General features: G+C 37.6%; 1 protein-coding gene across 4 annotated transcripts; it reads right to left on the bottom strand.

Moving 5' to 3' along the window:
• Positions 1 to 203: 203 nt before the first annotated feature.
• Positions 204 to 82,949, bottom strand: SP4 (Sp4 transcription factor). Of its 4 annotated transcripts, none has more exons than XM_023250429.2 (6): positions 82,812 to 82,949; positions 82,279 to 82,403; positions 80,198 to 81,752; positions 34,994 to 35,222; positions 26,968 to 27,167; positions 204 to 3,646 (listed from the first exon to the last, which is right to left on the bottom strand). In XM_023250429.2, the coding sequence occupies exons 1-6, from the start codon at positions 82,816 to 82,818 to the stop codon at positions 3,399 to 3,401; spliced, it is 2,364 nt and encodes a 787-aa protein (XP_023106197.1). In that variant the 5' UTR covers positions 82,819 to 82,949; the 3' UTR covers positions 204 to 3,398. The 4 variants fall into 4 exon arrangements, with proteins under 4 accessions (XP_023106197.1, XP_044908402.1, XP_023106199.1 ...); XM_023250431.2 differs by lacking the exon at positions 204 to 3,646 and adding an exon at positions 16,930 to 19,311; XM_045052467.1 differs by lacking the exon at positions 34,994 to 35,222.
• Between the last annotated feature and the right edge of the window lie 38,947 nt (positions 82,950 to 121,896).

Raw genomic sequence — 121,896 nt, 5'->3', positions numbered from 1 at the left:
TTAACATGAAATCTGCATCGGTGTTCTCTGGCAGTATGTTCAGAGAAATGGTGACCAGATCTTATACCAGGAATTATGAAGAGTTGCCAATACGTTTTCTAGTGAGAAGCATTTACTTCCCAGTGTTCACCGTGATAAGAAGGTTGATACTTCAAATAATTTATTGCTGCTTTATAGTATACATAATTAAATGAAGAAACATGTTAAACTCAAGGGAATTTTTAATAGGTTACTTGCAATTGTTATTGCAGGCAACAACTTGTACATGATTTTATTTCCAAATCCACAAAAAACAAATTTTATACAAATCAGCACTGTAAAAATGTCAATTACAGCCCCAGAGGCTTTGCTGGCAGAATAATTGTCTAAATTCTAGGATATGGGAAACAGGTTTTTTCTGGATTCATCTTTTTTTTTTTTTCATTTTCTTTTTTTTTTTTTTTTACAAAAAAAATTTACAAGTGAAATGTTACTACAAAACTTTTTATAAGGAATTTTTGCAAAACATTTACATTTTACCATCAACTATTTCTGTTTTAAAATCATTATGTAGATTTAATACCCTATGCTGCACATCAATTTATGTGGGATGACAACTTAGTGACATGCATAAAAAAACACCACAAGGCATTAAAATGAAGACTTAAATACAAATATTGTTGCAATAAAACAGTTATAAAATTGAAAAATAGGACCTAAACATCATGCTTATCTAAGTTTGACAAATTAACTTTTTCTCCTAGATTACACACTTTTATTACTGCTCTCATGAGAGTGTGATAAATAATGACTTAACATCAAGTTCTAATGTAATCAGCAACACATACACAAACCTAACCAAAGAAAGTATACTGTAAGAAAAAACTATTCTAACACTGGAGTTCTACCATGATAAATACATAGCTTTGCACTGATAATTACAATAAAGAAAAGTTTTATAACGGTGGCAAAGGGAATGAACAGTGAAATGCCATTAAATATGACTCTACTGCACATCTGTGCCCTATTACTTATAACAGCTATATCCCACTGAGTCAAATAAAGGACATTGAAATTTACGATTCTTATAAGACAGAAAAGTGGATTCAGAATGGTATGCAGAACAGACTGTCAAAATAGTTCTCATTTCAGTGGTGAAATGTGCACCTGCTAACACAAATTAATGTATTTTATATGCTATAAAGCTATCCAGATTCAGTTTGTTAAATTTATAATAGGCCTCATTGTTGATTAAAAAATAACTTCCATTTCTGATGAGCATACACAGGTATGCATTAAAACCGGTTCATGGAATAACGGTGCAGAGAGCTCATACTTGGTATTAACAACAACGAAAAGTGTCACTTTGAGGAAACATGATTCAAACATTAGGAAAGTTTCTTTGCATAAAAAAATTTATAGCACTGATTGTGTAGCATAATGATAGATAAAATATATATTTGATGTTTCAGCTCCTATATAATAAAATTAAAATTCACACGACCAAATGCTCCTCTGTACCAAACAAAACAACAAACTGATTCTGATGTTTTAAAGCCAGATACATCAGTTGTTAAGAGTACATTAAATAAAATATACAAAACAATTTACAAAATCCAACTAAAATTTAAAGACTTTGTTACAAGTCTACAAAAGCTTTAAGAAACTTGAAATTTATAACCACAGTGTAAAAATTTTTTTTTCCTTTAATCTCAAAGCTTTTTTATACAAACTGAAAGCACAAAAGGCCTCCAGCTTTACAGAGCGCTACAAAGGGCTGGCCCGAAGTGTGCACAGTGTAAACAGTGATCGCTACAGTATTTCTCCTTCATCGAAAAGACAAGAAACACCACGATTCTGGAAGAGAATTCGCAGGAGTAGTACTTTTCCTGAAATAATAGAGAAATGCACAAGAAAACACGTACCTTTATTCAAACGGTCCCCAAACTAATAATGTTAATAAACCAGGCAGTTAAAAGTTTTAGTTTTCAAATGGTCAATTCCAATTCCATTATGTTTCCAGGTAAATACATTTTTAAAGTGAGAAATATCTTACTAATACTTAAACTGTTGGTATAATCCAAATTTGTTTCATAGGAGACTTTTGGCCACCTTTCCTAGAAGATCCATGCATAAACAATAAAATATAATTTTTTTCCTTAGTGATTTATTTGAAAGTTATTCTGATTTTTAAAAAATAACGTGCTTCATAGTATCACATCATTATATATCTGTTAGGCTGTCTCTTTAGGGAAAATTCAGTTATTGGCATAACATAAAGATATTTCTATGTTATAAATTCGTAACCAGCCTTCTAACACAGTACTAGAAATAAAATGGGGTTGGCGAAATTTTAGTAGAGAGGAAAACGGAAATTGTAAAGTAGTTAAAAGATAATTTTCTGCTGGCCTTAAAAAAAAAAGTGTGATAATTCTTTCTTTGGCTACCAAGTCAAAGCATAAAGAATTCTGCACATTGTCAACATAACTCATATTTACAGAATATGAAACTACAGAATGATTTATACTCTAGGCAAATATTTCCAATATAAACATTTAAAATGAATTTTGTGGTTCAACCTAGGGTTAGGAATATCATCAATCCTAACTTCAAAACTTACATATGTTAGGTTGCCTCATTTTATTTTCCTGAAACTATTATGAGTTTGTTTTAACCACCCTCCCCACCCCAGTATTTTCCTAAGGTTTCAATCTAAAATTTAACCTAAAGTTTAGCTCTAAGTTCCTCTTGTGTCTCCAAATGGAGAAAGTAATTGGACTTCACTGATTGTCTGCATACACACTACTATAATGTAGTGGTAATAAAGATCTGAGATGCATCTCAGATTACTTTTGTGGAACTTACCTAATTCAACTGTTGAAGAATTTCTAACATTTAGAAAAGACGGCCAAAACTATTTTCGGTTGATTTTCCAAAAAACAAGCTAAGGAAATAAAATATTATCCCTATCATCAGTTAACTGTTTTCTGTGCTATAGAAAAAAAAATCTACATAAAATTATTACTGACTGAATTTATAACAAAGTACTTCCAAAGAAAACAAGTCCACTTAAGGTCCAGCCTGCAAACTACTGAGGTCTGTCTTTTTAAACATGTTAACACATGATGTTAAGAGAGGGGAAAATTCAGTTTAAAGATTATGTGATATATTTCCAAATGGCTACAACTTATAGTATGGAGGAAATACTTTTCTGTTACCAGTACATCAGTTTGCTTTTTGTATTTCTAAAAATTCAACACTTCACATGTTGACCCCAAATCTTGGAATATATAAAGAAGCCGAGAATGAAAACATGATTGATTTCCTACTCTGTAATCCACTTGACCAGCCCATTTCCAGATTTTCAAAGGTGTGTAAACTTAAGTGCAGCACTAGAGGTCTCTGTTATAAATAACTTTTCAGAATTCTTCCATGTTGGTTGAAACATTGGGAGTTGCTGGGTTTGAATCTTGAGAAATGGCTGCAACTGTGACAATTCTTGGGGAGCCAAGCACCTCTGTAACAGATGAGTCCAGTTCTCCCGAGGTAACAATGGCAAGAGCTGTCCCACCACCTTTCTTATTCTGGTGCGTTTTGACATGTTTGGAGAGATGATCACTCCGCATAAACCTTTTAGAACATTCCGGGCATTCAAACCTCTTTTCACCTAAACAAAAAAACAGTGAATGAAGTCATACATACTTTATTTATTTAATTTTTTTTAACGTTTATTTATTTTTGAGACAGAGAGAGACAGAGCATGAATGGGGGAGGGTCAGAGAGAGAGGGTGACACAGAATCCGAAACAGGCTCCAGGCTCTGAGCTGTCAGCACAGAGCCCGACGCGGGGCTTGAACTCACAGACTGCAAGATCATGACCTGAGCCGAAGTCGGACACTTAACCGACTGAGCCACCCAGGCGCCCCAAATACATGCTTTATTTAAATGAAATAATAATGTTAAATAATTTCTCTTCTGGTCATACCATACTTTTGTTTAACTTTTGACCAGATGCAAAATACTTTCATTCTGTTTTATTTTAAAACGCTATCAAACAAGCAGCGCAGAACAGGAAAAAGAGCATGTGACTAGGAATCAATGAGTTGAGTTCAAGTCTTGGTTCTGCTAAGAACTGGAAGTAAAAGCTGAAGCAAGTTAAAGAGCCACTCTGTGCCTCAGTTTCCCCATTTACGAAATGAGGATTTCTTTCTTTCTTTCTTTCTTTTTTTTTTTTTTTGGATGTTTATTTATTTTGGGGAGCAGAGAGAGAGGACAGAGAATCCAAAGCAGGATCCGGGCAGACAGTGAGTCTGATGCAGGGCTCAAAATCCAGAACCGTGAGATCATGACCTGAGCCGAAGTTGGGCGCTCAACTGACTGAGCCACCCAGACGAGTTGAAAGTAAGAGGATTTCTAACAGAATCTCAAAAATCTCTTCCAGGTATAACAATATATAGTTCAAGGCTCATGTCTACTCTTTACTACCTACTGTCTCTGTTTCAATTATAATGCCTAGAGGCAAGGGCACCTGGATGGCTCAGCCGGTTGAGTGTCTGACTTTGGCTCAGGTCATGATCTCGCGGTTCCTGAGTTCAAGCCCCGCGTTGGGCTCTGTGCTGACAGCTCGGAGACTGGAGCCTGCTTCGGATTCTATGTTTCCCTCTCTCTGCCCCTCCCCCACTCATGATCTGTCCCTCTCTGTCTCTCAAAGACGAATAAACGTTAAAAAAAAAATTAATAATGCCTGGAGGCAGAAAAACTATCTTAGAACTACCTCAAATAAAATCAGTTAATAAGTTAATAGTGCACTGAGTTTCTTCACAAGGCAAAAATGAGAAGCGAATACTGCGTTTCAAATTTAATAATCTGTACATCTCATAGAATAAGGCTGTCAGGTTCTCGTATACAAAGTGACCCTGAAATATGTTCTCCTTAAGATGTAAGATAGCTCCACAGGAACTAACTACTTCTCTGTTTCGGAATAAAAACAAATTAAATGTTACCTTAAAAGAAAAAAGACATTTCACTTCTGTGTATAATGGATGGGGCACAAAAAAATGTGGTTAAGTGGTGTGTCGTCGTGTTCACAACAGATCAACTATTAGCTTCAGTCCTTTCCTCTAAGTTTGTTACTTAAGGGAAAGAAATGTTTTCCAAGTCTGATACTAGGACTTGAATAATAAGGAAATTCAGTTTGGCTGACTTCTTTACTCGGCCTTGCTTTTGACTTACCAATAGAAAATCTATAGGTTCAAGTCCATCCATATCAGATAATTCCCCCACATCTTTGTGTTTGCTTCTATTTTCTAAAAAAATTACATTGGCAATATCTCATTTAAACTTTCTCTTTCAGTCTTGAAAAATTAAATGAAAGGATAAGTACATGGTTTAGACAAAATTCTCAAAAACATTTATTCTTCCTGAATGCAGATACATAGAAAAGGCCAAAAAATGATTAAATGAGGGTGTTAGGTTAAGATCAACCTTGAACTCCTCTATTTCAAGTCTCCCATTTTACTTCAAAAGAAAAATTCATAATTTACAAATTTTAAGGCTTCAAGATCTTATTTCACATTTTCATTTTATAAATGTGTGAGCTGAGGCTCAGAAATTAATTAATCTTCTTGGGAAATCAAAGAACTTATTAGTAACACAGCAGGATTCAAGGCACTGTATTTCTAGTTTGGGTTTTTAATGCTACACCATCAAAGTGCAATTACAGTCCTCTGTTCTTTTATAACAACAATGGCCAGTAATAATCACAAGAAATCAGGTGGTGATGGCTTGAAGACACAAGATCATTTAGTAAGCCCTGAATCAAATGGATGATCAACCTGTACACGGTAGTTGTTTAATAAGTCTTTGTTAGCTGTGGTGATATTTGTGAACTCATTTTTCAACAAATATTTGTTCAGTATCCACAATGTGCCAAGCAACAGTGATACAAAAATGAACAAGTGAGAGTCTCTGACATTTTAACATCCCATTATCTTAAGATAGTCATTTGCAACCACATGGAGCTATCAGTAACAATTAAGAAATTCAAGTCCTAGATACTCTAGTGGCAAACTGTAAGATACGTGAGATATCATGGTGACAGCATTTGTATGAGGACCTTTTAGTCTGTCTACTTCTAACTGGTGTGGGTGTCAATTAATTTTAAGCAATGAAAGTTGGCTAGAATCTCAAAATAAGTAAATTACGCTACACAATTAAACTAATGTTAGGGAAATGACATTTTATTGTGCTATCCTTTTCCACAAAGAAGTGTTTTCTGTGGTGTCAATTTCTAAGTTTCTTATTGTTGGCCAAAATTATCATTACTCTTTATTGCAAGGAAGTCAGAGTTCCTGTACTAATGTAATACAGTATCTTCCTTATATTTATAATTATGTTATTTTATAATTATTCTTAGGAGATTAATACTTTTATAGCTGGTACAAATAAAAACTGAAACTTGATACTAGATTACTTATGACGGGCAGGAATGGCTCCCAAAGGTGTCCATGCCCTAATCCCTGGGAACTTGTGAATATGTTTTATTACACGGCAAGGGATGTAACAAAGATAACAGAGGTTAATACGGGAAGATTATTCTGATTTAACTGAGCGGGCCCAATCTAATCACATGAGCTATTAAAAGCTAAGTTTTCTTCAGGTGGAGTCAGAGTTGCAGAAGGAAAAACCAGAGAGATTAGAAATGAAAGGGATTTGACCTGCTATTGGTGAAGGGTGCCACATGGAAAGTATGAGAAAGAATGTGGACAGCCTCCAGGAGCAAACAACAGCCCACAGCTGAAAGCCAGCAAGGAAACAGGGACTTGTGTCCTTCAAGAGCGAAAACAATTTGGTTGACAGTGTCAGTGAGTTTGGAAGCAGCTTTTCTCCTACAGCTGTCAGTAAGGAATAGCCCAGCTGACACCCGAGTTTGACTTTGTGAGGCACTAAGTGGAGGACCCAGACCAAGCCTACTCAGACTTCTGATTAAAGAAATTGTGATACAATAAATGTGTGTTCTTTTGAGCTGTTAAATTTGAGACAGTTTGTTATGGCAGCAATAGAAAACCAAGAGTTACTTAAGTCAGAACCTCGAAAAAAATTAAAGCATAATAAGGAAATAAATGATGGCTGATCTATATGGTTCAAAATCTGTGAAGTATCTTCATTACAGGTACCCAAAGCATGTTAAGGACAAATTCCAAATTTCATTTCTTTTTTATTAAACTTTATTTATTTTGAGGGAGGGAGAGAGAGAGAACGAGTGGGGCAGGGGGAGAGGGAGACAGAGAATCCCAAGTAGGCTTCGCACCTTGTCAGTGTGAAGTCAGTGCAGAACTTTAACTCACAAACTGTGAGATGATGATCTGAACCAAAATCAAGGGTCAGATGCTTAACCGACTGAGCCACCCAGATGCCCCCCAAATTTTATTTCTACCACAAAATATCAAGAACATAACTCAAACAATTTTGGTTTAACTGAGTATAGATAAAAGAATTGCTTCTTTTACCTAGGTTATTAAGAGAAGGCCATGTTGTATTACATGATTGTTAAAATATGGTAGTCTTTTAAAAGGATTTAAGTAGAAGATTCATATTTAGAAACTACATTTGATTACTTCTTAGCATAATATTCTCTACAGTAATCTCTCTCAGAAAAAAACCTGATTGTCAAATGAAATCACAGATGTGAATGAATGCAATAAATCAGCTCTTTTAAGCTTTATTTGAAGTACCATCAAGAGCCAATTATCTTGCTATCATAGTTCTGCCTTTCATCTGTTTTCAACATGTTACCCTCAAATCTAAGCTAATATAATGCATAAAACATACTTTATGAATTAATGTTATTTCTAAATTTGTCATTTGATAATATATTTAGAAATTAAAATTAGTTTTTTAGGGGCGTCTGGGTGGCTCAGTCGGCTAAGCAACCAACTCCTGATTTTGGCTCAGGTTATAACCTCACAGTTCATGGGTTTGAGCCCTGTATTGGGCTCCACACTGTCAGTGTGGAGCCTGCTTGGGATTCTTTCTTTCCCTCTCTCTCTCTCTCACTCTGTCTGCCCCTCTGGAGCACGCTCACTCACTCTCAGACTAAATAAACTTGAAAAAAATAAATTAATTTTTTATATTTAAACTAAAATTAATTTCAGGAACTAAGTGACTGTATTAGTTTCCCTGGACTTTTGTAAGAAAGCCCATACAAACTGGGTAGCTCCAAATGACAGGTATCTATTCTCTCAAGTTCTGGATGCCAGAAGTCGAAAATGAAGGTGTCAGTAGGGCAATGCTCCCACCAAAGGCTCTAGAGAAGAATTTTTTCTTGCCTTATCCCAGCTTTGGTGACTTCTGGGAATCCTTGGAATTCACTGGCTTGTAGCTGCATCTCTCTAATCTCTCCCTCTGTCTTCACGTGGGAAGTGTCTCTGTGTCGTCTTCCCTTCTCACAAAGACATTACTCAGTAATTGGATTTAGGGTCCACTAGGTCCTAAATCTTAGTCACTGTGTGTAGTATGACCTCATCTTTATTTAAAAAACCTATTTCCAAATAAGGTCACATTCACCAGAGGTTAGGACTTGAACATATCCCTCTGAGACACACAATTTAACACATGACAGGGACATTTTTAAATGTCTGGCATTTGTTATAAGTAAAAAACATACCCCTTTGCTCATGAAAAACTTTTATCAAATATCCATGTGTAGCATATACAGTTTGACCCTTGAAAAACAGAGGGATTAGGAGCACCGACCCCCATACCTGCACAAATGAAAATTTGCGCGTAACTTTTCACTGCCCCAAACTTAACTACTAATAGCCTATTGTTGATCAGATGCCTTACCAATAGCATAAATAATCAATTAACACATATTTTGTGTTAAAAAATATTATATACCGTATTCTAACAATAAAGTAAACTAGAGGGACGCCTGGGTGGCTCAGTCAGTTAAGCATCTGATTTCGGCTCAGGTCATGATCTCACGGTTCATGAGTTCAAGCCCAGCATTGGGTTCTGTGCTGACAGCTCAGACCCTGGAGCCTGCTTCGGATTCTGTGTTTCCCTCTCTTTCTGCCTCTCCCCCACTCATGTTGTCTCTCTCTCTCTCTTAAAAATAAATAAACATTAAAAAATTTAAAAAGTAAACTAGAAGAAAGAAAACATTATGAAGAATATCATAAGGAAGAGAAAAATATATTTATAGTGCTTTACAGTATTTATATATATAAAAAAAAAAAATCCACATATAAGTGGACCTGAGCAGGTCAAAACTGTGCTGTTCAAGGGTCAACCATACACAATTTCTTAGTAACAATAACACCATTTATTTACAACCCACATTAAATAAACAATTTTTCAATTTTTTTCTAAGAAGGCTAGTTATTCAAACTGGGAGGCCTGTTGGCTCCTGTAATCCTTGCCTCCAACACCTTTATAACCTATTGGTCCCTCTGGATACTCTTTTTTTACCTACCCAGCCTAGAATATCTAAATGAATCTTTCATGAGTACCTTCATTTCTCCTCTGTCATTACCTGTAGATAAAAGTAAATTAAAAGGGGGAGGAAAAATAATTTCAGATAAGTCATGTGGCTTACATCTTCCCAAATTAGAGAAACTAGGAGTAAAGGGAGGTTGAGTATGAAGGACAATGGCAATAAGACTCAAAAAGACTGAGATGATGATTACTATTATTAAGATTTTATTGTTAAGTAATCTCTACACTCAACACAGGGCTTAAACTCACAACCTGAGACCAAGTCACATGCTTCACTGGTCAAGATAGCCAGGCGCTCCAAGTAGATTTAGATAATTATTAAAATAATGTGGAAGCTGGGGCATCTGGGTGCCTTAAGTCGGTTAAGCATCTGACTTCTACTCAGGTCACGATCTGTTTGGTTTGTGAATTTAAGACCCGCATCGGACTCTGATGTCAGCACAGAGCCTTCTTTGGATCCTCTGTCTCCCTCTCTGCTCCTCCCCTGCTCGCACGTGCTCACTCTCTCAAAAATAAGTAAACATTAAAAAAAAAAAAAAAAGTGGAATCTGACCCCCAAAAAATAGGCTTGCAAGGCTGTTCTGAGTGATGGGCTGAGACTTGAGACTTATAAGGACATCAATTTGCATTATGAGGAAGTTTTCATTTCTTCACTCAGCAATTATCTATTTGAATATAGGAATCATATGGTCAATTTTATCACAAATGCTTTTTTAAAGCAATCTTATCTACTCTAATAGTTTTAACTGTGATCTATAAATGAACAATGGCATCAAGATCCAGATTTCTAAACCCAACTGGGAATTCAACATCTCTGAGATATGCCATTTACATCATTTAAAATATCACAAAATTCATCATTGCTTATTAAAAAAAAAAGGCTGAATCTTGATTAGAACAGCAAATTTTATGGTATTTTAACTTCCCTAATTCCATCTTAAACTCCCCAGAAGGCCCACTAGCTACCAGAGGGAGAAGAGAGCTGGAACTCTTTCAAAACCTCATTTCCAAGGAATTGCCTTATGTGACCTGTCTAATCTGTCTAGTGGTTCTTTGGAGGGCTTCACTTGAAAACTATTGTACTGAACCTGACCTGGAGGTAGTCCAATGTGAAAAGTCTTTTCAGGGCCAGAAAGGAACAGGTGTTTGTCTAAACAATTGTAGGTAAGTGTTTTAACTTCATGGATGCCCCAGGCAGTGGATTAACACTTGGGACAAACAAAAAGACTGAACAAAAAGCTTAAAAGGAGGAGCTGGGAGATAAAATACCATAGTGGCTTTGAAAAAAAGCCCTGTCATTTCCTTGGAATCTAGATGGCCACATATATACTGTAAAGCGTGAGCCTGGGGACACCTGGGTGGCTTAGGTTGAGGGTCTGACTCTTGATTTCGGCTCAAGTCATGGTCCTCAGGTTGTGGGATCGAGCCCTGCAGTGTCCTATATGTGGAGTGTGAAGCCTGCTTGAGATTCTCTCTTCTTCTACCGCCCTCCCCAGCTTACACACACTCTCTCTCTAAAATAAAAAATGAAATGAAATGAAATGAAAATGGAAATGAAAGCTGTGAGCCTGCTCAGGAAAAGCCTGAGAAGGCCCAAACTCTCATGTGTGCTTAACTTTTGAGGCTCTGCATAAGCAGAAAGTGAAGGCTAAAACAGAGTCGTCAACTATCTGGATGAGTATTGAAGGGCACTCCAACATACACACAAAGAGTGAGAGATTTATTGTTCCAAGATATATAAAGAGAGAATATATGCAGAAAGGATAACTGAAAACTTCCCACATCTGATGAAAAACATTAATGTACACATCTAAGAAACTCAATAAGCTCCAAATAGGTTAAATGGAAAGAGATTACCAGTTAGACATATCACAAACTGCTTAAAGTAAAAAACAAAGAGAATCTACAAAGTAGCAAGAGAAGTGATGCATTACCTACAAAGGACTGTCAAATAATAGCAGCTGATTTTTTTTTTTTATCAGAGCTCATAGAGGCCAGAAAGCACTGAGATGATACAAGGAAAGTCCTGTCAACCAAGAATTCTATATACAGCAAAACTATTTTTCAAATATGAGGAGAAATTCAGATATTCCCAGATTAATAAAAACTTGAAGAATTTATTGCTAGTAGATTTGTACACCAAGATTATTGTAATATGTGAACTGTAATCCCCAAAGCAGGCAATCACTAAGAAAAAAATATATTAACATTATTATAAAGAAATGACATTAAAATAATACACAAGGTCTATTTATTTAACACCAAATGCCAATAACAGAGGAATACAGGAACAAAAAAGACAGAACCATACAGAAAACAAATACCAAAATGGTGGAAGCCCTCATCAGTAATTCCATCAAATGAATGTATTAATGCTCCAATTAAAAGGCAGAGGTTGCCAGAATAAATTAAAGACAAACACGATCCAACTATTATGCTGTCTAAAAGAGGCTCACTTTAAACTCAAGCATGAATGGGCTAAAAGTAAAAGGATGGAAAAAAGATATAACATGCAAACGAGAGCTGAAATAGTTGTTTTAACAGACCAATATGATAAAAATAGTAACTACAAACAAGGACACTTTATGATAAAAGACTCATTCCCATCAAGAAGATATAGCAATCATACATATACATACACATAACAATAGAGCCCTGAAGCATAAGAAACAAAACTGAGAGAAGTGAAGGGAGGTAGAAAATTCTACAATATACTTATTCTTCTCCTGTATTCTCCATTTCATTTGGTAGCAGTTATCATTGGTACCAATTATCTCTTTTCTCACATTTAATAATCACCATGTCCTGTCAATTTTATTGCACAAACATTTCCTGGAATGGGTCCCTATGTATTGTTACAACTTCTGTTTTACTTAGGATCTTAACAATTGTCTTTGATAATTGGTCTCAATATTACTCCCTGTGAATTTATTCTCCATACAAATGCCAAATGGTCTAAAATAAAAAGATGACTACCTGATTAACTGCTGGAAACTTTCAGTGGTTTCCTACTTCCTATGGCTGTGGAAAAAAAAAATTAAATAGTATATAATATAACATCCTACAGTAACTGGCCTCTGCCAACCTTTTTTTGTTTAATCTATTGTCACAAATATTATGGTTCCCAAACACTGAACTGTTTATAGGTCTTGACATATGCTACTTTCTTTTTTTGTATGAATTGGATCTTAGATCAGGATAAAAATTTTTTGATTTTGCTTCACCTACTAGCCATGAACTTTGGGCAACTTCTCTATCCAATTCTTAGTTTCTTCATTTAAAACTAGGAATAACAGAGATACCTATTTTATGTTATTGCTCAAAGGATTAAATTAGAAAATGAATGCAAAAAAGCATTTAGAAAAATCCCTGCACACTGAAAGGACCCAGAAATTTTAGTTACTACATTTACTGCCTGTCTCAATTTGTTTACTACTCCCATGGCTTATTCTTATTAATCATGAATCTCTCAACTTGGCTCAAGGAACTAAGTTTGGGCCTTAGTAAAGAAATCAATCAACCTCCTAAGACTTCAGGTTAGTCCTTATTTATAAAATGACAGGGTTGCACATAATCCTTTTTAGAAGTTCCTCTGGCTCAAATCCTATTATCCTTGGAAGAGTTAAGAGAAGTGTATGATATTGAAGCATATGTATGAAGCATATGAAAATGGCTTTGGATTCTTAAAAAAAAAATCTCCCTTTTTTTCAATTTAATTTCTCAAAGATAAGACTTTGTCTCACACTTTAAAAACTGTTTTAATTTATATACAGTAAAATTATTCTTGGTACATAGCTCTGTGAATTTTGACAAATGTATTAAGTCATTTAGTCATCAACAAAGTAAACATATGGAAGAGTTGCTATCACTTCCAAAAATTCCTTCACAAAGCCTTTCTATAGTTAAATTCTCTTTTTCACCCTTTTTCACCCTAGAAAACAATAATCTGTTCTCTGTCTCTATAGTTTTTACTTTTCCATAATGTCATATAAATGAAGTCATATAATAGGTAGGCTTTTGATGCTAAGATCATTCACTTAACATAATGCATCTGAATTTTATCCCTGTGGTTGTGTATATTAATAATGCATTCCTCTGTGTTGAAGGGTGGTACTCTCTTGTATAGATATGTGTTGGTTCACAAATTGGCCGTTTACACAAAGGGCAAGAAGAAACCAAAAGAGGCAGACCATTCCACATTGGTAGGTGCAAGTTTTAACTTACAAGAAAGGGAACTTACTTATGAGGCTTGTTTTGGATAGCCTTCAGATGAATAGATCTCTACCTACTTGCCAAATCTTAAAAGTTTACACAGAAGTCTTAACTGGGTTCAGTGACATACACTGTCCAGATGGTTTCAACACGGCTCTCTCTCAAGGCTACATCCTTAGAATAGCTCCCAGTGTGGGAAGAGTGGGCACAATGTATATTACAAGGACATGGGAGGGAGGTGAGAAGCCTCTGATTACACAGGTTCAGCTTGCAGGTCAGCCAGCAGTCAAATCCTCTCAATTACCTCTTCCAACAATATAACACAGTTTTTTATCCATTTACCAGTTGAATATTTGGATTATTTCTAATTTAAGGTGATTATAAATAAAATCTGCTATACATATATACATAGCTTTTTGTGTGAACATAGTTTTTATTTCTTTGGGGTGAATACTCAAGAGTAGATTGCTAGGTCGTATTTGCTAAATATATGTTTAACTTTATAGGAAAATTCCAAAATGTTTCCAAAGATGCTGTACCATTTTGCATTTCCAATGGCTTGGCATTCTTGCCAATGCTTCTAATTGTCAGGATTTTGGTGTCCTTGTCTTTAATTTTAGCCATGTTAACAGAAGTGTGCTGGTATTTTGTTGCAATTTTAATTTGCATTCCTCAAATAACAGGTGATGTGGAATATTTCCATGTGCTTTTCACATGTATATCCTCTTTGGTGAAATGTCCAAATCCTTTGCCAATTTTCAAAAACTGGGTTTTCTGTTTACAAATTGTTGAGCTGTGAGAATTCCTTATATATTCTAGATGAAAGTACATGTCAGATGTTTTTTTTTTCCAAATATTTTCTCAGTGTGTGTCTCGTGTTTTCATTTTCTTAAGAAAATGTTTAACAGAGCAAAAGTTTTTGTCTTTATCAAGTCCAATTTATCAGTTCTTTTATGGATTGTACTTTTGGTGTTGTATTAAAAACATTTATTTGTATGAACAGCCTTTTTGATAGATACCAGGGTTTTTCTAACTAGACAACCAGGGTGTCTGCAAATAAAGACACTTAATTCTTTCATTACAATCTATATGTCTTTTCCTGCTTTAGTGTACTGGGTAGGACTTCCAGTACAATGGTGAAGAAGATTGATTAAAAAAAAAAAAAAAAAAGTAAAAGCAGACATCTCTGCCTTGTTCCTTATCCTATGGGTATTAGGTCCTCCATCATTAAGTAAAAACTTAACTATAAGTTTTTAACAAATACCCCTTACCTGGTTAAGGATATAACCTTTAATTCTTAAGTTTGCTGAGAGTTCTTATCAAACCAAATGCAGATTTTCCCAAATGCTTTTGGTGTATGTATTTAAGTAATCATACGATTTTTTTCCTTCTCTTAATATGGTAAATTACATTGATTTTGGAATGTTCAATCAGCCTTCATTCTTAGAATAAACACAACTGAGTCATGATATATTAGTCTTTTTAATATATTACTGGACTTGGTTTAATATTTTGTTGAGGATTTTGACATTTGTATTTATGAGGATATTGGTCTGTTTTTTTCTTCTTTACTAGTAATGTCTTTCTCTGGTTTTAGTATCAAGTTAATGAAGGCCTCATAAAATACTTGAGTGTTCCCTCATTTATTTTCTAAAAATGACTGCAGAATTGGTATCATTTATTGCTTAATATAGTAGAATTTGCCAATAAGGTTTTCTTTCTGAGCCTAGGGTTTTGTCAAAAGTTTTTAGTTAAAATTCAATTTCTTTAATACATATGGTGCTATTCATATTATTTATTTCTTCTTGAGCAAGTATTGATCATTTGTGTCTTTTAAGGAGTTGATCCACTTCACTTTAGTCATCTAATTCAGAGTGTAGAATTATTCACAGCATTCCTTTACTATTATATTGTCTGTAGGAGCTCTAATAATATCTCCCTTTTCCATTCCTGGCATTGATAAATTTTCTTGGCCAATCTGGCTAGACTTCTCAATTCTACCTTTTCAAAGAAAACTTAGTTTTGGTTTGAATGATCTTCTTTATTAATTTTTCTATTTTTAATTTTATTTGTCCTCTTTATTGCTTCGTAACTTCCTGTTTTGCGTTTGATTCATTTGTTTTCTAGCTCTTTAAGGTACAAGCTCATTCTATTTAAGAATTATTGACTTAAAACCTTTCTTTGTTACTAATAAAAGCATTCAATGCCATAAATTCCCTCCAAGTACTATTTTACCTACATCCCACAAATTTTGATATGTATTTTCATTCAACTGAAAATATTTTGTAGTATCCTTTGAGATATCCTCTTGACGCACAGGGTTAGTCAGAAATGTGTTGGTTAGTTTCCAAAATTTGGAGGTTTCCCAGATATTTTTGTTACTGACTTACAGTTTAATTCTATTATGATTTGAGAACATACTTTGTGTGATTTCTATTCTTTTAATTTGTTAAGGTGTATATCATGGCAAAGAACATAATCTTCAAGAATGCTCCATGTACTCATATATAAAATATTCTGTTTTAATTGGCTAAAGTGTTCTATGAATGCCAGTGCAATTTGACTGATAATGTTCTATATCCTTTCTACTTTTCTGTCTACTTGTAACAATTACTAAGAAAAGAGTGTCAACTCTACAAGACTAATTGTGGATTGGTCTATTTTTCCTTTTAGTTCCATCATTTCTTGCTTCATAGATTTTAGAGCTCTGTTGTTAAGTGCCTATTGTATTTAGAATTGTTATGCCTACGTGGAAAGTGAGCCATTCCATCATTAAGAAATGTCTTGTCATATCCAGTAATTTTCATTGTTTTATGAAGTCTGTTTTGTCTGTATTATACATAATTATTGATTATATTTAAGTCTATCATTTTGGTATCTGTTTTCCATTTCTGTCCTGTTTTTCATTTTTGTTTTTCCCTTCTCTCCTTTCTTTTGGGTTATTTATCATTTAGCATTCTATTTTAATTTATTCTCCTTACCCCCCTATCTCTGTATTTTTAGTAGCCGATAAAAGGGATTACAATATGCATATCTAACTTTTCATAACACATATACCAAGTTCTAGATTTTCACAGTAAAACAAAGAAGTTTCAACCATATAGACTCTTTACCCTCTCCACTTCACACTGTATTTACCACATATATTACATTCACATACAATGAAATATACCTGTATTAAGATTTTTATTTTAAACAAACATTTTTTAAAAATTTAAGCAGAGGAATAATAGTCTGCTATATTTACCCAAGTATTTACCATTTATTTTGCTTTTTTTTTTTTTAAATTAAATTTCTCTGGTATGATTTCCTTTCAGCCTAAAAAACTTTTAGCATTTTTTTTGAGTAGATAAATATCATAAATATTTAGCAGATAAAGATCATAAAATGTCATAAAACATGACAACAAATTCGTAGATTTTCTTCATCTGAAAATCCCTTTGTTTTGCCTTTCTTATTGAGGATACTTTCACTGGATATAAAATGCTGAGTTGGCAATTCTTTTCTTTTTTTGGCCTCCATATTCTCTGAAGAGAAATCATTCATCGTTCAAATTTCTGTTCTTCTATACATAATGTGTCATTTTTTCAGACTCCTTTCCAGATTTTTTCTTTACCTTTGATTTTTAGCAAATTGATTATCATGTATCTGGGCATGATTTCTTGTCAATTCCTGTTTGGAATTCAACGAGCATCTTAAATCTATAATTTACACCTAATAATGGCTGAAGTCTCAGTTCATTATTTTGTCAAAGATTTTTCTACATCACACTTTTCCTCCTCTCCTTCTGGAACTCCAATGACAACAAACTTTGTAAGTTCCACAAGTCCCTGAGACCTAGTTCATGTTTTTCCCCTGATCTTTTTTCTTTTCTGTTCTTTACACTGTATAATTTCTAGTGAACTATCTTCAACTTCAGTGACTCTTCTCTGTTATCTCTATTTGCTATTGAGCACATATAATGAATTTTTAACTTTGCATAATGCATTTTTTTTCAGTTCCAAAATTACCATTTAGTTCTTTTTTAGAGTTTCAATTTTGCTTCTGAAAACTTCTGCCTTTCTTTTTATTTCAAACATGTCTACCTTTAGTCCACGAATGATGGTTATAATAGCTGCTTTAAAGTCACTGGTAATTCTAACACGTGGATCATCTTGACACAGTCACAAAGTCACAAAGTCAACTTTACTTGAGTCACAGTATGTTGAATAATTTTGGGTTGTATCCCAGACATTTTGGATATTACGTTGTGGTGACTTTGCATCCTGTTAAAGAATCCTCTGGAGAACGTTAAGTTTTTGTTTTAGTAGGCAACTGACCTATCTGGTTTCAGACTAGTTCTATCTTGCCTTCTTTACCGGTTCCCATATTAAATCATTTTCAAAGAGTTTGTTATGTTTAGGTCTGCTCAGCACATTCTGGCAATCAGGTAGTGGTTTATAAGGCAGTTCACTTCTTGAAGCGTTTGCTATGGTTCTTTGGGTCTATTCTGTGCATGTGCAGCTCACGGGTAAGCCCAGAATTTATTCTGTTCCATACATGAAATTAGGGAATCACCTTTCACAGATCTCTCCAAAATTTCCCTCATACTTTCCAACTGATATCCCTTCTTCTTGGTTCCTCCTGCCAGAAAGCCAGAATTCTTGAGGCATCCTACACCATTCTGCACATACACAATAGTGTCAGGGCCTTCAGATTAAAATAGCAACAGAGTAAAATAATAGTGACCCTCCTCATATTCAATAGAAACCAAGGGCCCCATTTCTGGGTTTCTTTGGCCAGAGATGGCAGGTATTTTCTCAGGTTTTCAGGTCTCTGCTGCCACTACTGCAGCACAACCTACAAATAGAGTTGGCCCCAGGGTAGAGAGGCCTCTCTTCTCAGTTCTCAGGCTGGATGTACATGGTGTTTGCTATGTATTACAGCTATTCAGTGCCCACAGGGTCATTGCTAGGAGACAAAGGAGGAAAAATTCCTATGAAACTCACTTGTGTTATGCAATGCTATATAAGTTTTGATTTTACCAAATTTCTGCAGACTAGAATACAGATTATTAAGGAAGAAGATATATCTAGAAGAGAGCCAATCTGTCTTCTATAGAATTGTGTAGAAATATTGGACTCAAAACGGTGAGAGGGAAACATGCAACATAAAAGAGTAAATTGAAGTCTGTACATGGATCATTAATCCTACTATCAAAAAATTGGGTCAAAACATTTGATGATTTTTATCTACAGAAATGTGCCCCCACAAAACATAAATGACTCTTAAATATAGAGAACAAACAGAGGGTTGCTGGAGGGGTTGTAGGAGGGGGCAAATGGTCTAAATGGGTAAAAAGGGCATCCTAAATTCATTGTTGCACCATATGCTAACTAACTTGGATGTAAATTAAACAATAAATTAAAAAAAAAAAAAAAAAGAAAGAAATGTTGCCCCACAGTACATTACAGTATTTTGGTAATTAGGTATCTTGCATTATAACACAGTATCCCTGCCCAGTTGCCTAAAATGAAAGCCACCAGTTCATAAGACTTCCTTAATCTTTCATTCCAACATAGTTACCAATCACCATCATCAACTTGAATAAAGGCCAAGGACCACTGGACAATTCAGGAAAGCCTATAACATGGGAAAAAGCAAGGTACAGACAAAAAAAAAAAAAAAAAATTACCTTGGAGGAAACATAAATATTAAAAAAAATACTTAGCTGGAAAACTCTGATTTTCAGCAAACTCCTGCATCCATACAATGAGAAGAGTATGCTATAAAAAAGAAACAGTAGAAAAGCACTCTTGGGAAAAAAAAAAATCAGAAGACATATCTGAGTATAAACTTAAGAAATCTCACAGGAAATTAAAAGGTAAAAAGCCAAAAAAAAGCTGTAAGATGTTAAAAAAAAAAAATCAATGTAGGGGCATCCCACTTAGACAAAGTAAGACTGCAAAAAGAATAGAGAATAAAAAAGGGAAAATGAGAGAAAAGGTGGAAAGGGGATGAAGGTGAACCCTGAGTGGAAAAGTCCAACAGGTCTGCACAATAAATTGAAAACTATGCAAACACACATAATTATGCAATTAAAAAAACAAAGATTAGAAGAGGCTCTTACAGTTAAAAAAACAAGACAAAAAAAAAAGAATGGGGGCATGTCAAAAAGGATACAGGCAGCAATCTAAAACAACTTCCAACTGGCCAAAGATGGAACAATGTGAGCCAGAAAATAATGACAATATTGGATTATAACCCACAAAATAAAATAAATACTCATGAGTCCATGCTGGATTACAAATAAACAAATAATTGGGGAAGAAGGTATAAATCTTCCTTGTATAAGAACCAAAACTAAAAACTGGAGAAGCAAAAAAGGGAAATAAAAAATGGCCTTTAACACAATAAAGTAATTGCTGCAGGCAAGAAACAATGAGGAATACTAAAAGGGAAACAGGATTTTCTTTACAGAGAAACAGGATAATTGCATAGCCTTGAAGAATACGACCTTCCCCCTGCCCTACCCCCTCTCGAGAAATATTTACTCATTACAGTGGTTGTTTTACAGTACATCCAAAAATTCTTTGTCACTCTTCCCTCCAAGAGATAGAGTTTACTTCACCGCCCCTTTAGTGTAGACCGGACTTAATAACTTGCTTCCAATAAACAGTGTATGGAAAGAAGAAACAACTTCACAGTGGAGCTACCTGGCACACAATATCTTAACCAATTCACCAACAATAAGATACATGGACATCGTGTACTTCCTGATGCAATGTGATGAAGAAGGGCAATGATACCTGTGATATTCTTCCCAACAACATTTCGTAACTTCACTCTAATCATGAGAAAATACCAGACAAACACAAATTGAGGGATATTCTACAAAATACCTAACTTTCAAAAGTGTCAAGGTGAGTAAAAAAAAAAAAAGTACATAAATAAAAAAAAGAGTAAGGAAATTTCAGATTACAGGAGACTCAACAGCCACGACAAATAAATAGAATGTGGTGTTATGGATTGAATCCTGGAACAGAAAAGGTATTATCTGTGGAAAAGTCTGTAATTTAATTACTAGTATTATACCAATATCAACTTCTTAGTTTTCATAAATTACAGGAATATGGAAGAGGTTAGCATTACAGGAAGCTGGGTGAAAGGGATGTAAGAACTCTCTATGCTATCTTCACAACTTCTTCTGTAAAACTATTTCAAGGTAAAAATTATAAGTAAATAAGAAAACAAGCTTTTAAAAGCTGACAGGGGAAATTAGGTCACCTACAAAAAAGGAAGAGAAGAATAACAATGGACTTCATATTAATAAAACAAATGCAAGAAAATGATAGAGCAGTGCCACTAATGTTTTAAGTATCATTTTCAACCTACAATTCTGTTATATTAGCCAAGCCATCTATTAACTGGGAAAGCAATATAAAGACATTTTCAGACAGGGGTCCAGGATGGCTCAGTCGGTTGAGGATCTGACTCTTGATTTTGGCTCAGATCACGATCTCTTGGTTGTGGGATCATGGCCCACGTTAGGCTCTGAGCTGAGCGTGCAACCTGTTTGAAATTCTCTTCCTCCCTATCCCTCCTCTGCTTGTGCGCACATGCGAGGTCTCTCTCAAAAACTTTTTTTTTTTTTTTAATGAAGAAAGACATTTTCAGACAAATTTACTTCCTAGAGCTTTACTGTAGGAAGCATTTCAGAATGTTTTCTGGCAATCAAGTAAACTAAGAAAAATGAAGAGAGGAGATCTTGAGAACACTGGATCAAAACCAAGACAGCAGGGAAAAAAAGTCTCAAGATTATAGTGTGCAGCAGCCTTACAGAAGAATCCGACTGATTAGAAAGCTGGAACCTCCAAGTGAAAGGATAAATTGGACGGAATTAATACTATTTTTGAAAAGGTTAAATAACAAAAGGAGGTGATAAAGTTAGCCAATGCAAGGGTAAAAAAAGGAATTTAGACAATTGAAGAAAAAAACAGGAAAAGATATATAATCAGACTCATCCCATCACAGTCATAACATTATTATTTATTGGTTTTCTACTTTAAGAACTAAGCTACAAAAAAAACGGAAACAGTGCTTATTTAAGAGAAAGTAAACATTTTAACATGAAGAAAAAGAGAAAAGAAATAGGTAAGAGAAGTTAAGAGGTGAATGCTAGTATCTCTAACACAGGGTAGTAAGGTCAAGAGACAGTGTCAGGCCGGCCCTCAGTTAAAAAAAAACCTGAATGTCAAAAGATGATGTAAAGTGAAGTAATTTCTTAACTCTTAATGTAAGAAGTCAAGAGACAGTGCCTAATATTGACAGATCGATAACAACATAAGCATATTATTTAGATATACAACAACCATCAGAAGAAGAATAAAAATGTAAGAATAGTTAACAAGACTAAATACAGTCCTCTCGGGGTTAGAACAGGGGATGTGGCAAAGATTCCCCTTAAATGTTTGTAAATGATGTATCTGATAAGGGGGTTAACATCCAAAATATATAAGGAACTCCTACAACTCAACACCAAAAAAAAAAACAACAAAAAACCTGATTAATAAATGGGCAGAGAACCAGAAAAGACATTTTTCCAAAGAAGACAGAGATGGACAACAGATAACATGAAAAGATGCTCAACATCACTAATTGTCAAGGAAATGCAAATCAAAACTCCAATGAGCTATCACCTCACAACTGTCAGAATGACTAATATCAAAAAGACAAAAAAATAATTGTTGATGAGAATGGAGGAACAAGGGAACTGTTGGTGGGAATATAAATTGGTGTAAGCACTGTAAAAAATAATATGAAGGTTCCTTAACAAATTAAAATAGAAATACCATACAATTCAGTAATTGCACTTCTGGGAAGAAAAAGAACACTAATTTGAAAAGACATACACACTCCTATGCCAAGATCTGAAAGCAACCCAAGTGACCACTGATAAACAGACAAAGAGGATATGGTACATACTGACAATAGAATATTACTCAGCCATAAAATAAGAAAGAAATCCTGCCATTTATAAAAGATGGATGAAACTAGACGGTATTATGCTAAGTGAAGTAAGTCTGATCAAAGACAAAATACCATATGATTTCACTTATGTGTGGAATCTAAAAAACGAAACAAATGAACAAGCAAAACAAAACAGAAACAGACTTATAAATCCAGACAGCAAACTGGCAGTTGCCCGAAGGGAATGAGATAGAGAGATGGGCTTAAATGAAGGGGATTAAAAGGTACAAACTTACAATTATAAAATAAAAAGTCATAGGGATGTAAAGTAAAGCACAGAGAATATAGTCATAACCTTATACAGTGGCAGATGGTAACCACTTACTATGGTAAGCATTTCATAATGTATACAAGTGTCAAATCACTATGTTGTACACCTGAAACTAATGTGTCAACTATCCTTCAAATAAAGATAATTTTAAAAATAATCCCCTTAACATTGTAACCTCTTTTACAATTTAATTTTTTTAAAATATTTTTTGAAGTAAGCTCTATGCCAGGCATGGGGCTTGAACTCATGACCCTGAGATCAAGAGTCAAGTGCTCTACCAACTGAGCCACCATGGTAACCCTATGACTTGATTTTTAAATACCACATACATGTGACATTTGGAAATTAAAAAGGGGTGCCTGGGTGGCTCACCCAGGTTAAGCGTCTGACTTCACCTCAGGTAATGATCTCACGGTTTGTGAGTTCAAGCCCTGCGTCATGCTCTGTGCTGACAGCTCAGAGCCTGGAGTTTGCTTTGGATTCTGGGTCTCCCTCTCTCTCTGCCCCTCTCCCACTCATAAATAATAATAAATGAATAAGCTTTAAAAAAAAATTCCCAAAAAAGCAAAAATAATTGGCACTATTTTCAGCAGTAAATAAAAATAACTCATATATTCATTTATAGTAAGGTACTGAATTTCTACTTAGTGTAGTGGTTGCCCCTTAAGAAAAAAATAGTTCAACAATTTTGTGCATGATGTATTGAAGATGTTCGAAACACTGAAAGTAAGCTTAAAATACATTCAATTCTGATTATTCAAGCTAGTAGGTTACAATGGTATTAATAGTTAAAAAAAAAAAAGAAAATATGCCTCCAAATCATTAGTAATTTGGTTTTGAAGTATATGTGTATTTAAGTCCTTGAATAAATTTGTTTTGTATATCTGTATGAATGTGGATATGTGAGACAAGACTTTAGAGACTCATTATTTCTCAAATAAAATGATGAAATCACAATGTGCAGTTCCAAATTCAAAGAAAGCGGCAATTTTTCTTGGGTTCTCTAACTTGTCCCATTGCTAATCCACAGCGGAAACATTGCATGCTGTCATACTGACATAAACGGCAGAGCACTTTTTTAAAACAGACATCAACACTATTATGGGATTAATCACACCATATTTGCCAATATCAATGGTGAGGTGGCACTATTAAAAGTCCTAATGCAGGAGCGCCTGGGTGGCTCAGCCGGTTAAGTGTCTGACTTTGGCTCAGGTCATGACCTCACTGTTTGTGGGTTTGAGCCCTACACTGGGCTCAGATTGTGTCTCCCCCTCTCTCTTGCCCCTCCCCTGCTCACATTCTGTCTCTCTCTCTCTCTCTCTCTCACAGAAATAAACATTAAAAAATGTTTTAAAAAATTAAAAAAAAAATCCTAATGCAATACCATATGGAAACCTTTTAAAACTTTTTTCAAACTATGCTAACTCAGGGACTCAGCCAGTATTACTAAGACTCTGCTTACTAATTTATGTACATATCAAACTAAGTAACTTTATCACTTTTAAATTTAACTATTTTTTCTTCTCTGACACTATTTTCTTATCCATACAATGGAGCTAATTTCTATCTCAGTGTTACTGTCAGAATCAAATGAGACAATTTATTTCAAACATGTGATGTATGGTAGCTGATCAATACATGCCAATTCTATTTCCTCTTTTGTCCCACATGTACCTTGGTACAAGTTAAAGGTTAGTCTAATTTGAAAATTTATCCAAATTACTAATTTATTCAACAATTAAATACTGAAACCCAGATGTATACAGGCATTCTAAGTAGAGAGGGTGGTTGTTCTATGCAAAACTTAGAAAAAGAAGATGAAACTTACACGAAAACTTTAAAACCATTAGAAGAAAATATTTTTAAAAACTTTATGATCTTGGGATAGGAGAGGATTTCATTAAAAATTAAAAAAGGAGGGGTGCCTGGGTGGCTCAGTTGGTTAAGTGTCCGACTCTTGATTTCAGCTCAGGTCATGATCTATCTCCCGGTTCATGCGATTGAACCCCATGTCTACCTCTGCGCTGGCAGCATGGAGCCTGCTTGGGATTTGCTCTTTCCACCCCTCTTCCGCTTATGCGCATGCTCCTTCTCGCTCCCTCTCTCTCAAAATAAATAAACGTTTAAAAAAAATAAGAAAAGCAAAGGACAAAAGAAAAAACATATTTGACTAAAAAATGTAAAACTTCCATGTGACAAAAAATAGCAAGAAGTTCAAATACTAGCAATATAGGGGGAAATTACAACACATAAATCAGTAAGAAAAAGAAAAATAACCCAAAAGAAAAGTGAGCAAGGAAATAAATAATCAACAGAAAGTGAAATATAAATGATCAATCAACAAGAAAAGATGCTTAATCTCATGGATAACCGGGAAAACTGCTACTTAAAAAAATAAGGAAACCAGGGACACTTGGGTGCTTGGTCGGTTAAGCGTACGACATCGGCTCAGGTCACGATCTCACGGTTCGTGGGTTCAAGCCTCGCGTCAGGCTCTGTGCTGACAGCTCAGAGCCTGGAGCCTGCTTTGGATTCTGTGTCTCCCTCTCTCTCTACCTCTCCCCTGCTCGTGCTCTGTCTCTCTCTCTCTCTGTCTCACTCAAAATTAAAATAAATAAATAAATAAATAAATAAAATAAGGAAACCATTTTAGATATACAAAAATTTTCTTTTAAAGCAATAAGCATGTTTTTATTTATTTATTTTTTAAAGTACGCTTCACAGCCAACATGGGGCTTGAACTCACAATCCTGAGATAAAGAGTCACATGCTCTACCAAGTAAGCCAGTCAGATGCCACAAACTGACAAAAATTTTCAAAAATCAACACCAGTCAGTACTGGTGAACACACAGCAAAGTGGAAACTCTCAGTCACTGCTAGTGAAATAGAAATGGTTACCAGACACTTTAGAGATTCTTTAGCACTTATTTAGCAAAACACATTAAATTCTCTGTGATCCAAAGATTCTATTTGGCACACATGTTCACTGTATGTTCACAGTAGCACAGTTCATGATAGTAAAAAAAACTAATGATAATTTAAGCAGCACAAGGAATGGATAAACAGTATGGCAGTCCTATAACAAAATACTACATAGCAAACATGTATACATACATTTGTATGTACACATATGAACTTGGATAGATCTCAAGACATAATGATAAATGAAATTATGATACTGTATCATTTATGTGAAATTTCACAACACACAAAACGGTATTTTACATACACATGCATGAATAATATATGTAAGAGTATTAAAACTGTACTAGAAACCTACATTTTAAATGCATGGGGGCTGTTGTCTTTGACAGGACAAAGACGATGTCAACTTTGTAGGATTTGTTTTATTAAAAAATAACAAATATAACATCAACAGCTGTCAATTCTGAGAGGCGTATATTTGTTATATTATTCTTGATACTTTAGTCAATTTTCTAAATTGTAAAAAAACCAAAAACTAATAAAGGTCACCAGTAAGATCAGAATTCAACTCTCTTCACCTATGTAAATACTGACGAAAAACAATATATGTGAATTCAACATGCTAAGAATACAACAGGTTAAGTAAACGGAATATATTCCTTGTTATGTAATTACTCTAATAAACCGCACAAAAAGTGGAATAAAACGTATCCTGGAAATGAGGTAACGATTTTGATTTTTTTTTTTGTTAACGTTTATTTTTGAGACAGAGAGAGACAGAGCATGTACGGGGGAGGGTCAGAGAGAGAGTGAGACACAGAATCCAAAGCAGGCTCCAGGCTCTGAGCTGTCAGCACAGAGCCCGACGTGGGGCTCAAACTCACAGACTGTGAGATCATGACCTGAGCTGAAGTCGGACGCTTAACCGACTGAGCCACTCAAGCGTCCCACGAATTTTGATCTTAAAGAACTTTCATAAAATCAGTAAAGTGAATTGTCTTTCATTTGCATATTTCCAATTTTCATCTAAGCATTAAAAACATACAAACCCTGCAATAAACCAACTAACCTGTATGGGTTCTTCTATGTCTCTGGAGTTCATCACTCCTTGTGAATCTTTTGCCACAAAACATCCAGTTGCATACAAAAGGTCTTTCTCCAGTATGCCAGCGAAGATGTGCTCGTAGGTGAGATGTTTTGCCATAAACTTTTCCACATCCTTCAATATGACAGATATGCTGTTTCTTTTTTCCTGGTTCATTACTGCCTCTAACAAAAACAAAAACCAAACATTAATTATACTCTTAGACACCAAGCTTATAATTACAGAAAAACAAAAGGGAATCAACGTTCTTAAATGATACACTTCTGAATGGGTTTTTAAAATCATGCCACAACTGTAGTTAAAAATCAGAAAAATTCTAATCAAAAAAGGGTTATGTATGAAACTCAAAACTGTTATGAAAACATGTTAACCTCAGAGAGTTTGTGTTCTACCACGGACTTCATGTTCCTTCCCTAACAGCCTCTTCCCTTTGGAAAAAATCTCTAAGCTTTTCAAGACACTTGAAATTCTTCTCAAATACCAAAAAAATGGTAATCTCCATTTAAAAGTGTACGGTTCAGAGTTTCACTCCCAGTAGGAAAGAAAGCATGAAGAGCTCCATTGGCCTAGTCCCTAGTGAAACCAGTGAAAAGTATGAAAACAAAACAAATAATATGTACATTTCCTGGAAATGGCTCTATGAACATATAGCAAATAAATAAATACTCAAGAAAATTAAGAGTTGGTAAGAAGAGTGAGAGCCTGTGCTGTTTGAACCAAGACCCAACCCTCTCTCCCAATTTCCTATCACTTCCCTTGACACATAAACACTGCAGATTGGCACAGCCAAGAACAGGGTTCCCTTTTCACACCTCCTAGTTTGAGCTTATCTCCCTAGGAAGGGGCAAGAGGTCAGCATTTCTTATTCCACCCCCAGTTACCTGCTGCTGAGGCTGTTTCAGGCAAGTGTGACTGACAGGTAGGGAACTCTCTTCTACCCAAACCCAACTCCTGAGACCTTGGCTCTACCTTGGACAGGGCACAGTGAAAACACTGCAGTCCAGTCACCTTTGACTCAGCTCCTTTGTAGTGCATACATCAGAACTTCCAAGCCAGCAGAGGCAAGTCAAGAAAGCCTGAGGCCATTGCTGCTGCCCGGCCACCAAGCATTTAGCTCTCAGAGCAGGGATGCCACTCAGAAAGAAATGTGCCACTATCCCAATCCTATGTTCAGAAGCCATGACAAAGAGATGTTGGCTAGAGACAGCACAGCATATAACAGAATTCCAAATCTCTTCCCAAGGAACTGAATTCATTTGCAAACAAAGTGTGGAAAAACTTCAGCGTATGGGTGCTCTTAAAATCAGTGGAGGCGGTTGCAAAATGAAGTTGGGAGGGGACTAATAGATACAATGGAGAAATAGGCAAAACTATGCTCACTAGGCTGACTGAAAGAAGGGAGGGATGAGGCAGCTGGGAGTAGCCCTACAGAGTCATAAATCTCAAAGCGCAGGCCTGTTGATCTAGTCCTTTAAAAAAAAAAAATCTGATTGGATCACTTTGTAGAGCAATATACATTTCAGGGCTTTGAAAACAATAGAGCAATCAGTGGACAATTAGTGGAGGTTAACAACTGGGTGTGGTTAGGGACAGGACATTAAAGATCTCTGCCCAAACCACTGTCCTCCAGGGTCACTGTAAGCATACCGAATTTTGCATCCACTGAGGAGCAACATACTTCATGGTGACAGTGAGCAACATGCTTCATGGCGAGTTAAGGGAAGTTCACCAAAATAATCCAGCCAGTCACTAAATAAGCAAGCAAACAACAATAAACCAGGGGTGGGGGGATGGGGGTGGGCAGTACTAAGACTTGCTACAATGTATTATCTAAACCATCCAGCTTCCAACAAAAAATCTAAGACCTGCCAAAAATAAAAGAGGAATATGACCCTTCACTAAAAAAAAAAAAAAAAAAAAAAAAGCAGGAAAGTGAAACTGGGAGAGCAGATTTAACAAGACTTCAAAGTAGCCATTTATAAATATGTTTAAAGAACTAAAGGACACCATGATTAAAGAAGCAAGAAGATATAATGACAATGTCACATCAAATAGAGAATATCAATGAAGAGTTACAAATGGTTAAAAAAACTACCAAGAGGAAATTGTGGAAATGAGAAGTACAACTGAAATGAAAAATTCACTAGAGGGACTCAAAAAAGGGAAGGAATAGTAAAATTAAAGATAGATCAATAGAGACGATGTAACTTAAAAAGAGACAAGAAAAAGAACAAAGGAAAATGAACAGAGTGTCTGAGAAATGTGGGACATCCAAGTATGGGTGAGGGAAGGAACGGGGAGGACAGGGGAGAGGAGGAGGAGGAGGGAGAGAAGGAGAGAGAGAAAAAGTGCCACAGAAAAAATATTCAAAGAAATAATGACTGCAAACTTAATTAATTTACTCAAAAACATGAATCTACACATGCAATGAGCTCAACAAACTCCAAGCAGGCTAACTGCACAGATCCACAAGTAGACATCTTACGTACTAAAAAATCCTGAAACCCAAAGACAGGACAAAATCCCGAAAGCGGCAAGGGAAAAATAACTCCTCACTTACAAGGGAACTGCAGTAAGAATAAGAACTTGCTTCTCAGCAGAACAATGGAGCTTAGAAGGCAGGGTGAAAACACAAAGTATTCAAAGAAAACAACTCAAACAAGACTATCTAGCAAAACTACCTTTCAGAAATGAAACAAAGATATTCCTGGGTACACAAACACAGAGAATTTGTTTTGAGCAGACCTGCTTTGCAAGAAATAGTAAAGGAAGATCTTCAAGTTGAATCAACTGGATGCAGAAAGTAATTACACAATTAAGATGCACACAAACAAGCAAGAGATCACCAGCAAAGGTAATTATGTAATTACAAAGGACAGTGTAAGCGCGTATTGCTTGTCTTACCTGATTTGAAAAGTAATTTTAAAAACACTACGTGTAAAATGTATTGTTAAAGGCCATAACATTACAGAAATGTAATATATTTAATATATTTGCCATTAACAGCACAAAGCAGGGAGGTGGGAGCAAAACTCGACTGGGCTAAGAAAATGATGCCAGAAAGGAACTCAAATATCCAGAACAAACAGAGAACTACTGATAAAGTTAACATAGCAAAAGTTATATATGCTTGCTCATCTTCTCTCAATTTCTTTACGAGACATTATATAAAGTAATAATTATAATAACGTATTATTGGGTTTGTAACACAGATGGATAATATATATAATAACATCACAAAAAGAAGTAAGCTATAAAGAGAACATTTCTGTAATTCACTGGGATTAAGTTACTATAAATCTTAAACTGATAATGATCAATATGTATATGATAAGGCCCAGAGCAAGTACTATGGAAATAACTCAAAATAATATAAGTGAAAAAATTATTAACAAAATTAAAGTGCTATAGGGATGGCTGTGTGGCTAAGTTGGTTAAGCATCTGACTTCGGCTCAGGTCATGATCTCCCAATTTGGGAGTCTGAACAGCTCAGAGCCTGGAGCCTGCTTTGGATTCTGTGTCTCCCTCTCTCTCTGCCCCTTCCCCACACATGCTCTGTCTCTTTGTCAAAAATAATTAAACAATAAAAATTTTTTTTAATAAGTAAAAAAATAAAGTGCTATATTATATTCGCTTAATGAAAAAGAGAGTAACAAAGGAGGAAAAAAGACATGACACACACAAAAACAAGCAAATTGAAAGACAAATTCAACCATATTAATAACATCAAATGCAAATGGATTACACAATCCATTCAAAAGACAGATTTTGTCACAGTGAATTAAAGAAAAAACAAAAAAACACTAAGATCCAAACTACATGCTGTCTACAGGTGACATAGGTCACAAAGACTGAAAGATACAGGGAGATTAAAGTAAAAAAGATGTAAAAAGATATGCAAACAACCACCACAAGAAAGCTGGAGTGGCTGTACTAATAATACCAGACAAAATAAACTTTAAAAACAAATGTTATTGAAGACAAAGGGGGAAATTTTATAGGGCTAAATGGGTCAATCCATCAGGAACATATAACAATTATAAACATACGTGCACTTAGAGTAACAAGAGAACACCTAAACAGATGACGTAAACTGACAGAAATGAAGGGAGAAAGAGACAATTCAACAGTAACAGTTGGAGATGTCAATACTCTATTTGCAATGATATTTTCATAAAACAATTAAGCAGAAGAGCAACAAGGAAAGAGAACACTTGATAAACTTGACCTAACAAATATCCATAAAACACTCCACTTAACAGCAGCAAAATATACATTCTTCTCAAGTGAACATGTAATGTTCTCCAAGATAAATCATATGGCTAGGCCATGAAACAAACCTCAACAGAAGACAGAAGTAATGCAAAGTATGTTTTCTGACCACAATGACATAAAACTAGAAATTATAGCAGGAAATTGGAAAATTCACAAATACCTAAAATTATACACTCCTAAACAACCAGTGGGTCAAAGAAGAAATCGAAAGGGAAAGCAGGAAAAATCCCGAGATGAATGAAGATACAACATAACCAAATTTAAGGGATACACGTAAAGCAATGCTTAGAGAGAATTTTTTAATTTTAGAATTTATTTATTGGACAGAAAGAGAGTACACACATGTGCACAAGCTCACGTGAGCAGGGGAGGGGTGGAAAAAGAGAGAGAGAATCCCAAGCAGGCTCCACCCTCTGAGTGCAGAGCCCAACTCTGGGCTTGATCTCGTTAACTCCAAGATCTTGACCTGAGCCAAAATCCAGAGTCAGACAATTAACTGACCTGAGCCACATAGGCACCCCAGAGAGAAATTTTTAGCTGTAAATGCCGACATCAAAAAATATCTTAAATCAATAACCTAACCTTCCATCTTAAGACAACGGAAAAAGCAAATTAAATCTAAAATAAAGCAAACAGAAGGAAGGAAATAATAAAAAATAGAGCAGGAACTAATGAAATAAAGAATACGAAAACAACAGGGAAAAAAAAATCAATGAAACCAAAAGCTGATGTGACTTGACTTTTGAAAAGGTCAACAAAATTGAACAAGCCTTAAGGTAGACTGACCAAGAAAAAAAGAGAAGACTCAAATTACTAGAATCTGAAACGAAAGAGGACATCATTACCAACCTTACAGAAATAAAAAGGATTATACAAGAATACCAAGAATAACTGTATGCCAATTACTTAAATAACTTAGATGAGATGGACAAATTCCCAAAAAGACATTAAGTACCAAAAAGTGATTCAAGAACAATCAATCAGAAAAACCCTTAAAAGTAAACAGATAAATTAGATGAATTAGTAGTCAAAAAATACCCATAAGAAAAATACCCACAAGCCTAGGACTTAGTTTCACTGATAAATTCTACAAAACAGCTAAAGAATTATTCTTCACAAACAGTTCTTCACAAACTTTTTAAAAAATAAACTGGAGGAAACACTTCCCAAATCATTCTATGAGCCCAATATTATCCTTTCCAAAAGCAGACAAAGACATTACAAAAAACTACAGACCAATATCTCTCACGAACACAGATGCAGAACTTAACAAAATACTAGCAAACTAAATATAACTGTGCGTGTGTGTGTGTGTGTGTGTGTGTGTGTGTGTATAAAATTACATACCATGACTAAGTTGGGTTTATTCCACAAATGCAAAAGTACTTTAACATCTGACAATCAATTAATACCAATAGAAAAAAGATAGAAACTACATGATCATCTCAACAGATACACAAAAGCATCTGAAAAATCCAACGTCCTTTCATGACAAAAACAAAATGAAGTAGGGATAGAAGGGAGCTTGCTTAATTAAAGGCATATAGGAGAAAGCTCAGAGCTAGCAACATACTTAATGGTGTAACACTTAAGATCAGGAACAAAACAAAGATGTCCACTTTTGCTACTTCTATTCAACATTATACTGTAGATTCTGGATGGAACAATTAGGTTAGAAAAAGAAATAAAAGTCATCAAGACTGGAAAGAATGAAGGAAAACTATCTCTTTTTGCAGATTACATGATCTTACATATAGAAAAACCCTAATGAATCCACTAAAAAAAAAAAAAAAAACTATTAGAACTAATAAAAAGAGTTCAGTAAGGTTACAGATACAAGATTAATATACAAAAATTAATTGTGTTTGTATACACTTGCAATGAACAATAAAGAAAAAGATCCATTTATAATAGCATCAAAAAGAACAAAATACTTAGGAATAAATTTAACAAAGAAGTACAAAACTTATACTCTGAAAACTACAAAATAGTGTCAAAAGAAATCAGAGAAGATCTCAAACAAACTAACAAGCTGATTGATTCTAAAATTCACGTGGAATTGCAAGTGTCTCTGTACAATCAAAACAATACTGAAAAAGAGTAACAAAGAGAACACATAGTGCCCGATTTCAAAAGTTCAGAGAAGGACAAAGTAATCAAGACTGTATGGTAGAGGCATAAAGACATATAGTTCATTGGAATAAAACCAACAGTCTAGAAATAAACCTATTTGGCTTATATGGCCAACTGATTTTTGACAAGGGTGACAAGACCATTCAATGAATGGGGAGGGGAGAGTCTTCAACAAATGGTGTTGGATGGATCCTTACCTCACACCATACACAAAAACTAACCCCAAAACCGATCAAAGACCTAAATGTAAGAGCAAAAACTATAAAACACTCACAAGAAAATGAGGAATCTCTGTGACCTCAGATGTGGCAATGGATTCTTAGACAGGACACCAAAAGCAGAAGCAACCAAACACAAGGCTGAATTTCATCAAAATTAAAAACTTAGGTGTTTCAAAGGACACTATCAAGAAAGTGAAAAGACAACTCTCAGACTGGGAAAAAAATATTTGCAAATCATGTATCTGATAAGGGACTTGTATCTAGAATACATAAAGCTATTACAATTTAACTTAAAAAATCTAATTTAAAATAGGCAAAAGATCTTAATAGACATTTCTCCAAATAAGACACACAAATGGCCAATAAACACATGAAAACACACCTGACTAATGAAGTCATCAGGAAAATGCAAATTAAAACCATACTGAAATACCATTTCACACACACAAGGAAATCTATAATCAAAAAGCCAAATTATAACAAGTGTTGGCAACGAACTGGAACCCTCATACACTGCTGGTGGGAACGTAAAATGGCACAGTTACTTTGGAAAATAGTCTGGCAGTTCCTCAAGTGGCTAGACTTAGAGTTACTACATGGAGCATTAATTCCACTCCTTGTCCACTCCTTGTCCATTTCAAGAGAACTAAAAACCTATGCCACACAAAAATTTGTATAAAAGTGTTTATAGCAGCATAGGAGCCAACTGGTGGAAAAATTCCAAGTGTCCACCAAAAGATAAATGGGTAAGTAAAACACTGTGTATCCATACAATGAAACGTTCATTTGTTCATTAAAAAGAATGAGGTACTAATATGTGCTAGAATATAGATAAACCTTGAAAACATTATGCTACGTAAATGAAACCAATCAAAAGATCACATATTGTATGATTCCATTTATATGCATGTCCAGAATTGCAGAAAGACAGAAATTTGTTCAGTGGTTGCCTTGAGTTGGGAAGAAAGGGGGCCGAGGGGGTTGAGGGCTAAAGAAGTCAGGGTTTCTTTTGCAGGGTATCAAAATGTCCTAAAATTGTGATGATGGATGCACAACTTTGTGAATATACTAAAAACCAACGAAATGTACACTTTGAGTGAAACTGTACAGTATATGAATTTTATATCCATAAAATTAAAATTTTTGCATATCAAATGAAACAAGTAGAAGGCAGAAGGTGGAGGACCGCTAAAACTCCATTCCTAAACTAGCTCAATTTAATCCCTGTAATAACAATATTGTATCTCAACCTCTGGGCTACAGAGCCAGTGACATTCTAGTGATCCAAGGACCTGGCCAATGGCTTGGTTTACCTATTTTATGCCTTCCAGAGAGATAAAGTTGGTAACAGAGCATTTACCTTCCTTCTCCTTCCCTACAATTAGGACAGGAACAGGCAACTCTTCGAAGCCTCTTGCCAGGCTGCACCTCTTGATCAGAAGCTTGCTGGCCTTGCTGCAAATGCACTTGTGTGAGTTGGTCAGGACTAACAGCACCTATCGTTGCGTTAGCAATTCCTCCAACTGCTACAGTTACAGGAGCTATCGTGGCTTGTTGGACCTTTACTCCATCTTGTCCTTGCTGCTGACCTAAAAATTGGGGGTGAGGGGGAAAGAGTATTATAATGTTTTCTATTTCTAAAGAAAGGATAAAAAAAAATTCCATGTGGACATTTAAAAACTACCATATCTGTTTTAATAGTTAATCTGTGTAAAATACAACAGCAAAGGGGTTAATGATTTGTATTATGCAAACCCTCCTAAAATACAATATTCTTATTAAGTAGTTCAGGCTGCCTCTCTGTCTGGTTGGTGGGACTACACATAAATCATTTAACCCTCTCATGGCTTTAATTTCCTCATCTGTAAAAATGAAGACAACAATACTTGCCACCTACCTACCTCACCAAAGTGCTGTGAGGATTCATGAGACATTATTTGAAAAGCACTCTGAGATCCTCAGATGAAGGATGCTGTATCCATTTCCACAGTAAACAACGTATCTCATTCACTCCAAGAAAATACAGGAGTAAAAAGTAACTAAACGAATGATTAAGTTTTATAGATATTTCTCATTCCTAGATACTTTAGGTTAAGCAAACATTTCTTTACTAAGGAAATCTTTTTTTATTATACACACTGAGTTACATAGTTTTTTAAAGTGTAAAACCACCCATGATTATTACAGACTATCACTATAATCATAAAATAGACATTTAGGACATTACTACTTTATTCACTCATGTAGCTCAGACTTCACCTCTCAGGTTAGTACATATACCAACTTGACTTCTTCACTTAGGGAAAACTATGATAAATAATACATAATATGACACAAAAATATCTCCTGTGAAATGCACAGGAGTATGCCTTATAATCATCCTTTCTCTCAACACAGTTCTTTCTCCACATCAGTTTTGGAAGGGCAGCTAAGAAACACCTACTTATAAAGGAATGTTCCCACCTGTGAGAGTTGATGTAAGCATTAAACAAGTTAATTTTTATAAACTCCTTACCACAGGGCCTGCCACAGAGTTCATTATTGGTTATTTGTTATTATTTGTTAGCTATTATTACTGCTACGAGTGTCCATTGAGTTGGGTGGCAACACCAGAATAAAATATGGTAGCAGAAATAAACACAAGAGAATTGGGTATAAAATAAAGGGTTTATTTCAAAGCTGCATATGCAGTACTTTAAACATTCAGAGCTATCAAGAAAAGATAATAAAAATCAGCAAGTGAAAACTAAACCTCTAATTCCCCTAGCCAAAGTCAATCTCATTCTCCTCTGTGTATTCAAAGCACTCGGAAACCTTTGGTGCAGCATCAATATTTGTAATACAAATAAAAAAATATGTATTTTGTCATTGTTTTAGTAAGGATACATATTTTAGTTTTCCTCCTAACATTTAAATTTTTGATCATCTTTGAATTAACATGGTGTGATAGGTAAAACAGTGCAAGTAAAATCCAAAGTTCTGAATTCATGTCCCATTTGGTGACCGTGCACTTGGATACCCTAAAGTTATCTCACCTCTAATAATGCTGACCTCCCTTAAATTCCTGTCCCTTATCTACTTCAGAGAGTTCTTTCTGACGATCCTAAAGGGTAAAGACTGTAAACTATAAAACAATATGTACATGTAAAGTATAACTATTATGTCTCTATGTGTCTTTTGAGTACTTAAAAGTTGTACATATTCAGTAAAACCAGATTCCTTACGGATGCCCAAGGCGAAGTAAACTTTTCAAACTACTTGTGTATCTAGAGTCACAGTGATACACATACTCCCTGTTTACTGCAAAATAAATGCACTTATAGAAACAGGAATTCTACCAGAACCAGCACTATACAAAATCTTTATAGCTTGGTCCCTATGGAGTGTGGGTATTTTAATGTGGTAAGTATTCTTTACATTCCTTAAGTCATGAGATATTTCTGGCCATAATTTTTGCAGCTATTGCTCATACAACACTTGGTCATGCCTTTCAAGTTGCAAGGGTATTAGATGCAATGGTAATGCATGTCCTTCATTATGTCAAAGAAGTGCTAGGAATCCCCTGATCACTGGCTGCTCATTTTCTTCAGTTCCTTTGATCATTTCCTCGATAGACTCCTCAAGTCTCCACATTATGGGCATTCATCTGCTCAATGCCTACACAACTTGCCAAGTTAGTCCAATGAATAATTCCAAATACCTGAATTTATAGATTTAAGTCTGACCAACTCTCTTGACTTCTTCACCTAGATGTCCTAGATCATTCAAGTTCAACATAGTTCAGTATTACTTTTCTTTCATTTCCACTGCTACCAGTCAAGTATAAGCCACTGAACTCCTTACCAAGGCTTCCAAGGCCCTGCTCAAGTTTAAACCCACCCTGTCAGACCTCACCAATTATTATTAGTCTCTCCCCTCTCACTCTGCCTCTGACACAGTAACCTTTCTTTCTAGCCCTCAAACAAATCAAGCTCTTTCCCTTCTTATGGCCACTGCATATACTCTCTCTTCTGAATGGAAATGCCGTGCCACCTAAATCTTTGCACAGCTGACTCCTTAGTAATATTCTAAGTTCAAAACTCTCCTCTTTAGAAATACCATTCCTGACCACATCATCTAAAACGGTACCTTTTAGTCCATTTCTGTATCATCACCAAGTTTTGTCTTACCTGGTTTAAATTATCTTATCCTTTTTAACTTTTTTCTATCTTTGCCTCCTCATTTCTGAATGTTAAGTGCTATGAGAAAAAGGATCTTGCCTGCCAAGTTCACTGCTGTTTCCAGCCCATGGAACACCACCCAATACATAGTAACCACTCAGGAACAAAAGCTTAATAAAGGAATTTTTAAAAATTAATTCATCTTCAAAACTGCTCCTACTAATGTTTCTGTTTTGATAAGTGCTAATTACTACCCTCCTTATCACTACACTCAAAACAGTAAAACATCAACTTTTAGGCTACTTCTCCTTTACCATTACATCCATGTGATAGCTAAGTTAAAAAGTGCATAAAAGGGTAACAGCTCTTGGATTCATCTTACCTTTCTATTACCAGAACCATAATCTCGGTCCAGATCCTTGTTACTTTGTGCCTCTACCAGCCTAAATGGGACCCACATCTCCTACCTCATCCTTCAAACTGCTTCCAGAAATTTAAAAATGCTCACTAACTTTCAGTCATTCACCATCGGCCAAAGTCTGGCATTCAAAGGACTCCACCACAAAGACTTAACTCCTGGCTCACAGACTTCCTCTTCGTAGCCAAATCCGATGTGAATTTTCCCACTGAGCAATACATGATTACCCTGCCTCATGTGACACAATCAACCACTCTTTCCTTCTTAAAACTTGACTGAAGAAGCTACCTAATTTCCTACATTCTGAGAACCCCCCTCTTCTTTGTTGGCTATTACCAGCATTTAAATCTAAGCTTCTGTCACGTTTTTATTTTTAAAAGATTTTATTTTCAGGCGCCTGAGTGGTTCAATCAGTTAAGCTTCCAAATCCAGCTCAGGTCATGGTCTCGTGGTTCATGGGTTCAAGGCCCGTGTCAGGCTCTCTGCTGTCAGCACAGAGCCCGCTTTGGATATCCTGTCCCTCTCTCTCTCTGCCCCTTCCTCCTTCCCCCTTTCTCTAAAAAATAAATAAGGATATTTAAAATTTTTGAAAAAGAAAAAGAAAAAAGAAAATAAAAGATTTTATTTTTAAGTAATCTCTGCACCCAATGTGGGACTCAAACTCACAACCTCAAGATCAAGAGTGACATGCTCCACCGAATGAGCAAGCCAGGTGCCCCTGTGTCACATTTTTAAAAGATTTATCCACATTGGTTACCTTTACTCCTTTCCCATTCTTTCCTCAAGCTACTAAAATTCCATGTTGAACCCACCACTCTACTAAAATCATGACAGAACTAACAACTTCTTCATTCATAAACCCAAAGATACTCTTCTTTTTGATCCTGTTTCATGTCTCTGGAGCACCTGAAGCTGCTAATCCTACACGCTGCTCAAAATCCTACACGCCTGTGCTTCGTTGGTAGTACTCCCACTGGTGTTCCTCCTACTTCTCTCACCATCTCCACGCTGATGTCTTTCTTAGGCCACTTTCTGGTTTTCCGTCGTTTCTTCTAACTCCCTCCTTGGGTTATCTCATCCGCTTTCATAAATTTTACTTCCATTTTAAGCTGAGGTCTCTCAAATCTGTATATTTGGCTTAAATATCTCTCAAGTGTCAGACTCTTATTGTCATCTGCCAGGGAACATGGCCAACAGCTGTCTTGCAGGCGACGTGTCCAAGAATCATACAGGTTATCCTCCTCTCCTAAACTAGCTCCTTCTCATTGCCCAAACTGAAAACTTGGAAGTCGTTCTTAACTCTCCTCCATCTCCTCCATCCCCACAACAGTAGCTATCATTTTATGCTTATTTACTGGACATCTTACAACTATTACTTCACATACTCCTCACATCCCAATGGACTGAATACTACTGTCCCAATTTTAAGCTAAGAAGACTGAAGTTCTGAGAGGTACATAAAACACCCAAGATCACAAAACAGCTAAGTGACAGAGCTGGGATTTGAATACAAGTCTAGCTAACTCTAAAAGCTATTCTCCTTCCACTGTATTACTTACATTGACCAGTAGTCTTGTTGAGTATACCTTTTCAAGTATCTCAGATTTGTCCATTTTCTCCATCCCTATTGCCTATACAATAGCACAGGTCCTTATCACCATTATGCCAGTTTTGCCCTTTCCAACCCCATACCACATATACAAATGGGTTCCCGAAAAGTCTATGAGTCTTCAATGAATTCACAATACAGTCAACATTTCTTGGCACAGTACATAATCTAGTTTTCGCTTACTTTTATAGCTTCATCTCAGTACTCTTCCTCCATTCCCATTCGCAACACCAGCTACACTGAACTCCTACTTCTTCAAATGTTCCATTCTTGATTATCTCTGGGCGTTTTGACTAAGCCCCATCCCAAATCTCCATCTTTGTTGATCTTGGAAAAGCTGATTCATCTTACAGAACTCAATTCATGTGTCATTACCTTTGGGAAGTCTTCCTGCTAAGCGTCTTTCTGAATCTAGGTCAGATACCTCTTCCTTCTTTTCACATAATATCCTGTGCATAATAATCTTGTTATATCAGCAGACAAATTATATGGTGAATGCAGATACTATAAATGCTTATTTGTTTTGTCTTTCTAAAGGATCATATATTATGGTCTCTGAGGAGCTAAATACACCTCTTTGTTTTCCATTCTTAAAAACGTATTGCCAGGGTGTGTCAGACTTAAGAACAAAGGACTGGCCCATGTGCTAGTGGCTGCTGTCACTGTGTTGAGCTGAAATTTCTCCTCAACTGTCACTTTTTTTAATAGGGTAAGTTGGGTACAGCATGATTTAGACACTAGACAATGAAATCCGCATTAATGAGACCACCACTGCTTATAATTCAATCAGGATAATAAAAAAAAATAAGCACAGGAAAAAGCTGTTACATAGGGAAAACGGTTGGTTTGTTGCAATGACGTTCTGTTCAATTTGTCAAGGAAAAATAACAAAGATGTTTAAAAGAAGATGTTAAATATAAGAAGCTGTGCCAATGATAGTGCTGGTGAAAATGGGAAAAACAAGTAATTATAGAAACAAACTATACATTTATGGCTACAAAACACCTTCACTATTAAAATGTCTGAAGGAAAAAGCTATTAACGCTCTTTTAAAACTCTTGTCTCTAACCTCTCTGTCATCACTTAAACTGTTTCATAACATGATCTTACAAATAACTCAGAATTTCTTGGAAATGTAACTATGCATCACGATGGTACAGTGGGTGACCCTTTCTTTTCCTTCCATGCTACCATAGGTAAAAAACATTCCAAGGCTGCTTGGAACAACCAAGCTATCTTTCCTATTCCTTTCCTTTTTTGTTCTGCTCCCTTTTTCAAATGTAGGAACTGGGACAAGGGTAACAGGGACCAGTTGGTTGGCAGGTGGCATGGTATTAGAATGCTAGATATTCAAGAACATCTAGAATGGGTATTTGGGAGAAACTTTGTTTCTTGCACATTTTCCTTTAGCACCAGCTGGAATGGTCCTTTGCCTCAATACAGTACTAAGAGACTTGAATTTAAGCTTCAGAAAGGAAAGCAGATTTAACTAGTAAAGAAAGACAGCATCTTCCATATAGACTAAACCTAGCTCTCTGAATTCTGAGATGGAGGGGCCTACACCTAAGCAAATAAAGTGTTACTCTGACTTGAATTTCAGTATACCTAGCTCCCTAAGAGACCTTAGGGAGGGAATTAGAATCTGAGTATTCCTGCTGCCTCTTATCAGATAACCTTCTCATTCCATCACAATATTCATCACAAATTATTTCTAACAAAAGCTGCTCAGAACAGAGGGCCTCTGTGTGGTTTTATGTCCTTTGCCCAGCAAAGTTCCTGGCACACTGGAAGTACTCAATGAATGTTTCTTAAATAAAGTGAATGGCAATCTAAAATCCATACAAACACAGCAAGCGTTCTTATGAAAGTAGGCCAGCAGCAGATCACAAGGCCACTACTAGATGACACCTACCTTTCAAAAGACATGGAACACGGGTGGTAAGACAGTAAGAAACAGGATAAGGTGGACATTCACCACAATTCTCTCCTGCTTCATTGATCTGGAATTCAGATCATTTAGGAGTACATCCCAAAGTATAAATCACAACCTGCCACTGAAACTACTGTTTCTTTTCTCTCAGGTATCAGCTTTAGCCCAGAATCTGTGTTACCCACATTCAACAAGATCTTTTTTGAAGAGTATAATAAAGTCTACTTTAAAAAATAATTATAACCAAATGACATTTAATAAAATAGGCTAAGATTTCTCCCCTTCCACATATTTTAAAGAAGGTAAACATAGCTTCGTATTACAGATACATACACTTTAAGTTTTTTCTTCTGATTTTAACAACACATGCTCACCACAGAAAAGAATTAAGGAGGAAACAAAATCATCCATATAGTCATTACCCACAGATTATCAATATTATCATTATGGTGTCTGTGCTTCTACTCTGTTCTGGCATTTTGATAATGATGCAACTCTACTAATAAACAATTCTGTTGCATTCTGTTCTTTTTTACTTAAGAATATAAGTGCTTCCAAGTTATTGCAAATTCTTTTAAAATAGTTTAATGATTGTATAATATTCCATCACATACATATACCACAATTTACAAAACCATTACCCTAGTATTAGACATTAACGTTATTTTGACACACTTCAAGTAACGCAAAAGCAACATAAATAATGAGCAACGTGAACAAAAATATTTGTTCTTATTACTTCCAAGAGATGGAGTCCTAGAAGTGAGATTATTAGGTCAAAGGATATGAAACACTCTTAAGACTTTATATACACATTAAAAAATTATAGAGGCATATATAAAGAGTTACATTCATTTATATTTCCACTGAAAGTATATAAGAGTACTTTTGCATACCATGCACAAGAGAGATTCAGTAAGATTAAGAAAAAAATTTAATAGAGGAAAAATTGGTATCTCACTGTGGTTTTTAACAAGTGATTCCTACTCTCACCTATAGTATTCTATACATTGTGAAGGTGTAAGTCAATGCGATAGGGTAAATAACAAATCTGTATGAGAAAAGAAAAAGAAACTCTACAAAATCAACAAACTATTAGAACAAATAAGACATTTCAGCAAGATGGCCAAACACAAGATCAACATTAAAAACCAACAGCTTTCCTCCATAACAGCAATAATCAACAGAAAAAAATAAAAGAAAATGGGACGCGTGGGTGGCTGAGTCAGCTATGCATCCGACTCTTGGTTTACGCTCAGGTCCTGATCTCATGGTTTTGTGAGTTCAAGCCCCGCATTGGGCTCTGGGCTGGCAGTGCAGAGCCTGCCTGGGATTCTCTTTCTCCCTCTCTCTCTGCCCCTTCCCCACTCGTGCTGTCTCTGTCTCTCTCAAAATAAATAAATAAACAAAAATAAATAAATAAAAGGAAAAAATATTCCATTTACAACAGCAATAATAACCATCAATACCTAAGAATCAATCTAATTAGAAACATGCAAGGTCTTAAGGAAGAAGACATAAAGGACATAAATTAAGACCTGAATAGAAGGAAATATATGTTTTTTTTAATGTTTATTTATTAATTTTGAGAAAGAGAGAGACTCTGAAGTGCATGAGTGTATGCCTTCTGATGATCCTTTCTTTCAACATAGTTCTTTCTCCATATCAGGTCTGGAATAGCAAGGAAAAAAAAAAAACAAAACAAAACAACAACCCAATTTATAAAGGAATGCTCCCAACTCCAAGAGCTAATGTAAGAATTAAATGAGTTAATTTTTTTTAATTTTTTTTTTTCAACGTTTATTTATTTTTGGGACAGAGAGAGACAGAGCATGAACAGGGGAGGGGCAGAGAGAGAGGGAGACACAAAATCGGAAACAGGCTCCAGGCTCTGAGCCATCAGCCCAGAGCCTGACGCGGGGCTCGAACTCCCGGACCGCAAGATCGTGACCTGGCTGAAGTCAGACGCTTAACCGACTGCGCCACCCAGGTGCCCCTTAAACGAGTTAATTTTTACAAACCCCTTACCACAGTGCCTGGCACAGAACTGTTCATTATTTGTTAGCTATTATTATTGCTGTGAGTCTCCATTGAGTGGGGTGGCAACACAAGAATAAAATGTTACTCTTCTGAATAATACTAAAATGAGTCTTAACTCAGACTGTTGGGATTTATTTCCTCTACAGATGAAACTTGGGAGTCTGCCTAAACAAATGTCTAAGGGCCTCTAAACGTATACATAGGAAAGAATGTAAGTCTTGTATTTCAAATAGTTTTCAATAAATAATTATACTCTGAAATAGAAACTGGTTTGCTTTATAATGATTTAAAACAGACAAGCAGAGTGTATATTCCTAAAAATAAGAAGATAACCAGGTATGTCTAGGGTTCAGGGACAGGGAAGAGAAATAGGAAGTGACTGGTAATATGCCTGGGGTTTCTTTATGAGGTTATGAAAATGTCCTAAAATTAGATTGTGGTAATGGTTGCACAACTCTGAATATACTAAAAGCCACTGAATATAAATTTTAACTGGTTGTAGAGTATATGACTTATATCTCAATAAAACTGTTCAAAGTGGGGGGAGGGTAACTAGAAAAAAAAATCTACTTTTCGTGGTTCTAAATCTCTTTAAACTAGTGGTTCTCAACTGGAAGTAATTTTGTCTTCCAGGGGATATTTGACAACGTCTGGAGACATTTTTGGTTGCCACAACTGGGGGGATCATTACTGGTATTTAGTGAGTTGAGGCCAGGGATACTTCTGAACATCTTCCAATGCACAGAACAAATTCCCCAATCAAAAAATATCTGGCCTAAAATGTCAATAGTGCTGAGGTTAAGAAACACTGATTAAAATGAGCTCCCCAAAAACTCAACTAACCTTCATGACTCTCATATACTCATAACATAACTATAACCAAAACAGAAATTATGAAAATATGGTACATTTGTAGGATACCGATAAAAACTACATGAGTCTCCATAAAACAAACAAACAAACAAACAAACAAAAAAAACCACTACATGACTGAATTAAAGTCTTTACAAAGAGAGTAAAGTAAAAAAAAATTTTATAATGTCCATAAATTTAGGAATGGGGAGCGCCCACATGGCTCAGTCAGTTAAGCATCCAACTCTTAATTTCGGCTCAGGTCATGATCTCATGGCTCTTAAGTTCCAGTCCCATACTGGGCTCTGCACTGTCAGTGCTTGGGCTTCTCTGTCTCCCTCTCTCTCTGCCCCTTCCCTGCTCCTGCCCCCTCTCTGCCTCTCTCAAAAATAAATAAACATTAAAAAAAATTGGGGAATGGGCTTTAACACATTTGGCGGATAATGGACTTGGACAGATCCCTATAGTATAGTGGCAACACAGAGAATAACATACTGAGTTTGGGAATTATGCTCATTACCTACAAAATACGTTTACTTTATTCAAGAACTGTAACAAAGTCTTGTCTATAGACGAACTGTAACTTGAGAATATTAAGAAATTATTCAGTGTTCTCTATACTTTTTTTATATAATTTTTTAAACTTTATTGCATTCAGTATAAGCTACCATGAAGGCAGAACTTGCTTTTTAAAATTTTTTATTTATTTTAGAGACACAGAGCATGTGTGGGGGAGGAGGCAGAGAGAGAGAGGGAGGGAGGGAGGTAGGGAGGGAGAGGGAGGGAGAGAGAGAATCTTAAGCAAGCTCCATGCTCAACACAGAGCCCGAAACAGGGCTTGGTCCCACAACACTGGGATCATGACCCAAGCTAACATCTAGAGTCGAATGCTCAACTGACTAAGCCCCCCAAGTACCCCTCTCTGCACTTTTTAAATGAAGATGAGCTATATTAGCCACTGACTTCCAAGATTATTTACACAGCGTGGGACATACACAATTTTTAAACCAATATTGAGGTTCTGAGTAGGCACAACAGATAGTTTAGCAGATTTAGTTAAATTATAGATTTAACAAAGCTTTGGACTCAGATTTATCTCTGAATTCTAATCCTCTCTAGTTTCTTTCTTTGAGGGCCTGGGAGTGGTGGGAATTAACTGAGATAATGTAGTGTTGTCTACAGATGAACTATAACTTGAGAATACTAAGAAATAACACTTAGTATGACACACTAAGTACAATGTCTGCAATATAATAAACACTCAACAGAAATGTTAACTTCACTACATCTAAAATTGCACAATTTTATTAAGTACAAATACCTAATAACAGTCAGTCAGATTTTTATAAATCTTAGATCTTTGAATGAGGACCTAGGGTACAAGTGAGATTTATTAATTCAATAAACATTTCCTGAGTACCTGCTACGTGCTTAACACTGCTGGGTAAATAAAGATGACTACAATCTGACCTGAAACTCACCTGTAGGGATGACGAGCAAATAAGTATAAATATATACAACATTAAAAAAATGAGTAAGATGCTTAAGTAGTACAGAGGAAAGCGATATAATGTCAAGAAGAAACAATGAAGGCTTCATGGAGAAGAAACCGCTTACTGGTAGAAAGAGAAAAGGCAAATAGGAGAGCCACAGGAAGAGTATATTTAAAGGCGTAACTCTGAGACAGCATATTGCTAGAGATTAAAGTTCAAGGAAGTGAGGCACTAAAGAAAGAGTTGGAGGAACAGATCAGGAAGGGCCTTATTCAATTTCTTACCACAGTGACTTTTGGCGGTGGGCGAGGAGTGGGTCCTTGTTAAGGTATCACGCCCATCCCTCCCATCCCCAATTCCGACAACAGCTATAATAATTATTTATGTTTACTAAATGGCCAGAACTATTCTCAACTAGTTTACACTCACACTCTTGTCATCTAATGCTCTCTCCGAAGGCTCTGAAAGATTATTTAAACTTCCCATCACATAGCAAAGCCAAGGTGTTAACCTAAATCCAGAGCCCTCTAGTCCTCTATAGGCTATACCATCCTCCCTAGAAACCAGAAATCTTATTTGGGCTTTGGAGGCAATAGAAAGTTGTAAATGGTTTTAAGTAAGAAACTAATTGGTTCAAGACCACATTAAGACACAACACTGCCAATTACTCTGAATGGAACTGAGAATGGAAGTTCTATTCATCATTTTTAAGTAAGACCTATAGAAGATCTATCATATCTTCTACATTACATTACAGACATGATTAAATCAGTATGCTGATATGACCTTTGGTCAAATTAGATAAAAAAGGTGCTTTAACCTGGGCATGCAAGCTGGTGCAGCCACTCTGGAAAACAGTATGGAGGTTCCTCAAAAAACTAAAAATACAACTACCCTACAACCCAGCAATTGCACTACTAGGCATTTATCCAAGGGATACAGGTGTGCTGTTTCAAAGAGACACATGCACCTCCATGTTTATAGCAACACTATCAACAATAGCCAAAGTATGGAAAGAGCCCAAATGTCCATCGAGGGATGAATGGATAAAGATGTGGTATATACATACAATGGAGTATTACTCGGCAATCAAAAAGAATGAAGTCTTGCCATTTGCAACTACGTGGATGGAACTGGAGGGTATTCTGCTAAGTGAAATGAGTCATCCAAGAAAGACAAAAATCATATGACTTCACTCATATGAGGACTTTAAGAGACAGATGAACATAAAGGAAGGGAAACAAAAATAATATAAAAACAGGAAGGGGGAGAAAACAGAAGAGACTCATAAAAATGGAGAACAAACTGAGGGTTACAGGAGGGTTACGGGAAGGTTACGGGAAGGTTATGGAAGGGGGGATGGGCTAAATAAGGGGCAGTAAGGAATCTATTCCTGAAATCATTGCACTATATGCTAACTAATTTGGATGTAAATTAAAAAAAAATTAATAAAACAAGTTAAAATAAAAAAAAAATCAACAAAAGACACTTCAAAAAAAATGGTGCTTTAACCAAAAATAGGTATAAACGTAACATGCGGGGTTTTCATTAACTTTTATTTAAAAAAACCCAACTAGGTCAAGCTTCATTTACATGCCAAACATCTCTTAAAATTAAGGATCAGAAATTCAACAATGCCTAAAACATAGTAGGCTGCAATTCTAGAGTAAATACCCCAATGGTATATATATGTAAAATCTGCCTATCAATTTTGATGCTTGAAGGTGCTGCTCTTTTGAACCTGGAATTAGGAAGGAAAGGCAACACCAGACACTTAGAATCTGCTACTGGTGAGGAGTGGTAGGTGTTACTTAAGCTTTTTCCTTCCCATTGAAAGCCCCAGACAAGTTGCCATTATTCATGAAGAGCAAATGTGGACCATGAAGAACAGATGTGGATGACATTTTTAAAATGTAGGGGCGCCTGGGTGGCTCAGTCGGTTAAGCGGCTGACTTCAGCTCAGGTCATGATCTCACAGTCTGTGAGTTCGAGCCCCGCATCAGGCTCTGTGCTGGCAGCTCAGAGCCTGAAGCCTGCTTCTGATTCTGTTTCTCCCTCTCTCTCTGCCCCTCCCCTGCTTGCTCTCTGTCTCTGTCTGTCTGTCTCTCTCTCAAAAATAATAAACATTAAAAAAAATTTTTTAAAAACGTAGCCTAAACATCATGATCTGATACCTATCAAATTCAAGAAAGTGTAAGGAAGAAAGAACATATTCCTAACAGAAGGAATCACTTTTAGAAGGGACATTTAAAAAGAATTAAGAAGCAAGCACAAAGAGTGCTGATTTTAAGAAAATAAACAATAGTGGACTCCAAACTTTACTACATAATGCCACCAGGAAAAATACCTTAACTTCACAACCTAATACATTTATTTATAACTAACATGCATATAATAAATGCGTATCAATGAATACATTATAAAATAAACATAAGAAGTAGACACTTGCAGTTATTTGATCAGAAAAACAAACTCAATATTTTCTTCCTACTTTCTGTTTTAGAGATGTCTTTCAATACAATATGAGTAAGGCATAAACAGAAAAGTATTAAAAAAACAAACAAAACCCACCTAGACACACACACTGGCAGAAGTTTACCCATGGAAACTGCAAAAAGCTCACAGCTAAGTTTGCTCAAACCCATTGTATTCATATGGTTTGAGATGTTTATGACTGATTTGGAGATCTATCTAAAAATGCTTAAGGAAAAAAAAAAAGCACTGTACCCAAGAATATGGAGAACTGGTGGCTGCCAGAAGGGAGGGGGTGGAGAATTGGCAAATGGGTGAAGGAGAGTGGAAGGTACAGGCTTCTACTTATAGAATGAATAAGGCATGGGGATGAAAGGTATAGCATGAGGGATGCAGTCAATGGCATTGTAGTAGTGTCGTGTGGTGACAGATGGTAGCTACACTTGTGATGAGCACAGCATAATGTAGAGGGTTACCTACAGAGTTGTAAGAATCACCATGTTGTACACCTGAAACTAATGTAACATTGTGTGTCAACTATACTTCAATAAATACCTAAATAGTAAAAGCAGCACAGTCATCATGGGAGATTGTACATTTCCCAGAAATGTCACACCAAGATTTGACAACACTGCTAAAGTACATCAGCATATAAAACTGCTTTGGACAAGAAGGAACATTAGATTGAAACAGTCACTGTGAAAATAATTTTCCTTACAGAATTCCACCTGCAGCATTATAACTAAAATTTAATTAATTTCAAGATGTTCTTCTTGAGGAAAACTGATGTCATTTTTTTTTTAAGTTTATTTATTTTGGGGGTGGGAGGGGCAGAGAGAGAAGAGAATCTCAAACAGGCTCTGTGCTGTCGTGTTATCAGTGCAGAGCCCAAAGCAGGCAGGGATCGAATCCATGAACTGTGAAATCATGACCTGAACTGAAAGCAAGATTGGACACTTAACTGAGTTACCCAGGTGCCCCTGATAACATTTTTTCTGTTTGGTATAGCATATGGGAAAAAGTAAACAGTAAGAATTTATCACTATTTAATCTAGTACTATCATATTACTAACACTAACACTAATTGGAAGGCAAAAATATTCTAGTTACTAGATATAGAAAGATGAACTCTATATTAACAGATATAGCTTCAGTCCCGAGGAAAATCGTTAACAACCACATCAGGTACCATGTTAAGCACTTTCACATATTTCACACATAACCTGCTGAGACAGGTTATTACTCCAAAAGACTATCTACCTCCTAATGCTCTGACTTTATGCTCACCAATTAATTCCGATTATTACTTGGTTTCTCAGGTCCCTTGACACCAGGAATAGAAGATTAACAGCCTTCCAGTAATTGGAAAGATTTATCTCTTAGCTTATATTAAAAAGAAAAAACAGGGGCACCTGGGTGGCTCAGTCTTGGTTAAGCATCCAACTCTCGATTTTGGCACAGGTCATGATCTCACAGTTCATGAGATCAAGCCCCATGTCAGGCTCTGTGCTGACAGCATGGAGCCTGCTTGGGATTCTCTCTCTCCCTCTCTCTCTTGGCCTCTCCCTACTCATCATGTCTCCCTCTCTCTCTCTCAAAATAAACAAACTTAAAAAAAAAAAAAAAAGAAAAACCAGTATTCTAGTTCATAAATCAGCCTTTTGTCAATCCTGATTTCATAAATCAATTTCTCTAGGATCTGAACCTGAAAAACAGTTCCTGAAATTTCAAAGACACAAACTAAATCACAGACTATTTTGACTCTATCAGAGAACACTTTAGGAAGCCATACTTTCAAATAGGTAAACTACCTAATCATCTTAACTACAAATAATTACACACACACACACACACACACACACACACACACACACACACACAAATGCTTCAATAATGCAATACATAATTTAACTTAAAAGGCTGACAACTTTTTAAGTTTTTATAAACAAGTATAGTTTGGAAATTATACAAAAATACAAAACACGTATTAAGTCAAAAGGATTTAATGTGCCTGTATAACTCTGGGAAAACAATGTTACAGACCATCAAATTAATACCCCAGGAACTGGCAATACCCTAGTCTCATGAGAAAGGTAACAGTCTTATGATAAAGGTCCCTAAATGGCTAACAAAAAATATGACGGTGGCTCTTAAATCAGTTTCAGTGTGTCCACTTATTTTCTAAAGCCCATGTTCCACAGAACACCATATATATATATATATATATATATATATATATATATATATATATATATAATTTAACTTGGAACAGTACTGTTCCTCCAATCTATCACTGGAATAATGATTTTTTAATGATTAAAACCTGACTCTAGTTTGTAATAAAAATTAACATTTTCAAAAAAAATTACATTTTCCTCTAAAATTACTTGATTACAGAATATTATTAGGCAGTTCTCGGGGTTACAAATTAATAACTGACACACAAATAAAAGGTCTCAATTTTTATTCTTCCACATCATAATTTAGAAGGTCAATACACAAATAATCCAATGGATGATGCAGCTCCGCTCCATGTATTCAATATAATTTACTATAATAAGCAATTACTGAGCGCCTCCCATAGGTTAGGAATACACAGATGAACAAGGCAGGAGCTGAGAAAAGCTTAGTCAAAACAAAGACATACATTTATCTTTGACTCCTAGTTATTTCGATTTATTCTGGCCTTAATCCAGATTAAGGATCAACTCTTCTCAACTCTTTGTCTACATAGGGAAAAGTTTACATTACAGAATCCCTTCCCACAGGGCAAACAACTGACCCCAAAGGATGTGAATATTTCCTTTAAAATTTCAATATTAAAAAAAAAACCAAAAAACAAAAAACAATTTCCCTACATCCCATTCATTCTTTATTGAACCATACTCATTTAAGAAGGTGGTAGAAAAACAAAACAAACAAAAAACAAAGGAAAATCTGACTACTTCTACACAGAATTCTAATAGTTTTTAAAAATCTGAAGTTTGTTTCAGTTCTTCAGAGGTAGACAGAGTTACCATAGATTGTCCTGAACTGAATTACAGCCATTATCACAAACTTTATTCCACATTAGGCTCTCTTACTTCTTGAAAATGAAATGCATAAAAGCTTAATAACTTGAAAAGTTTGCAATTGGAAACCTATGAAGGTTTTGAGGAAGGGAATAGGAGTACATAATCAAGTCTGGGTTTTAGGAAAACTCCAGAATGTCAAGCATATGACAGAAAAGCTAGAGGCAATGAAGCTATTCTACTTTCTAAATGACAAGGCCCTGGAAAAGAACACTGACAAGAGAGAGAACGAACTAGATATAATAATAATAATAATAATAATAATAATAATAATAATAATAGCTACTGAAAAAACTTCTCTATGTTCTAAGCACTGTCAAAGCACTTTACACCTATCATCTCACTAAAGTACCATGATTATTGACATTTTATACATAACACTCATCTAGAAAAACATTTGATTAAGGTGCACCTGGGTAACTCAGTCGGCTAAGCGTCCGACTTCAGCTCAAGTCACGATCATGAGTTCAAGCCCCACATCAGGCTCTGTGCTGACAGCTCAGAGCCTGGAGCCAGCTTTGGATTCTGTGTCTCCCTCTCTCTCTGCCCCTCCCCTGATCATACTGTCTCTCTCTCAAAATAAGTAAACATTGAAAAAAAAATTAACAAAAAAGATACACTTGATCAAGATTTAAGTGGCAAAACCAAAACGCGAATCAAGGTTTAATTGCAAGAGTCAGGCCTAAAACTAAAAATCAATGTTACGAAAATCAAATCCGTCTATAAGAATTCTAGTCTGGGACAAGGAAAAGATGATTAGCTGAGACAAAGGAACTCAGCAAGAGAAACAGGTTTGAAAAGGAAAATCGGTTCTAGGCTCAAGTTGTCTCCCAGCTCAGGGGAGCCTGGGTGGCTCTGTTGGTTGGGTGTCTGACTTCGGCTCCAGTCACGATCTCACAGTTTGTGGGTTCGAGCCCCGCATCGGGCTCTATGCTGACAGCTCGGAGACTGGAGCCTGCTGCTGATTCTGTGTCTCCCTCCCTCTCTCCCCCCACCCCCTTCCCCTGCTCCTGCTCTGTCTCTCTCTCTCAAGAAAATAAACATTAAAAAAATTAAAAAAAAAAAAATGTCTCCCAGTTCAAACTCTGTCACCAATTAGAACTGCTCCACTTCCAAGAAGTCACGTTCAGCGCTGTTTCGTCTTTGACTGCTATCATTTAACCTTCTACCATCCTCACTACCAACACTTTGGAACTTCATCTCCATTCTCCTCTTGTTCTCTCATCATGTGACTGGACACACATTCTCCATCCAGCAACCTTCCTGACTTCACTTGGCATCCTTAGCTAATCCGTTGCCTCTTTGAACCTCTATCCCATACGGTGCCAATTCTCCTCAGAAATCCCTCAGAAAACAATAGGCTTTCATCTCTTAGTACTGCCTCAGAAAACATACTCAGTTTTCCCCTCAGCCTCCTCTCTCTCTGGTTCTTCCCTTTCCTCTGACTCTATGTTCCACTCAACCAACCTGCTTAAAACTAGATTAGCCTCCTCTCATCCATATCCAAACTGTGAATCCAAAATGTAGACGTGACCATGATACTCCACTTCTTCAGGCCCTCTGAAGGCTCCCCATTGCTTTCAGGATACCATTTAAACTCCATGGCAAGGAAAGAATCTCTGTCACGTGCGCTTGCCACCATGACTACAGCACATGAACTCTTGGTGTGAACACACAAAACTATCTGTGTTCCCTTCCCTGATCAAATCTGCTATTTTGTGACTCTGCCTTTTGCCTGGAATCCTTTCTCTGCCAACCTGGCTAATTTCTAGTCATTCTACCTGAGCCATCCTGTATCAATCATCTCCTCGAGGAAACATTCTTCACAAATTTCCTCATTTGATTATACAGTAGACTTTATGTATCCACAGAAGATGAGTCCTGCTGTTTAAAGCATTATCACAGTATATCCATAACTCACTGGATTTCTAACCCCCAACATTCCTGCTCCAATTATATACCTACACACGTTTTAATAACTTAAGCATCGTGGTGTCTATACCTAGGCACAGTACTTCATAAATAATATGGTCTCAATAAATATTTACTGAATGAATAAATCATAATCATAGTCTTAAAAAGCTGTTATCCCGGCACCTGGGTGGCTCAGTTGGTTGAGTGTTGGACTCTTGATTTCAACTCAGGTCACGATCTCACAGTTCATGGGATAGAGACCCAGAGCTATTAGTGCACAGCCTGCTTGGGACTGTCTCTGCCTCTCTTTCTGCCCTACTCCCTCTTGTTCTCTCTCAAAGTAAATAAACATTAAAAAAAAAAAAAGACTTTAAAAAGCCTTTCTCAGACCCCAAGATACTATCCTCTTCCTGTTTTCATCAAATTTTTCCAAGTGTGCCCTATACTTGCTAGGTCAGTATTTTCACCACTCATTCACTTAAATGCTTTCAATTTTGCTGTAGCATCTCCTAAGTTTTGTAAAGTAGTTCTAGCCTATGGATCTTTCTGCAAGAATGAAAATGTTCTGTATCAGGGCTGTCCAATATGGCAGGCTCTAGCCTGATTAGAGAGGTCCAGTTTGTATTGGCTATTAGCTACTGAAATGTGGTCAGTGTAACTGAGAAAATGAATTAAAAAAAAAAAAATTTTAATGTTTATTTATTTTTGAGAGAGAGAGAGCAAGCAAGCAGGGGAGGGGCAGAAAGAGAGGGAGACACAGAAGGCATAGTAGGCTCCAGGCTCTTGAGCTATCAGAACAGAGAGTGATGCGGGGCTCAAACTCGTGAACTGCGAGATCATGACCTGAGCTGAAATCGGCCACTTGACTGAATGAGCCACCCAGGCGTCCCAGTGAATTTTGAATTATAATTAATTTTACCTTAAATAGTCAAATGTGGCTGGGGCTTTCATAATGAACAGCACAGTTCTCGGGTCTTACCAAATGATCCAAATACTATTCATGAACTCTTCCCAACGCTTACTCTCCAAGTCATCCTTTGAACATTCAACACTCTCTGAGATTCCTCTAGCTGTTGACATACCACCTGTTCTCTTCCAATCTCTCTGTTTTCACTTTTCTAGTTTTTTTAATGTTGATTTATTTGTTTGAGAGACAGACAAAGCATGAGTGGGGGAGGGGCAGAGAGAGAAGGAGACACAGAAACTGAAGCAGGCTCCAGCTCTGATCTGTCAGCACAGAGCCCAACGTGGGGCTCGAACTCATGGACAGTGAGATCATGACCTGAGCCAAAGTCAGACACCTAACCGACTGAGCCACCCAGGTGCCCCATCTGTTTGAATGGACAATCTCTTTTGTCCCCAAAAGACTGAGTGTAAAGCCTAAGGCTAGTTCTCATCCTTCTGCACTTCAAACTCAAAACTGCTCCCTCATCAATTTCACACACCGCCATAATTTCAATAACCATCTGTATCTACAAGACTTGCAAAACCAGATGCCAACTCTAATCCCTCTTCTCAGATTCACATTCCAAATACAAACTGGACATTTCTAACGAATGTCAAAGTTAACAAATATAAAAATTCAGGCTCATCACCTTCTTTTTCTCAATGTCATTTCTTTTAATGGTGAAATCACTCTCACCTAAGCTCAAACTCTTAAGAATTACCTTAAGTTGGGGTGCCTGGGTGGCTCAGTGAAGTAAGCTTCCAACTTTGGCTCGGGTCATGATCTCACAGTCTGTGAGTTCAAGCCCCACCCCACATCGGGCTCTGGGCTGACAGCTCAGAGCCTGAAGCCTGCTTTGGATTCTGTGTCTCCCTCTCTCTCTGCCTCTCTCCTGCTCGCCCTCTGTCTCTCTCTCAAAAATAAATATAAACAAAAAAAAAAGAATTACCTTTATTTTTCTTCTCCATATTCATCAATCATATCCTGTCAATTGTTTTCTTGAATTCTCTTGAACTGCACACTTTACACCCAAGTTCAGATTTCCCATTACTGATATCTGAACTAACACTATGGTCCCAACACTGGCTTTCCTGTACCTCCTAGGTCTACTAGATAATAAAACTAAAACACCATTTTATAAATGAAATTTCCTTTCCCCTAATCCTTCAAAAATATACACATTCACACACTCCTTCAATGATTTGTCAGCTGTCCTTAATCTGACACTGCCATTCTAAAATCAGACTTGTACCAACCTTGCCAACCTCATCTTCTACCATTTCCCTCAAAGTCTCCACTAACTTAAATGGCCTACCAATTTTTTTCTTTAATATGTAAAGCATATTCCAGCTTCCTCTTTTGCACCTCTTGTTTCTTCAGCTTATAATGTCTTCCCTCTTTATTTGTGTTTTTGGGGTGGTGAGGGGAGGCTTTCCTTTCCCTTAAGAATTGGTTCATGCCTCCAAGGCTTCATGAAGCCTTTCATTTCTGCCCTATCTCTCAGTGGCTTCTTCCTGCTCTTAATTTCAGTATTACTGCCTTTTACCATTCAGTCTACTTTTAGCACATAACACTGCGTATTATTTCTACATACGATCTTTAATTTTAATAACATTCTGTCTCCTCAACTAGAACAGAAGCTTTTAGAAAGCAAAGACTGTGTCTTATACCACCCTTTTATGTTCTATGAACTTAGCCCTGTGCCTGTACTTAGTAAGAACAAAGGAATAATCACAAAAAAATAGATATGTTGAGAGGTTGTAAGTAACAAGAAAAAGTAAATCAGCAACCAAGAACACTACTAAATGTATAAAACAGGAAATAAGAGGGGAAATAAGCAGTCTAACATGAGAGCCAAGAATATGGGAAAAGGCAATCACAGAACCAGGCATTAGTGTAATAACCACCTAAAAACAGCAAAATCTTGTAACAATCATCATCAAATGCCTCTAGGTTTTCCTGTTTTACAGGCAGTTCATTCAAAGAAGCAATGCTCAAAATAAATAGGTAAAACACAGTATTTGTGTTTTAAGTAATTTTTTTTCCTATAATGCTATTTATTTTAACGAAATCCTATATATTAAGGCGAGCTAGTAGTTTGTGCAGGTGGGTAGAAGGATTTCCCAATCAGAATGATAGCCTTAATTGCATAGAAATTTATAGCTGATCTGTCCAGCCCTGGAAATACAGAACTGGCACCCAGTGCTATGAGGGTACAGTATGCCCTATCAGTTCTTAAGGTCACAGCTTAAAATAGTTACACAGTTCAGGGCCAAAAGAGGCTGGGCCAACAGTCTTAGGCTGTCATGGATCAGTCTAACCCCACAGATGTCTATTTTAAGCTACATCTCTAAACAGCAAATTGAGCAACCAGGAAATACTAGCTTTCTACTTTCAACTGCAGATGAACAAGCCATAGATTTTCTTGAAAAATGTGGACAGGATCATTCCAACCATGTGAGACCCAACTTAGATTGTCTACCGTGCAATCCAGACGCATCTTCAGTTGTGGGGAATTTAGTTCTAGTCATCTGTTTTCACTTCCAACAGATGAGAAAACTATCAGCACATCTTTGTGGGGAAAAGAGGATTTTTAAAAATTACATTGACTTTCTTGGTACACAAATAACTTTTAGCATGTTTGGGGGGGGGTTGGTTAGAACACAGGTAAAAAAAGGTTTTATTCACTTACATGAATTCACAATGATTCTTTAAAAAAATTCATTTATATAAATAAACTTTAAGAAACAGATCAGAGAACTATGTGCATTTGATAGGAGACTAATTTAAATAAAGATATGTGAAGACAAGGAAAAAAATAAACTTTACTGTAAAATTACAGTCAAAGCCTAATACTTTTTTTTTTTTTAATTTTTTTTTCAACGTTTATTTATTTTTGGGACAGAGAGAGACAGAGCATGAACGGGCGAGGGGCAGAGAGAGAGGGAGACACAGAATCGGAAACAGGCTCCAGGCTCTGAGCCATCAGCCCAGAGCCCGACGCGGGGCTCGAACTCACGGACCACGAGATCGTGACCTGGCTGAAGTCGGACGCTTAACCGACTGCGCCACCCAGGCACCCCCAAAGCCTAATACTTTTAACAGAGCTCTACACTGCCTCTTCAAAAGTTATTAAGAACCTTTAAGTGTAACTATTTTGTCCTTTTAATTTCTTCATCACAATAAAGCTCCAAAAGACCATTAATTTACAATACCTATATTACTGTTTTAAATTAGTGGTTTACTTCATTCATTGCTCACAGCTAAGATCTAAAGATCATTTCCACATATATGCACTTGATTATGATATATGGCAATAGACACGAAATAAATTACCATAAAAGAATTACTGAAAAGAAAAAATAGTGGATCACATTTATATCCCTTTCCTTTGACCATATTAGGGAGTTTATTATTTTATATTTCTATTGTGCTGTCCCTTGTAAGAACTCAATGTGCTTTATCAGCTTGGGCAGACAATAATCTATTCATTATCAAAGAATACTCTTTGCCACTATCAAAGAATACCCTTGATGATTCTGAAAAGGAAAGGAACTTGCACATTTCTAGACTGAGTAAAGACTATATAAACTTAAGAGAATAGCTTGAAAAAAACAAAATTACATTTAATTATTTTTTAGGAAGCCTAAAAAGTTTCTGGCTTAGGTTGTTCTAAAAGGCTACCAGTAGATGTATATCACATTAAAATTTTATTTTCAACTAATAAAAATTTTGAATGATTTTAAAATCCTAAACAAAAAAGTGCCAAATTTGGCCAGATTTACAATATCTGGAGTATAGCTCTCCGGCTGAGTATCTAACATTTCAGTACAAAAAGGAACTATAGTGCTAAAACACAAGAAAAAATTTAATGGTTTAACGTTAACTTTTATTAGCAGTTACAAAACACAAGGTCAATTTAGAAGTGAACATATCAGGGGAGCCCAGGTGCCTCAGTCAGTTAAGCGTCCAACTTTGCCTCAGGTCATGACCTCGTAGTCCATGGGTTCGTGTCCTGCGTCAGGCTCTGTGCTGACAGCTGAAAGCCTAGAGCCTGCTTCAGATTCTGTGTCTCCCTCTTTCTTTGCCCCTCCCCAGTTCATTCTTTCTCTCTCTCTCTCTCTCTCTCAAGAATATACATTAAAAAAATTAATAAATAAATGTGATACAGATCATTACATAAGATCAGAAGATTTTATATTAGCAGAATATGGAGATTTTCATGCTACCAGAGGATTAATAAAATGATTATCTTTTATTCAAATTAACAAAAAAGGCAAAGCATTTCCAAAAGGTAAAATGCAAAGTTTACAATAAATATCAGTCCTTCAAGTAATTGACAAGTTTTGAAAAATGCCCACACACTTATGGAAAATGAAATCGAATCATTAAATATAAAACAATTTTTTCAACAGACCTACAAATCTTTAACTAAGCAGTGACTATATGCAAGGCATTGCCTATAGATACTGGAAGAAGCCAGGATGATCACAGTACTAGCAGAGGTAATACAGTGGACCATTACTTAGCTCCACTCATAGCTGTTTGTTTTCCACTACAAAAACTGAAAGCTATGGCAATAAGCACATCTTAGAGCCTCTAGGAGATATGGTACAACAGCTGGCAAAAAAAAAAAAAAAAAGGTAGACAGGAAATCTGTCAGGGAATGGAAAACTTTTTTGAAAATCCAAATGAACTCGATTATTCTGTATCACTCTTACATGACTTAAGGTTATTCTATAATGAAGTTGCTAAGTGCTTTATTCTATGATCAAAAAATAAAATTTCTCTTATTCAGAAAATTAGAGGATCCCTGGGGAGCAGGTGACATGCAATTCTAAAATAAGCTAGAATGACAGATTTTCATGGGCAGAGGTTCAACAATCGTCTTCTTCAGTAAGTCATACCTTGTTCAATTACTTAATGTATTTCTTTAATTTAACCTAAATTTCACCTTCCAACATAATTACATTTTGTTCAGTTTCCTAAAGAAATGGACAGCAATCACTAGTATCTGTATGGAGAACCAGTTTAAAGCCACCTTTCAGGCTTTCCTTTCTTTGTTTCTTTGAAAGTGGAAAACCAAAATTGATCCAATATTTACATAAAGATCCAGCAAAACAGAACACAGCAGAAAACAATTTCACCACAAATCTTGTATATTTACTTCCGAATATTATGTCTACTGAAATATAAGAAACCAAAAAACCCACTAAGAAAAACTCACTATAATTCACTGTTCTCTCAATTTCTCCTCATATTATCTCATTCACATTATAATTACGTGACCCAGTCAAATTTATCATTAAAAGTACAAATACTAGGAAAATGTGTGCAAGAAAATATCTAGTTTAAAAGCCATCACAAGTTTCTAAGCTTGTGATTCTAACAACAAAAACAAAATTAAAAAAAAAAAAAAGAGCTGAGATACAACATGGGTGAATTCTGAACATAAAACATCCAGATTTGGATGTAAAATATCTGAATATCTGTGCATAAAATATCTATTAAAATAGTTTATGAAATAAATAAAATTTAAGTAAATACATTAGATGCTAGATGAAAAAAATTATATAAATAGGAACAATTACTAAGCAACCAAACCACTGCCACTTGGGACAGGAGAAAACAAAATTAAGATCTTATTCCCTTGAGAAAAGGAAGAAAAATTTGCCTATAATTTTCTTCCTAATAAAAAAACTTATAACACTCACACATCTATTTAAGCCTGAAAGAGTCAGACCTAGGTTACCCTGGGTTTGCCAACAACTATAGGTATGATTTGGGTAAACTATATATCCACTTTGGGCCTTACTCTTCTCATTTACAAACAAAAAGAGCTGAACCAAAGACGGTGTGTAAAGGTAGCTTGGAAATCAGAATTTGTCATCTTTCCATGAAGTTTTAAAAAGGTGTATATACATACATACATATTTGCGTATACATATACATACATATGCATGCACACATTTAATTACCTACACACATACATATCTCAGTATCATTCTGAATATTCATATTACTTCTTAAGAAAACTTCAAATTTAACAATATTTAATACTATTTCTTAATAAGATTCTTTGCCATAAGCATTATAAAATAAATCAGCAGCTCACTGTTTTAAATATAATGTATCAGTAGAAAATGTGAGTATAATAAGGCTAACAGATGAGAAGACTGGCTTGGAAAGACAGTTTATTATTCACAGTTCCCAAGAGGAAGGGGCAAGCCATGCCACAGGGGGCTACATAGGAAAGTACCAGGGTTAGTCAGAAGGCAGACGGAGGGATTAGAATGAAAGACAAGAGCCACAGTAAACTATGGTTTCCACAGGAAGGAAAAGGCAAGACAAGGGAAAGAGGTTTAGAATTGGCTAGCTTGAATAATTTCAGAGGGCTCAGGAGGTATAGAGGCTGTCCCTGGTTGTCAGGTACCTGGCCCTGGGATGGGTAGGACAGGCAGATGGTGGCCTGAAGTGTGAGGGCCTATCAAGGATAGATTGGGGAGTGGGGTCCAGATTGGTTGGTTTGTATTTGAAAAGCATACACAAGGGGGGAGTTGTTTACTATCTCTAGGAAATGATTAATCCTGGAAGGGGCAGTGCCCTCCAGGGGCAGCAAGACCCTAGATGTCAAAGCATCAGAATACAGAAAATAAAACCACAATTAACACATGCAATTAAGCTAAATAACAGAGAAGTCTCATTTCTGCTGGGTATTTATTGAACACTCAGTATATATCAGCATTGCACTATACACTTCAGATACAAAAATGACCATGTGGTAGAAAATGAGACTGCAAAATGCTAAATACACACACCTGTTAATTTAGAAGAGAAAGGATAAATTTATGATTAATAATAGTTTACATCTATTTAATACTTTGGTATTTATAAAACATTTTCACACATCACTCCTCACACATTAATCCTCAGAAAAACTGTGCAGTAGGCAGTTTAATATTCATTTTACAGGTGTTTACTAATCGCTCAAGAAAGCTGAAAGGCATCACTGTATCACAGACAGTAACTGGCAGACCATGGGACTGAAGCCAGGTCTTGATTCTTGTCCACCACTATTTTCACCCACACCACAACGTCTCCTTCTTTTTAAGTTAAAGCTATAGTATTATTGTATAGAAAAAAATAGTTACGGATTCCTAACCACTGAGGATTAACTGCTCACTGGCCTTTACTGTAACAACTGGGCTAGCATACTGAAAAGCATGCAGGATTCTTAACAACTAATGAAACATAAATTCCTTACTGGGGTACTTGTAATAGTATTTGAGGGCACAATTCTGTGTTTTTCTTTTGAACTTTTGTATAAGAGTAGAGTGCTAGACCTCACATAACCTAAGACATCATTTCCAAAATAGCTTTTATTTCTCAGCAATCAGGGGTAACTAAACATATACTTTTAAAAGTGCTTCCATAAATTTAAATTTATTTACCAAGTAGAATCCAAGAAAATATTATACTTAAAATTGTTTTTGAGGGGCGCCTGGGTGGCTCAGTCAGTTAAGCATCTGAATTCAGCTCAGGTCATGATCTCATGGTTCGTGAGTTCGAGCCCCACGTCAGGCTCTGTGCTGACAACTCAGAGCCTGAAGCCTGCTTTGGATTCTTGTCTCCCTCTGTCTGCCCCTCCCCCACTCAAGCTCTATCTCTCTCACAGATAAATAAACATTTTTTAAAAATCGCTTTTGAAACTTCTGTTTAAGAAAAATCCATTTTATCATTACTTAACTTAAAAAAAATCATCACAGATGACATTCTACAAAAGCATCTTGACATTAGTACAATCCAGCATTTCAAGTAGTACTTTCTTCCCAAGGTAACAACTGGAACCTCTTATTCAACTCCATGTGCCAGTAGTTGTGATGCTGAAAATGGCGTTCTCCCTGCTATAATACTTTCAAGCTTAAAATTCTAAAGTTCCAGCAGATGAAGATCCTACTGCTCTCATGAGACATCTTTGGTCTACAAATCAGCTGTCATATGCTTCACCTTCTAGAATAAGCAGTAACAAGTTTTCTCCTTTGAAGCCAAGATATTCAAAGATCCACCTAACTCTTCTACTTCTATATTTCTAGATTTTACTTTATTGTCCCTGATGCAGGCATCTAAGTCATGAGGTAGTAAGGTAATAAAATAGGTAGGTTGGGATGATTACTGTTAAGTTGGAGAGCAAGAAGGCAACAAGGACTGTGGTGAAATTGTTGGTCTGAAGATCAGAACCTAGCTTTTGGGAAGGTTAGGAGGTAATGGATTAAAGAGCTCTCTGTGAAGTCACTGTAGCTGCAACATGAATTCTCACAGGGCTAATCTCTGCTGCTTGTTAGCTAGAGAAGCTCAGACCTAAGCAAGCATACTCCCTGGCTTAAAGGGCAGCTGGTCTTTGACCAGGCATCTTCCATGTCTATACCCACTGGCAAGGGCATTTTGAGTAGTCAAATGAGCTCCCAGATGGCAATCTGAATGCTCAAGGGTTTAGGGGCCTGGCCCTCATTTTTGCTGTTGCTAAAGGCTAGGCATGTGCTTAGTTTAAAAGGATGGTGGCGAATCATTTTCTAAAAATTCTGTAAATCCTTACTAATAACTCAAACTTAGATAGATGACTGACCTTCAAAGGACAAGAGTGTTAGACTCAGTATTAGATGTGGCCTCGAAAATTTGCCAAAACAAAAACAAAACCTTACATATGTGGAGATACTGACATATCTCATTCAGTTTTACTCCCCAAAGTAATAAACTTGACTTAAAAACTAGAAACACTGGTAAATGGTATTTTCCCTGAGTTTTCCTCTTGGCTCACTGAAATAAAATTTAAGTTCAATTTGGTTTCCACAAACTTGTGCTTAAAATTATACAATTTTAAACACTAAAAAATATCTCAAATATTTCACTTTACAAAATACATTCACAAACATTTTATTGTAACAAAAGGAAAATACCAAGACCTCCAATCCCAAAGGTGACACAACTATTTAGTGGCAGAGTTAACCTGCTACCCAGCAACAGAGCTCTTTTGTTAAATATATCATGGTTACCTCTGCTCATCAAACTGCTTATGGAATAAAACATGTTTGCCTTCCAGTTTGAAAATTATACATAGTTATCACTACCTGTTCAGATAGCCACCAAAGAATCTTTTCAAAAGCACACTGAAAGCTGTGAAGACTATGATTTCAACAATCAAGTTTTCTTTGTGACTTGGGATAAGGGTGGGAGAGTGGGAGGAAGTATGTTATTTTTTTCCGAATTACCCCAAAATGAGTTGGTAGACTTGAAGGATAATGATGAAAGAACAAGGAAGGTGACGAATAGGTCCACAAATGGAGAATATAATCTCAAGTTTTTTCTCGATGTTTATAATGATTAAATATATATATGTAAATGCATACACACACAAACTTATAGACAAAATGAACTCAATCACATCCTTTCAAAATATAGAGACTATAAACTTTCCCCATTCTCGTATACTATAAATTTACTCTGGTCTATCAATCTCTTGTAAAATGTAAAGTGGTCTTTAATTTTCTTTGATAATTGGTTACTTTAAAAATGGGGAAAAAAAAAACCTTTTAAAAACTTTTCACAGAAAGTAATTTACCCAGGGTGCCTAGGTGGCTCAGTCAGTTAAGTGTCTTGACTTCTTGAATTCAGCTCAGATCATGTTCCCAGGGTCATGGAATCAAGCCCCATGTCAGGCTTTATGCTGAGCATGGAGCAGACTTGAAAATTCTCTCTCTCTCTCTGCCCCTGCTCATGCTCTCTCACTCTGTAAAATGAATGACTGAATGAATGAATGAATCCCAGTGCCAAGGAGTAAGAATTTTGAAGCCAGATGGAATCTGAGTTCTTTTCCCAACATACCCATGTATTAATTCTGTAACGCCGGGCAAATTACTTAACCTTTCCTTTCCTCATCTATTAAAAATAGCAATAATCTGGGGCACCTGGGTGGCTCAGTCAATTAAGCATCCGACTCTTGATTTGAGAATGAGCCCTTGTCAGGCTATGCTCTTGGGATTCTCTCTCTCCCTCTCTGCCCTTCATGTGCAAGGGCATGCATGCACTCTCTCTCAAAAGAAATAAACTTAAAAAAAATAGGAATAATCTAAGACTGAGATAAAAAAGAATTCACCTATAATAAAGTATAGGACCCATGATTACAGAACGTGTCTATTTTGGTTCCCCACTATCTAGAACAATGTTTGGTATACAATGGCAGATATTTGAATATTTCTTATTATTTATCCACTAGACAACAATAATAAAGTTAAAGCACCATCCCTGTCAAATGAACTAATACACGAAAATGACAAGAGAATTATCTAATTAACATAAATTCTATACATATAATTCTTATTGTTTTGGGGTTTTCTTAAAGTCATTTCTTAGTATTTCCTTCAGGAAGTAAATTCCTGTCTATTGACATGTCACATGCTGATCAAGAAGCAACTCATCAGGGGCGCCTGGGTGGCTCAGTTGGTTAAGCATCTGACTTCAGCTCAGGTCATGATCTCACAGTCTGTGAGTTTAAGCCCCACGTCAGGCTCTGTGCTGACAGCTCAGAGCCTGGAGCCTGTTTCAGATTCTGTGTCTCCCTCTCTCTCTGACCCTCCCCCATTCAGCTCTGTCTCTCTCTGTCTCAAAAATAAACATTAAAAAAAATTAGAAAAAAAAAAGCAACTCAACTCATGAAATATAGACTTCATAAAGCATACACTTTTTTACATACCTGATATTTTTACTAGTTTTTGTATCAGCATAATATAAATAACATTAAATTAGTATAAATATTAATTACCATATACTGATTATATTTAATAATGCATGATAATATTTATATTGTTACATATTAATATTACCAATATATTAAATATTATTACTATATTATAAATATTAATGAAAATGAAATATAAGACTCCTCTATGGCTTATATTCTTACACTCTGTCTTTAAAAATTCACTCAAAATTGATTTATGGTACACATATATTTAATGAAGGAAATGTCTTTGCTGGCCTCAAATTCCCAATCAACATAGGATACACAAAGTAATACAATCTTTTTTTATTCTAATCCTCTTTATGGCATTTATGCCCTGTGTCTCGAAAGGAAGATGAAGAGTAGACTGCTCAGCTATACAGAAATCAATGCGTTACTGAATACACTACAATAATTACAACAAATTACTTACAATAGTTACTTAGCTGTAAAGGTAGGTGATAGTCCTATTCACCCAGAGCAGCCTTATAAAAAGTACTTTCACTTACTAGCTGTCTAACATATTGGCTGTATGACCTCGGCCAAGATATTAACTTCTGATGGCCTTGGTTTCCCATTTTATCAACCGAGGTCACCATCATTACCTTCTTCAAAGAATTGCAAAAATTAAAAGGGTTAATATATATATAATATTTAAGCAGTGTCTGATACACAAAAAACAATGAACGAATTCCACAAATGATCACAGGAAACACACACTGTAGCACATAGAGCATATACAGTGAGAGACAATTTAAGTGGTAATGGACAAAGTGCAAGGTCCTACAGACAAACTGTGTCTGGATTTTGTGACCTTGGGCAAGTTTGTACCACTCTAGGCGTTAGGTTTTGCACCTGACCAGAATGCTTAACTTTATAGGGTGTTCTGAAGAGTAAATGAGTCAATATATCAAGTGTAGGATACAGTATCTGGCACACTATAAATATGCAGTAAATGTGACCCGAAATATAAAACAAGCATAGGAGTTAAGAACCCTTTTACTTAATTCATTCATAAAAGAACACTAAATTAATTTCGTTCCCCATTAGAACACCACGGAAGAGGGAGGTCAGTCCCATGTTATTTTACAAGGAACACATCAAGCCTCACAATAAAGATGCTGAGTACCTGATTGCTGAATTTAGGAATGTAGGCTCCCAGCAGAGAAGCCATGAAATGGATGAAAGCCTATCAAGAGGTTACCAGAACCATTTATCTGCCCTACCATTAAAATCAATATAGGTACTGACATCCTGCCAATGAGAACAAAAGATGACAGAAATTCTAGAAATAAAAATTCAATGAGATTTAACTTTATAAAACTTCATTAATTAAATCACAACTAGGATAAAATCATATTACTGCTTCAACAAGCACATTATCATAATTTGTGGTATTTATGACAAATAATCTGTCGAATGTTAACGTCTCCAATTGGTTCATATGTAGATTTAAATATAAGGGAAAAATGCAGAAGATTTAAAAACCACTTTAAGTAGAATCATTTCTCCTATATAAATTCAATTAGTATTTGTCATCATCTGCATCTACCCTTTTCTTCTTCCCTCTTCTTCCTGAACTCGTTGGCCTAGACATCCTCAACTACAACGAAACAAGGATTTTCCGCCCCCTCTCCCACTCCCACGCCAGGCATAGGTACCCACTTACCACAGCACAGATCACTATCTGGTTCCTATACTCCTGTGCAAAAGCAGCTCCGCTTCTGTGAACAAAAAGCTATGGTGACTTGACTCATTATTTACAGAACTGTACTAAACTCTCTCTGGCCTTATTATTAATTCAGAGGAACATAATAAATTCAGGGGGACAGAAACAACCCGTAAACTGTAAGTACTTTTGGATTCTCCTCAAAACTGCCCTCATTGCTAAGATTCTCACCTGCAATTTGTCTACCAAAACACAGGAAACAATCAGATGTGAGTTCCTTTTGTTTCATTTTACTAACCACTTTTCCTTTTATGATCGTAACTCTCTCGTTCCTTTTTTAAGTATGCATCTTGAATCTATTCCAAGGACCTATTGATCTCATTCTCCTATGAAATCAAAGTTCTCCTTCCCTCTAGTTTAGTATCAGGATTTTAATGTACCAAACGATATCCATCAATACGTAAGCGGAAAAATACCATATAGCATATAAGACACAGCTTCTGCCCACAGGAAGTTTACAATTCAACTTTAATGTATGTTAATATTTCTTGATCCCAGTCTGAAGTTTGCAACATTTGTAGAAAACTCCTTAAATCAATTTCCAAACTGCATGTAAAATCCAACATAACCTACAATGGCCCTCCTCAACCTGACCTGGCAAAATTTTAGTAATCCATTCCCAGCTCAGTTATAACCCTCTCCATAAAAACATTTCCAGAACCCTAGAAGAAAGCAGAACTAGTGTTTCTTTCCTGTGGGCTTCTACAACCTCACTCATAGCCTTTAGTAACCAAATGCCATGTTGTAATTAAATTAACTATATATTCATCACATTCTATTGTCTCTAAGATGCAGGGATTGTAAGGAAAAAAAGATTCCACTAATTATAACATGCCTTTGACTGTAAGGTAAATTTCAATTTTGAAGACGTTGAAATGTTAAAAAAAAAAAAAAAAGTATCTTTTGGCAGCAAAGAAATAAAATACAGTATGTCCCTGCAAGAGATCATCTATTCTGAGAGCATCAAACATGTCTCACTTCATCCTCAGTTTCTCAATGCCTATTACGATACTTGATACAGAACAGAGAAAAAGAACCAGCAAATCTGATGTTTTTACCTAACCTGTTACCACTTCTTTCAGGTCAACATTCTCTGTACTAAAGGGAAGTTTGACAACCTGTGTTTTTTGTATTAAGCAACTTCACTGCCACAGTCCTTCTAAAGGCCACTGTGAATTCATGACTAAATTACTCCAACGAGGTACTTTCTCCTGGGCTCCTAACTTTTCCACACTTTCACCTAGAGAGAAACACTTTAATAGTATCATTTGCTTCCTAAATCTTTCCATTCAATCACTTTCACCCAGAAGATTCACGTGTTTGAAACTAACTTTTAGTATTATTTTGGCAGAGTCCCTTCTTCAACTAAATGTTAGGAAACAGTCCAACAAACACACAACTTCTCTGAAGCAGAGGTGGCAGGCCGCTCACGTGGCATACCTTGAGCCTCTCTGTGAGACGGCTGGCTGCGATGGAGCACAGACAGATGGAGCACAGACGAGGGAATGCCACTCGCTGCGTTAGCCACACGCCTCCATGTGAGCGCTTTATGCTTTTCAAGTTCAGCCGCTTGGCTCAAGACACCTCTGTCTTCACTTCTCTATCGTCAGTCTCAAACGTCCACTTTCCAAACCAATCTTCGAGGCCTGGTTCAAGACCTATCTTCAACACTGAAAGCCTTCCTCGTTTACTCCAATCCACTGATTTCACTTGTCTCTGAGCTCTCAAAACTTGTTTTCCAGATCTCAAAACCTAGTATTGAAGGATAAACTCTCATATGCAACTGTAAATGCCCTGTAATTGTTTCATGAATGTAAGCCTCACCTCCCCAACATGAGCATCCTTTTAAGACAGGTGAATACTTTCGGAGTCTAACACAGACTGAGCATGCAGCACTTAGATCTCGTAAAATTAACATACTGCTTTTTTTTCCACCTATAGATACACCTCTCTCCATCCTTAGTTGCACTGCAAAGGTTTCTGATATTCCTTTTATACAACTTTCTTATCTGCATCTGATATTTAACTCCAGCTAATATCCGTATCAAAAACTACTCATTCTCCCACTTTACTACTTCACATTCAAGTGGATGAGAATAGAGACTTTAGCAGCTTCCAACTTTCATATATAGTTGACCCTTGAACAACATGGATTTAAACTGCACGAGTCCACTTACACGCAGATGTTTGCAATAAATTCAGTACTATAAATGTATTTTCTCTTCCTTATGATTTTCTTAATAACATTTTCTCTGGCTTAAGAATACAGTATATCATACATACATACAACATAAAAAAATATGTGTTAAGTGACTCTGTTTATGTTGTAACTAAGTCTTCCACTCAACAGTAGGTTATTAGTAGTTAAGTTGTGGGGGAGTCAAAAGTTATATGCAAATTTTCGACTGTGTGGGGTCAGCACTTCTAAGCCGGATGCTGTTTAAGGGTCAACGGTATAGTTTTCTTCATAATAGTTAAGCTTTTTTGTACCTATTATGTCATCTTATCTTTGCAACTCTACGAGGTAAAAAGCGAAGGAATTAATATGACCATTTTACAAATGAGAAAAGGAACAAAACTCCAATTATAACATGTTTGTCCAGGATGGAAAAGCTAATGGGGAGCAGCACCCAAGCAAAAATGTGAGAGTTCTAATTCTTGGTCCTGTTGTATTATAAATTTTAAAATATTTTCCTGCTGCCTGCACATCTCCTCAAGCAGGCTGTGAGCACCCTGCCCAGGCACCCCCAGTATGATAAGGGGGTGGCCCCTGCCTTGAGTTTCCCTTCCTACCTTCCCCTGACTGGGACCTAGTAACATTTACATGCCTTTTCTTATGTACTCCATCCTGACCACCCAAGAAAAGCATCTGCCCATGGGTCCTCGCTCTCTCTGCTCCCCACCTGCTTGGCTGAGCCAGCTCCCTTGGTCTCCCCTCCCGTGTGATCCCCTCTCAGGGTACAGTGACAGTCTCTCTAGGACATGTGAGCATAATAAACTTTTTTTTTCCTGTGCCTCTCCTGTGTCTCCTCTTTGGGCCACACCTGAATAGCACCTGGAACACAAAATACCTGTGCCCTAGGAAGCCTCTCAGTACTGATGTCTGCAGCAATAAAACTACTACTTACACCACACCACTCATAAAACAGATAATCGCTACTCCTAACTTTATTATTGTACCTAAGGGAAAGAGAGCCTTCATATATCTCAAGTAACACTTTCTCTATTTAAAAGAGTCTTCAAATAATTTTTTTGAAGTCTTTATCCTCTTTATTTTAGCAATGGGTTGTGGAAAACTGTGATTTTATCTTGACGTGAAAATATTTCAATGCACAGTGATCTTGCCTGATGGATTTAGTTATTTTCTGCATAATTTTTAAAAAATTTTTCTTATGTTTATTTATTTTTGAGAGCGAGAGAGACAGAGCATGAGCGGGGGGAGGGGCAGAGAGAGAGGGAGACGCAGAATCCGAAGCAGGCTCCAGGCTCCGAGCTGTCAGCACAGAGCCCCACATCGGGCTCAAACTCACAGACCACGAGATCATGACCTGAAACGAAGTCGGACGTTTTAATCGACTGAGCCACCCAAGTACCCCTGAATCTTTTTTTTTTTTTTTTAAACACCTATGTGCTAGATATTATGAGCCAAAAAGAAAGACCTACTGGATCTGTTCACCCCACTGGGTAAATTAATAAATTCGAAGTTGTAAGTGCATCCAGAGTTTGAACTTTATTAGGATCCTAATTTTCCAAATGCTCTCCAATTCCACTAAAGTAATCACATTGTTGGTACTAAAGTGACAGTATCAGAAACATGACTAAACATGGCTAAAGAGCTACTGACGTGAAATATCCTCACTACAAATTCAATGTTGGACGACAAAGTACATGTTTAAAATACTAATGCTTTGCAGTCACCAAATAAAAGTGCAAATAACAGAAAAACATCTTAGAGTGCAGTAAGTCTAACAATGAAGAACAGAAATCTATTTATGAAGTAAAATATTACATTTATTGCTTAAGAGAATTCACCTTAATTATACTCCCTCTGTAATAAGAAAAATGATAAATGTGACCCTCAACCCCCACCCTCTAAAATCCTTAAATACTTGGTCAGTCATGTAAGTTTAACTAAGACTTCCAGAGAATTCTCACCATATGCTGGATGGAAGTACCCAGAATAGGACCACATAATCAAATATTCATAGAATCTTCAATTTTAGAAGACTTGCAGTTTACCTAATCAAACTTCCCATACAAGAAATTCTTCTACATTCTGCAGTGTCTCTGATAGATGGACATCCAGCCTTTAATACAGGAAGGTCACTACTTCATGAAACAAACCATTCCATTACTTTACAGCACTAGTCCATTTGTGTATATAGACATATTCTTCTATTGATTTCCAAGGGTCAAACAAAACAGATTAAAAAACAACAACAACAAAAACAAAACTTTTCCTATATCGAAAGACAGCAGTCACACTTCCTCTTGTTTTAACAATAAAACCCCCCACTCTTCAATGATTGCTAGTGTGAAATGTTTTCCGCACTCTGCATTCCAGGAATCCCTTCTGATACGCTTGCCAGTTTGTCAGTGTCCATTTAAAATGTGCCACAACTAGCAAAGCACACAATCTTGCAGAAATGGTCTGACAAACACAAAGTAAAGGAGGAGGTTTACTCTACTCTTGATTCACATCAAGCCAATAAATCCCAAATCACCTTCACATGTCCTGCAGTCAACCTAGGTTTTTCATCTTGTAGGTACACAATTTCCCCTACCCTTTTAAACAGAGGATCTGTTGTATTTATCTTGCTAATTCTGACCCAGCATTCCAGACTATTAAGATCAGTTCGAATCTCAAGTCTATCCCCATCATAATTATTAGCAAAGTCTCCCAGCTTTGCCTCATCTTTAATTAAATAGGCCATCCTTCAGTACAGTATTTGAAAAAAATATTTAACAGGATTGTATCAAGGATAGAAACCTATGCCATAATACCAAGGACGTCTACTGAAATAGACAATCATTTCTCATACGATTGAGAAACCAGGTATGAATGAGCCTTTAAAGACATCATGACTATCAATGCTGAAATCAAAATATATTGTGGCAGCATTATTTCTTTTCTATACTCATCTGAAAACCTTAGCAAAAGAATACATAAACCTAGTTTCTTAGTGAAGCCATATGGGTTCCCCATGATCCCTGAATTCTTTTTTAAATGCTCAGAAGCCAACTACTGGATAATTCACTCAGGGCCTTTGTTAAAGATGTTATCAAACTCATCTGTTTGCACTATAGGATGTTTTCAAACAGTGAGGTGCTTATTCATGCTCAATTTTTCCATGTGCATAATTTTTAAGTTACTGATACTGGCCTGAAACTGAATTTGAAAGTTCCTTCTGATCCTAGGATGGCATTTATCTGGATCATTCTAACTTCCAAAAAGCAAATAAATGTCCCTTATCTACTCACTAACTTTGCACAAATAATCTCAGTGAATACAGGTCCAGTTATTTTAGCTGGAACTGAATTTTTCTTGCTGGTTGACAGAAGCACAGCCCAGCAGCTGTCTTTTCTCCATATTACATCATTTTGCTCAGGCAATACGTGTCTTTTGCTGTGATCTGAAGCCTTACAAGTTGTTTAAAATTATTTTAAAAGCCTACTTTATTATGAGTTTCTGCTTTCCCGACATTATTCTTAAAATGTCAAGCAGCTCTTTGTTTTCATTCTTTTTTTTTAATGTTTATTTATATAATTTTGAAAGAGAAAGAGAGAGAGAGAGAGGCAGAGTGTAAGCGAGGGAGACACAGAATCCAAAACAGGCTCCAGGTTCTGAGCTGTCAGCACAGAGTCCGACGCAGGGCTTGAACCCACGAACCACAAGATCATGACTTGAGCTGAAGCTGGGCACTTAACCAACTGAGCCACCCAGGTGCCCCTCTTTGTTTTCATTCTGAATCCTTTGTGCTTCCTTCTACCTTCCACGTATACTATTTTAAAATCTGAGTTTAACAACAAGGTCTCCACACAGCCACACTAGTTTCTATTCACCATTTCTTTTACTACTTTTAGTCATAATTATCTGTCCGTGCTACAGAATGTTAGAGCTAGAAGAAACTTTAACTGCAGAGTCAGCATTTCAATTTTCAAAACCACTTACCCTTTACAGGTCTTAAGTTTACCTACAGACACAAAAGGATAAAAAATAGCCTTTACCTCTGAACTCATCCTTTTATCTTATGTCTCCTAAACAAAAGACTCGGAATCAATAGATGATTTTAAATCATGGCTCTACCACTAGGGCAAATTTTTTCTTTTTTTTTATTTTTTTTAATGTTTATTTATTTGTGGGAGACAGAGTGAGAGAGAGAGAGAGAGAGAGAGAGAGAGAGACAAAGTGCCAGTGCGGGAGGGGCAGAGAGAGAGACAGAATCTGAAGCAGGCTCCAGGCTCTGAACTGTCAGCACAGAGCCTGACGCAGGCCAGAACCCAGGAAAAGAAGATCATGACCTAAAGAAAAGTTGGACACTTAACCTACTGAGCCACCCAGGCACCCTGGATGGCAAATTTTCTTAAAGAAATTAAAACTCATGAGGCTATCTGTAAAATGGGCACAATCAGACCAGCTTACAAAGATATTGAGGATTTTAATGAAATAATATAAAATACCTAACCTAGCACCTAACAAGCTCTAAGGTAAACAATAAATGTTTGTTTTATTCCTCCACAAGTCTCATTTAAAAAAAAAAAAAAAAAAAAAAACGGAGGCACCTGGGTGGCTCAGTCCGTTAAGCATCCGACTCTTAGCTCAGCTCAGGTCATGATCTTGGGTTCATGAGTTTGAGCCCCCAGCATTGGGCTCTATGCTGATGGTGTGGAGTCTGCTGGGATTCTGTCTCTCCTTCTCTCTGACCCTCCCCTGCTTGTGCTCTCCCTCTCTCTCTCTCTCTCAAAATAAATATACTAAAAAAAAATTTGTTTTTAAATCAATACAGTAGCTTGACAGCCTGAGGATTTGCTTAACCTACATATAGAGTTTACCAATCTCTTTAGTTCTGAATTTGCTCTTTCAAGAAAGTACAAAACAATGTGACATTAATGTGAATTTGCTCTTTCAAGAAAGTACAAAACAATGTGACAAATTCCAACATTAAGCTCATTAACAAGGCGACCTACAGAATTGTGCTTTTTACCAACACTCTATTCAGTATACTAAAGCTGAATATCCAGTGACAACAGACAAAATCTATCTGGGAGAACACAAAGTCAAGCTAGATACTCTCCATCTCTGGTCCCTAAACTTCAACTATATTTACTCACTAGCAAAAGATCTGAATAACAAAGCCAGCAATAGAGCAGAAAGACAACTAGAGCAGCAGTCAAGATTCTAGTGCTCACTTTGCCCAAAAGTACAAGAAAGTCATTCAACTTTTCTGGGCTTCAGTTTCTTCATTTCTAAAATACCACTAAGGAGTGAGGGTAGGGGAGAGACACTCCATTATCTTTAAGTTACCTTAATTATGGTTTCATTAAGCCTTTATCTCACCACACACATACATAAGCAATTTGTGGTTCAACAGGTTTCCCTTTGCCACAATCTGCTCATTCATTAGGTAGCAAACTGACAGGCATTATGAACATCCAATCCTAACTAAATCAAGAGAGTACAGAAAAGCCCACATAAAAGTATGGTTTGGTATCAGGCCAGGTTCCCCCTTTTCATTGTCAATTCTTACTATGTCATCCCCAAATACTTAATGTAGGACTGTGAAACTTCTGAAAGCCTATTTCTGCTTTCACTTGTAACAGAAAAATACAAAATCCCTTTATAAATAGACTTTAGCAGTGATATCCAATGGCTACAACTGGTAAGCAATAACATCAAAGATCCTTTCAAACTAAAATTCTACCATCTTGTAAATCTATGTTATTTCTATGAGATCTATGTATAGCACTTTCCCCCTATCTTCTTTCTTAATCAAGCCTCCTTTTCCTTCTCTTCAACTTGCTTTTATGCCCACTCCAGTATTCCTTAAGTATTACTTATTATATGTTTCCTGATTCAGATTCAAAAAGGAGATAATTGGGGTGCCTGGGTGGCTCAGTCAGTTGGGCATCTGACTTTGGCTCAGGTCACGATCTCGTGGTCTGCGAGTTGGAGCCCCGCATCAGGCTCTGTGCCGACAGCTCGGAGCCTGCAGCCTGCTTTGGATTCCGTGTCTCCTTCTCTTTCTGCCCCTCCTCCATCATGCTCTGTCTCTCTGTCTCTCTCTCTCGAAAATAAATAAACGTTACAAAAATTAAAAAAAAAAAAAAGATAATTAAAACTCTATCTTCCCTTGCACCCCCCTCTATTCTGAAATCCCCTAAAAGATGCCCTTTTAAAAATTAATGCGGCTCTACACTGGATACCTTTTCATCTTCCATGAAGAACTTAAAAATTGGCAATGATGTTGTTATGTCATCATCGACAAATCTTAAAGGTCATGCTATATGTTATCTAATGGGTAAAATCAACTTGGTAATTCAGAACCGAAATCACTTGTACAGGGTACAAGATGTAAGTTCTTCATAATGAATTCTACATGTAACAAACAGTACTAGAAGATTTTAGAGAAATAAAATTAGAAATGCAAACCTGACTTTCTAAAAAAAAAAAAAAAAAAAAAAAAAAAAAAAACCCAAAATTAACAACCAAACACAGCAGGCATACGTATAGCTCTACACACAAATATGTATATATGTTTATAAATCTGTATACAAGTATAACACGTGTATAGATTAAGATACCTACTAAGACAATCCAAATTAATAGAATAGCAAAAGAAATATTAGTATTAAACTTCAAGTCAATTTCTACTTTTAGTAGCTCTATAAAAAAGTATGGTGTGGGTACCTGAGTGACTCAGTGGCTTAAACATCTGACTCTTAATTTTGGCTCAGGTCACGATCTCAGGGTTGTGGGATGGAGCCCCACTTTGGGCTCTGCCCTGACAAGTGCTGAGCCTGCTTAGGATTCTCTCTTCTCTTTCTTTCTCTCTCTCTCTCTCTCTCTCTCTCTCTCTCTCTCTCTCTCTCCCTTTCTCTCTGCCAACTCCCCCTGTCCCTACATTCTCTCTCAAAATAAATAAATATTAAAAAAAAAGTTGATTGTACTAAAGTTTCCAAATTATGTATATATATATATATATATATATATATATATATATATTTATATATATATATATATCTCAATTCTTTTCTTTGGCCCCCATTTTCCCTTATTATGAAGAACTGGCCTTCCCATTGATGATCCCCAGGTTTCATACTTTAAATCCAAAAAAGGTAAAGGAAGGTTGGAGAGTCAAGTTCTTAAAGGGCCAGCAACATCTTATCTTTAAGTTTGAACTTCCTTTGTGTAAGAATTAGCCTTAAAATGTTAATTACCACTAACATTGACAAAGAAATATCCATCCATCAAGCAAACACAGGTTCTTTGGCCAATTAAGGCCAAAACCAAAGAAAGTCACTAGCCAATGCAAGTTAATTACAGATCTAGATATCAATGGTCCCTACGTGTTCTAAATTGTTTAAGAAGGTGTAACTCCTAATGTTCATTTTACCTAGGGCTCTTTGGCTACCTGAGCACACTGTGCAAACTGGTAGTCCTTTTAGAACAAAAATCTTACTTTCCTCACTTAAAGGACGTTCTTAAACCAGAAAAATGATTTGTTACCTGTGCTCTTTAAAAGGGATTTCTGCTTTTCCTTCAGTCAAAGTCAAACTCATAATCCAACAAGGAAACAAAGTATATAAGTATGTAAGGGCAACATGTACTTAGTTCCTACTATAATTCCAACTAATTAAATGCTAGATACTCAGCCTGGAAAGTCAAGATTCTGAGAGGAGACCAAACCACAGAAACACATTATGTCGAATTCAATACCATGGCAAGAGATTCCCCCTAAGTTGTCACTAACATTCTCTTTTCATAAAATCAAGTATGAGGCTCCCTAGCCTCAAGAACTGGTTTCATTTGATCTACCTTATCCAATTTTTTTTCCTATCCGTATCATCCAGAACCTTCCCGTATCTCCAAGAGTGACACGAGGATGGATGGCAGATAACTTTTAGCCCCTGGGTACTGACTGAATCATTGCATTTTGTCAAAGCCGACTATTAAGAATTTTTTCAAGGGACACCTGTGTGGCTCAGTCAGTCAAGCATCCAGCTTCAGCTCAGGTCATTATCTTGCAGTTTATGAGTTCAAGCCCTGCGACGGGCTCTGTATCTCCATCTCTCTCTGCCCCTCCCCTGCTCTCTCTCTCTCTCAAAAATAAATAAAACATTAAAAAAAATTTTTTTAAGAATTTTTTTCAAGCCTTGTAAAAGCTGTCATGAATATTTAGAGCAAAAATTTTCCCCACGAATTAAACAAAATCAATACTATTTGGGGGAAGGAAATAGATACATAAAACAGTCAAAAAGTAACAAAAAGTAAATGGGGACACAAAGTAAAAGATCAGAACTTACAGGACTCATTTATAAAAGGGATATGTAGGTACTTTTTGCTCATTCTCCCTCTTCTAGAGAGAGTAAAGCACCTGGTGTCTACTGTTGATGTCTTAAAAACTCAAAGCCAAAAGACATTAATGAAAATAAAGCCATTTCACCAGCTTCATTAAAACCACTCCAGGCCTTGCTCCCAATTCCAAACTGCTATCTTCTCCATCACCTTCTATGCCTTAATTCAGCAAACATTTGTCAAGCACCTACTATAGCAAAAAAAAAAAGTAAAAATCTATGAACGAGTCTCAGATGAACTGCATTGACTTGCAAAAATTGGTACATTTCTGATCTTTGTAACATGGTTATCTTCTTAAAATGATTGAGCATATCTATTTGAACATAAACTCTTCAACATCAACAAAATTTAAAATCTTTGGTTTCAAGAGAAAAAAATCCAACTACATAAAGTTTAAATTTCCTTATACACTTAAGCGACATTCAAATCATGTAAACTCTTAAAAAAAAAAAAACCAAAAAACCCAGAAAATGGAAGACTAAACATACCTATTGGGAGTACTCAGCATGTGGCTAGTCAATACATGCTTGTGAAATAAAAACTGTAAATTCTTTTTGTCATTAAAATCCATTCTTTGAGGCATACATGAACTAGGTCCAACACCCATCTGCTTCCATATTTTGCTTTATGGTTAACTAGTAATGATTAGATCCTTCCTTGGTTCTCAAATTTCAACGAGAATTTAGAATGACCTGGAAAGTTTATCTGATAGGCAAATTCCTTGACCACACCCCCAAAAGTTATAGTTCCAGAAAGTGGATGCTGCATTCATAATAATACAACATTCAAATAAATCTGAGTTAGGTGGTCAGAAGATCATACTCTTAGTATCAATGACTCACCCTCATAATAGACAAGGGGCTGTAACTGATACCAATGAGAGTACAGAAGAATTGACTATTCCTGACCTAACTTATAAATTACTCAATTCTCTTAAGCATAATTCACAACTAATGCTTAATAGGCAAATCAAAATTTAAGTGAACTAACTTTTGCTTTGATAATGCAAACTGTCAAACAATCCACCAAAAACAGATATTTTTCTCAAATACTTAAGATACTGTCAACGTTTAGGAAAAGAACAGGAAGAAAACAATCTATGGACTGTAATACAGAGAAACACTTATATAATTGTCCTGCAATAGTTTTAGGGGGAAAAGTACCACACTCAAAATACTCTTTGATTAGGTTACTGACCTGTCAATACAAAAGCCACTAATCACGTGGCTATTTAAATTAAAATTAAATGAATTAAAAATTCAGTTCTTCAGTTGCACTAGCCACATTTTAAATGCTCAAGAGCCACATATGGCTAGTGGCTAACACACTGGGTAGGATGTACAACACTTGTTCATCACAGAAAATTCTACTGGAAAGATCTGGTTTAGAGGTTATGGGCATCTAAATATAACATGTAATCTCTATTCTTCCTGACAAGAGAGCTCTATTTGGCAATTTCCAATCATAAATATATACAACTACTTTAGGTATTAACTGTAAAACAAACAGTTTAGCATAATTTTTCTGAAACTTATTTCTAGAAAGGTCATTAAAAAGTGATGTGCTCATATTATCAACATAAAAATATTTAACTAGAGACCTGACACTATCAAAGGCATGAAAACCACAAGCAGGTTTGCACCTAATCAGAATCAGTAAAAAGTGTTTAATTACTAGAAAACAAAAAGTATTAGATAAAATAAGACAAGTCAAGAAAATTTAAAATACTTAGTAAGTCTAGTTTCGCAAATACTTCAGAAATCTCTTTACATACATAACAAACAACTGCTTTATAATTGGTTTTTAAAATGACCTTACTACAATTAATTCAAGTTAGTGACATTTTACTATTTTCAGTCTTAATTGCTTTTCAACAACTTCACACTAAAAAATGCCTAAAAATAACAGAACCATAAGATTTATATACAATTTTATATGCGAATAACTACTAATACAAAATCCTGAGAAAATGCTGGTTTTAACAGAAAAGTAGACATAAAAAATTAATCAATTTGCAACTTAAAACTGTATCTCTAAACTGCATCAAAACCTAGTTTAAAACAACACTGTGTAAAAAAAAACGCAAAAGCGTGAGCAACAAGATGCTGAATGAGAAATAACTTCCAATTGAAGAAAAAGTTAGACTTATTACAAAGCAGAATTAAAACTTCAACAGATTCACAACCACGTATTAATTCAACTTTCAACCTACTTTCTTTTAAAGATACAAACATCTTTAACATCTTTTTTATTAGAGTTCTTTCTGAAGAGTTCAAGTGTATTCAAATATCTCTAAATTACAGAAGACAATTTTGATTCTAATCAGGAAGTTTTGCTCCATGGAAAAATAAGTTTATAAAACTGTCTAACAAATGTAACTTCTACAACCTAACATTAAAACGTACAGACGCGAATGGGTCACACGATGACTAGTTACGGAAGTTAACATTCCTGTCATTTTAGATTCCCTGTGATTATGTTTATTTCAGAGGTCTTCAAATCTAAGTTAGCAAAGAAAAGCAGTAACTTATTAAAAACTGTATGAAAGGATCTTACAGAGAAAAGATTGTAGTAACTTACCTGCAACACTAGTGATTGTAACCGGAACTCCTTGAACTTGAACACCTGCAGCACCCAGGTTGGCAACACTCACTGTCTGAAGGTTAGGCACTGATGCAAGCTGGGCAGTATTCAAAGTTATTGGGGCACCAGCAACAGCCACAGGAGCAATTTGAGCAAGGGTTGTGCCACCACTTGAAGACACTGGGGTGATGGTTAATTGTTGGGATAACCCAGCATTCTGAACTTGCAAATTTGAAAGACTCTGAATATTCTGAACCTGTACAGTTTGCCAACTGATTTGCCCTGAAGGTGTTAAAGTTGGAGCCCTGATAAGCACCTGAGTCGGATTTACTGCTTGAAGTTGAACATTCTGCAAAGGCTGCTGCTGGATGGTCTGAATTGTCTGCCCTGACTGAAGTTGAAATGACTGCGGCGGAATAGCCTGAATAATCTGTTGCTGAGGCTGTTGGATCTGGATCTGCTGTAAGATAGGCTGGCCTACAATCTGCACCTGCTGAAGAGAATTTGATTGATCCTGTGTGTTCTGTATTCCATTAGACTGAAGCTGACTGGAGCTCTGCGCTTCAGACTCAGTAGCAGCAGGTGTTTGAGATTCTTCAATAGTGCGTTCAGAACTACTGGCTGATGTGCTTGCATACTGGCCCGTGTCTGCTGAGCTCACTAACGTGTCACTGCTTGTCAGAGACGTCGAAGCAGTGGTTGTGCAGGTAGTGGAGGAGGAGGGAGATTCCGGCATAGTACTGGCAGAAGCGGTGGTAGTGGTGGGTGTGGAAACTAACTGACTCCCGTTGGAAGTCCCACTATCAGTAGTAGTAGCAGGCTGGCCAACCTGTCCAGTCCCTCCTCCAGCAGTCACGTTGTTTATCACTGGCAAAGCTAAAGTCACTCCTCCAATGTTAATTGGTAGGGTTGTTACAACTTGAGCCTGAGTACCAGGAAGGGTCTGTAATTGCAGTGGTATTGAAACACCAGGTCTAATTTGGACTGGAACGGTCTGATTTGCCAGGTTTTGAGCAAGAATATTCCCAGAAGCTGTCCTGTTAGCAGCTGTGAGTATAGCTTGATTATTACCTGCAGAAATGAGCTGGATTTGACCCTGCAAATCCTGTAGAGATGAACTACTAGCTGGATTGATTTGAATCTGCTGGCCTTCCACTGTCTGAAGTTGTGGAATCACTTGGTACTGGACACTACCACTCGGATTTTGTACTTGTATGACTTGAAATTGACCAGGGGCGGAAGAATTACCTGATTTCGTTTTTGTAGGAGATGCACTCCCGTTATTACTGCTGGAAGAACTAGATGAACTAGAAGCTGGTTGAGAAACGTTATTTTCTTTTGAAGCAGGAGGAGTGGAGGCAACAAGTTGCCAAGTGTTTCCAGCAAGTTGTGTTGTTACCAGTTCTAGCTGTTGTGGTTGATTTTGAAGTTGCACCAATCCTTGGCTTGGATCTATAATAATTTGTTGTTGTCCAGTTGCTTGATTTTCACCAGGAGTCCCTATTTTGCTGCAAGTAGCTGCCAGTAAAGCCAGAGGAGAGGGCTGAGAGTCCTACCCAAAAATGAGATGATAAAGGAGAGGGGGAAAAAAAAGTGGGCGGATTTAGTGGAGGCCAGTAGATGGAAGGGGTTTGTTTGTTTGTTTGTTTATTTATTTATTTATTTATTTTGACAGCTCTACATTTCAGAACTTACTTAGGCAATGACAGAAATCAAAAAGAAATAGTAACAAGAGCAAGAAGATAGAGGAAAAAAGGAAACAGATACTGTAATATAAAGTTCAAATAAAAAGAAATTTCTAAGAAACTTTTGTAAAGTATATTCTCATAAACTCAAAATGCCCTTGGGAAAATACACACCGTTTTCTACTGGTCTGAGTTCCTGATGTAATTTTAAACAACGTTATCCCTTAAACATGTGAAATCTTTATGAATTTACAATTTAACTTCCTCACTCTCAGAAAGATGCTTTGAGTGGATGAACATTTGTATTCTGTTCTTCAGTTCTGGGCAATTAAAGGACATAACTCCCTCTCTCCCCTTACGTTTCGTGATGAATTTTTTTATGTTTGCTTTTACCTGGGAGCCTGAGGTTTTGGGTTTTTTATTGTTATTCTCTGGCTCAGAGGTTTTCCCTCCTTCTGTAGCCATCGCCGCTGCTGCTGCTGCCGCCGCCGCCTCCTCCTCCTCCTCCTTCTTCTGATCTGCAACAAACCCCCCCCCCACGACAACAGGTTATTAGGATTATTATTATTCGTCTTCCCCCTCTCCTCCTCTTCCCCTCCCCCCGAACATTAATCTCCATAAACCCGCGATCCACGCACACCGGCAGGGGGTGGGGGAGAAGGAGGGAAGGGAGGAGGGGGATATCACAAAACGTGGTTTGAAACCCGACCCATCCGCTCCAGAGCAACACCCAGAAGGTTGTTCTCTCTCAGACATTAAGACAAAACACAACCCTCCTTCCCTCCCCCTGATACCCTCCCTTCCTCTCCTCCTCCCCTTAAAGCATCTCAGCGGCCCCGGGGGAGGGGGGAGAACCGAGCAGGGTCTGGGGAGGGAGGGAGGGAGGGAGGCGGTGAAGGAGACCGAGGGGGGTGGAGAATACGTACCGCTCATCCCGCATTAACAGGACAAACCCTCAGACGGAGACACAGGGATAGAGGTGGGTGGGGGTGGGGGCGAGGCGGGAGGAGAGGCCGGTCCCGCCCGCCCGCGGTGGCTCGGAGGAGGCTGTAGCTGGCACAGGCTCTGCCTCTTTTTCCGCGAATGGCCGCCGCTGGGCTGTGGCGTAGCAGCTCCTCTCTCCGCCCGAGCCCGGCTGACTCGCCCTTGATTGACAGCGGCGGCGCGCGGCGCGGGCGGCGGCGAGGGCTGGGGGCGGGGCCAGGGCGGTGCGAGCCCGGCCGACTCCCCACCCCCCTCGGCCTCTCTCCGCCGGAGCCGCCGACTCTCCACCCCTTCCCCCAGCGGATTGGCCGCCGACCTGCCGGGGGCCGGGGCGCTGGGGCCGCCTCCTCTCCACCCCCTTTCTCGGGGTTATCCTTTCAGCCGCTCTTCTTTTCCTCCTTTGGCTTCTCCGGTACTCCTTCTCTCGGCGTTCTAGCTCAGGCTCGCTGCCGGTAGGCCCTCCATACAGCCAAACTTGTTGTCTCAGGATATCCCGCCCCCTACTCATTTCCCAGCGCCCTCCCCTCAAAAACCTGCTCCAGCATCCCTCGGAATTGCCACTAAAGGAAAAAGTAGGGCTGTCGCTCAAGGGAAGCGAATGGGTCGGATGAGGGGACGTGCGGACCACCGACGGCTTGGCGCGCCGGGTGAACTGCCCGCTGCCCCTGCGCAGGGAGCATGGCTTTCCTGAGGCGCATCCGGACCCGGGCGCCCTTTTTCCCTGGCTCGGTCCCCATTGGCTGAGGCCCTAGTGACGCGCGCTGAGTGGTGGGAGAAAGGGGGCGGTTCGCTGCCGCAAAGCCTATCGGCCCTTGTAGTTTCCGGCGGCCGCGGCGGCCCCTCCGAGGCACCGCCTACCCTCCCGCCCCCGACCGAGGCCTGGCTGCGGAGCGGAAAGCTGCCCGAGGGGGCGGTGGCGGCAGGGCGTGGCCGGGGCCGAGTGGGAGTTGAACTAAGCGAGGGGGAGGGGGAATGGGTGTTGTTTGCCTGGGCCTATCCGCCGCGCGGGGCTGCCCAAACCACCTCTGCCACCGCCTCCTCGGCTCCAAGCCGCTCCCCGCAGGGAGAGCTCACACCCGGAGCGCTTGGCGATTGAGCGGGCGGCGGCGTGGGGAGGCGGGGTTTGCTGTCCTCCGGGTTTGAATGAACCCGGTTTCTAGGAGCCGTGCCTTCGCCTTTCCTTTCTTTGCTTACCTCCCTCTTTCAGGCCTTCCGCTTCAAATACGAGGCCTGCTTTACCACAGAGAAGCATCTTCCATTTTATTTGTTGTCTCTAACTGGCTTCTGGAACAGAGCAATGACCCGCCTTCTAAGGTTGCATCGTGTTTTGCCAAGTAGCCCTTGTGGTTGGCGGACTTCTCACTCTTACTGGTCTCACAAGATTCTGGAGGCGAAGAAAAACCCAGCTCCGTTTGGGTCAGCCCTAGTCACAGTTCAGCATAAGCTTCTGGGCAGGTGGAATTCACATCTGGCTGCACAAAGCATTTTAATGTCAAATGCACTTGAGCAGTCTTCAAAGCTGTCCTTCAAAGTCCTGAAGTCAGGATGGTGCCGTGGAATATAATAGGTGGCTGATTAAGTGTACCAAAGGTGGAAGTGAATCGCTAATGTAAACATTGGCCCTGGGGACAAGGTGCTCTTACACACCCAAGCTCACAGTCACCCATTCCCATTTAACCTGGGCTCACACAGCTTTGAGCGTTGTTGTCTCCTCCTTGAAGCCTAGGATGTTGCAAGGGTGAGGAGGTCCCAGGTGCTACACTCGACTGGCATTTCCTTTGCTTGTTAAAATAATTGCAACATTGGCTGATGACAAAGCCAGCAGTGCAGAAAGACAAAGCACTTCAAATAAAGAATTACATAGTATTGTCTACCCCTTCTTAAAAAAAGAGACTAAGATCCTTAAATAACCTGCTTTCGACCCCACCATGTACAATACAGAAACTCAAAAGTGCTTCTTGCATTTACAGATAAACTCTATCCTCGAGTCATTTTTTTTTCCTCCAATTCATTATGATAAATGAAGGAAGACATTTTGCAGTCTTATGAATTGGGACATTCCTTGGCAGTTTTCTTACAAAACCTGCTCTGATCAGAGGGACAGTGTCACTGACTCTGAACCATAGATTTTAAAAAGAATGCTTAGGGGCACCTGGGTGGCTCAGTAAGTGTCCATACTTGGCTCAGGTCATGATCTCAGGGTTGGGGTTCCGGTCCTGCTTCAGGCCCCCCCATGACTGAGTGTAGCCTGCTTGGGTTTCTCTTTCTCAGTCTCACACTCTGCCCCTCCCCCACTCATGCTTTTTTTTTCTCTCTCAAAATAAATTTTAAAAAATTAGCTGAAAGAATATAATTTAAAAATAAATAAACAAGGGTCCCTGGGTGGCTCAGTTGGTTAAGTGTCTGACTCTTGATTTCAGCTCAGGTCATGACCTCAACAGTTCCTGAGATCGAACCCCACATTGGGCTCTGTGTTGACAGGGCACACAACCTGCTTGGCATTCCCTCTCTCCCTCTCTCTTGCCCCTGTCCTGTGCGTTCTCTCAAAATAAATAAATAAATACTTAAAAAAAATAAATAAATAAGAATGTTTATCTTTTCAGTATGGATCTACAAAGTATTGTAAATATTCTGTACCCTATAGATAGTGGTAATCCTGGTATTCATGAAACATACTGTAGAGGAGGAAAGATAATTTTTCCTCTACCCTCTGATTTCTTAGAAGAGACTTCTGTAATAATTGACAACAGCAAGGAATTCCAGAATTTTATTAACATGTATACCTCATGTATGCATGGGAGATACCCAAGAAAAAATGAACAACTCCCCAAAATAGCTTAAAATTCAGAGTTAAATATCGTAATGGGGAAGGGGGATGTAGGCCTCTTAGGGGGAGGGTAAATAATTTTTAGGAAACACAGATTGGCCTGTAGCCAAATAGATGGAAGGTATGATAGTTTGTGAAAGTTTTCTGGGTATGGTATAGACTTGTAGTCTCCTCTCCTGTGAGTCAGTCTTCCCTGGTTGATGAAACTCCCTGGCGGGGGAGGGGGGGGCAGAGGGAGGTTATGAAAATTGAGTACCTTTCAGGGGCTATGTCTTTAGGCAGATAAGGGGATTGGAGGGAGCATCTCTCTGTATTTGCTGTTTTTCAACTGCATACAGCTCAAAATAATATGCCAAAGTAGCAGTATTTTGGAATGGCACATTCTGCTACCCTTCAATAGTTATCAAGGCCTGCTTTCTATCATGGACCAAAAGCTTCTCATCCATGGCTGAGCTATAAGACCTGGGGCAGGTGATCTAAATTAATCTGTTCTCAGGCACCAGCATTTTGTCTAATAGAAGGTTTACCTAGATGAGACAGTTCCAAAATTACAGTCATTCTTATACCACCTTCCTAACTTAAGCTGTGAATCATCTATACTATGATATACTTAATATTTTTCTTTAAATCACTTTAATTTTAGTCTTAATATAATTAGTTTAAGAAGTTGATATCATCATGGTAGGTGGAAAGCCAGGATCATTCTCTGTGTAGGTAAGTGTAAATAGAAATTCAATAAAATTCTCAGCCTTAGGCCTACGAGGCTGGTCTCTTGGAGGAAGTAGTTGGTTTAAAATGGTTCCTTCCTGGGGCGCCTGGGTGGCTCAGTCGGTTGGGCGACCGACTTCAGCTCAGGTCATGATCTCATAGTCCGTGAGTTCAAGCCCCGCATCCGGCTCTGTGCTGACAGCTTGGAGCCTGTTTCAGATTCTGTGTCTCCCTCTCTCTCTGACCCTCCCCCGTTCATGTTCTGTCTCTCTATGTCTCAAAAATAAATAAATGTCAAATAAAAAAAAATAAAAAAAAATAAAATAAAATGGTTCCTTCCTGGGGTCCCTGGGTGGCTCAGTCAGTTTAAGCATCTGACTCTTGATTTTGGCTCAGGTCATGATATCACAGTTTGTGGGTTCCAACCGTGTGTTGGGCTCTGCACTGTCTATGTGGAGCCTGCTTGGAATTCTCTCTCTCTCTCTCTCTCTCTCTCTCTCTCTCTCTCTCTCTGAATTAAAAAAAAAAAATTTCCTTCCTACACTCATATTGCCCATAGAATAGTGGTTCTAACACTATTTTATACTGACCTAATGTGTATACACACACACATACATACAAAGAGGAAAATGAGCATTTTTATTCAAAATATTTAACAACACTGAGCACTGACTACTCACATAAAACACTGCCTCCAAGATCTACCAGTGTCCTAGAGGACCGCTGCCATGCATTACCCATGTAGTTTCTGAGTGGAGAGCTCCAAAGAGTGGAGAAACAATGTTGGACATGGGGAGGGGACTTAGACACTCTTTATTTGTCCAGGGGAAACAGTTTTTAGAGCCATATTAATATATATTAGTTGAATGTCAATCAATCATATTAACTGAAGCGAAGCTTCAGGAAAAAAAAATAGTTAGGTCTTCTTACTCTCCCTACTTAAAAAAAAAAAAAAATCTAGTAGTACCCCAGAATTTGAAAAAATAGTGTCCTATGGACTTTTTTTTTCTCCCTACCACCTTTGTGGAGCAGAAAGTTCATATTTCCAGTTACACTGCAGAACAAGCCTAGAATCTAGGTAGATTTCCTGTGCATTTAGAATTGCAATTCTGAATCAATCTACATTTGGAACAATGTTGCTGGAATTTTTTGTTTGTTTTTGTTTCTGGAATTTTTAACAGGTCTCTTTCAGATATAAAATATTTTCTGGTCCCCACTTTCTAGGACCTGGTATTTCTCAACTGACCTTTCAATCAATAACTCTTGAATGCTCAAAAGATCGCAATGAAACCACCAGTCTCCTTTTCCCCCTCCCTGCCAAGAATAGCCCTTAGCTCTCTGAGGGCAAAGGCCAGGGCTTTAATCCCCTGTAATGCTGAGGATACATTGAGTAAGACTTTAATAAATATGCTTATAGATGAATGATACAAGCAGCTCCAGAGGATACTTGAATATTATAGGAAAAGAAACTGAGGTGACTTGAATGAAAGCGACCAATTCTGAGCATTTCCACCAGGAAGCTACTTGCTGAAACAATTAAACTGTTTGATTTTGTCTTTGAGAAGCAGAAAGCAAAAGTTTGGAGAGGCCACAAACCACAGAAACATCAAAATTTAACATTCACCTCTCCTTCAAAGTGTGTTAACTGAGAATGTACACAATTAGGAAATGGACATAGGTTCAATGAGCATTTTGTTTAGAACAAGTAGCTTCATTAGTACATCTAGGAGACCATGCATAGTTGCTATCATAATAAAACCCTGGTAAGGTACAAAACCACCTTAGTTTTGTATTTAAATTTAAATTTAAAATAAAATTTAAATAAATTTAAAATAATTTAAAAAGAAATTTCTTAAATACCAGTAATAATTGTTTTCAGGAAGCAGAGAAAGTTTTAGAAATGTAATTGTAATATAATTAGGGCCTGGATATAGAACATTTATGGGGAAATAGGTACAAGAGGTGATATACATATACAAGCCTTTTAAAGTAATAAATTACGTTTGTAAGCAACATTGTCAAAAAGTGAATAAAGACAGACCTTCAGGCTTTTTCTCTAGCAAGAGTTGATGGCATTGTTGTTCCTCATTTGCACTTACAGCTGTTTCATGGTTTGTTCATGTAAAACTTAACTAAGATTTAACTTATAGTTTTTAAATGTGTAATGTTTATGATTTTAACCCAGTTATATTTATTGTTAATTTATATAAGAACATAATTAATAGTTATTGGCAGTTAATGCATATAGTATAAACATGTATTCATTTTTTTATATCAATTTATATGTGTAAAGGAGTATGAGGCTCACTGTTACCACAAAATGGAAGATATTTGGTTAAGTGTGGAAGTTAAGACATAGATAAATTAATTTTCTTAAGACTGCATATAAAATTAGTGATTAAACATCATGGAAATATGCAGCACAGATGCCCAGTGTGTTTGCAATTGTAACTTTCCAAAGCATGCCAATTCCATATGCTCAATTTATATTTTTTATTAATAAAAAAATCTTTCATTGGATTTTTGTTTAAAGAATATAAGCATTACAATAAAACTACTTGGATTTAAATTCTGGTCTGCCTTTACTAAAAGTGCAGCCTTAGACAAGTGACCACCCCCTCTGAGCCTCATTCCTTTGTCTATAAAATGGTGAAGATGATAATATTACCATCTCATAGGATTGTGCCAAGAATCAAATGAGATTAAAAGCTCTAGGACAGAGGTGCCTGGCTGGCTCAGTGGGTAGAGCCTGCAACTCTTGATCTCGAGACCGTTAAGTCTGAGCTTCATATAGCAGGTAGAGATTACTTAAAAACAAAACCTTAAAAAAAAAAAAGTTCTTAGGACAGTCTCTGCTACATGGTAAACTCTCATTAAATGTTACCTATCATTTTTATCATCATTATTAATATTAATAATGATAATTACTTTCATTATCATTATTAATATTATTGTTAAGATATATTAGTTGCAACAAGCCAAACACAGAGTAAAAACCTCTTTCCATCTGCTTCCATTCCAAACACTAAATTAAGCAATAACTAATTGGCAAATGCTTTCTCACTTTTATCTGGCTTACATGTGTGCATTAAAAAAAAATTTTTTTAATGTTTATTTATTTCTGAAAGACTGAGACAGAGCACGAGTGGGGGAGGGGGAGAGAGAGAGGGAGATACAGAATCTGAAGCAGGCTCCAGCCTCCTAGCTGTCAGCACAGAGCCCGATGTGGGGCTCCAACTCACGAGCAGTGAGATTATGACCCGAGCCGAAGTCAGACACTCAAACGACTGAGCCACCCAGCAGCCCCTCATGTGTGCATTTTTAATGTAAAATTTCATGCATGCATGCAACCTACAGAAGTATATATGCACTCGCTTTTTTTTTACTTTAATATATAATGGTCGTTATCTCCAGTTCAAAATGTAGAAATCAAAATTACTGTTTTCATAGAATTTACTGTTCTGCAGCATGAATATATTTTATTCAATAAAAATATCCCTATTGATAGCTTTAAGTTGTATACTATTTTCCCCCCAACATAAATAACTTGCAATAAACTTACTTATATTAGTACTTGCTAAGATATTCTTTTATGTTAGTATTTTGTTTTAGCAGAAAGATTTCCAACAGTGGGAATGCTGTCCCTAGGTGATGCATATTTAAAATGTTTATACATACAGTAAAATCATTGTACAAAAAGTTATTTCATTTCACAATTCACCTGGTAAGTGTGAGTACTCACTTCCCTATAATTTCTCTAGCACGGATTATTCTGGCCTTGTAAATTACTACAGCTCTAATGGGTGAAGAGTGTATTTACCTGGCTATAGAGTGGTTGGGCCTCTTTACATTTGCTTAGTGGCCAAGTTGCCCATTGCCTTTTTAATTTCCTATGGTATTGTTTTTATGTTTTTGTTATCAATTTCTAGGAACTGAATATATATGGTAATATTAAGCATTTGCTTATCATTTATATTCCAGTATATGTCTGTGGGTTTTTGCCATATATTCTGTATAATAATATATTTTGTACCCTATTTCACAAAGGATAATACCAACCTAAATGAACGCTTTGCCTAGCTCATTAAAATATTCTTTGCACATGGATAAGATACCTCTTGTACTGTTTAGGTAGAATGGTTTGCTCCACTAGAGTAGGAGTGGATTATTATCCCACCCATACCCTCTATCCCTCCACAACCCACCCTTCCCCGATTAGGTGCACACATGATCCTAAATGCACAGGAGAATGCCCAGACTATCATAAGCATTCAATATATATTTATTTAGTTAGTGAATTTTAAAGTTTCAGTACCTGATCTGTAAAAATAAAATAAAGTGACCCTGTCACAGCAAATTGGCTGGAATTATTTCATATCAAATTTGGAAGATATTTGGAATGGTTTGAATTAAAACCGACTATGAAATTCATCAAGAGTGGGTTAGAGATATGTATACCTACAGGAGCACCCTAAATATTATAAGTAGTTATTCTCCCTAGTAGCTGCAAGCGTTAATTTTTAATGATGATTATGGATTCTCTCAACTATCCCAAGGACAGCTAGTAATAATAATATTCAGCTCAATTTTCTTATTTATTTTCATTGATAACATTTTTCTTTGCACAAGGATCTGAGTCATATGTAATAAAATAGTGAAATATAAGTTGATATAAGAACCAGGCCTGGGGTGCCTGGGTGGCTTAGTCGGTTAAGCAGCCAACTTCCACTCAGGTCATGATCTCACGGTTCATGAGTTCAAGCCCTGCGTCGGGCTCTGTGCTGACAGCTCAGATTCTGGAGCTAGCTTCAGCTTCTGTGTCTCCCTCTTTCTTTGCCCCTCCGCCACTCATTCACACACCACTCGTTTGCGCACTCCTCTCTCTCTCTCTCTCTCTCTCTCTCTCTCTCTCAAAAATAAACGTTAAAAAAAAAACAAAATGAAAAAGAGAAAACAAATATGATCACCAATAGTGTCAACAGATAGGTTTTATCTGAGCTTTAATTTTGACGTTGAGCTTCTTAGCAGCCAGAGCATGTAAGGAAACACAATTCGTTGTACAATTCTCATTATTAGAAAACAGGAAAAAGGAAAAAAAAGAAAAAGAAAAGAACGAAATGCCGGTTTCTCAGAGAAAGTAAAACTCTTCCTGGCTCCAAAGACTGATAACTGTTTTGAAAATGCCACTTCAAAGTTAGGGTTGTGAATTTGCCATTTTAAGTATTTACAATGCTTGGAAGAATTAATTATATTAAATTTCAGAATGTGGTTTGAAATATTTAATGAATTTAATTTCCTATGTGAGATTATTTAGACAAATTTTATGTTCTTGAAATTAATAGAGCATGAATCAGAGATCAGGTAAAAATAATCTTATTTTATTCAAATACTTCTAGATTTTGAAACTGACCAAAAATAAATAAATAAATAAACAAACAAATAAATAAATAATAAAAATTGACCAAGAAGATTGAAAGCCTGAGAAAAAGAATTATGACTTTAATAAATTAAATGTTAATTTAAAACCCAAGAATCTATAAATTTATTGTTCTAAACTGTCCAAAAGTCTCCCTCGGAGATTTAAAGAACTCACACTAATACCCCTAAAATCACTAAATGAGTCAACTCAAAACCAGATATCTGAGAATTTATGTCAGTGCCAAAGATTTTAATGTTTACGTTTTCATTTTAGTCCTTCTTTCTAGAATATCAGGAGCAGTTATTTAGCGAGGCCACTCTGTTTTGTGATAACACCAAATCCTTTCTCTAAGTATATTAGCCAAATAGGGCTCAGGGGAACAAATAGCCAGGTAGTCTAAAAATGAATTCAGAGTTTAAAGGTCTGGTATAAAGAAGAGGTAAGGAATATGAAACTTAGTATTCATTTTAAATTGCTCAGGATTGTTTTCCAGACTGTCAAGCTGCTACTCTTCCTGACTCCCCAGATTCTTGTGGTGTTATGAAAATGCAGGTGTATTAAGGACATTAATAATGGAGTTCATGCAGTTTGGCTAATAAACATTCTAGAATTAAGGGAGGTCAGGCAGGATGCACACTGGCTACTTTAGAACTTGGCAGGAAGTGCTGCCATCTTGGCTCCCAGGCCAGTTGCTTAACTGCCTTGAGTTTCCTCATCTATATGTAAAATCTTCATAATTATTCCTTCTATACAGGTTATTAGGAAAATTACATGAGGTAATCTCCATGGCAGGCACTTAATAATTTGAATTTCTTTCATTTCTAGTTCACAGTTTTTTTAATTATCTTTCACAAAAATTAAGTCTTCATTTTGCTATTCTTCTTGTTCTAAAATATAGTGAGCAATCTAAGTGAATGAAAAGTGTTTTCCGTGAGCAAATAGCCCCCAGGGTCATCAGTGGCCTTTTTGGGTCTCAGCATCTATATGTATTTATTTTTTTAAAGCAATCTGCTATAAAGCTTTCAGAGAAGAATTTAATTAAAATGTAATTGGGGAAAAAACGTCTCCATTTATGTCCAAAAGACTCTGACCTCTGAAGTTTACTAACTTCTCTACTTAAAAGACTGAGTGAGGAGTCTTTTCCGACAAAAGTAAAAGGCATGAGGTAGATAGGAGGGAATCTGGTAGATATAAAACAGTGAGGAAGAAAAGTGGGGAAAAGGGCAACCAGAGAATGAAAGCTGAAACCTTCAGGGAATACATTGTTTGGCTTCCTTCCAAGAGTACATATCACCTGAGTGCGATGTGCTCACTCGGTGTGTAAGATACATGGGCTTAGGGCACTTCTCTGCTGCTACATCACCAGGAAAGGAAAGAAGGAATCCTAAAAATAAATAAATAAATAAATAAATAAATAAATAAATAAATAAATAAATAAATAAAAGGTAAAACGATCGACAGAAATTCATGTAGAAAAGAATATAAATAGCAAATGTGACAAAAAAGGAAAAAAAATCATAATTATCTCGCTCACTGAGCCTTTCCTATGAAGATTTTTTTCCAAATCTTGAGAAAACCTAGATTAAGAGTATGAACTTGGAGGGGGGAATGCCCACCAAGGGGTACAGACATGGTCATATTATATGCAGGGACAGTAGATGTGCTGTCTTCCCATAACATGTGTCTGGAATGTTCCAGGAAGCCTTCTTGCTACGTCCTGCTAAATCCAACTCCCAACAGATCATGTGATGCGAATAACATCACCGTGACAAGAAAAGCAGGAAGCATCTCTTAAGAAGATGAAGGCTGGGGAAAGAAAATAAGGGTACAACATGATTGGGAAGTTACAACAAAGAGTCAAATATAACAGGGATGATAAATTTCCACCGTGGTAAACGCAAAGTCCTCAACAAATAAGTATAACAAGGAGGTTGCTTTATTCTGTCAATCAAGACACACCTAGAATGCTCTTTAAGAAGGAGATCAACAACTAGAAAAGAAGGTGGTGGGCCAGGATGGCAAGAGGTGAGAAACAATTTTAAGCATTGAGGATGACTTGGGAGAAGATACTATAATAGCCTTTAGATACTATCAGATCTGTCAGATGGGGAGGAATTAGGTTTACTTTATGTAGGTTCAGAAGGCTGAACTAAGATCGATAAGTGGATGTTGTTACTGTCCAGAGGTAGATTTTGGCATGATATAAAAAGAACTTCCAAAGAATTAGAACTATCTGAAATGAAACAAACTCCCTGTGGGGTGGTGAGCTGCTCTTAATTGGAGAAATTCAAGTACAGGCTGAGCTACTACTTACTAGGAATATTGTAGGAGATTTCTATATGCGATGGCAACAGAAGCAGATTAAGACTTTATGGAATCCCAATTTTTTAAAGTTTAGGGAACCCTTTTAAGAACAAAGAATAGGACACCTGGCTGGTTCAGTTGGTAGAGTGTGTGACTCTTGATTTCAGGGTGGTGAGCTCAAGACCCATGTTGGGCATGGAACCTACTTTAGAAAAAAAAAAAAAAAGATTACAAAACTGTGAATAAAAATGAGAGAGCCATGGAAGGTACTTTTACAAGTCAGGAATCTTTGAAACTTAAGCATCAATAGCTTTGTCAAAAATTCACATCAGTGGAGTCAATTGATAACAAACAAATGTGCAATTTAAATTTGTTTTTATTTTCATTTAAAAAAATTTTTTTTGAGAGAGAGGGGGGTGGGGGAGAGAGAGAGGGCATCTTAGGCAGTCTCCACGTCCAGTGCAGAGCCTGACGTGGGGTTCAATCCCACAAACCATGAGAGCATGACCTGAGCCAAAATCAAGAGTCAGGCGCTTCTATCAACAATAGCTAAATTATAGAAAGAGCCCAAATGTCCATCAACTGATGAATGGATTAAGAAGATGTGGTATATATATGCAATGGAATACTATTCAGAGATGAAAAAGAATGAAACCTTGCCATTTGCAACAACGTGGATGGAACTGGAGGGTATTATGCTAAGCAAAATAAGTCAGTCAGAGAAAAACAGATATCATATGATTTCACTCATATGTGGAATTTGAGAAACTTAACAGATGAACATAGGGGAAGGGAAGGAAAAAGAAGATAAAAATAGAGAGGGAGGCACACCATAAGAGACTCCTAAAAACAGAGAACAAATTGAGGGCTGGTGGGGGATGGTTAAATGGGTGATGGGCATTAAGGAGGGCACTCTTTGTGATGAACACTGGTTGTCATATGTAACAGATGAATCATTGGGTTCTACTCCTGAAGCCAAGACTACACTGTATGTTAAAAAAAAAAAGACTACACTTTATGTTAACTAACTTGAGAATAAAAAGCAAGAATAAAAAGAGTCAGGTGCTTAACTGAATGAGCCACCCAGGTGCCCCTAAACTTGTTGTTGTTTTTTTTAAGCTATTTAATTTTTTTTAATGTTTATTTATTTTTTAGAGAGAAAGACAGAGGAGGGACAGAGAGAGAAAGAGAGGGGGAGACACGGTGTCTGAAACAGGCTCCAGGTTCCAAGCTGCCAGCACAAAGTCCCACACGGGGCTGAAACTCAGGAACAGCGAGATCATGACCTGAGCTGAAGTCGAACACTTAACCGACTGAGCCACCCAGGTGCCCCCCTAAATTTGCTTTTAAAGAACAAGTCTTCTCAATTTTGAAATAATTATTTTGCTATCTTTGGGACAACATGGAGGTAGCAGAAGGAGAAGTGAAATTAGACTTACCGAGCCTAACTCTTGTGTTTTCATAACTGGATAACCTTGGGCAAATTACTTAACCTCTCTGAGTCTCAATTCTTTCATCTGTCCAATGGAGGTGATCTCTATTTTGAAATACTGTTTGGAGGGTGCCTGAGTTGGCCCAGTCAGTTAAGCATGGGTTTGAGCCCCATATTAGGCTCTGTGCTGACAACTCAGAGCCTGGAGCCTACTTTGGATTCTGTGTCTCTCTTTCTCCCCTCCCCTGCTTGCACTCTGTCTCTCTCTCAAAAATAAATAAACATTAAATATATATATATACATATATATATATATACGTATATATACATATATACGTGATATATATGTATATGTATATTATTTTGGAAAAATTGAATAAAGTTCTGTATGTAAAGCACTGGTATATAGAAATTGTGTAGTTGCTGACAGGTAAATTGAAGGACTAATAAGATTTGGGTGATCGTAAGGAAAAGGCTTTACTTTTTTTTGTTTGTTTGTTTTAAGTTTTTATTTATCTATTTTGAGAGAGTGAGAGAGAGCGTGCCTGTGTGGGGAGCATGAGCAGGAGAGGGGCAGAGAGAGAAAGAGAATGGGAGAGAGCAAGAGAATTCCAAGCAGGCTCCAAGCTGTCTGTGCAGAGCCCTAGGCAGGGCTTGACACAGGGGGAGGGGGGGAAGGGTGGGGACTCGAGGCGGGGCTTGAAGTCACAGTGAGATCATGACCTGAGCCAGAATCAAGAGTCAGACGCTTACTTAACTGACTGAGCTTCCCAGATGCCCCAGGAAAAGGCTTTAAAAAATTACATTTAGGGTTGTCATCTGCCATCCTGAAGATAATGAATGACATTGTTCCACAGCTCCTCCTTTAAGACTTGAACTGTCACCAATGTACAATGTTCACATTAGGCTTATTTGAGACAACTTTAGCTTTTGGGTAGACTAGAAAATCACTCACAGGACTGATTGACTACTATAAACATCTTTGTCCTCCTCTACACTCTTTCAAAATCTGGAGTCAGAATGAAGGACTGGGACATTTCTTGTTACTCCATTTCCAAGAAGCAGGTTGGCCAAGGTCAAGTGTACTCAGATGGGTCACACTATCTAGAGGGTAGTAACTTAGCAGGAGTCCTTGTGCATCACTCAACTCTAGGTCACCATTTATCTGGAAGACTCTTGCTACTCTAAGAGAGGACCTTGGCCAGCAGGAATAGCATCACCTGGGGCTTGTTAGAAATGCAGAATCTCAAGCCTACCCTTGTATTGTAACAAGATCACCAGGTCATTTGATGCACAGCAACGTTTTAGAAGTGCTAATCTAGACTCGAAGGCAACTGGTGCTGTGTGGTTGAAGTCCTCTCCTTTGGGCTCCTGAATGCATTTTGTTTAATGAGGTTAGAGAAGGTGGGAAGAAGCAAGGGGGTTACTTGCCTCAATTCCCAGGGAGGAGGCCCAGTCCACCTGATTCTCGTTGACCTTTTACACCTTGGGGTGTCTTCCTTTCCTATAACTCATGAGATTGGAATAGTTCAAACTTGAAATGGCAAATTATACGTGAGAGAAAATCCAGCCATTTCTCTCTAAGAGACATATTTTTCTAAGAGCAGAACAGAAAAGATGGGACCAGGGTATAGATCCGATGTCAGATCCAATGTCAAAACCACTTTACCTCTTCTCCTTTCTCATCTATCCCTTCCACTGCCACCTCACACCTTTCTTCTACTGGCTAGGCAAAATAAACCAAGGAATAAATTATTTGGGAATGACTCCACCAGCCCTGGGAAGATCCAAGTGGCAGACCCAAGCAGCGCTGGGACTCACTGTCTACATCTTTATCTAACTGGTGTGTTCTGAGTCTACCTTTCCTAGCCTTGGCTGTGGCCTTAGAGAAAAGGAGAAAGAGGAAGAGCAAACCTGCAGCCTAGACAAAGTGAGTCCCCCATCTGTCCCAGATCCTCCATGTTTCCCAGGGTGCACTGGTATTTGGGAAGGCTTATCTAATACCAAAGGACATGCCTTTGCTAGCATTGACTCTGTGCATGTATTAATAGTAAATGCCCAGTTAGCACACACTCATGCTTATATATAAGCACTTCACATACATTTACTCATTTACTCCCACAGTAACCCTACAAGGTAGGTACTATAGTTGTTCCCATTTTACAGATGTGTAATCAGAGGCACTCAGAGGTTACATAATTTGCAATGTCACCCAGAAAATAAATAGTAGAACTGGGGGGATTCGAACCCAGGCAGCTCAAGCCAGAGACCTTGCTCTTAACCTGCCTCTCTGTCAGGAATCCAGTAGGGATGGTTGCCCGGTGTGGCTGTTCTCACTCCCCCAGCCAGTTACTGTCCTAATCGCATTACCATTCCCTACAGAGCTCCATTGTCAAAGCACAGGAACAGGTTTTAAACCACAAAGATGTGTATGACTGTACTTGTTTGTTTAGTACACCAACCAGATTTGCAAACGAGGAAAGGAAGTGTATCAAGGGCTCAGAACAACTTCCCACAGCACTAGTAGTTACAAAAAAAAAAAAAAAAAAAGAAGGCCTTGTAAGATAATCAGGATAATCCAATCAACGTGAGACAAAGAGTTACTCTTACCCTGAAGCAAACGTTCTAAGGGTAAGATTTTCAAAACGGAACCAATTAAATTTGTTTCCTGCCCTGAACCACAGTTCCTTCTTTGGGTAAAGCAAGCTTGCTGTTTAAAAAGTACTTTCACAGATGTTTACTCCTTGATCTTTATGGCACCCCAAGAGGTTAAGTGTCTTGCTTAAAATAACATACAAACCATGTGGCAGAGTTTAGACCATAACTAGGTCTCCTGAGGTAGACACCAGAGCCTTCTAGCTTCATCCCACCCTCCTTCCTTAGTGGTGAAAGTAGGGTGGAAAGAGGTATGAGAACCTCATATTTTAAATATGCAAATTTCAAGTCACCCACACAAAAAAATACTAGTAAGTACTGAGGGCTTTATTATGCACCAATATCAACCTAAGAATGTCACATGGCATAATTCACGTAGTCATAATTAAATCACAATAAGTCAATGAGAAGCATATTATTATAATCCCCACTTTGCTCATAAAGAAACTGAGGTGTGGAAAAGTTAAATAACTTGCTTAGGCTCACCTTCCCAGCAAGTGGCAGAGCTCATATTCAAACCAGGACTTCTGATTCTGGAAACTCTTATCCACCAAGCTCTCTGTGGCTGGAAAGTTAAAATTGAATTGTTCAACAGAGATCCCAACAGCATCAGTCCACAGAATCATCTGTGAATGGAACAGGAGAGTACGGGGCACCTGGGTGGCTCAGTCCACTAAGCGCCTGACTATTAAGGCTCAGGCCGCGATCTCATGGTTGTAAGTTTGAGCCCCACCTCAGGCTCTGTGCTGGCAGTGCTGAGTCTGCTTGGAATTCTCTCTCCCTTTCTCTCAGCCCCTCCCCCGCTCGTGCTGTCTCTCTCTCTCTCTCTCTCTCTCTCTCTCTCTGAAAATAGATAAATTTATCTAAAAATTTTTAAAAATGGGAGAAGGCATAACATGTTTATGGTAAGAATACGTAATATTACAGTGTCATTATGTTAAACCATTTGAAGGAAAATAGAACTATCATTTGGGTATCAGCATGGAGTATTAACAATTAATAAATTAAAGTGGAGCAATTTATATGGTCTAAATACCTTCTTTTATGTTTATTTTGTTTATTTATTTATTTTGAGAGAGAGAGAGAGAGCACAAGCAGGGGAGGGGCAGAAAGAGGTGAAGAGAGAAAGGATCCAAAGCAGGCTCTGCACTATCATCCCAGAGCCTGACAAGGAGCTTGATCCCATGAACCCCAAGATAGTGACCTGAGCCAAAATCAAGAGTTCGACACTCAACCAACTGAGCCACCCAGGTGCCGCTGATCTGTGTACCTTGTATGTGTCAGGGTTTCTGTCAGATAATATGGGGTCTGCAAAAACAACAAAACTTGCCCTGCCTTCAAGAAGCCTACAAGGAAGCTAGAGAAACAGCAAGGCACCATCACATACACACACACACACACACACACACACACACACACACACACACACACACTTTTTTAAAAATTATGCAACCCAGGGGGCGCCTGGGTGGCTCAGTCGGTTAAGCGTCCAACTTCAGCTCAGGTCACGATCTCGCGGTCCGTGAGTTCGAGCCCCGCGTCGGGCTTTGGGCTGATGGCTCAGAGCCTGGAGCCTGCTTCCGATTCTGTGTCTCCCTCTCTCTCTGCCCCTGCCCCGTTCATGCTCTGTCTCTCTCTGTCTCAAATATAAATAAAACGTTAAAAAAAATTTTTTTTTTTAAAAATTATGCAACCCAGAAGGTATAAATAAGAGTTCGATGCAACCACTGAAGAGATGTCACAGGGCAGTAGGTGATTAAATGATAAGTGAATTCTACAGTCAATAAGCACGAAGGGAGCATAAGGCAAGGAACAAATCTCTAGCCTGGGGGTGTAAAGGAACACTCTGTCCTGGAGATAAGGCTTGAGTTGGGTCTTAAAGGATGCCAAAAATATGAGTAGTTCTAGGGGAAGGGAAAGACATTCTGGACAGATAGCAGTGTGAGCCTAGGTGTGGAGGCAAGAAAATGCTGGAAGCTCACATTTGAAGTGGGGACAGTAAAAATTAAGCCTGACAGCACCTGACATGATTTTATTGCCAACCCCTCACCCCTCAGAGCTGCTGCTGTGGAGATCTCTTGGTAAAGTGCCCTGGTACTAGCCAGTGTCTAACTACTCACCTGAGCCCTGTGAGCACAGGGCTGCCAGGGAGCCCTTGGTAACACATCCATCCACAGGATGGGCAAGAAATCTTCCTCCCACACCCCAATGGCTGCTGTTGTCTCTCATGAAAATTTCTTCAGAAGTACAAATCAATCCAGATGTACAATCCAAGGGCTGTTGGTTCTAAGTCTTTTGGGAACTCTAAAGCCAACAAATGTCACCACACCTCTAATCCTTGTTCTTGTCTTGGGAAACTTCCCAAAAGGCAAATTCCTCCAATCACCCATTCTTGCTGTGAGGGGTTGGCAATAAAATCATGTCAGATGCTGTCAGGCTTAGTGTTCCCATACTGGTCCAGGCTTCCTCTCACTGATCCATTGCCCCACCAACACTTCGCAGAGTTCCCACTGGACAGCCATTGCATGGCAACGACCCCCTCGACATGCTCCCATGCCTCCCTCTGCACCTTCCCCTGCAACTCTCTCACCTACTGCCTTTTCACAGCCCACTGCCACTGCCTTCATTCAAAAAGATATTTATGTATACCTCCTGTGGCATATAGCAGTGAACAGAATGGCACCGAATCCTGCCTTCAAGTAGCTTCCATTCTTGGGAGAGCGTTGCTAGGGGGAACAAAAACTAAATGTGTCAAGTCAGATGATGATGAGTGCTCTGGAGGAAAATGAAGAAGAGGTATAGAATACGGACTTCCTATAGGAATAGGCACAGGAGGAGAGCAGGAAGGTCTTGCTGAGCAAGTGAGAAGTAAGCAGTAAGCAGAGAGGGGATGAGCACAGCCCTGGGGAAGAGCTGTCCAGGCATAGCCAAGAGCAAATGAAAAGGGTCTGAGGCAGGGACAAGTTTTGCATGTTTGGAGACAGCAAGAAGCTGGTGTGGCTGGAGCGGGATGGACAGGAAGAAAAGTAGTATGAGATGAAGTCAGAGAGGAAAGATAGGCAGGACAGCTAGTGAGGGCCAAGGTGGGCATACTGGAGTTACTCAAAGGGAGGTGAGAAGCCATGAATAGACAATTAACATGATCGGAAGTGCATTAAAAACAGCAAAAAAAAAAAAAAAAAAAAAAAAAAAAAAAAGAACCTGGGGTGCCTGGGTGCCTCAGTGGGTTGAGTGTCCGACTCTTGATTTCAGCTCAGGTCATGATCCCAAGGTTGTGGGGTCAAGCCCTACACTGGGCTCCGTGCTAAGCATGGAGCCTACTTAAGATACTCTCTCTCTCTCTCTCTCTCTCTCTCTGTGTGTGTGTGTGTCTCTCTCTGCCCCTCTCCCACTCACACGTGCTCTCTCTCTCTCTCTAAAAAAAAAAAAAAAAATCAACTCAACTGCTGTATGAAGAATAGATAGTAGAAGCAGGGAGATGGTTTCTGAATCATTCTTCCAGTTTTTTGTAGACATTTTGCATCTTTATGGGTCACGTCATCCAGTTGTAGAATCTTCTTCACCTGACCATTACCTTCCAAACTCTCCTTCCTCTCCATCATTCCTGAGGACTCTAAGCCCTTCTTTCACAGTTTTCTTCTTCTCCCTAAGACTTGCCACCAACTAGGGGAATTCGCCGTATACCTTGATGCTCCGTTCAATTCACTGGCCTCTCAGTTCATTGACTTCCTCGTTATCGCAAATACCTTCACATCGTTTCCCCAATTAGCCGCTAAGTCTCACTGCTAGGTCAAGATCTTATCGTCATCTGGGTTTGATCTGCTTCTGAAGTCATAAAACAGCACATTCCTTTCTCAAAGACCAATCTCTTTATCTTTGCGCAGTTTCTTACTTACTCCTAAGTTAGCTGGTTACCAACTTCATGGAAAACACCAGTTCATTTGCCGTTCCCTCTATCATTCCTACTCAGTCTTTCTACAATCATCATGGATGGCTGCAAACTCTGCAAACCATCTACCTGATTTGCCCCCTCATTTCCTTGGGCAAATGAAATCCATCAAATCCCTGCCATCCTATTTGCCACATCCATCTTCTCTCTTCCTTCTAATCCCCAGAATGAGGTTAAAGGCTTCAGTTTCTCAGCCTCGTTCATATTAGGCCCATTGCCCCACAGCCCCTCCCTCCACCCTCTCCTGACTCTGCCTTCTTCCCTTTAGCATTTAAACTTGTTCACACCTCTCTTATCTGAGAAACACACACACATAAAGACTCCAAGCACTACCCCCAGCACACACCCTCCTTTGCCTCTTGCCTTATCTTTCTCTCCTCTTCACAGCCAAGCTTATTGGAAAAACCGTAAATCCCCTTTTGTGTATACTTTGTCATTTCTCATTGAGTTTGACTCCTGCATTATTCACTGAAACTCCTCAATCTACTTCCACCAGATTTCCCCACGAAGCCTCATCCCTCACGCGCCCACTTTTACTGATGGGTCCCCACACTCCTGTGATACTTTTCTCTCCACTACACTTCTACTCATGGGGTTTGTTTCAGAAACTTTTCCAGCTTTGGACTGCCTGGGTGGCTCAGTCGACTTCAGCTCAGGACATTATCTCTTGGCCTATGAGTTCAAGCCCGAGCCCTACAGCAGACTCTGTGCTGACAGCTAAGAGGCTGGAGCCTATTTTGGATTCTGTGTCTTCCTCTCTCTGCACCTCCCCAACTCGCACTCTGTTTCTGTCTCTCAAAAATAAATAAACATTAAAAAAAAAAAAAGTGGGGCGCCTGGGTAGCTCAGTTGGTTGAGCGTCCGACTTCAGCTCAAGTCATGCTCTCACAGTCTGTGAGTTCGAGCCCCGTGTCGGGCTCTGTGCTGACAGTTCAGAGCCTGGAGCCTGCTTTGGATTCTGTGTCTCCCTCTCTCTCTGCCCCTCCCCTGCTCATGCTCTGTCTCTCTCTGTCTCAAAAGACAACAACAACAACAACAACAACAACAAAACTCTTCCAGTCTCAGAAAAGCTATTTCTAACACACTCACTCCCTACACTCTACCCCAAATTACTGGGTAAAATGCGCTCTGTGCTGGCATAGCAGCTTGAGCTTATTCTTTATTGACATTAATCACACCGTTTGGAAATTTTTTTTTTACTCTCAAGCTTCCCTTGCAAGACCATAAACTAGATGAAGTCAAGGTCTGTATCTATATCACAATTTCTCATATATTGAGTATATGCTCTTTTGAATTAAATTTACAGAGAAAGTTGAATTATGAGTAACAGCATATAGAATTTGGGTTTTCATCTCTGCATATTTTTTTTTTCAACGTTTATTTATTTTTGGGACAGAGAGAGACAGAGCATGAACGGGGGAGGGGCAGAGAGAGAGGGAGACACAGAATCGGAAACAGGCTCCAGGCTCTGAGCCATCAGCCCAGAGCCCGACGCGGGGCTCGAACTCACGGACTGCGAGATCGTGACCTGGCTGAAGTCGGACGCTTAACCGACTGCACCACCCAGGCGCCCCATCTCTGCGTATTAAAGAATAATTGAGAGTTGTTAACCAAAGGTGTGACTTGATCAAAGGGGTAATTTATTGAGTCTCTTTCATTTCCCTGTTCTCTTTGCATCTATAAACCTTCTCATTTTATTGGGCCCTGTGAAACCACTACCGTACTGTGTGCAAAATTGACCTGAATCTTAAAGTCTTACCCATTTTTCAAGATAGGGAGTAGAAGCTGATAAGCTGGATGGAGAAAGTGCAAGGTTGGGCAATTTAGTTTAGGACATGTGTGGGACAATCAGATGGAGATGTCTAATGGGCAGCTGAATAATTGGGGCTATGCTCAGGGAAGGTCTGAGCTGGGGACATATACTCTGGACCCAGCAAAATGTACGTAGCAGCTGAAACATAAGACAGCGTGTGCTCACCAAGAGAGAGCATGTGGAGAAAGAAGAGTAGAGGGCTGGCATGTGGAGTCCCTGAGGACACAGACATTTGAAGGATGACAAGAGAAAGGAGACCAAGAAGGAATGATCAGAGAAGAAAGAAAAGAACCCCAGGAACGACATACGCTAACCAAAGTCTGCACCCTTTGGTGCAAGTCTTCCAGCCTGTTTTCTCTCTCTGTCCTCCAGGCTCTGGGCTGAAGAACGCTGACCTTGCAGGCTTGAAAGTCCTGAATATGCACACAATCTTATTTTAATTGGTTTCTCACCACTGGACAGAAATAGTTATCCTTGGCAAGTCCTACCACACTTACCCCAACAGCTATCCTAAACCTTCACTCTCTCAAGGACACTAATCATTCTCTATCTCCACTCTTTTTTTCAGTAACAGCTTTACCGAGATATAACCATTCAATATACCCATTTAAAATGCATAATTCGGGCGCCTGGGTGGCACAGTCGGTTAAGCGTCCGACTTCAGCCAGGTCACGATCTCGCGGTCCGTGAGTTCGAGCCCCGCGTCGGGCTCTGGGCTGATGGCTCAGAGCCTGGAGCCTGTTTCCGATTCTGTGTCTCCCTCTCTCTCTGCCCCTCCCCCGTTCATGCTCTGTCTCTCTCTGTCCCAAAAATAAATAAACGTTGAAAAAAAAAATCTTTAAAATGCATAATTCAATTTTTTGAAAAAGTATATTCACAGAGTGGTGCAACTATCACCAGAATCCATTTCAGAACATTTGTCAGTCCTAAAGGACGTCTTGTACCCTTTAACTGTCACCACACAAACCCTATCCCACAGCCCTCCAGCCCTGGGCAATTTTTCATCAGTCTATTTTCTGTCTTTATAGACTTGTCTATTCTGGACATTTTCATACAATATGTGCCCTAACTTGATTCCTTTTCAGGAAGACACATACCTGAATAATATTCCATTGTGTGAATATACTATATTTTCTTTATTCATTCATCAGGTGATAGACATTTGAGTGTTTTTACCTTTTGGCTATTATGAATAATGCTGCTTGAGCATTTGTACACAAGTGTTTGTGTGGACATATGTTTTATTTCTCTTGGGTATATACTTAAGAGTGGACTTACTAGGTTATATGGTAACTCTATGTTTAGTCACTTGACAAACTGTCAGTCCCTTTTCCAAAGTGACTTCCCCATCTTAAATTCCCACCAACAGTGTAGTGTTATGAAGGTCCCAATTTCTCTACATCTTTTCCAACCTTTGGTTTTTAAATTTTTAGCTATTCTAGTACATATGAAGTGATATCTCATTATGATTCTGATATCCCTGATCACTAGTGATATAGAAAAAAAATTCATGGGGCGCCTGGGTGGCTCAGTCGGTTAGGCATCTGACTTCGGCTCAGGTCATGATCTCACGGTCTGTGAGTTCAAGCCCTGCGTCGGGCTCTGTGCTGACAGCTCAGAGCCTGGAGCCTGTTTCTGATTCTGTGTCTCCCTCTCTCTCTACCCCTCCCCTGTTCATGCTCTGTCTCTCTCTGTCTCAAAAATAAATAAACGTTAAAAAAATATTTTTTTTTAAAAAGAAAAAAAATTCATGTGTTTACTGGCCATTTGTATGTCTTCCTTGGAGAAATGTTTATTCAGGTCCTTTGCACATTTTCATTCGGATTATCTTTTATTACTGAGTTGTGTATTAGTCTGCTTGGGCTGTCATAACAAAATACCAAAAGACTGTGTGGCTTAAACAACATAAATTTATTTTCTCACAGTTCTGGAGCCTAAAAAATCCAAGATCAAGGTCTGGCAGGTTTGGGTTCTGGTAAGAGCTCCCTTCCTGCTTTGCAAATTAATTCTTTCTATTCCATGGCCTTTTCTCTGAGGAAAAAGAGACAGAAAGATGGAGAGAGAGAGTTTTTTTGCTGTCTCCAGTGCTAATGCTATTGGTTCAGGGCCCCACCCTTATGACCTCATTTAACCTTTATTACATCCTTAAATGCCCCATCTAATGGGCCTAATGCCCATAGAGCCACACTGGGCATTAGGCCTTCAATATAGGAAATTTGCAGGGACGCAAACCTTCAGCTTATAATAAGTTGTAGAAGTTCTTCAATTTGTTCTAGATACAAAATCCTTACCAGATACAATTTTTAAATGTTTTCTATCATTCACTGGGTTGTTCACTTTCTTGATATTCTTCAAAGCACAAAAGCGTTTCATTTTTATGAAGTCCAATTTATATATATATATATATATTTCTATATATATAATTATAATATATGTAATATATGTATATATATTATAATTATATATTATAATTATTTATATATATATTGTTGTTGTTGCTTGTGGTTTTGGTATCATATTTAAGAAATCATTACATAATGCAAGGTCACAAGGTTACTCTTTTGTTTTTTCATGTGTTGTTCTACTCTCATAGTTTGGTCCTTCGGAGCACCTATTTCAAAGTAGTGAAAGACTGGGTTTGAGCCGTGCTTCCTTCTCTATCAGTTGTTTAACCCTAGGCAAAGCGTGATTAACTTTTCTAACTTTTCTGAAGAGAAGGGAATGAATAAAAGAAATGTACTTCAGAGGAAAGTTTTCAGGCTCCGCTGAGTTAGTATTCATCAAACTCCTAACACAGTGTTTGGCACATGTAAGGGCTCTATCAGTGTCAGCTGTTAATTACCACCAACTGTAGATTCTCAATATTTGCTTACCTGCGTTTTAAATGTCTCTGCCTTCCCTACACTTTCATATCAGAGCAAGGGTGTAATTGACTTTCAAGTTATTTATTGCTAATACTATATAATCACAATTGTATTGTTTAATGTGTCTTCTATTATCTAAAACTATGATTAATACTTTCCAAGAACTAACTTTTGGGTGCATTCCTATATTTGTGTAATGCAGGATGTCACATTATATTGATCATTTTAGCATTCCCATACAAGCTGTGTTTTTCATGAAATGTAATTATGGCAATTTTACATTGCGTTACATAAATCAGAGTGTAATACAGCTATTAATTTGGATAATAACAACAGCCTATTTATACAGAATAAATGAAAAAGAAAAAACCCCACCAAAACATTTTGTTTCCATATAATTATACAGTACATTTATTTATGGAATAAATGACCAGCTAACAGTATAATCTACACTGAAGCCATAATTCTTCATGAACTCGGTTGGGAGTTATTCGGAGCAACGACTCCATTTTCTTCTGACAGATCAATAATGTGAACCATAATAAAGTATGTTTTCAAGAGTCTGGCTAGTAAAGTTCATTTCCAGTCTGCTCTGGATCGTGGTTCTCAAACTTCAGTTGCATCGGCATCATCTAGAAGGTTTGTTAAAACACAGATGCTGGGCCCCAGCCCCAGAGTTTCCCCTTCAATAGTCCTGGGGTGAGGACCTGAGAATCTGCCTTTCTAACAAGTTTCCAGCTGTTGCTGATGCTGCTAGTTGGAGTCCAGACTTTGAGAACCACTACCCTAATACACAATTAACACACAGTGGGAATATCTGGTCTACATTTCTAATTTGGCCAGCATCCATGGGATTCCATGGGTCTCTAGACACCATCACATCTACTAGGGCTCCCTAGAGGAGCCATGGAACTCCAGACATCTCACAGATTCCTTGGACTTCCAGGTATAGTTAGGAACATTTAAAAAATTTGAGGGATAGCACTTCTTAAATTTCTAGGAAAGCATCAGGTCTGTGGAGACTCTGTTGATTCCTGAGTCCAGACCATAGAATTAGTCTGCAGTCTAACTAATAATGTGCTTTGTCCAACTGATTTTGTTTTGACTTGTTCTCCATTGCAGGGCAGATCCTGTAACTGGCTTTTAGCATCCTACCCCTGTCCAATTATTCCTTCGTAATATTACAGGTCTGTTATATACATTCCGAAGTTTACAGCCATTTCAGTGGGTTTTATGATGATTATAATTTGCTTGCTGATCCCTCTTATATTAACTTTTTTGGCTAACAAGTTTTTCTTTCTTTTTCTTCACTAGTTGTTTCGTTTTTTCTGCCAACAGAGGTAGGCATGTGACTGATACTTGGCCAATTTCCTTGGTCATGTTTGGAGTTGGAGTACAACCACCCAAAGCAAAAATTAGTGGAGCAAAATTGTCTTTCATATGGACTACCAGTGTGGACTACTCTGGGACCATCATTAGCTATTATCTCTGTAACATGGAGATTGCCAACATACAAAGACAAGCAGAGCCAAGAGAACTTGATGATATTGTTTGAACTTGGATTAACTCATGTGTGGGAACAGAAATACCATTATTATAGATTATTTGAGCCAATATATTTCTATTCTAAGTAAGCTAGTTTAAGCTGGGTTTCTGTCATTGCTAAAAAGTCCTGACTATATAGATCCTGAAATTAACTACTGTAGAGGGAAAATACATTCCTGTGTTTCTCCTCTAGTCTCAATACTATACTCTACTCACAGAATACTTCACCTCTGACCCTTCTGGTCACCAAACGTGTGGCAATATTTCTCCGTACTAAGCAATTCTCTGATTCTCCCAACACCAGCTGGGTGTCCTACAATTTAACTCAACTCTGACACTATATATCTCGAGTTAGCATCAGTTCCCACCATTATGAGTTCAATCCCACAAGACTGCTCCTTATCTCCCTTCAGATGTCAAACACAAGTCCATGCTCTCATCTGGGCTTCTGACCTATCAACTGGCTATAAACATGATCCCCTCTTCAAGTTCAATTACTTCCTAGAATGGCTCACAGAACTCAGGGGGAACATGTCACTTACTATTAATGATTTATTACGATGTTAAAAAAAGAAAGGAAAAGAAAAAGATACCAATAACAGGACCTCAGTGGCATTACTTGCTCCTAAGACAGCAAACCAAGACTTAACTGACTGAATGTGACCTTTAACCAGTCAATGTGGAATTTCCTGACCCCACTAGTGAGGTCATCTGCTCTTCCCCCAAAGGAAGGTGATCTTGCCTGAAATGATGTTTTCTTTTCTTTTACTAATAACTTCCTGTCCTGCCCTGTTTCTGCCTCCCTTTTGTACAGCTCCTAGGAGCAACTTTCTATTGTTACATGGGAGGATGCCCAATTCAAGAATCACTGAATAAAGCCAATTAGATCGGGGCGCCTGGGTGGCTCAGTTGGTTAGGTGGCTGACTTTGGCTCAGGTCATGATCTTGGGGTCTGTGTGTTGGAGCCCCTCATCAGGCTCTGTGTTGACAGCCTGGAGCCTGCTTTGAATTCTGTGTCTCCCTCTCTCTCTGCCCCTTCCCCATTTGCACTCTCTCTCTGTCTTGCAAAATTAATAAATGTTAAAAAAAAAAAGCTAATTAGATCATCAAATTTACTAATTTGAATTTTTGTTTTTTAACATAAAGGATATTTCAAAGGATACAAATAAACACCCCAATGGAAGAGATGCATGGGGCAAACTATGGAAGAAAGGCATGAAAAAGATTCTTTGCTTGACCAAATGTTAGGTTCCCCTGAACCTTCTCTCCTACAACCCATCCCTTGGGCTGTACTGCCTTGTAGAACACCCTTTCCACAGAATCCAGATAAGTCATTTTAGTGAGAATTCCCCATTCTTGATGTCCAAACTCTGAACCCTCACTATTCTGCACCCCCCCCCCCCACACACACATGCACACACACACACACACACACACACACACACAGCACACAGACGATATTTGAGCACCCTGGCCTGCCTTCTGCAAGAATCATATTAGGTCATTTCAGCTAGAATCTCCCAGAATTAATGTCTGCTATTAGTAATTTCCATCCACCAATGCTCCTCCCTTCAACTTGTTCCTTGGTTATAATTCTCCACTTGTTCTGGTTGTATTTGGAATACAGCCCAATTCTATTCTAAGGAATTTCTCTTCCTCTATTGAAATAGTTTTGGGTTTTTTTGTGTGTGTTTTATTTTAAATAAAATCTCTCTCTATCACTTTAACTTCTATTCTCAGCTCATGACATGGAACCCCCATGGCCTCTCCAGGCATGCTACTCTCCCAGCACCTCTATGTTATTAACAACCCAGAAGCTCTGTGAATCTCATCCTTTTGAATTCTTATGGAGGCTTTATTACAGAGGCACAATTGATTAAATCTTGGCCATTGATGGTTAATTCAAAATTCAGTAACCCCCACACCCGCCCACCTAGAGGTTAGAAGGTGGGACCCAAAGCTCAAATCCCATAATCAGGGAGTTGGTTCCCCTGGCAACAAGACACCATCCTTAGGGGACTTCCAAAAGTCATCTCATTACCATAAACTCAGGTGTAGTTGAAAGGGCCTTGTTATGAATAACAAAAGGTGCTTTCACCTTTATCACTCTGGAGCAGTTTGAAGAGGAGAGACCAAAACAAAAGACACTTACATTGTTCCAATCTTTGAGGAAATTCCGAAGGTTTTAGGAGGTTGGGACCAGGAATGAGGAATGTAGATCAAATATATATTTCTTATTATAAATCACAATATCACAACTACTAATCAAAGATAATTTTTTCATGAGAAAAGGTTGAATTATGCCCATAGAATACAACCAGATTACATTTGTAGTCTGTAAATGAAGTGTTGACCACCCTATTTTGAGACTTACTTAGTTACTACTATTACTAAAAACTTTTATTTATTTTTATTTATTTATTTTTGATTTAACTTTATTTTTTAAAATTTACATCCAAATTAGTTCATATATAGTGAAGCAATGATTTCAGTAGATTCCTTAATGCCGCTTACCCATTTAGCCCATCACCCCTCCCACAACCCCTCCAGCAACCCTCGGTTTGTTCTCCATATTTAAGGGTCTCTTTTGTTTTGTCCCCCTCCCTGTTTTTCTATTATTTTTGTTTTCCTTCCCTGTTTCCTCTCTTAAAGTCCTCATATGAATGAAGTCATATGATTTTTGTCTTTCTCTGAGTGACTCATTTCACTTAGCATAATACCCTTCAGTTCCATCCACGTAGTTGCAAATGGCAAGGTTTCATTCTTTTTGATTGCTGAGTAATACTCCATTGTGTGTGTGTGTGTGTGTGTGTGTGTATATATATATATATATATATATATACATATATATATACATTGCATACATATATATACACACACATATATATATATATATATATATATATATATATATATATCACATCTTTATCCATTCATCCATCGATGGACATTTGGGCTCTTTCCATACTTTGGCTATTGTCGATAGTGCTGCTATAAACATGGGGGTGCATGTGTCCCTTTGAAACAGCACACCTGTATCCCTTGGATAAATGCCTAGTAGTGCAATTGCTGGGTCATAGGGTAGTTCTATTTTTAGTTTTTTGAGAAACCTCCATACTGTTTTCCAGAGTGGCTGCACCAGCTTGCATTCCCACCAACAATGCAAAAGAGATCCTCTTTCTCCGCATCCTCACCGACATCTGTTGTTGCGTGAATTGTTAATGTTAGCCATTCTGACAGATGTAAGGTGGTATCTCATGGTGGTTTTCATTTGTATTTCCCTGATGATGAGTGATGTTGAGCATTTCCTCATGTGTTGGTTGGCCATCTGGATGTCTTCTTTGGAGAAGTGTCTATTCATGTCTTTTGCCCATTTCTTCACTGGATTATTTGTTTTTTGGGTGTTTAGTTTGGTAAGTTCTTTGTCGATTTTGGATACTAACCCTTTATTTGATATGTTGTTTGCAAATATCTTCTCCCATTCTGTCAGTTGCCTTTTAGTTTTGCTGATTGTTTCCTTCGCTCTGCAAAAGCTTTTTATTTTGATGAGGTCCCAGTAGTTCATTTTTGATTTTGTTTCTCTTGCCTCTGGAGACATGTTGAGTAAGAAATTGCTGCAGGCAAGATCAAAGAGGTTTTTGCCTGGTTTCTTCTCGAGGATTTTGATAGCTTCCTGTCTTACATTGAGGTCTTTCATCCACTTTGAGTTTATCTTTGTGTATGGTGTAAGTGGTCCAGGTTCATTCTTCTGCATGTCGCTGTCCAGTTTTCCCAGCACCACTTGCTGAAGAGTCTGTCTTTATTACATTGGATATTCTTTCCTGCTTGGTCAAAAATGAGTTGGCCATACATTTGTGGGTCCATTTCTGGGTTCTCTATTCTATTCCATTGATCTGAGTGTCTGTTCTTGTGCCAGTACCATACTGTCTTGATTACAGTTTTGTAACACATCTTGAAGTCAGGAATTTGATGGCTCCTGCTTTGGTTTTCTTTTTCAACATTGCTTTGGCTATTTGGGGTCTTTTCTGGTTCCATACAAATTTTAGGATTATTTGTTCTAGCTCTGTGAAGAGTGCTGGTGTTACTTTGATAGGAATCGTGTTGAATATGTAGATTGCTTTGGGGAGTATCGACATTTTAACACTATTTGTTCTTCCTATCCAGGAGCATGGAATCTTTTTCCATTTCTTTGTGTCTTCTTCAATTTCTTTCATCAGCTTTCTATAGTTTTCAGTGTATAGATTTTTCACCTCTTTGGTTAGATTTATTCCTAGGTATTTTATGGTTTTTGGTGCAACTGTAAATGGGATCGACTCCTTGATTTCTCTTTCTGTCACTTCATTGTTGGTGTATAGGAATGCAACCGATTTCTGTGCATTGATTTTATATCCTGCAACTGTGCTGAATTCATGAATCAGTTCTAGCAGTTTTTTGGTGGAATCTTTTGGGGTTTCCATATAAAGTATTATGTCATCTGCAAAGAGTGAAAGTTTGACCTCCTCCTGGCTGATTTGGGTACCTTTTATTTCTTTGTGTTGTCTGATTGCAGAGGCTAAGACTTCCAATGCTATGTTGAATAACAGTGGTGAGAGTGGACATCCCTGTCTTGTTTCTGACCTTAGGGGGAAAACTCTGTTTTTCCCCATTGAGGATGATATTAGCATTGGGTGGCTTGTATACAGCTTTTATCATTTTGAGGTATGATCCTTCTATCCCTACTTTCTTGAGGGTTTTTATCAAGAAAGGATGCTGTATTTTGTCACATGCTTTCTCTGCATCTATTGAGAGGATCATATGGTTCTTGTCCTTTCTTTTATTGATGTGATGAATGACGTGAATTGTTTTGTGGATATTGAACCAGCCCTGCGTCTCAGGTATAAATCCCAGTTGGTTGTGTGAATAATATTTTTAATGTATTGTTGGGTCCGGTTGGCTAATACCTTGTTGAGGATTTTTGCATCCATGTTCATCAGGGAAATTCGTCTATAGTTTCCTTTTTAGTGGGGTCTCTGTCTGGTTTTGGAATCAGGGTAATGCTGGCTTCATAGAAAGAGTTTGGAAGTTTTCCTTCCATTTCTATTTTTTGGAACAGTTTCATGAGAATAGGTGTTAACTCTTCCTTAAATGTTTGGTAGAATTCCCCTAGAAAGCCATCTGGCCCTGGACTCTTGTTTTTTGGCAGATTTTTGATTACTAATTCGATTTCCTTACTGGTTATGGGTCTGTTCAAATTTTCTATTTCTTCCTGTTTCAGTGTTGGTAGTGTATATGTTTCTAGAAATTTGTCCATTTCTTCCAGATTGCCCATTTTTTTGGCATATAATTGCTCATAATATTCTCTTACTGTTTTTATTTCTGTTGTGTTGGTTGTTATTACTAAAAACTTTTAAAAGAAATCTAAGTAGTCATAAAGAAGGAACAAAGTTGCCAAGAGGGTCACTGATTTATTGTTAAAATTATTAGGATAAATATTAATATGATTTTCCTAATATGCCATTGAAAATTAATAATCTCAAATGGTGTTTGTAATACGGAATTTCTAATTGGAAAATATTGTATATCTCTGCAAAGCTCTCAAATTTACATACCATTGTTTAATTGACATAAATTCATACTACTCATAGAAGTGTCATTAGCATGGTTATATTTACCTTTGTAGTAGTTAGATGTTCAACTTTATTCTGAAGAAATCAGAGTTAAGCTAGTTGGCACACTTGCAACAACAAAATGGTAGCTACAGATGGTTCATTTAAGACTGATGATGAAATCTACCTTTGAATTTGTCTTTTTAAGAGCTTTCATGAATTACCAATATTATATTTTACTCAGTAGTGAACAAGTCAATGCAATTGTTTTTGTAGAATTTAGGCCTTCGGTTGTTTTGTTGTATAAGTGAATACTTTCCATTTTGGTTTACAGGTCCTCTTATGATAGGAAAACATAGGATAAAATAGGCAGAGAGGGAAAGGATAGGACCTGAGGTCCCTGGGTGGGGGAAAAACACATATTTTGGAAAAATGCTGGGAGTGTCTGACCTCAGCAAACCCCCTCAGGCTTAAGGTTCCTCTTAAGAAAGTAACAGACACCACCTACTCCCCTCAGGTTTCCCTCAAGAATTTGATAAAGACCTGACTAAAAATAAGTAGACCATAAAACCTATGACCCATAACGAAGGTATGGCCACAGCCAACCAAGAATGGACTACACAGCACCTAGAGTTATCCAGCCAGTAAGGGTAGAACTTGAGAAGGAACAAGGGGGAAGGGGAGGGGGGCAACTAGAACCTTATAAAACAAGGACCCTTGCCTATTGTCGGTGAGCATTCACTTCAAATGTCCCCTCTCTGTAAAGAGAGAGTTTTCCTACTACTCTTACTTTCTAGTGTTATATTCTAATAAACTTTTGCCCGCTGCTCATTTTGTGTCCACTTCTTCATTTTTTGAAGCGTTGGGACAACAAACCCCAGATCCTGCAATACTCTCTCATGATACCCAGATAATCTGAACTCAGTCCCACAGCCAGCTGCAGACAGAGCTGAATACTTCTCCTTCTCCCCATTTGAGGCTCTCATAACTCTGCCATTTGCCCTTCTACGCCGACGTTCTCAGCAGTCTGTACAAAAACTTGCCCCTGATTCCTGCTCCGTGGAGCTTCTGCTATTCAGTTACCTTGATCTAGTGTAGGATATGAAGTGGGGTTGGGGATAGGGTGCTTCATAATCCCCAGACTACTGTAACTCATCAAGGATGATCTTCTATCTACTTACTGGAGGGGTATCTAAAACCCGATTGAGGAAAGGTTGTTTGAACTTTAAAAATTCAATTCATATGTCTGTGTTAAAGTAATTAACCAAGGAGGTCATTAGACAGAGATGGTGTTGATACCTCAGCAACCTACATCAGCAAACCAAAACCTAAGCCAGGAAATGCCTCAAGGCTAAGAAATAAAAAACTATAGGCAACCAATCACAAACAGTCAACTAAACTTTTCTAAACAAGGCAAGTGCTTAACCTACAGCCAATCAAAAGTTTTCTTTGTTTTTTTTCTGCCTTTTCTTTACAAAACTCTTTGCTCTGGCTTCTGCTGGGAGAGTACTCTAACCACTTCCGGTTTGGCCCTGCCCAATTCAAATTGGTTTTTGATTTAGAAAGTTACTAAAACTCTTAGATAATACACCTCAGGTTATCTTTTAATACATGTTATCATACCTTTCTTAAGTTAAGCATTTTTATTTCTTTTTTTTCTTTTAATGTTTTTTTTTTTTTTTGTCAGAGAGAGGGACAGATAATGAGTGGGGGAGGGGCAGAGAGAGAGGCAGACACAGAATCTGAAGCAGGCTCCAGGCTCTGAGCTGTCCGCACGGAGCCCCATGCAGGGCTCAAACTCACAAACCTCGAGATCATGACCTGAGCCGAAGTCAGATGCTTAACCGACTGAGCCACCCAGGCGCCCCTGTGAGTTTTTGTGTCTTAAGAACACAAAATGTGAGAAAGGGAAAAAAACAGAAAATAATAAAAAATATCAATCAAAATGTCAACTGTTAAGATTTAGACAGTAGGTGAAAAAATAAGGAAAAATTTGCATATAGTTGTCTTCTTTGATTCTAAGATAATTAACAGTAAATACTGCAATTGTGCATGTGTCTCTCCATTCACAAAACGAATTAAAGGCCTATTTTCTCTAGTGTGTGGTATACACCTCAACAGAGAGCCATCTCTGGTTTTAAAGCTACGGAGAATTTGTGATTTTAAGAATAGTACACGGATGGGGTGCCTGGGTGACTCAGTCGGTTAAGCATCCGTCTCTTGATTTCAGCTCAGGTCATGGCCTCTCTGTGGGTTCCAGCCCCACATCAGGCTCTGTGCTGACAGCTTGGAGCCTGTTTGGGATTCTTTGTCTCCCTCTCTCTGCCCCTACCCCCTCATGCATGCACACACACACTCTCTCTTTCAAAAATAAATAAATAAACATTAAAAAAAATTATACATGGAGTCCCCCAGAAAGGAAAGCACTTTAGACAATAGTGCTTAGAGCTTGAAATATTGAGCATTTATTCCTTTCCCCAATCCCACGAAATGCTTCTCACTTGCAAAGGCAAGTGAAGGGCTCAGATTCAAAAACTATAGAGAAAGCTTTCCTATTTCCCTTCTTGATTGGGCAGAAAGTTACTAAAAAAACAAAACAAAATTAAAAAACCAACATCTCTTCAAAAAATTTTTTTAATGTTTATTTATTTTTGAGAGAGTGAGACAGAGTATGAGCTGGGGAGGGGCAGAGAGAGAGGGAGACAGAATCTGTGGTAGGCTCCAGGCCCTGAGCTATCAGCACAGAGCCCGATGTGGGGCTTGAACTCATGAACCTCAAGATCATGACCTGAGCCAAAGTTGGGCACTTAACTGATTGAGACACCTAGGCTCCCCTAAAAAACCAACATCTTAAACTTCTCAATCATTAATAATAACTTATACCAGGAAGGCCAAAACTACAACAAATCAAATAAGTTTTGTTCATTCTTTGGCCCTGATATCTACAATTCTGTCCTGGTCCCATTAATTGGGGGTGGCAGAATATTTGGAAATAAGCTTTCATTGAACTACATAGGACAATGAGGAGAAAGGAATTTTGGGGTGTAATATTTTTACTATAAGAACACTTCAGCAATAGAGGAATCAAGTAAGGCACACCATTGCTGCAGTAGAGACATGGACCGCATATTTAGATTATAGGAGAAAGACTTAAAAGAGGCAGGACTCTAAAATAAAGTATGGGGAACTCTTTTAATTAACATTTTGCAAAGGAATAAAGATGGTATAAAAATTTTTGTGATGGATTCTCTGTCAAGGTCAAAAGAGCAAATAAAATATGTATACTCTTGAAGAGGAACCACTTTATAAGCATTGTATGACTCCTGGAGAGAGACACTCCCATAGCAGGTTGGCAACTGCCTTGATCTGCCTAAGATAGCTTAGATATTGCACTGAGAATTTATCTAAGATAAAATGGAATCATTTGTAAGACAATTTAAGATTTTTGACCTACACTTTGCCAGAATGATAGAACACAAGAGTAGCTAACATAGTGTTTTGTTGTCTGTTATTGTTGTGGTTTTAAAGAATCAGAAAGACTTCATGGAGGTTCTCAAGCAAATGAAAGATGGGGGCTGTGCTTTCTATGTGGAATCATCTCTGGAGAGATACGGGTAAAGCCCCTCAACTTAATTTTTTCCTCTATCAAATTTTTCAATAGACTCCACTGAGTGGATTCTTTTTCCCTCACAAATACATAATGAAATGAACGATTTAATTAAAGGGAATCAGTTCATTATATGTAGTATTATCTTACAGAAGGCTTATCACAAATGCATTCATTCCTCAAATTTAAAGAACCTCTGTAATGTTTTATAAATATAACATTGATTGTATTGAATTATTTTAAGTAGCTCTGCAAAATATTTTAGAACTTAATACCCTGGTGATTTCTTTTTTGCATTTACTAAGGTTGGGTTGCTAACTATGATTTTGACTTATAATAATAATTATTATTATTTTATTAATTATTTTTTAAATGTTTACTTATTTTGAGAGAGAGAGATAAGATTGAGCAGGGGAGAGGCAGGGAGAGAGGGAGAGAGAATCTCAAGAAGGCTCTACACTGTCAGCACCGAGCTCGATACAGGGCTTGAACTCACAAACTGTGAGATCATGATCTAAGCCGAAACTGAGTCAGAAGCTTAAGTGACTGAGCCACCCAGGCACCCTATCATAATTTTTTTAATCCATAATATGTGTCTAGGTGGCTACTGTTTCCTTTTTGGTAGTGTCTACAACGTTCCAATGTGCCCTAGTTCTAATTCCTAAATTTTTAGTCACAAAAGAAGAATAATTAGGATTATCAGTCGGAAAAATAAAATGTAATAATTTTAGTTATTTAATTTTCTGACTATTTAATAAATACATTGCTAATTTAGTACTTCTGTGACTGTATCTAGTCAATAATACCATCATCTAACCTGAGTATTTTGATTCAGGTTGATGATTTGCTTAATTCAACTGAATTTATCCAAGTTCATTTATGTGTTATTTGCTTAACAAGTAGATGAGTTAAAGGTCAAAGAAAGAAAGCAATCCACTCATTCATAGAAACAATAAAACCATAAAAGCATTAGGATAAGTAAAATAGGTCCAATGTAAGTAACAACCAAGGTGGTTAAGGTGTAATTAGGTGCTAGGGAACCTAGTCTAAGGGAAACTATTTAAATTCAGCTGAACTTGAGTCCCCATTTTGGGGACACCCAACTGAGAATGATATTGTGATGTTTTAGGGACCACCCATATCTGTGTATCAAGATGAATAAACTTCCCTACCTTAGGGAAGTATATATCCTATAGGGATCCTGGTGGCATAATAAAAGGTTTTCAGAAGGATTTTTAAGAGTAGAATAATTTTATCCCACTAAAATTTTAATCCCACTAATGAGGAGCATAAAATATTAACTCACAGTTTTGTGAAATTTCTATGGGGAACTACAGTCATCCATGCTCACAGATTAATGATGAATTGCTTTGTACAGGCAAAAAGCTTAGAGAATTTAGGGCATTGGTATTAGGCATTTTTGTTCATATACATCCTAAAATCATTTTGAAAAACCACATACCCTGTTGAACATTTTATAATTAATATTAAAAATTTTCATGAGAAGTTTAAAAAGTAAAAAGATGTAATTTTACTTAACTATGGCATTTTAAAATTAAACTTCTACAGCATATTTAAAAGTTTAAAAGATAATTAAAATACCATATAGATTTGATGCCATCATTATTCATTTAAAATACATGAACAAGATTTTTTTCAGCGGTTAGAAATTTGATGTTGTTCCTTGTTCTCCTTAAACTCATGTTTCCATTTTGCTTCCACTATCAAATCGTCTTTGGGGTGACTTATCATTGAAATAACTATTGGCATTCAAAACAACTGATCAGAATAATCCAATTATATACATTTCTAGAAATTATTTTAATGATAACTGGTAAATATGGCTGCCTCTTTCCATTCAGACTTCCCTCCTTTCACACTTCCCATTGTGCTGGGGATTTTTGCAGAGGTTGTGAGCATTTTGGGGGAACTAGCTAAAAGAAAGCTGAGTTGGAGACAAGTTTGGTGTGTGTTTAATAGGTTATTTATGAGGTTGATAACTCTGAGTTATCGCAGAGTAGGAGGGACACCCACACAATGAAACCAACTCACCTAGAATCTTGACACAATGGTACAGGGCTGGAGGTAGACTGATGAATATGAATCATGTGTCCTGTCCATCATGTGTCTGGTGTCCATAGCACCAGAAACATGTAGGTGGTAGAAAAGAAACAAAACTTGACATTAAAAATAGACACAAAAGCTAGTGTATGGAAAAGGATCTGGTTTTTAAACGCACCTGGTCAACTTCTATTTAGAAGTTTCCACTTAGGGCACCTGGGTGGCTCACCAATTAAGTGTCCAACTTCAGCTCAGGCCAAGATCTCATGGTTCGTGAGTTCAAGCCCCGCATCAGGCTCTCTGCTGTCAGCACAGAGCCGCTTCAGATCCTCTGTCCCCCTATCTCTCTGCTCCTCCCCCAATCATGTGCATTCTCTCTCCGTCCTCCTCTCTCTCTCTCGACCCTCCCCCACTCACCCTTTCTCTCAAAGATAAAAATAAACATTTAAAAGCAAAATATAAGTTCCCACTGAGCAAAAATATATATGAAAATGCAGCAGATGCAGTTTTTTCCCCCCTCTTTCTGATAAAAATCACATAAAATAGATTTTTTTTTCTTGTCAGTCACAAATCTGTAGCAATATTACAAATAGCATTTGTGTCTATGAGTAAAATCACATGTTTTAGGCATTTAAATACCAATAATAATATTTAAAATTGATCAGTCATGTTGGGGAAATCCTGACTTGTACTCCTAATCTTTCCATAAAATTAGTATGTTGAAATTAGTGGGCAAAGAGGCTATCAAACAATATTCAGGCAAGAAAAATTAAAAAAAAAAAAGGTGAAAGATGTGTCAGGCACTGATATGGTCTGAATATTTTTGTCCCTGTAAATTCGTATGTTGAAATCCTAATGTCCAATGCGATGGTATTGGAGGTGGGGCCTTTGGGAGCTGGTTAGGTCATGAAGGTGGAGCCCTCATGAATGGGTTAATGTTCTTAAAAAAGAGACCCCGTAGAGCTCCCCAGCCCCCAAGTGAGGACACAACCAGGAAGTACTGTTATGAACCAGGAAGAAGACTCTCACCAGAACTTGACTATACTTATATCTCCATCTTGAACTTCCCTGCCTCTAGAACCATGAGAAATAAATTTCTGTTGTTTTGAAGGTGCCCAGCCTATGGTATTTTGTTACAGAGCAGTCTGAATGGATAAGGCTGGCATTTAATGAAAATATAATATTTCCAGATTTCAAAATATTTGCGTTGTTTCTTAGTATTATAAAAATTTATAATCTATAATTTTTCATTCTAAATAAATACTCACATTCAAACCTAAATTTGAATTCTTTTTCTTAAAGAACACTACTGTCTTCCCAAGTTATCTAAACCTCAAGCTTCATAAAAGCTGCATATGTTCTGATTTATGGGCTTCTGCCCCAGTGGTGATCAACTTTTTTTTCCTTTGTTTTTAATTATTATTTTCTTAATTTCTAAATCCACATACTACAATAATATCAAAGATCTGAAGGAGGCAATAGTGTTTTGTAGTCAATCAATTTCCTTTTCTAGAGGAAACAACAATACCAGATTGTTTTTATTTTATTTTATTTTATTTTATTTTATTTTATTTATTTTATTTTATTTATTTTTTAATGTTTATTTTATTTATTTTGAGAGAGAGAGAGAGAGAGAGAGAGAGAAAATGAAAGAGAATGAGTGGGAAAGGAGCAAAAAGAGAGGGAGAGAGAGAATCCCAAGCAGGCTCTGTGCTGTCAGTGCAGAGCCCAATGTGGGGCTGGAACCCATGAGCCATGAGATCATGACCTGAGCCAAAACCAAGAGTCAGACAATTCACTGACTGAACCATCCAGGTGCCCTACCAGCTTCTTTTCAACCTTCTGAGGGTATCTACATGCAAATGTGTATGTTTGCACATTTGGTTGACTTTCATTTATATAATAAAGTTATGTGTATTTATTTTGGATTTGCTCATATTTGGTCTAATTGTGTGCATTATACTTGAAATTTTTTGTTTTATTAAAAAAAGGGCAAAAACAATCTATAATTTTGTATTGACAAGAGCTCAACTGGAATTTTACGTTAAAATTTGGATCCACTTTTATTTATTTTTTATTTATAAAAAGTTTTTTTCATTTATTTTTTGAGAGAGAGAGAGAGAGAGAGAGTGAGCAGGGAGGGGCAGAGAGAGCAGGAGAGAGAGAATTCCAAGCAGGCTCCAAACGGTGACCACCGAACCTGGTGCGGGGCTGGAACTCATGACACGAGATCATGACCTGAGCTAAAACCAAGAGTC

This window comes from Felis catus, chromosome A2, assembly GCF_018350175.1.
Source record: "Felis catus isolate Fca126 chromosome A2, F.catus_Fca126_mat1.0, whole genome shotgun sequence".
NCBI lineage: Eukaryota > Metazoa > Chordata > Mammalia > Carnivora > Felidae > Felis > Felis catus.
Note: the sequence above shows the minus strand (reverse complement) of the source record. Positions and strands in the feature narration are given on the sequence as shown.

Coding starts and splice junctions, on each gene's coding strand:
- SP4 (XM_023250429.2), bottom strand. Junction 35,223..80,197: donor TACAATCACTAGTGTTGCAG/GTAAGTTACTAC, acceptor CCCAATTTTTAG/GTCAGCAGCAAGGACAAGAT. Junction 27,168..34,993: donor TGTAGGGAAGGAGAAGGAAG/GTAAATGCTCTG, acceptor TGTTTTTGTTAG/AGGCAGTAATGAACCAGGAA.